The 119,739-nt window shown below is 44.2% G+C and overlaps 2 protein-coding genes and 1 non-coding gene across 3 annotated transcripts; 2 read left to right on the forward strand and 1 right to left on the reverse strand.

The window, feature by feature from the left end:
* The first annotated feature begins 1,259 nt into the window (after positions 1–1,259).
* Map1lc3a (microtubule associated protein 1 light chain 3 alpha) lies at positions 1,260–2,896 on the forward strand. Its single transcript, XM_052722881.1, has 4 exons — positions 1,260–1,483; positions 1,791–1,846; positions 1,934–2,040; positions 2,305–2,896. Exons 1-4 carry the CDS (start codon positions 1,444–1,446, stop codon positions 2,465–2,467), a joined length of 366 nt encoding a protein of 121 aa, XP_052578841.1. The 5' UTR covers positions 1,260–1,443; the 3' UTR covers positions 2,468–2,896.
* Positions 2,897–3,069: 173 nt separating this feature from the next.
* On the reverse strand, positions 3,070–91,224 carry Pigu (phosphatidylinositol glycan anchor biosynthesis class U). Its single transcript, XM_052722880.1, has 12 exons — positions 91,051–91,224; positions 78,011–78,075; positions 67,994–68,053; positions 66,846–66,908; positions 60,233–60,342; positions 57,132–57,232; positions 44,307–44,404; positions 32,920–33,074; positions 30,930–31,073; positions 28,735–28,859; positions 21,016–21,158; positions 3,070–3,481 (listed from the first exon to the last, which is right to left on the reverse strand). The coding sequence occupies exons 1-12, from the start codon at positions 91,178–91,180 to the stop codon at positions 3,368–3,370; spliced, it is 1,308 nt and encodes a 435-aa protein (XP_052578840.1). The 5' UTR covers positions 91,181–91,224; the 3' UTR covers positions 3,070–3,367.
* LOC128102803 (U6 spliceosomal RNA) lies at positions 40,941–41,047 on the forward strand. Its single transcript, XR_008215551.1, has one exon. It is a non-coding gene; the product is annotated as a U6 spliceosomal RNA (small nuclear RNA).
* Positions 91,225–119,739: the final 28,515 nt, after the last annotated feature.

Genomic DNA, 119,739 nt, shown 5'->3' on the forward strand with positions numbered 1-119,739 from the left:
ATGTGAGATAAACCGGGCAGTGGTGGCGCACGCCTTTAATCCCAGCACTCAGGAGGCAGAACCAGGCGGATCTCTGTGAGTTCGAGGCCAGTCTGGTCTACAAAACTACAGAATGAGATCCAGGACAGGCACCAAAACTACAGAGAAACCCTGTCTTGAAAAACCAAACCAAACCAAACCAAAAAAAAAAAAAAAAAAAAAAAAAAAAAAAAAAAAAAAAAAGGATACATCTGGCATTAATCCTGTGTTTTGTTTTTTAATCAATTTTAAAAGTTCTTTGGGCCGGGCGGCGGTGGCGCACGCCTTTAATCCCAGCACTCGGGAGGCAGAGCCAGGCGGATCTCTGTGAGTTCGAGGCCAGCCTGGGCTACCAAGTGAGTCCCAGGAAAGGCGCAAAGCTACACAGAGAAACCCTGTCTCGAAAAACCAAAAAAAAAAAAAAGTTCTTTGGGAGTCGTCTCTCCATGTCCATGCTCCCCACCTCCCGCAAAACCTGGGAAACTGAATTTAAGCCTTACCCGTGCTAGTAAAGTACTCTACCCTGAGCAACATTCCTAGACCACACTTCTTTCTATCCTCTCAAGGGACTCTCCCCGTGAATTCTCACTTCGCGTGTTGTCAATTCCGCATGTTCTCGGTCGCCTGGTTAACCGCTTCTGATAGGTCCTCCCATTCTCTCCTGCTTTATCTAAATCGCCTATTAACCCCACACCGGGAGACTATGCTTTCTAAGGCTGTTCCGGAAGTATTTTAAAGCCTGGCGGGGTGGGAGTGGGGGGCTGGAGCGATGGGTCGGCAGTGAAGAGCTATTATTACACTTGCTATTATTACAGAGGACCTCAGTTCGGCTCCCAGCACCGCCAGTAAGGAGCTCAGCCTCAAGAAATCCGACGTTATCTTCTGACCTCGGTGGGGACCCGCACACGCGTCGCACACTTACACAGACACACAACTTTTAAAAGCCTGGGTGTTCCACGCCCTCCCCGCTCCACCTCCGTTACCACCTTTGATCTCTAACGCTATGTTCGGTGAAGGCGGGCGTCCAAGAACCGGAGGCGACGACCACCCGGCTTTCACCTCAGTCTGAGGGGCCGAGAGACAAGCCAGCGGGCCGTGACGTCACAAAACTGTGACGCGCGCGAAGCTCCGCCCCCTCGCGACCTGCGCCGGGAATCCGGGCTGCCTGCGCCGTGGCGTCACAGGTCCGGGCAGGCGGGTTTTCCGTCGGCCCAATGGGAGCGGCGCGCCGGCCTCCCCTTTAAGGAATGTTGTGACCTGACGTCACCCAGGCGAGTTACCTCCCGCAGCCGCCACCGCCAGGCTCAGCGCGAGCCCTGCAGCCCTTGAGCTCGAGCCCCGGAGCCCCCGGCGCACCAAACCGCAGCCACATCCCTGAGCCGCGCGCCCCGGAGCCCCGGCTGCGCGCTCCGCCGGGCCCGCGCCATGCCCTCCGACCGGCCTTTCAAGCAGCGGCGCAGCTTCGGTGAGGCCCTGGGGGCGAACTGCGAGCAGGGACCGAGGGATGGGGGTGCCGGCCGACCCCGATTGCCGCAGGTGACGTCAGCCCCATGACGTCAGGCACCGGCCGGCCGGACCCCGGGTGGGGAGGCCGTGAGGCCTGGCAGGGTCGCCGGCCTCCCCACCGCGTCCCTGGTCGAGGGCTAAGGGGCCGACGGCCCCGGGGGCGGGCGCTGGGGCGGGGCGGGCCCGGAGCCGCCCCTCGGGGATGGCGAGGCGGAGTCGCGGGAGGCCTCAGCCTTGCCGGGCCTCACGCCGAGTGCTGTCCACAGCCGACCGCTGTAAGGAGGTGCAGCAGATCCGCGACCAGCACCCCAGCAAGATCCCGGTGAGTCTCTAGCCGCCCCCCCCGGCCACGCCCTGCCCTGCCAGGTCCCGCCCCTGGCTTACGAGTCCCCCGCCCACTACACTCCAGGTGATCATCGAGCGCTACAAGGGTGAGAAGCAGCTGCCTGTCCTGGATAAGACCAAGTTTCTGGTCCCAGACCATGTTAACATGAGCGAGTTGGTCAAGATCATCCGGTGCGTGGGCAGCCTCCTGAAGGCCTTGGGTGGGGTAGGGGCCAGGTTACACTCGGAAGGGGTGGAGTGGGGCAAGGGGACAGGAGATAGGGCACCGGCCCTGTTCTAGGAGGCTGGGAAAGGTCAAGGTCAGGGTTGGGGTGAACTTCTAAAGAGGTGAGTCTCTAGCGCGGGCTGTGATGGACGAAAAGTGAAGATTTTGGAGGGTCACCCAGGCCCCCGGCAGGCGGCCTCCTCACCTGGCATGCCCTCCTGCCTCCGCAGGCGCCGCCTGCAGCTCAACCCCACGCAGGCCTTCTTCCTGCTGGTGAACCAGCACAGCATGGTGAGCGTATCCACGCCCATCGCTGACATCTATGAACAGGAGAAGGATGAAGACGGATTCCTCTACATGGTCTATGCCTCCCAAGAAACCTTTGGCTTCTGAGTCAGGAGTAGGGGTGGGGGGTGGTTGGGAATTCTGGTCAGGCTCTCTCCAGGGAGGTCCTGGCTTCTAAACTGAGCTATTTTAGTCCCCAGTGGGTTAGGCAGAGATGTGATCCTTCCCCCCCCGCTTTGCCCAGGTAGGGGACACCAGCCAGCCTACCATGCCCTGGGTCCTGGGCCAGTCACCTTAGGGTCACTCCTCTGGGTGCTGGCTGGGTTGGGAGTGGGTGGGGAGCCCCAGCTCTGTGTGGTTTGTCTTTTTTTTTTAAGCCCCTTGCCTGTCTGCACACCTGTCCCTCATTCACCTGAGGCTTTTGCCTCCTGCCAGGACCTGTCCACCCCTGAAAGGCTGGCTCCCCTTGTCCTGACATGGTATATGGATCTGTGGTCATTTCTTCAGCAGAATAAAGATTGCTCAGGCCTGCCTGGCCCTTTGCCTCCAGCTGCTTGTTTGGGAGTAGGGAGGGCTGCTAGGTTACTGTGTCCACACACTCTTGTCAGTCAGGGACACGGGGTCAGAACCCTACTCCTTAACACAGGATACCATGTAGTATTGGGGCCAGACTCACCCCACTCCAGGAATCAATGTTATCAGAACAACAATGAAAAAACCCACACATTTATTAAGTAGCCACAGCCTAATGCTCTGCTCTGCTCACCTGTTGCTTCCCCCTTCCTTCCTGTGCAGAGTCACAAAGTGGCAGGTCCAAGTGGGGTGCTCCCAGCTTCTCCCCATGGGCCTTGTGGCCAGCTATGAGTCCCCTTTGGTGCCAGATATTTGCAACCCTGGATTTGAACCGCTTCTGCCTGAGGACTTGCCTGCTGGCAACTCTGGATGAGGGACCTGGCCCAGCTTCCGGCCCTTCCCCCTCTTGTCCATGCAGCTCTGTGCCAGCCAGGGCTACTTGAGCACAAGCATAGCTTCTGTGCCGTCCTTGGCAGTCAAATAGAGACCATGTGTGAGGTAATACTCCCGTCGCAGGAAGGCATAGAAGTAGTCAGAGATGAGCAGGATCTGGCAGGGGAAGAGAGAATGAGAATCATGTGGCACCTTACTGAATAAGGCCCTTTGTGGGGTTAGACAGGTACTATGAGACAGTTCCTGCCTGGCATCTCCCATCAAAGCCCAATCTATAAGCCTGCCCATGGGCCTGCTTCCCTCTTGGCACATACCTAGCCCTGAAAGATATTACTGGCCATCTGGCAGCTGTGTGTGTTTTACTTTCTGCTCCCTACTGCTGGTTTACACCTCCATCCTTGGGAATCCAGATCAGTGTTCTAGCAAACAGTGCATGCATGCACCCTGTCTCTTCCCACAGGCACTCCCCATCCAGCCTCCCCTCTCCAGGAGCTCAGGACACAGAATTGCCTAGTATTTCTCCCACACACACGGCCCAGAATTCTACCTTGAAAACATAGAATTCCACCCATCCCTGTAACAACCCCCACTGGACAAAGTCACTGTTGTCACTTAAATAGTACCAAAGCCACTTCCCAGAGATCACTGCTTTCAAACCCTCTCCTGTGACAGGCAGCCAGAGGGAGCTTTTCAGACCACAAATCTGATCATGTTACCACTTGACTTGAGTTCTCCCAAAGGCTGCTCATGCTTCAGACTCTTGGAGCTTCATGGCCTTGCACCTGGTTGGTTCCTGCTACGTGATGTTACATCACTTCCCCGTACTACCTCTCTAACCACAGGTCTTTGCTATTTCCTCTGCCTGGAACATTTTCATCTAGCCAGTACCTTTCTGCCCTTCAGCTCTGTTGCAGGCTCACTTACCCCAGGTTAGGTCCTAACTCCTTAACCTTTCTGCTGACATAAACTCATTCAAACTGCAACTTTACATCAACTATGTGACACTTAGTGGTAATGCTGCTTCTGCTAAGGATGGAGCCCGAGTACCTCTGCCACTGTGACATTTATCTACCATAACTCAGTCTGACTACAAAATCAAAAGGGGCCGAGAATTTCAGTCCATCCTCACCCTAAATAGAGCCTCAGAGAGGAACAGGATTTGTCTCACTTGTACACTTGACCCCAAAGTCTACAACCCTATTCAGCCCAATGTGCCCAAGACTGGAATAACTAGCTGACAGGGGAGTGCCCCCACCCCGCCAAAGGAAGGCAGGCACACTATTGGAGACACCATGGTTCTCAAAAGTTTAGAGGCTCTCAAAGTACCAGCAGCAACCAATTCTTAGCTCACATGGGAAGACAGGCCTAGAATGTGGCAGGCATTCAGTGAGAGTCTTGGGGCAGAAGAAAGGTTGAGATAAGTCAGGAATCTAGGTCTCCAGAGCCCTGTCCTGGGCAGCTATATACTTCTGAAGGTAGAAGAGCAGCTAAGAAGACCTTGGAGGGCCAAAAACATTGATACTCACTGGACACATGCCTGCCATTCTATTATCTCAATGGAAGACTAATGGTCCATTTTACCAATAGAGAGACTGAGGCTCGAGGCATTCAATTAGTTGGACTAAGGCCATACCTGGATGTCCGGACTATTGGGCGTGCACCCTTGTGCCATGGGCCAAATTCCCAAAAGGACACAGGGATCTGTAACATATCAGCAAGCAACCAGGCAGCCCTTGGCAATCCTGGTTGAGGCAGCGGTTCAGTTGACCTTAAACCCTGGGGTTCTCTCACCCAGACCCCAAGATGTGTCTGGGAAAGGGAGGCCCAGTCCCTGTGTCAGGGTAGGTGAGAGACGATCGCAGATTCAGAATTCATAACTTGTCCCACAGTGGTTGAGCTGGCTAGGTCAAAGGAAGGCAAATCAAACTAGGTTATTAGGTTGCGCCACATCTGGAAATAACATTTTTGTTTGTTTGTTTTGCAAGTTAATAATGTTGGCAATAGCTGGGCGGTGATGGCTCACACCTTCAATCCCAGTGCTCGGGAGGCAGAGGCAGTCAGATCTTTTGAGTTCCAGGACATCCATCAGAGCTACACAGAGAAACCCTGTCTAAAAAGCCAATAATAATAATGTTGGCAATTTTATAGGATCCAGTCTAATGTGATATGGGAAGAAATGTACAAATATTAAACACATCATTCAGAAGGACCTGACCTGAAGAAATAACTGTGGACTTGAAGAGGAACTGTTCTTTTTTGTTCTTTGGTTTCTTTGGAAACAGCATCTGAAAAGCCCAGGGTAGCCTCAAACTTGCTATGTAGCAGAGGGTGACCTTGAACTCAATCCTCTTGCTGGGATTACAGAGGAGCACCTCCTACCACAGGAGGAGCTCAGGAGCTATTCTTAAAAACCTTAATTCTGCCGGGCGGTGGTGGCGCACGCCTTTAATCCCAGCACTCGGGAGGCAGAGCCAGGCGGATCTCTGTGAGTTCGAGGCCAGCCTGGACTACCAAGTGAGTTTCAGGAAAGGCGCAAAGCTACACAGAGAAACCCTGTCTCGAAAAACAAAAAAAAAAAAACAAACAAAAAAAAACCCCTTAATTCTGTGTACCACTTTCTTGTATTGCTTGGATTCAAAATAAAAATTCAGGCCAGGCATGGTGGCACATTCTTGTAATCCCAGCACTTGGAAGGGGAGGCTGGAGAATTACTAAAAGTTTTTTGTTTTGTTTTGGGTTTTTTGAGACAGGGTCTCTCTATGTAGCCCTGCCTGTCCTGGAACTCTTGATGTAGTCTAGGCTGGCCTCAAATTCAAAGTGCTCAGATTATAGGCATTAAATCTGGCTGATTACTGCAAATTCCAGGTCAGCCTGGGCTAGAGTGAGACTATTTCAAAACAAAACCCAAACTAAACGTGGTGTAGAGTTAGCATTAGCTTGAAATCACATGGCTAGCACATTCTGACAAGATAATGAGAAGGGAGCTTGGCCTGGGGAGTCTTCCTCTTTAGAACTGTTTTACTCCTCATTTTGCCTGCATGCATGTATGTGCACCTTGTGTGTCTGTTGAGGTCGTGGATGGTTGTGAGTGACTATGGGATACTGGGAGTTAAACTCGGATCATCTACAAGAGCAACAAGTGCTGCTGAACCATCTCTCCAGCCCCTGGTTTTCTGTAAAAACAAACAAACAAACAAACAAAAAGAACAAACATCAGACCAACCTAATTTAGGGGACCTGCCCAGTGTTCCTTAAGCCTGCAAAGGTCATGAAAAATAAAGACAAGATGCAGAGCAGAGTACACTGGGGAGACACAACCAAGTACAACATTGTCCCCTAGGTTGGTCCCGGAAGAAGATATGACTCCCATTCAGTTAATGGTAATGTCCCAGAGTGGGTTCTTAGTTTAACAGAGTTCTGTGCAATTTAAGATATTAACACAGGAAAACCGAATGGAATATACAAGACTTCTCTCTACTATCTCTGCAACCTGACTCCAAGGCAATTCCACAATAAAAAGTTTATCTAGAAAAAAAACAAAAACAATTTTGGTCTTTTTTGTTGTTGGGGTTTTGTTTCTGTTTGCTTGGGGGTTTGGAGTTCTTGTTGGGTTTGTTTTGTTTTGTTTTGAAACAGGGTCTCTCTACGTAGCCCTAGTTGTCCGAGAACTCTCTATGTAGACCAGGCTGGCCTCAATTCACAGAGCTCCTCCAAACTGCCTCTGAATCACTGACTTGTTTTGTTTTGAGACAGCGTCTCTTGAAACCCATGCTGGCCTTGAACTATGTGGCAGAGATCCCCTTGAACTTCTGAACCTGCTTCTACCTCCCAGATGCAGAGGTTACAAGTATGTGTCACTGTTATCTGTTTTAATGTGGCATTGGAGATTGAATCCAGGGCTTTTTGAATGCTAAGCAAGCACTCTATAAGAGCTATATTCCCACAAGATAGTGGTGGTGCACGCCTTTAATGCCTTTAATCCCAGCACTTGGGAGGCAGGTGGATCTCTGTGAGTTCAAGGGCTAGCCTGGTCTACTGTCTCAAAAAACAAACAACAGCTGGGCATTGGTGGCCCACGCCTTTAATCCCAGTACTCGGGAGGCAGAGCCAGGCGGATCTCTGAGTTTGAGGCCCTCCTGGGCTACAGAGTGAGTTCCAGGAAAAGCGCAAAGCTGGGGGGGGGGGGGGGGAGGAACGGACAAAACAAAACAACAATAAAGGAGCAGCAGCTAAATCCCAGTCTGTTTGTTTAAGACAGAGTCTCAATAGTTAGTCCAAGCTGATCTGGAATTTACTATGTAGCCAGCAAGAAGGTAGAGGCAGGAGGATCAAGGAGTTCAAGGTCATCCTTGGCCACATAGTGAATTTTAGATCAGCCTGGTCCAGCTGGACTACTGAATGTGAGAACACAATGAATTCAAAAACATTTTGGTGGGCAAGACACAGTGAAGAATACCTATAATTCCAGCACTCAGGAGGCAGAGGGATCCTTTTAAGTTCAAGGCCAGCCTAGTCAACAGAGTGAGTTCCAGGCTGCCCAAGGATACACAAACTTGATTTCAAAACAAAAATGGTAAAAGGTAGCTTTGACAAATACATGTGTGAGACCCAAATGTTCAACTATGTTAATTTTATGTAAGTGAAGTGAAAATAAATACTGACCTCTATTTAGTGATGTAAAAGCTGACATAGTTAGCAGGAAATGTACTGATATCGGCATTTCAATTTGAAATAAATTTAAAAATAATCCAGGATGAGTTGGTGAGATGGCTGAGAAGGTTGAGGCACCTGCTGCCAAGCCTGATGATGACCTGGAGTTTATTCCCCAGAACCCACAACTCCTGAAAGTTGTCCTCTGTCCACATGCATGCTGTGCATGACCCACCTCAACAAACACAAAATAAATGTTTATTAAAAAAAAAAAAAAAAGGAGCAGGGCATGTCATTGAAGCACCTAGGAGGTACCTAGCCTGCATGAGATCCTGATCAAAAAACCAAAATAATAAATAAAAAAAAAACCCAAATAACAATAAAATAAAGATAGCTTACGGGATGGATTCTGTAACCAAGCAAGCACTGCAGAATATTACTGATAGGGTCTTTGTAGTGGGAATGTGGGTGTTCAGTGTGTCAATATTTGCATAGTGAGAAAGTGTAGAAAAGGACCCTGCTCATTTGGACACACAGCTGTGAGTGTCCTCAGCTCTGGGCGGGTGCCATAGTTACAGGGAAAGGACAGAAGGCTGGCCTGAGGCTTGGCTCTTTCAGAGGAAAGCCTGGGCCTGGGACTTTCCACTGAGACTGTGAGGAGGAGTCCCCAGAGGTCCTCGGATTCACCTGCTCAAGAGCTGCAAACCCACAGCTCCTCTGCCTATTCTGAGCAGGGGAAGGTGAGCGGCGGGGAACAAAAGCATGGGCAACTTAGAACGGACTTCCCATTCCTTCCGTTTCCTTTTCCTCATGTAGAAAATGCGAGCAATCAGCTCCAGTTCATGACCCACCACAGTGGTCTTCCCTAGACCATACCTAGGATTTAGGGGCCCAAGAACACGTTTGTCCCTCTGCCTTCAGAGACCCGGGGCCTGTACTTGGAAGCTGCCCTGCTTGCTGTGGCTGATCACCCAGCCTCTCACTTAGGTTCTTTCCACACTCCCAGACTTTCTACAGGACTCCTTTTATCCCCAACACAGCCATTTCGTTGTTGTTGGGGTTTTTTTTTTTTTTTTTTTTTTCGAGACAGGGTTTCTCTGTGTAGCTTTGCACCTTTCCTGGAACTCGCTTTGGAGACCAGGCTGGCCTCGAACTCACAGAGATCCGCCTGCCTCTGCCTCCCGAGTGCTGGGATTAAAGGCATGCGCCACCACGCCCGGCTGTTTTTATTTTTTGACAGGGTCTCACTATGTGGCTCTTAGAACTCACTAGGTAGACCAGTTTCCCTCGAACTCCCAGAGAACCACCTGCCTCTGCCTCCTGAGTGCTAGGATTAAAGGAGGGCACCACCACAGGGCTCAGGGAGGGGAGGTGTGTCTCCCTTATCTAACTTCTTGGCCCCAAAGGATCTCTTTTTGTTGTTTTTTCCTTTTGAGACAGAGTCTCACTCTATAGCCCAGGCTGCCCTGGAACTATGTAGCCCAGGCTGCCTTGAACTCAGTGTGGTCTACCTGCTTCGGCCACCTGGATGCTCAGATCACATGCATCTTCCGAGCTATCACGCCTGCAAACACTGACAGAAGCCTCTGCTGCTTCCCCTGGCCCATGCCTACTTGCTCAGCAGTCCCATACTAACCGATGCTCAGTTATCTGACCCCAATGGGGTGGTGTCTGCTCCAGCTCTGGAGCCCTAGGCCTGGCACAGGGCTCATACTCTGGGTGCATTGTGTTGGTCCTTAGCCTTTTGGCACTACCCTTCAGCCATGGCTTGATGAGACTTCACTCCTCTCCTTGACGATCATAAAGTCCCCAGGGCTGCTCTTCTCTGCTCTGTGGTAGAGGCTTCATGAAGTAGCCAGGGTCACAGAGGACAAAATGAATCAAAAATGAATGAGTCTCAGAACATGCTTCAGTACAGATGTGACAGAAAAGAGACAGAAAAACATCTTCTAAGCACCTGGCCAGCCCCCTTAGGAACTTGTAACTCCTGCGCTGTGGCCCATTTATAACCCTGGGCCACAGGTATGAGTAAAAAGTCAGGCTAGATCATCAGCCCTGCCTGTCTATATCCAAATTCTGAGTTCTTTCTATCACGCTCCACCTCTTAGGCTTGGCACTCGCACTGGCTGAGGCTGGCTGACACTCCATGCCCTGACAAGCACCCTGTGAGGTTGTACTTCCCAGTTTACAGCTCTGCTGCTCTACCAGGTTCTTCTTGGAAAAGGCAAAGTAAGTTTGAGACTTGAGAGCCAACTGGGTTATCCACCTTGACCAATCGGAGCCTCTTGACTACAGCCTCCTGGAAACAGACATGAACACCTTAGTATGTCTTGACTCCCTAAGCCTCTTCCTTCTGTTGGAGACACTGACACTCTTGGGGACTTCAACTGGTTGCCGTAGTTGGCAGAGTGCTGCTTCCTTGGCTACGTGCCTGGAGTCTAGGCAAGTAGAAGCCAGAGGAGGCTGGCAGCTGCCTGTGGAGCTCTGGCCTACCCACTCAGGACAAACAGACCCTGCAAGGGAGGGGTCAGAGCTTCACCTTCCAACTCCAAAGATAAAAACAGCAGGGAAGGGGGAGTGGTGTCGCAGGCCTGCAACCCTGCACTTAGAGGTGGACATAAGAGGATCAGAAATTCAAGTCATTCTCAGCCATTTAGTAAGTCAGAGGCCAGCATGAGTTACAAGAAAGAGATCCTGTTTCAAAAACAAAGAAAAAGCCAGGGATATCACCGGGCTTCAAGTCACTGTTAGCAGGTAGGACTGTAGATTGGTGCCAGAGTAGCAGCTGTTATTTACCTGGTCCTTTCAAATCTCAAAAACATTCTTGTTCAACATCATACTAAGTCCTCACAGCCACCTTCCAAGTTAAGCAACCAAGAGTACAGCCTCTCACAGATTACAGCAGCCTCCTCCTCCACACCAGGATGCCCGCTCACAACCTCTTCCTGGCAGCAGTTTGCAGTCTGAATCCCATCACATTTATCCTTGGTTGACAACTAACGGCTCAGCCTGAACCTCAGCATAATGAGGTCCCCAAGGGCTGCGGAGCTCTGACCACTGCAACCCTGGAATGTTCTCCTTCTTCGTCCCAGAGCACAGCCAGTGCTACACAGTAGCACACAGCATCATCCTCTTCCTCGGGTTTCCCCTTCTCTCTCCCCCTTCCTCCTCCTCCTCCTCTTCCTCCTAGTACCCAGTTGGATCCTGTATGTCCCCCAGAACTGTATTTAGACACCTCTTTCCCCTAGAGGCACTCACAGTCCTGGCTCCATGCTCCCAGCCCCACAGTGAGCAGCACATCACACTGCTCTGCCCTGCTTGTTTATTCTGCGTTCTCTCCCGTACTGGGTGCATTGTAAGGAGGGCTATGTCTATTCACCTAAAGGGCTGTAGAGAGCAGAAGTTAGATGTGTGGAGCATGGTGAGATCTCTCATGCAGGACTTAGGCAAACAGGAGGCTCCTCTCATATACAAACAAAGGAAGATTACCAAGATGTTTTACTAAAAGAAAATAGAAGATACTTCCATCATAATGACACACACATACATACACACAAACTCTCCATGAGTACATGACACATGTAAACACATGGAGAAAGACTCAGAAGGCCAAACAAGCACATGATCCAGATTACATGGGGCCAGCTCCTTGTAAACCTTCCTTAAGCACGAGCCACTAATTACAACTTAAAGTAAGATTCCAGTGTTCTCTGTTCTTAAATTTATTTAGGGTGACTGGGACACTTTAGCTTTTTCTTTTAGAAAAAACAGATTCATGAAAGCTCTCTCTCTCTCTCTCTCTCTCTCTCTCTCTCTCTCTCTCTCTCTCTCTGTGTGTGTGTGTGTGTGTGTGTGTGTGTGTGTGTGTGTGTACATAAAGCACTGATTAATTTGTTACACTTAAAACCCCAGCATTTGGGAGGTAGAGGCAGAAAGATGAGGAGTTCGAGGCCAGCTTCAGCTACTTGGAAAGCTGGGGGTAAGGCTGGTTACATGAGATCCTGTCCTAAATTTAAATAGGAAAGAAAAAAGAGACTGTCTCTTTCTCATCATTTATGAACTGAATACTGTCCTGGAAGGTTGCTGTATGTATCTGAAGAGCACACTATTCTTCACATTTCACATGCCAGCAATGTGATTTATGGCAATAATAGGACCCACAGGTTATAGCAAATCCACTAAGCACTCTATGAGGTGGGAATTATCACCCTGAAATCTGAGACTAAGAAACTGTACCCTAAAGAAGTTAAATCACCTGCTGAAGGTCACCAATGAGGGAGCTGGAGGAGGCCTCAAGCAATCAACCAGTAGATTTCAATCTTCTGTTTCACACTCAAGCGCGCGCGCGCGCGCGCGCACACACACACACACACACACACACACACACACGCACACATGCCTCATTAGATGGTTTACTGCTGTCATTTCCTGTTACTGACTCTGAGGCAATGGTAATTAGCAAACGATGTGTGCTTACCACATGATGAAAACTACTTAATGGTCCCCAAGAGAAAGAGCAGAGCCTTAGTCACTAGAGTACCTGCTGGGGTAACTAATAATCTACACACATTCATTCTGTAATAGGGCATCATACTTTTCAACATGAACAGAGCAGGACTTTAACAAAACTCAATAGGTCAAGTTGTTCTATGCAGTCTATATAGATAAAGCTGATTTTGACAATGAAGGTCTGGGCTCTGAGCACCTATTTGGAATTTGTGGCCATTTGGCACACAGAACAGCTCTTATCTGCCTGTACCAGGGAGGGAAGGAGGAGGCTAGAGGAAAATACTTTTCCCTGCTAGAAAGGTATTTATAAGCACAGGCTGTGGAATAAGCGTCTGTCCCCAAATGCCTGATATCTTAATAGAAATGCCAACAAAGAAGCAGAACTGGGCTTGGCTGTGCAGGACATGAAGAGGCCAGGTTTGGACAGAAGGAAAAGGGTGGAGACACTTGCCAACTGGCCTCAGATGTGTGATTTCACTCCATCTTTCTTTCCTTCCCATCCTCTTCCTGTGTGCCTCACTTTTTCCCTCCCTCAGGCAAGGTCTTAGAATGTACAGGCTAGCTTGACTTCCCCCATGAAGCGCAGGCTGATTTGGAACTAAGGAACCTCTGGCCTCCGCCTTCCAAGTGTGGATTACAGTATCAGCCACTTCAGGATCACCCAGCTCCCCTTCCCTTCTTTCTTTCCAAGTCTGAAGGTCCAGTCACTACTCTTAGTCCTTCTGCCTTTGTCTGGCCTCTCAACAGGAAAGCCATCTTGTTCCTACTGGATCCCTCCGCCAACCATGCACATCTAGCCACAAATCACAGGATGTTTTCTCTGGCTGCCTTTGGTTTGTTCACGTCCTCACTCATTCATTTAACAAATACTTTTCTAAGCAACTGCTCTGTGCCTCTCACTGACTTGGTACTTGGGGACCCTACACAGGGAGAAGCAGATCCCCACCTTCGAGAAGTTCATGGTCTAACAAGAGGCAGACAGCACTGCTAGGGCGGAGATAGACAGGGAGACCAAGAAAGAGACAGCGAGATGGCTCAGCAGGTAACGTGCTTACTGTGTAAGCCTGGCGACCTGAGTTTAAGCTCCAGAATATGAGAAGACTACAGAGAGAACCAACTACTAAAAGCTGTCCTCCGACCTCCACACACTTGTCATGGCACATATGTATCACACATATCATAAACATACTCACATACAATAAAAAATAAGCCTGGAGTAGTGGCGCACACCTTTAATCCCAGCACTCAGGAGGCAGAGGCAGGCAGATCTCTCCTTTTTTTTTTTTTTCCGAGACAGGGTTTCTCTCTGTAGCTTTGGAGCCTGCCCTGGATCTCGCTATTTAGCCCAGGCTGGCCTCGAACTCACAGAGATCTGCCTGGTTCTGCCTCCCAAGTGCTGGGATTAAAGGCGTGTACCACCACCGCCGGCGAGCTCTGCTTTTGAGGCCAGCCTGATCTACAGAGTGAGTTCCAGGACAGTCAGGGCTAAATAGAGAAACCCTGTCTCAAAAGACCAAAATAATAATGAGGAGGAGGAGGAGGAGGAGGAAGATAACAAAGGAGAACTTCATGAGAGGCCTAAGGTAGTGCCAAACTATTAAAAAAATTCTAAGCCGGGCGGTGGTGGCGCACGCCATTAATCCCAGCACTTGGGAGGCAGAGCCAGGCAGATCTCTGTGAGTTCGAGGTCAGCCTGGGCTAAATAGCGAGATCCAGGGCAGGCTCCAAAGCTACACAGAGAAACCCTGTCTCGAAAACCCCAAAAATAAAAATAAAAAAATGAAAGAAAGAAAGAAAGAAAGAAAGAAAGGAAGAAAGAAAGAAAGAAAGAAAGAAAGAAAGAAAGAAAGAAAGAAAGAAAGAAAGAAAGAAAGAAAGAAAGAAAGAAAGAAAGAAAGAAAGAAAAAAGAAAATTTTAGCTGGGCAATGGTGGCATATGCCTTTAATCCCAGCACTTGGGAGGCAGAGGCAGGTGGACCTCTGAGTTTGAGGCCAGCCTGGTTTACAGAGTGAGTTCCAGGACAGCCAGGACTGTTATACAGAGAAACCCTGTCTCAAGAAACAAACAAAAATAAAATTCTAAATGTCCCGTATCTGAACTCAGTGGACCGAAGGCCCAGAACACGGGCAGTATGCTCTTCCTAGTGAGGGGCTCTTTTCATTAGTCAACACTCCAGGTTAATAATCTTTTTTGTTTAATTTGTTTATTTTTTTTTTAGACAAGTTTTCCTATACAGACTAGGCTAGTCTTGAACTCAAGGTAATCCTCATACCTCATACCTGCCACCGAAATATTAGAATACAATTATGTGCCACCATATCCAGGTCAGAAAAAGAAATGACAGGACTAGAGTGACAGCCTAGTAAACAAATGTACCGCCTGATACATTCTTTTGCTGATCTGGCAGTGGTGTGGGGGCAGCAGCAGCAAAACTCAGGTCAACAACTTCCAGAAACATTTAACCCAAGGGAGCTCTCTACGGTCAGGGCTCAGACCTATGAAGGCCAATGACAGGTATGTAATAGTCCACCAGCTTAAGGGGTTGTTTGGACTTCTGCTGGCAGGCACACTGTGAACAGCAACTTGGTAATATATTCCAAAAATAGAGCATTCACATAACTTCTCACTCTGCAAATCTTACCATTTAAAATCTACCCTAAATGCATTGTTATACACATATGAACTATGTGGACGAATACAAAAGCCTCTTCCATTTCAAGTAGCAAAATAGCCAGAAGCAACCCCAAATCCCAACAGTAAAGGGTTACCTGGTCAAATAAATCACAGGGCCTCCTACCCAAGGAACATGATGGGGTTGCTACAAAATTCATCTCAAAAGGCTGAGGATAGAGCCCAGTTGGCAGAGTGCTTGTTTAGCATGCATGAAACCTGGGTTCAGTCTTCAGCATGACATAAAACTAGGCATGGTGGAATATGCCTGTACTCGCAGCATTCAGGAGATAGATTAACAAGGATCAGTAGTTCAAGGTCACCTTCAAGTACATAGCAAGTCTGAAGCCAGTCTTGGCTACATGAAAGTCTGTTTGATTTTTTAAAATTATTTTTATTATTATTTTATGTGTATGTGTGTATGGATATTTTGCCTATGAATATGCCAGAGAAAGGCATCAGATCCCCTGCAACTGGAGTTAGAGGCAGTTGTGGGTGCTAGGAATCAAACCTCAGTCTTTCACAAGAGCAGCCAGGACTCTTAACTGCTGAGCCATCTCTCCTATACCCTGCTTGTTTGTTTTGTTTGTTTGTTTTGTTTTATTTGTTTGTTTGTTTAAGACAAGGTTTCTCTATGTAGCCCTGGCTGTCCTGGAACTGGCTCTGCACACCAGGCTGGCCTCGAACTCACAGAGATCTGCCTGCCTCTGTCTCCCAAGTGCTGGGACTAAAGGCATGCACCACCACCTCCACCAGGCAGTTTTTCTTTTCTTTTCTTTCTTTCTTTCTTTTTTTTTTTTAAAGATTTATTTATTTATTATGTATACATCTGTCTGCATGTATCCCTGCAGGCCAGAAGAGGGTGCAAGATCTCATTACAGATGGTTGTGAGCCACCATGTGGTTGCTGGGATTGAACTCAGGACCTTTGGAAGAATAAGCAGCGCTCTTAACCTCTGAGCCATCTCTCCAGCCCCTTTTGTTTTGTTTGTTTTATTTTTTGAGATAGTTTTGTTTTGTTTTGTTTTTTTGAGATAGGATTTCTCTGTCTCTATGCAATAGCTTTTGCTGTCCTAGAACTCATTTTGTAGGCCAGGCTGGCCTCAAAGTCACAGAAATTCTGAGTGCTGGAACTAAAGGCATTCACCACCACACCCAAATTTTTTGTTGTTGTTTGTTTTGAGACAGTCTTACTATGTAGTTCTGGCTGTCTTAGAACTCTCAATTATAAACCAGGCTGGCTTCAAACTCACAGAGATTTATCTACTTCTGCCTCCCAAGTGCTGGGATCAAAGGTGTGTGCCAACACACCCAGTAAGACTCAGTTTGAGAAAAAAAATTAAAAATTTTATCTCAAGATGAGTGTTTTTTTGTGAAAACACCAAGTCCAAAAGCAGTTTGTAGATTAGGATGTTTTTGACTCACACAAACCCAAAAGCTCCTCTTGTATACATGGTCCTCACAGTTGTCTCTAAATGGATAAGCCTAAAAGACACAAACCTAAGTAAACACATGGCCAAATGACCTTTTCTGGGTGGGGAGGGATAGAGCCCAGGCAGATTCCCCCCCTTGGTGGTGCTGGATCAAACTCAGGGTCTTAAGAATGCTTGATAAACCATTGGTGGTGGTGGTGGCGCACACCTTTAGTCCCAGCAGTTGGGAAGCAGAGGCAGGCAGATCTCTATGAGTTCAAGGCTAGCCTGGTCTACACAGCAGGTCTAGGACAGCCATGGCTGATTCACAGAGAAACCCTGTCTGAAAAGAGAAGAGGAGAGGAGAGGAGGGGAAGGGAGGGGAGGGGAGGGGAGGAGAGGGGAGAAGAGAAGAGAAAAAAGAAAAGAAAGAAAAGAAAAGGAGAAGAAAGGAAAGGAAAGGAAAAAAAGATGCTAGGTAAAATGAATACGGTGACACACATCTGTGATTCTAGCACTTGGGAGGCTAAGGCAGGAGGATCTCCAAGAGATGGAGGCTAGCACAGACTATACAGTGGTGCAGGCCATCTAGAAAGAGGAGACGCTGTCTCCAGAAAACGACAGAGGGAGGCCAGGGGGAGAGCTCAGCTGGCAAAGTACAAGCCTAAGAACCCGGTTCAACCCTCGTAACTGTATCAAAAGCCATGTGCAGCAGCACTCAACTGTAATCACAGTGCTGGGAGGGCAAAGACAGGGTCCCTAGAGCTTGCTGGGCACCCTGTCTGGATGAATTGGCAAACGCCAGGTTCAGGGAAAGACGCTGTCTCAAAAAATAAAGTAGCCGGGCGGTGGTGGCACACGCCTTTAATCCCAGCACTCGGGAGGCAGAGCCAGGCGGATCTCTGTGAGTTTCGAGGCCAGCCTGGTCTACAGAGCGAGATCCAGGAAAGGCGCAAAGCTACACAGAGAAACCCTGTCTCGAAAAACCAAAAAAAAAAAACAAAAAAACAAAAAAAAAAAAAAAAACAAAACTAAATAAATAAATAAATAAAGTAAAGGGGGACTGAAGAAGACACCCAACATCAATCTCTGGTCTCCCTACCCACAAGCACACATGTCCATGTGCACACTCTTCCCACACAAAAGCAAAGGTTGCTAGGCAAACACCGTATACTGAGTACATTCCCAGATCCCAGTAAAGACTTCTACCTGTTTGTTCTTGGTTTTTTGTTTATTTTGAGATGGCTTTACCAGTCCAGGAAAGCCTTGAACTACATAGGCAAGGATAGCATTCAATTCCTGATCTTGCTTCCACCTCTTCAGTGCCGTGATTAAAGCCATGTGCTATCATACCCACCTCAGATCTCCACACTGGGGATTTAACCTAGGGCTTCAAGCATGCTAGTTAAGCATACTACTGCTGAGCTACAGTCCTAATCTTCAAACTTTTATTTTTCATTCCACATTTTTTTGTTTGACATCTTTCCCATAACAACAATAAAGTCATTTATTCTTATGTGATTAAAAATGTATTAAAATGTTTTTAAAAGATAAGAAATAGGGGCTGGAAAGACAGCTCTTCAGTTAAAAGCACTGGCTACTCTTCCGGAGGACTCAGGTTTAATCCAGCACTCTTATGGTGACTTATAACATCTATAACTCCAATTACAGGGAAGTCTATACCCTCTTCTCACCTCCATGGGCACCAGGAACATACATAGTACACATACATACAGGAAGGTAAAACACTCAAACACATAAAATAAAAATAAATAGAAGATATGAATTGATGGAGCTGGGGAGATACCTCAACCAATAAAGCACTTCACACGCAAGCATGGAAACCTAAGTTTAATTTCCAGCACCCACATAAAAAGCTAGACATGCTGGCATATTCTTGTAATCCCAGAGCTGGAGAGGTAGAGACAGGAGGATCCATGGAACTTACTGGCTGGCTAGCCTAGCTTAATTTGGCAAGCCCCAAGTCCTAGTGAGAGGCCTTTCTCAAAACGCAAGGTTTGGGGGCTGGAAAAATGACTCAGTGATTAAGAGTGCTTTCTGCTCTTGCAGAGGACCAAAGTTTAGGTCCCAGGAGACACATTTGGTAGCTCACAACTACCTGTAACTACAGCGCCAAGAAATCTGACGCTGTCTTCTGACCTCCTAGAGCAAGCATACACACATACACACACATACATGCACACACAATAATAATAAAAGAATTTAAAAAAAAAAAACTTTTAGGGTTGGGATTTAGCTCAGCGGTAGAGTGCTTGCCTAGCAAGCGCAAGGCCCTGGCCTGGGTTCGATCCTCAGCTCCAAAAAAAAAAAAAAAAACCTTTTAAAGGTAAGAAATGATGCCAAGAACTTGGCTGTTCTCTGTAGTTCAGCTACCAATATACTTGAGCCTTCTGCCTTTGGTCTCTAGTTCAACCCAAATCCCTCTTGTCCAAAATTAAGTTTCTCTTGCTTTTGATGGCACCTGATGGGTTGCAAATAGCCCCTTGGTATTAAGAGACCTTCCTGTCATAGAGGAAGCATCCCACAGATGCCTCATAAACACTGCCAATTTCATTTCTTGAGCAAAACTAGAGTCAAGACAACAGGCTGAGGAATATTTCTTTGGAGTTCCCCAACCTCCCCAGAGGCCGAGGCAGGTCCAAGACCATCACCGTGATGGCCTTTGGGTTATTTTAGACACTAGTTGAATAGTGTAGATTTCTGCCCTCGTAGAACAAGGATAGAAACGCTGCTCAGTCACCACCAGAAACTACCACTAGGGATGAGGCCTCTCTTTTGCTGTTCATACACCAAAGGTTGTTGGGTTGGATGTAAATCATCCAGCAACATCCACACAGGAAACACCGGTCCCACCAACTCAGTAGCAAAAGCTTAAACTCCTCCCCAAACTGCTAATCCTGGTGACAAGACATTCTGGGGCCTATTGTCTGACACCATCAGTCTTTTCAAACAGCTCTGCCTCTAACCCATCCACCATGCAGGGAAATACCTGGCTATGCCAATGGCATTAAAGTGGTCAACAGCACAACTGACTCTGAGGGCAGAATCTACCATGAAAGAACACGGCAGACTGAAGGATGGATGATTCCACAAGGGGCTTTCCAGACCTCTAAAGAACTAGCTAACAGTACAAGCCTCTGATCTTTAGGAGTGAGACCTAGGAATCCTTTTAAGAATGAACCAATAGGGACTTGGGGCTAGAGAGATGGCTCCGTGGTTAAAAGCACTGGCTGCTTGCTCTTCAGACAGCTCACAACTATCTGTGACTCCAATTCCAGGGAATCCAACACCCTCACACAAACATTTATGCAGGCAAAAACACCAATGCACATTAAAAAATTATATAATTTTTTTTAAAGCAAAACAAAACCAGGGGCTAGGGATGTAGCTCAGCTGTTAAAATGCTTGCCAAGCATCCAGGATGCCCTGGATTCTATGCTCAGCACTGCATAAATCAGGGACAGTGGAAACTCAGGAGGTGGAGTCAGGAAGATCAGAAGATCGAGATCATCACTGGCTACATAGTACCTTTGCAGCCAGCCTGGGCTACATGAGACACTGCTGTTTCATTGTTCACCCAACAACCAATCCATCTCATTCCTAAACTCCCTGCCTTTGCTTCTGCTCTCCTCAAAATTCACAAGGCTGTCTTACCCTCGACCTACTCACTTGACAATGCCAACAAGGCACAATTTTAAAAGTGGGGTGCCTCTGAAGCTGGGCCTTACCTGACTTTGTTTCTTGCCTCCACTGACCATGAGTGAAGAGCCCCAGTCCCTCATTTGTAAACTATGGATAGCACTTTCTCTAGATTTGTTGTAAGGATTCAATGAAGCAACACTCAGCGTGGTACCCAACACATGCAAACAGATTCAGTTGACACTATTCACTCCCCAATCGCTTCTACCCGAGTGAGTTCAAAGACAGAAGACCTTTCCCCCTGCATCTTCAAAACTACAGGATAGGTGTTAATATTTGGATCCCACCCCATGGTGCCACCCTGTGTCCTGATGTCAAAGTCTCCTCTTAAGGAAAAACTCTGCCCATATTTCCTCTCTCTCTCTCTCTCTCTCTCTCTCTCTTCTGCTTCCCTCCCATGAGGTGCGCACCCTTGAACCCCCCTCTCTCTTCTCCCCCTCCACTCCCATGAGGTGTGTACCCCCGATCCCCCTCTCTGTCTCCCTCTTTCTGTCTCTTGCCTCTTTATCTCTCTATTATAATAAACTCTCCACGTGGATGCATCATCTGGGTTGTGTTATCACTGGCCACCACCCGGCTGCCATGCCCATCAGCCCGCTGCTGCATCTGCCCAGCACGCCAGCATGGTTCCCTGCATGCTCAGGATACCCATGCCCCGCCCCCACATGATAATAAATCATAACAACAGGCATGGTCTCAGCTGACCCCTGTGCCATCCTCAACTCTTACCTGCCCAACATTGAAGGTCAGTGTGATGGCATAAAAGAAATTAGAGTTGGCACTTCCTGCATAAATCCACAGATGCCACAGGACAGGGAAGAGAAGGGAGCAGACGATGATGATGCAGGTGAGGACGAAGATGTTCCGCAGGACTGCAAAGACAGATGGTCAGTTAGCCCAGCAGTCCTTCTCTGACACCTTCTTTTTGCTGTGACAGCCACACAGGACAGGGAGCAGCTCACATGGCTCAAAGGCAGAGCACTCCCAGAAATACTGTGTGTTAGGAGGCAAACCTCAGGCCCAGGTCAATGGCTCCCCATGCCCTTAACTGCTGGGAATCTGTATTTGGAGACTTTACTCCCCCTGCAGGCTTATCTGCCTAAAAACTAGCCACAATCAGCAATCCGGAGAATGTTTCCAGACATAACAATGAGGACATTTCATGAAGACACTGGTCTTCTGTTCTCCAATTCTTCAATTCTCTCATCACTTGGGTACTACATGGCCATGATGTCTCACGGATGAGAATGGGGCATGAACCGGCATGATTAGAGTTCCACGGTGGGTCTGCATGGTGCCACAGCCCATACAGGGTAAAAATGCACTGTCTCATGTGCTTGTATTGGTCTTTAAATAACCCTCCTTACCCTTCCTTGGATGACTTACAAATCTCTCTTCCTCCTCACACTCCCAAACAAGGTCTCATGTAGCCCAGGCTGGCCTCAAACTAGCTAAAGATGACTTTGAACCCGATGCTCCTGCTTCTACCTCCCAAATGTTGGGTGCATACCACGACAGACCACACGTTTTAATTATTTCATGTATGTGAGCATTTTGTTTGCATATATGTCTGTGTACCATGTGTGTGCCTGCTGTCCATGGAGGTTGACAGACAGTCAGATTCCCTGGAACCGGGGTTATGGACAGCTGTGATCACCGAGTGGGTACTGTAAACTGAACAAGTGCTCTTAAGCACTGAGCCATCTCTCTAGCCCATAAATCTCTCCTTGATGCCCTTCTTTCTTACATTACTCCTTGCTCCAGAAGGAAGGCTGAGACCCTCTCTCTAGTGAGGAGCTCTATACCAGCGCTTGGACAGGCAGGCAGAGCCCAGTCAGACTTAGGGCACAGATGGTGACCACACAAAGAGCTGCCTCTAAGGGACAGCTAGGTTAAAATCCTGCTCTGGCAAGTGAAGTGTGATGGTCCATGCCTATAACTGCAGTACACAGGAAATGGAGGGGCAAGATGAGCCTGGGTACATGAGCCCCTATCTCAAAACAAAACAAAAACAAAAACCACCACAACAAAATTCATCTGTCATTTATTAGTTTCTGTAAATCTTAGCTACCTCATCTCTAAAATGGGGCTAAAATGCCTGTTACATGAATTAAATGAGACATGTAAAAGTCAGACATGGGGACAAATACCTGGTCTCTGAGCCCCCAAAAGGGAGGCTGAGGAGGGAGAATGGCTACATAAGTAAGAAACTGTCTCAAAACACCAATCTCAACAGGAAAGGGCATGGGAAACGCCTGGACGTTGTATTACTGGATGAGTTTTCTGTTGCTGCTCTAGCCAATTCCCATGTCAGCATTTTAAAAAGCACAGTTTACCACTACACACTGCTTGGGTCTTCTGGGCTGCACTCAAGGCCTGGGCAGAACTGTGTTCCTTCTGGGTTCTCTTGAGAAGAATCTACCGGCTTCCTTTTCCAGCTTGCTGGGGCCTGCACTCTTGAGCTCATAACCCCCTTACAGCTTCCAGCACTGGAGACCCAAGCCATCTCAGAGTCTACCATTCTTGCTTCTCTGGCCTCCCTCTCCCACTGCCTTGGCTACCCGCTGCTCTGTTTAGTAGACTGTATTTGTTAGAGCAGGTTTAGATTCACAGAAAGTTGAGCAGGAGACACAGTTTATACTCTCCACCTCCACCTTTCTTCTTGAGATAGCCTTATGATTACACTATGCCTACCTAGATAACTCAGGATAATCTCATCTTACAATCACTAATGTAAAGTCCCTTTTGCTATATAAGGTTCTGGAAATTATGATACGGACATTGTTGGGAGTTACGAGGAAGGGAATTATTCTGCCTACCACAGGGTACTCAGTTTGTTTTCTTTTAATGTGATAGGAATCATCTGACAGTAGATGTTATTGTTATTTCTCTTTAGACTTTATTATATTTTAAATGTAAATATTATTTTAAGTTAAGCAAACAACATAAAAAATAATCATCTGCATTGGGCCTGGTTCCCAGCACGCACTTATTGAAGTGTTGTTCCTATTTCTTCTCTGATCCAGACTCACAGGAAACCAGTTTTCTTTAAGATAAGGTCTCACAGCCGAGCGGTGGTGGTGCAAGTCTTTAGTCCCAGCACTCGGGAGGCAGAGCCAGGAGGATCTCTGTGAGTTCGGGACCAGCCTGGTCTACAGAGTGAGATCCAGGACAGGCACCAAAACTACAGAGAGAAACCCTGTCTCAAAACAAAACAAAACAAAAAGATAAGGTCTCACTATGTAGCCCTGGGTGGCCTGTCTCTGACGGGGATCATAGAACCAGGAACTACTTGGGCTATCAGGCCCCTCAAGTTTTATCCTGGCTGGGGTTAAACCAGAGATCTATCTGCCTGCCTCTGCCTTTCAAGTCCTGGGATTAATGGTGTGTGTCATCATGCCCAGAAAATTAAATGGGAGATTTACAAAATGAAGACAATCCCAGGTCACTAGTCTCAGTTCTACAACCACTGGGTAGAAACACTATGCTGGACTCATACACTGAAAGGAGACTGGACAACAGATAATTCTCTGCTCTAGCTGCAAATAACAGGAAAGTCCCATCAAGATGAAATCAGAGTGCCTAGGATACATCCCAGGCAGAGGTTTTGTAAGTTTCCTGGGTAACTGAATATGGACTCTGACAATCTGCCATAGAATCACCACTAATATGTGGAAGTTATTTTTAAAGCTAAGTGTTGGCAACATATATTTCACTAATTTTGCTTGCTTGGTTTTGTTTTTTGAAACAAGGACTCATATAGTTCAGGCTGGCCTTCAACTTGATATGTAGCCTAGGATAGGATGGCCTTAAACTCCTGCTCTTTCTGCCTCCACCTTCCAAATATACACCATCATGCCCAACTATAGTTCATTCTTTATAAAGATGGATAAGAACCTTTCTTTTGTTATTATCATTGTTTAAAAAGTCATTTTAGCTGGGTATGGTGGCGTACCGCTTTAGTCCCAGCACTCAGGATGCAGAGGCAGGTAGAACTCTGGGAGTCTGAGACCAGCCTGGTCTACACAGTGAATTCCAGGATAGCCAGAGCTACACAGAGAGATCCAGTCTCAAAACAACACAAGTCATTTAAAATGGGGACAAACATTGGTAGTTGATTGTTTCACCAACCACCAAAATAAAAAGCTTTAAAAACTGTTTTTCAAATGTTAGTGGTCTAGGAAATCCCCTAATTTGGACACTAGCCTCAAGGCCTAAAAGGTTGCCTTTTCTGATCTGAAGTTCCCTTAGTCCCGGATGGTCAACACTAATAGGCCAAAGCCCTGATTCAGGTCTCCTGAGACCTGCCAGGGAAGCCTGTGCCTCTTCCTCTCTCTCAGGACTAGGGAGCCCAGGGAAAGCCATGTTTACACTGAGTATTATTATATTGTTATCATCAAGCAGCATCACAAACTGAAGAAAGGAGAACGGATCTGCTTACTCCTCCCTCCACTCTGCAATCCTATATTCCAATCTCAGCAGTTCTTTCTCATCCTCTATAAACACCTTGGCTGAAAAGAACATGTATTATTTCTAGAATAAAACTTGCAGGGCCTGGTAGCCCAAGTGGTTCCTGGTACTGTGACCCAGTCAGAGACAGAGGCTCTGATGGGGTGACATCAAAGAGACTGGTACAAAAATGAAAGGCGTTTCAAATGCAGTCTCTGGGCTGCAGAGAGACTTTTCAATGTGCTTGGAAGACCTTCGCTAGCGTCCAGTTGGATTCAGGCCAGTGGTGACCTTTGTAGGAACAGGGAACTGCTACTCACACTTGCTGGCTGGAAGGCTGGGAGATTAAAACTCTACGCCAGAGCAGATGGAACTGGGGACCTGGGGCACAGGACAGCTTGTTCCAGGCACCAAGAGGTGTCAGAGATGACCAAGGCCTACACCTTTCAGCAGACCTGCTAGGTCAGACGGAGTCAAGTTCCCCAGACATTCACTGGGTGGCTTATCCAATCTGTGGCACCACACTGAAGAACAGGAACTTTTGACAAGGCCCTTTCCCCCTCGAGCCTCAGACATTCAGAAATAAAATGTCACTTAAAGTATCTGGTCTCATCAGGAGGGTATTAGGGGAATTAGGGGGTTTCAAAGGTCAAGAGATGCTTCTTTTCTTAAATTACAAGCTAGATACATGAGAACTTAAGCATAATGCTTATTATTTATTTGTATTTTAGTCAACATTCTTTTACCTTTACACAATAGTTAATTAAAAAAACAAAACAAAAAAGAAATACAGCACATGTTCAACTCCAGCCCTGTGGTAGCTGGCTTTGCATGTGGACCTCTGCAGGCTGGCACCAACTCTGCCAGCAGGCTGTTCTCTAACACCACAAGTATGCATCTGCCTGACTCATCCTGACCCAAGGCCACAGAAGCCAATGACTCACATTTATCTATTTATTTGTTGCTGTTGTTTTTGTTTTTATCAAGACAGGGTTTCTCTGTGTAGCTCTGGCTGTCCTGGAACTTGATCTGTAGACCAGGCTGGCCTTGAACTCAGAGATCCACCTGTCTCTACCTCCCAAGCCCTGAGATTAAAGGTGTGCGCCACCATCGCCCAGTGAGACTAAGAGCTATACCCAGGGCAGGACCCATTCTTTTCTTCCCCACTGGCCAATACAAGGAAACAGGTGAGGTGGGAGCAGGGAGATCAGTAATTGCTGTTGGATCAATAGCTAGTGTTTCAGTGAAACATCCTACAACATTAACAACATTCAGCTAGGACAATACTTCACAAACTCTGAGAAGCCAAGAGTCTACTCAGAGGTTCCAGGGCCCAGGGCTGAAGACATTTAGAAGTGAGTATAATAACTAAGACGACAAGTCCCACACAGGTGCTCCAAACAGGAGAGTCCCTGGACAGTTCAAATGTGGCGGCCACCACGCTCAGCAGGAACTTCAGATGAGCTGTGTCTATAAACCCCTGCCCAAGCAGTAACAGCCTCTACTTAACAGAGTCTATTAGATCATCCAGGTTTCTGAAAACTCCCTCCTCCTCCTCCTCCTCTGTCTCATCATCCCTGTGGGCATAAAACAATTTATTTCAAGATTTAAAAAATACATGTTTATTTCAATGTCTCTGGCTGCTAAGTCTGAAGCTTTGAGGGTGGAAATATGCAGGGGATGACCCTGGTTAATTACTACTGAAGATAGCTGGAGTACTATTAATATAGTTTCTTTCTCAAACTTAAAAAATATCCATGAAAGATACTTTTTTTTTTAGAGAGGTCCTCCTATGTGGCCTGGAATTCCCTTATGTAGCTCTGGCTAAACTCAAACTTGCTATCCTCCTGCCTCAGCCTTTTAAGTGTTGGGGTTAAGGACCCACACCAGGATACTTTCTTCATCTGATGGATGGAAAAGGAAAAGTCAGAGGCTCAGAAAGGCTACAACAGCTGCCCGGGTAGTTGGGACACAGACAAACTAAATTCAGCAATGTGAGATTACTGCATAATACCTCTGAGAAGGGACAATACTCTATGCAGGACAGACAGCTAAGGAAAACAACCTGCTTCAGAGAGGGACAGACCAGTGCCTGAAGCCCGACCCTCCCACAGACCGGCATGTCCATATAGTCTGACTGCCTCATGATTCATCACTGGGTGATTCTTGTCTGTGAAATGAGGATGTCACAAGCAGAAATGATGCTCCTTCCTCCCAGTCAGCTCAGACTGGTCACCACTCCACCAAGAGTCACACCTGGCCTGGGCTTGCCCTGCCCATTTAGCTGTTTACCTCTACTCTGGGGCCTACACTCACAGGCAGGTTTCCTACTTGCAGCTGGTCGGTTTCACTTCCTGGTTGACACCCAGGCAACTCCAAAACAACAAAACTAACTTCCTCTGAAGCTTGCACTTGGAGTTCATTCTGACACTTGGCTGTGTACCACAGCTCCCCCACTGGAAGACAGAAAATCAGGAGGGTAACTGGGCTCTGCTTCCTTCAAAGGGAGCCTTCAAAAGCCCTTTTACAGGCATCTGCTGACAGTTTTGTGTCAGAATCCATGGTGGGTGCTGGAAACACAGAGGCAAAGGATATCTGCCCCAAGGGAGCCTCTAGACACTGAACAGAACTACCAAGGGAGTGGGGAGCAAGGGCCCAATGAGGGAAAGATTGGGGTCTTAAGGAACACAGGACACTTCTGAGCCATCTTCGGAGAGATGGGTAGAACTGAGAGGGGTCTTTGTAGGAAATAGGAAGTCTGGTGTTCGAAGCCCAAAACTACAATAGCACTTGTCCAACAGGAAATTTGGCCATTGTCCAATAGGAAGTCTGGCCATATGTGGCATCCTATACTTGAATTTAAATGAAAATATTGGTTTCTGCTGACACCGTGACTCACTCTGGAATCTCAGTATTCAGCAAGCTAAGACAGGATGACTGCTTCTAATTTGAGGACAGCCTAGGCTACATGATGAGTTTCAGGCTAGCCAGGGCGAAAGTGTAGGCTGTGTCTCAAACAAACAGCAACAAAGAACGAAATCTGTACATTGAAGTACACCCCTGGAATCCCAGATTTGAGAGGTAAAGGCAGGAGGATCAGGAGTTCAAGGCCATCTTCAGCTACATAGTGAGCTCAAGGCCAGTTTTTGGGCTACATGAGACCCTATTTCAAAAAGCTGGAAGCAGGGGAGAAAACAAGAAAAAAACCTAGTCTCTGTATATTAGTAGCCATTCCATTGGAACACACAGTGGCCATGGTCATCATTCCAGAAGTCACGGCAGGACAGCACTGGACAAGGCTCTCAGAGCTGGGCTTCAGTCCTGGTCTTTCATCAAAGTCACAGGACCGGGAAGAAGTGGCTCTACCTTTCTGTACCTCAGTTTTCTCATCTGTATAAAAGATACTTACCTCAAGGGCTGATACAAAGAGCAAAGGAGCTAATGATTGGCAATGGTCAGGTGCACAGTCAAGTGCTCTGTGAATGGTAGTTATCTGCCTTTCCATCACTGCTCACAGCACAGGGGGCACACGGGCACATGCACGCAGACTGCCTCCTCACAGCACAGGGGGCACAAGGGCACATGCACGCAGACTGCCTCCTCACAGCACAGGGGGCACAAGGGCACATGCATGCAGACTGCCTCCTCACAGCACAGGGGCACACGGGCACATGCACGCAGACTGCCTCCTCACAGCACAGGGGGCACAAGGGCACATGCATGCAGACTGCCTCCTCACAGCACAGGGGGCACACGGGCACATGCATGCAGACTGCCTCCTCACAGCACAGGGGGCACACAGGCACATGCATGCAGACTGCCTCCTCACAGCACAGGGGGCACATGGGCACATGCACGCAGACTGCCTCCTCTTTCTCAGTGCCGCCAGCACAAGAGGTACCCAGTAAATGCTCATCAACTCCCCTTTCCCAGCTGTTTCGCCCAAGAGTTAGATAGATGGACTGGAATCTATCCCGTGAGGAGAGTCAGACTACTCACATCTGTAGAGATGATTCCACACAGGGAAGAAAGCCATGTAGAGGGCCACATCTCCCACAGTGGGATAGGACTTGAAGATAGAGATGATGGCAATCTGGATGAACATGAAGAAGATGGGGTGCTCCCTGGAACAGGGCAGGGAAGACAAACATGCAGAGATTAGCCAGGGACCAGTCCCACTCTTAGAGACTCCTGACCCCACCATACAAACCTAGGGGTACTTGCGGCAAAGGCTGACTTACTACTCAGAAGCATGGATGGCCAGGCCCCAGTAGTAGAGCAGAAAACTGCAGAGATCAAGAAATTCCCAGAGGAGGCAAGGAAGAGCAGACAAGCACCAGTAAACAGTTTACAGGACACTGCCCAGAACAGCCACCTCCTGCCTACTAGCTTTGGGCCTGACTCCCAGGAACCAAAGCAAGAAAGCAAATTAAGTCAGCATTCCTTATTAGTAGCCTAAATGACGACTGCTTGTCAAGAAATCAGGCAGCCTCTCATAGCAAAGGCACCTGTCAACAGGTCCCAAGACAGAAAGTGCTCACTGACAATTTGGTCAGAGCAATATGTACACCCTTAGTGTCCAAAAAGAGAACTGAAAGTTACATGTAGCATTTTTAGCTCTTCAGGGGCCAGAATTCTCTTTTGTTTTTTGAGACAGGGTCTCATGTAGCACAGGCTGGCCTACAACTCACTATATGGTTGAGGCTAACCTTGGGACTCTCGATCCTCTTGTTTCCACTTTCTAGGTGCTAGGATTACAGGCAGCTACCATGTCTCAAGAGTGGAATTTTGGGGACCTTAAACTAGTAACAGCTGAAACTGATTTAAATTAATAAACTGCCATGACTCCCATCTCCTGAGCCCTTTTGTTCTACACTGAGTTCTGTGCAGTTTCTCGTACATCATCTCAGACGATCCTCAGCACCACAGCCAGCCCTGCAGGCCGGTTCCTGTTCCCTGTCCTTCCTAGGGAAGGAAACGGAAGTTCAGAGAAGTGAAGTCAGTGACGGAGCTGTACGTCTACAGAGCCCCTAATGCCACCATGTTCCTCTCCTCAGTGCTTCACATGTCTTGCAGCAACAGTCGGTGAGGGGTGGGAGGGGGACATGGCTCATTCCACAGGGGCCCTCTGAGAGTCACCAAGAGCTAAAGAGAGCTGGGCGGTGGTGGCGCACGCCTTTGATCCCAGCACTCAGAGGCAGAGGCAGGTGGATCTCTGTGAGTTCGAAGCCAGCCTGGTCTACAGAGCGAGATCCAGGACAGCCAGAGCTACACTGAGAAACCCTGTCTCAAAAAAACAAACAAAAACAAGAGCTAAAGGGAAGTGAACAGGAAAAGGCCAGTTACATATCCCTCTCAATAACCCTCAACACAAGCGAAGGGCTGACTCTGCCCAGGAGCTAGATGGCTGCTTATGAAGGTCTTTGTCAGCTGCTCTGAGGCCAGGACAAACGAGCCATTTCTGGGACCACTGCAAGTGCTCTCCCCAGGAACTTGGCATGGCCCAAGGAGATGAGCACAGATTCTGGAGTCAGACAAACCTGTGCCTGAGTTCCAGCTCCACTGCTTACTAGCTGTATAACTCTAGGAGAACTGTTCCATCTCTCTGAGAAACAAATTTTTAAGTACAAATTGAATGGTGGAAGTGAGATAGTGCTGGCCTCCAAGTTGCTGAGTTTGCTATCAACCCATTTCACAGAGCTGGAAAGGTGCCTGGGGAGAAGGCTCAATACATGACAGCTCTCACATGATAGAAGTGTACTACACAGAAAGCCCCATTTGAGGAAAACTGATCACAAGATTCAACAGGGCTGTACATGCCCAGCTTCCAAAATAACACAATTGGAATCCCTGGGGATAAATCATAACTGGGCTGCTAATCAAGAACATCCAACCAGACCCACTTTTCCCAAAAACATCCTCAATGTAATAGTCTCTGCTCTTGCCCCAAATGGTGAGTAGACTAAATAGTAATGTGGCCCCAGGCACCTCCCGGTGAGACCAGGGGGAACCCAGGACTCCAAAGCCTCCTCCCTGCAACCTGTACTTGTGTGTGTGACTCTCCACTGCAGACCCTGGCTACTGGCACATGATCACAACAGCCAAAAGCCTGGTGGCAGGTGCTACCAGTCTGAAGGATAGCTCAGGCCACATGAGGGAGGGCGGGGCAATCAGCAGCAGGTCCTCCCACTTACTTTAACTTGATGGCTAAGGGGACTGTGTAGAAGAAGACGTTGATCTGAAACACGCAGACAAAAAAGAGGCTGAAGTGCTCAAACATCTCTGCAAAGAAGTACCAGAAGAGACCGATGTTTGGAGTGAGATCTGGAACAGAAAGTCTGGAATTCAGAAAACACAGGGAGAGAAAAGAGCAGAGTTACACACGGTCAGCTTTGTCCTGCTTTTTCCAAGACTTGGGGCCACTACTAGGTGACCAAGGATGGCATCATCCCTCTAAGGGTCACAGTAATGTAAGGAACTCTCTAGTTACCCCCATACAGATGATTTACAAAACAAAGGGCTGAGGATACAGAGAATAGAAGCTATAATACATACTAGCTAAGGACTGGGGATACAGCTGAGTCAGTAGAGTGCTTGCCTAGCACGCACAGAATCCCTGGGTTCGACCCCCAGGACTGCATTAAGCCCAAATGTAAAAGCAGGATGGTCAAAAGCTTAAAATCATTCTTGGTTGGACACTAGCTCAGGGTTAGAACAGGCTACATGAGGGAACAAAAAAACAACCCAAACCAGCTAAGCTAAAAGAATCTGAAATGAAAAGGATCCATCCTAGAAATCACGAGAGCAGTCCCTCTTTTCTACATCAGGCCAGTTTACAATCAGGAGCGGCTCAGTCTTGCAAAAGGAAGGAGACTTAAATAAACAAAATCTATTTTGAGCATTCCAAAGACTTGCCCAGAGGAACAAGCTCTAAGAGCTGCTCCTCCCAGTTCTTGCTCCACATCCCCACAGCAGGAGCCAGAAAACTGCATGCCTGAGCCTGCAGCCCAGTGTTCCAAGGGCTTCAGGAGAACTTCCCAGGGCTACAGAACTCATTTGAAAAATCTGAGTTTATCTAGGAGACCTTTGTCTAGTTAAATCATGTAAGAATTGGCTGCAATACTGGCTCTTCCAAAAGTCCATGCTACCTATGTGTGTACACACACACACACATACACATACACACACACACACACACACACACACACACACACACACACCCCACACACAAATGCACAAAAACAAATATTTATGGTTTTGTTTTTGTTTTCCAGTCCTGGGGATGGAACACAGGACTTCCAGAATGCTAGAAAGGTACTCTACCATTGGGCTACATCCTGAGCTCTCTGTGTGTGTGTGTGTGTGTGTGTGTGTGTGTGTGTGTGTGTGTGTGTGTATGTGTGTGTCTTTCAAAGGATGAAGACAGCAAGGGGTGCTAGGCTGGGCAGTGACAAGAGTACTATCTGCTACCCCTACCATATATTTTATTTGGAAAAAAAAAAGCAATATTGAAACTGATTTATTTATATTTTTATTATTTTTATCTTACTGGCTTTTTTTTGTTTATTTGTTTCATTTTTGTTTTGTTTTGTGTTTTGTCTTTTTGAGACAAGGTCTCATTATATATAGCCTTGGCTGGCCTGAAACTCACTCTGTAGACCAGGCTAGACTTGAACTCAGAGATGCTTGCCTGTGCTTCCCAAGTACTGGAACTGAAGGCACACAGCACCACACCTGTCTCCAATACATAATTTTAAAAAGTCAATGAATGAGAAAAGGGACAGGAGAGACCAAGTGTTCCTTAATCAAGGCATGTGGGAGTCTATTCTCTTCTTCCACCATGTGGGTTCTACGGATCCAACTCAGGTCGTAAGGCTTGGGAGCAAGTGCCTTTACTCATTGAGCCTAGAAGCACTCTTTAATGACTAACCTTTGTGTCAAAGAGCAGAGGTCTCAAACTGTGTTCCCTGCACGACCAGTGCCAGGAGTACTTAAGAAATAGAATTCTTGATCTCTATCTCACACCTACTTAATCAGAGCCCCTAGGGATGGGCTAGCAATCTGGATGTCAGGAGCTCTGAGGCATCTTAAGACATGAGGACCTCTGCTGTACACTGCCTGTATAGTCTTCTCCCTTGGACTCCACAGGGAGCTACAGAAATCTCTCGTGAAGTCTGTACTTACATAAAGCCGTAGACGGCAGGGATGAAATCCCAGGAACTGAGAAGGAAGAAGGAGAGGCAGACTATCACCACCAGGCTTCCTACATACATCATGGCGTACTCCCAAGAGAAGATCCAGAAGGCTGTGCTCTTCACTTTCACAGGGATGTACTGCCGCTAGGAGAGAGGCCAGAATAGGACATTTAGGGACACCAAGGACAAAAACAGCAATCAGCTTATACATAAAGATCTCTCCTATAAAATCAAGCCATGATATATAGGTTTACAACTTGGCTCCTTCCTTCCTTTCTGTTTTTTGTTTTTTTCAAAACAGCAAGCGAGTTTTATGAAGCCCTAGAACTCGCTCTGTAGACCAGGCTGGCCTCGAACTCACAGAGATCTGCCTGCTTTTGCCTCCTGAGTGCTGGGATTAAAGGTGTGCACCACCACCACCACCACCAGGCACTGATTCTTTTCTTTTCTTTCTTTTTTTTTTTTTGGTTTTTCGAGACAGAGTTTCTCTGTAGCTTTGGAGCCTGTCCTGGAACTCACTCTGTAGCCCAGGCTGGCCTCGAACTCACAGAGTTCAGGCTGGCCACCTGCCTCTACCTCCTGAGTGCTGGGATTACAGGCATGCACCACCAGTGCCCGGCCCTGATTCTTTTCTTAAACCAGAAACAAACAAACAAAAAAATACAAGTGTTTTGAAAAAGGTATTAAGAATTCATCCTCTGCCTGAGACCTACTAACACCATTCCAGGTGTGCCTCCTGGAACTGTGCACAAAATGCCACCGAGAAAATACTCACTGCACCGGGAGAAAGCATGAACTATGGAGCAATGGGACAATGCGCACTAGCAATGATGTATAAACTGCACCTATAGATGTCAGCACAGCTAAATCTCAAACATGCCAAATAATCAATAGAAAATGAAAGCATTTATGCTATCTTGAAAGTACATCCAACAATATTATGTATCATTTATACATACGTAGGAATTTAAGCATAAAAATTTTATGAAACGTATTAGAAGGACATGCACTGGCCGGCAAGATGGCTTGGTGGGTAAGAGCACTTGCTGCCAAGCCTAGTGACTTGAGTTTAATCCCCGAGATCCATACGGTGGAAGAGAGACTCAAGTCCTACAAGCTGTGCACTGACCTCCTCACAGGCATGTGCATGTGTGTGCCATCACACAAAAAATACATTTTTAAATGTAATTCTAAAAACTCAAAAGAAAGGGTATACACTGAAGTCATAATATCCCAAGGCAGAAAGAAAAAAAAAACCCACAGGACTTTATAAATTACATTCTATTTATTTTTGGTATGGGGGGGGGGCCACATGTACTCATGCCATAGCAAGCATGTGGAAGTCAGGAGGCAGTTAACAGCGCTGATTCTGGTTTTTCACTAGGTGGGTCCCAGAGAGCAAACTCAGACTGCTGGGCTCAGCAGCAGGTGCCTTTCTTTACCCAGTGAGCCATGTCACTGGCTCTATCTATAATGTTCAATAAACACGTTAAGAGCAAATAGTAGCCTGGCATGGTGGCACACATCCTTAATCCCAACAGTTAGGAGGCAGAGGCAGACAGAATAAGGCCAGCCTGGTTTACATATCAAGTTCCAAGCCAGCCAGAGTTATACAATGAGACCTAGTCCCTGTTCTTCCCATAAAAAGCAAATATGAAATAAAATGGTAAAAAAAATATCTTTATTTCTTTTTACTTTGAGACCCTGTTTAAAAATAACTGATCAGGGAGCTGGGCAATGGTGGTGCACACCTTTAATCTCAGCAGTCAGGAGGAAGAGGTAGGTGGATCTCTGTGAGCTGGCAGTCAGCCTGGTCTACAGAGCAAGTTCCAGGACAGCCAGGGCTACATAGAGAAATCCCATCAAAAAAAAAAAAACAAAGGGGATTTTAAGTTAATATTTCTCTGCCTTTCACAAGAAAGAAAAGCTAAAAAATCAAAGGACATGTCAGAAGGTACGTATAATGGCTCACACCTATAATTTCTTAGTGTTACAGAGGCTGGGGTAAGAGAATTCCCAAGAGTTCAAGACTAGCCTGGGCTACACAGTGAGTCCTTGTCTCAAAAAACAAGTAAAATACTAGTGGGTGAAATTCTGAAAGGAAACCGACTTGTATAATCTCAAATTATCTTTCTGAAGGTACTAACTCCAAGAAAAACCCAGGGTGGCCAAGCCTGATGACCTGAGTTTGACCTCCAAGACCCATATGGGAGGAGAGAACTGACTGTTGAAAGTTGACATCTGACCTCCACATGGACACTGTGTCACACTCACACACAGTGCACTAGGGAGGCTGAGCTGAACCAAGTGCAGTGTACCACACCTAACAACTCGGAGCGTGTTCAAAAGCACCGCTGGCCAGATGTCACAGCCGGACTACCTGGAGGAAGCCTCACACAAGACCGATTTTTATTCACCTGCATCAAGTTCTGGAATAGAGCTGGGCATGGTGCCGCATACCTATCTACCCTGATACTTGGAAGGCTGAGACAGGAGGATTGCTGGGAGTTCAAAGCCAGACTGAGCTATCGAATGAGTTCCAGGTCAGCCTAGAACAGCTACAGAGTGAGACCCTGTCTCAATAAAATAAGATAAAAATAAAACTAAAGTTATAGAACACGCAAAACTATAATTATTTTAAAATCCAGAATAGGTTTCCTTACGGCATTTTCCTTTTTTTACAGGTTTATTTATTTTATGTGTATGGGTTTTGCCCCCATGTATGTATGTGCACCATGTGCATGCCTGGTCCTGAGCAAGGTGTTGGATCCCCTAGAACTATAATTGTGGACGGCTGTAAGGCCACCATATGAGAACCAAACCTGCCTCTCTCCCACGGGCCCAGGATACAGGTGTGCACCATCATACCCACCTTTCATTATGGCATTTTACATATGTCACAGTATGTTCTAATTTATATTTCGGATGCCCTCTTCTCTACCCATGTCCATCTCTGGCTGCTTCTTACTTTCCCCGGAAATTCTCCCTTCCAGTTTCCTATCACACGTGTTCTATTATCTGCATACACGTTCAGGACTGTCACAAAACAAACGAAACGTAAAGCAGGTAAGGAGCCTGCTCTGCCCCAGGCACTTCTTTAATCTTGCATCTATACAGCTCTGCTTTTCTTATACTCATCTTTTCCCCTAAATGTACTGTCACTAAGCCACCTGTGACTATTTAAATTAGTGAAAAATACAAACAAAATGCATTTCTTTAGTCTCACTAGCACTTTGTGGGGGGAGCTGGAGACAGGGTTTCTCTATGTAGACCTGGCTGTCCTGGAACTCACTCTGTAGATCAGGCTGGCCTCCACCTCAGAGATCCGCCTACCTCTGCCTCCTGAGTGCAGGATTAAAGGCATGTGTTACCATGTCTGGCTCTGAAACTCTTTTCATTGTTTTTGAATAATCTTTCCTTTAAAATGACTTATTTCACTTGCTGCTCTTCCAGAGGATCTGGGTTCAATTCCCAGCACCCACACAGGAGCTCACAATTGTCTGTAACTCCTGTTCCAGGGGATCCGACACCCTTATACAGATACCAATGCAACATGAAATAAAAATAAATAAAATAAAAAGATTTATTCTATTTTGAGTTATATGCATGTGTGTATGTCTATGTGTGGATATTCATATGTGAGTGCAGGTGCCCACAGAAACCAGAGGTGTTTAATCTCTCTAGAGCTGGAGTAACAGACAGTTGTGAACCACCAATATGGGTGCTGGAACTCGAGTCCTCTGCAAGAGCAGTACATGCTCTTAACCACTGAGCCACCACTCTAGCACCTGAAATACAAGTTTTAGTTTTTGTTTCTTTTGAGACAGGTTCTCATGTAGCCGAGGCTGGCCTCCAAGTCACTAGGTAGTTGAGAATGACCCTGGATTCCTGATTATCCCACCAAGTGTTACAATTACAACTGTGTGCCACTACACTAGGCTGAGACAAGGTCTTGCCGTATAGCCCTGGCTGGCCACAAATTACAGCAATACTCCTGCATTAGCCTCTCAAGTGTTGAGATTATAGGCATGAACTACCATGCCTTACACACTGAAATTCATTTGTTGATGTTGGTAGTGCGTGTGTGTACATACGTGTATGTGTTAAGGTCAACCTTGGGTATCCTTCAAGAGCCAATCACTTTATGGTCTTAATAGCATCTATTTATTTATCTGTGTATGTGAGACCCATGTGGTTAGACGACAACTACCAGGAACTGGCTTTCTCCTTCTGCCATGTGGGGCCCAGGTCACTGGGCTTCTCCTTAACCTAAGGAACCATCTTCATGGCCCCTGTTTTGGTTTTGGTTTTTGAGATAAGGTCTCATGTAACCCAGGCTGGCCTCAAACTCACTAAGATGACCTTGAGCTTCAGATCTTCTTGTCTCCACCTCCCCAGTTCTGAGATTACAAAAATGCATTAGAAATGAAACCCAGGTCAAGTATTCTACCAACTGAGCTCCATTCTCAGTCCCTAGCCCCAGGAATTCTTATCCTACTGAATCCAGCTTTGGTCAATGGGAGAATCTTCAGTTGGATCTTGAGTCCTTTTGGGATGACTTCAATAGCTGCTGTGGCTTGTTATCTGATATCACAACATTCTATGATTGCCCTGTGCTGGAACCAACCATTTCTTTAAGAAACTCATTTCTTTTGATGGGTAAATGGCAACTCTGGATTACAGTATGGGCACTAAGGATGGGCCAGTCATTGTTTCTAGACCTTTTAGTGAGTACATGCATACATAGAAACAAACAAAAACATGAATCAAGTATCTATAGGGGAAGAACAGGTAACAAGTGTGACAGAGATGAAGCATGGGGACTATGGTAAAGTTAGGAGGGTATGTTCTACATGAAAGAGGCAGATCTTCAAATTCTTCAAAAGAAGCCAGAAAGGCTGGGGAGATAGCTTATATCAGTGAGAGGTTTGCCTTGCAAATATGAGGACCTGAGTTTGATTCCAAAAATCTGTGCCAATCAATGCTAGGTGTGGTGGTCAGTGCTTGTAATCCCAGCTCTGAGGAGGTGGAGACGGGGATTTCATGGGTTCACTGGCTAACCAGCCTAGCCTATTTGGTGAGTTCTAAGCCAGTGACAGACCCTGTCTCAAAACAAACAAACAAACAAACAAAAATAAATAACAGTACCTGATGAACACCAGATTGTCCTCTGGCCACCATACCATGTGCACACATGTACTTAGACACAAACACACATATACACACTCGTATAAGAAACCAGAAATGGTGGGGCTGAGAGATGGCTCAGCCATTAAGAGAACCAGCTGTTCTTCCAGATGACTCAGGTTCAATTCCCAGCACTCACATGGCAGTTCACAACTGTCTGTAACTACAGTTCCAGGGGATCTGACACTCTCACACAGACATACATGCAGGCAAACACCAATGCACATAAAACTAAAAATAAGTTATTTTTAAAAAGCCAGAAATGGAAATTCTTAATGTAATTTTGAAAAATACAACTATGCATGTATTTGTGTGTATGCATGCTTACACCTAAGGGTGGGGTCAGCTGCGTGCATGTGGAAGGCAGAGGCTGACACTGGATGTCTGCCATCACTCTCCACCTTATATACTGTCTGCGGCAGGACCTTTCACTTCAGCATGAGCTCACGGCTTGGCCAGTCTAGCTAACCAGCTTGTGGCAGGGACCCCCTTACTCTGCGTCCTAAGTGCTGGATTACATGAGGTCTGCTGTGCCCACCCTGAATTTATATGTGTTCTGGGGAGACACATTTAAGTCTTTCCACTTCCACAGCAAGTACTTTACCCACTGAACCATTTCCCCAACCCACTCATAACTTATTTCCTAAAATTAAATACTAAGATGAACTAAACCTATCTGTGGCCAGATTTGGTTCATGAATATATACACCTACAAACTGGAATTTTTAAATAATACTTAAAATATCCCAAAAGTCACACTATTACTAATACACACACACACACACACACACACACACACACACATATATATTTAGGAACAATAATTCTCAAACTGCTTGTTGAGGGCTTCTTGTGGTAGAAAAGCCAAGCCTTACCAGAGAAGAGAGAGGTAATTTCAGGGCTAGACACTGACCCTAGAGCCTTGAACACGCTAGGCCAATGTTCCACTGAACTAACTCAAGTTCCAACAGGAGAGAAATTAATTTCCCTCTTCTTAATGCTCTAAAATATTTCCATAGAAACGATTTTCTGTCATGACATGAAAAGGGAAAAGCTAGTTATCAGAACCAAGTCTTTAAAGGGAGCTGAAACCAAACAATTATTTTATATTTAAGTGCTCAGAATCTTTTTTTTTTTTTTTTTTTTTTTGGTTTTTTTGAGACAGAGTTTCTCTGTGTAGTTTTGGTGCCTGTCCTGGATCTCGTTCTGTAGACTAGGCTAGCCTCGAACTCACAGAGATCCCCCTGGCTCTGCCTCCCTAGTGCTGGGATTAAAGGCGTGCCACCACCGCCCCGGCAGCACTTGGAATCTTTTTTTTTTTAAGGCTTTTTTTTTTTTAAAAAAAGATTTCTTTTATTTATTATGTATACAGAAGAGGGCGCCAGATCTCATTACAGATGATTGTGAGCCACCATGTGGTTGCTGGGAATTGAACTCAGGACCTCTGGAAGAGCAGTCGGTGCTCTTAACCTCTAAGCCATCTCTCCAGCCCAGCACTTGGAATCTTAAAACAAGAACCCATAAGGTGGTTTATGCCTGTAATCCCAGCACTCAGGACATGTAGACAAGGGATATCTTCAACAAGCTCCTAGTAGATAAGCCAAATTGGGGAACTATGGGTTCAAGTGAGATCTCCTGCCCCAATATATAAGGCAGAAAGAAATCAAGGAAATCATCTAATATCATCCTCTGGTGTCCACAAGCAGACACACATGTGTTCATGTGCATCTTCATAGACACTTGCTTCCCACACATGTAAACAAAAATACATGCACATATATACATGGAAGAGACTGCGTTTTTTAAAATTTCATTTAAAATTTGCATTTCCTGCCTGGCAGTGGTGGCAAATGCCTTTAATCCCAGCACTCGGGAGGCAGAGCCAGGCGGATCTCTGTGAGTTTGAGGCCAGCCTGGTCTACAGAGTGAGATCCACGACAGGCACTAAAGCTACACAGAGAAACCCTGTCTTGAAAAAAAATTTTAAAATTGCATTTCCCACTCCTTTTTTGTCTATATGTGTCTTTGTGACTGTGCACACATTATGTGTATATGTATATATGTGTGCACATGAATACAGAAGACAACTTTGGTGCTGTTCCTCAGGCACTGCTCACCTTTCTCCTTTCTCTTTTTCTTTTTCATTTTTTTTTTTAAAGATTTATTTATTTAGTATACAGAAGAGGACGCCAGATCTCATTACAGATGGTTGGGAGCCACCATGTGGTTGCTGGGAATTGAACTCAGGACCTCTGGAAGAGCAGTCAGTGCTCTTAACCTCTGAGCCATCTCTCTAGCCCTCTTTTTTTTTTTTTTAATTTTTGAGACAGAGTCTCTCACTAGCCTGGAATACAACAAGAAGGCTAGAATAACTGACTACTGAGGCTACCTCAGAATAGTGAATTATAAATACATGATCAAGCTCTGCCCTATATTTTGTCTATTTGTAAAGATGAAAAAGCTACCAGCCCTGCTACCTCCACCCTGAGCCTTCTGGATGCAGAACAAACAACAGAAAGCTGCTAGGGAATGGAGCAGGGTGTAACATTTCTAAAGAAGGCCCTCCTGAAGAAGGCCTGGGAAGGAGGAATGCAGTTGTCAAGAAAATACCTGATGGGATTGACTCCCTGGTGAGGCATCATGAAATGACCAAGACACGGAAAACTATGGCAGTCATGGGTTTAACTTCTTCAATTCAAGAGGTCAGATTGTATTAAAGAAAAAAAAAAATCAAAAGAGCGTCTACAAGGTATTTCCCCAGTGTCTGCTACTGTCATTGAAAGAGAGCAGGGTCCCCAACCCAAGGTTAAGGATTCCAAGAAAATGCTCTCTTCAGCAGCACATACGCTAAAATTGGAACAATACAGAGAAGATCAGCATGGCCCCTGTACAAGGATGACACACACATTCGTCAAGTGTTCCATATTTTAAGATGCTTTGAAGTCCAACAAAGCATATAGAAGACTGTAACCTAAGAGAAAAGGAGGGAGAGAGGGAGGGAGTGGGGGGAGGGAGAGAGAGGGGAGGGAGAGAGAATCCCAAACAGAAAGGAAGAGGGTAGAGAAAACTTCCTGGATGGTGCCAGGAGCTCCCTGAAACCCCCACCCCACCCCCACCCCACCCCACCCCACCCCCACCCCCACCCCACCCCCCCACCCCACCCCCACCCCACCCCCACCCCCCCACCCCACCCCCACCCCAACCCCACCCCACCCCCCCCACCCCACCCCCACCCCACCCCACCCCACCCCCACCCTCCCACCCCACCCCACCCCACCCCCACCCCAGTCTCCCTCACCAGCACCACAGTCAAGCTTTTCCCTTATCTTCTTTTTCCCTTCTGTACGTTTGTTTTGGGTTTTTGCTATGTAGCCCATGCTAGCCTGGACCTCTTTATGTAATCAGGCTGGCCCCAAACTCATGACAAATCCCCTGCCTCAGTCACCTGAGTGCTAGTTACAAATATGTACCACCACTAAGGGCACAGCTCAGCTTGTTTTTCACTGTGGACTCCGGTGCTGTGCACACTGGGCTCTCGGTTTTATTCTGCGTGCTATCAGATCATAACACTGTAAGCATCTCTCTAATTTGGAAACTAGGCTCCAAGTCAAGGTCAAAGGAAGAGCAGAGTTGGGGGAGGGGACCAGATGGGCTCAAACTATCATTTTCATCAGTGATTCACCAGGGAGCCAAATGCAGCATCCCTGCTTTTGACCCCATGTCTCCTGAGAGAACAGAAAAACAGCCTTTCCCTTTGGTTCTGATGAGACACTAGTTTACCCACTTATCTACATTTTACAGTCTCTAGAATCTCTACCAGCAGCATGGAGGAAGGTTTATGGTGTCAAAGGAGAAAATACAAACTAACTTTACAGTTCCTTTGATTCTAGAAAAGAAGTAATTTTCCTTCCCCTCACCACTCCTCATATTTACAAGCTAATGACAATGTCCTTTCCGTGACCACATCATTGCCATTTGAATACTAAATAACTACACCTACCGAGCTCTCATTAGACTGCATTCTAGATATACAACATGTATTAACCCTTTCAACAGGTACTATTATCCCATTTTTTTTTTCCAGAGCTGAGGACCGAACCTAGGGCCTTGCACTTGTTAGCCAAGCGTTTTACCACTGAGCTAAATCCCCAACCCCACTATTATCCCATTTAAAATTTTTATTTATCATTATTATTAGTGTGTGCATGCTTGCATGCATGTGCATGTGTGTGATATGTAAGCACAACATGCTTATGTGTGCGGAAGTCAGAAGACCACTTTGGGAAATGAGGTCTCCTCTTCCCTGTGGGTTCAGGGGATCTGACTCGGGTTGTCAGGCTTATGTGCCAAGTGCTTTACAGGCTGATCCATCTTGCTGGCCCATTATCCTAATTTATAATTGAGGGAACTGAAGAGGAAGGCCAAGAGTGTCAACCACGATGTCAGAAACTATCCTATTCCCCTTTTTCTTTTTTCTTTTTTTTTTTTGGTTTTTTGAGACAGGGTTTCTCTGTGTAGCTTTGTGCCTTTCCTGGAACTCACTTTGGAGACCAGGCTGGCCTCGAACTCACAGAGATCCGCATGCCTCTGCCTCCCAAGTTCTGGGATTAAAGGCGTGTGCCACCACTGCCTGGCAAGGTGTATATTCTTTACAAGCTGAAAAAAGAGACAGCTGGAAAGCAACTTCCAAGTCAGACTGCCTGAGCTCACAGCTCAGGGCTGTCATCTGATGGTTTAGTTAAGAGAACCTCCCAACGTTCTAGCTTTAATTCACGTGTCTAAATGAAATATATGTAGTTACTCTATGGCTAATAATACGATCTGCCCCATTAAGTTCTTTAAAGTTCTTTCCAATGATGCCTACAGAGGGCTTAATATGTAGGCTATTCTCCACAAATGTCAGCACTTTGTACTCTTCCATTACTATGGTCTGTAGTGAACATTCACTATGTTCTTACCATGGCAAAGTGGCCTAGGTCCCAAAGTAGTGCCGAAGTCAGCCAGGTGTAATGGTGTAAGACTGGTTGGTGCCTCATGCTTCAAAAAAGGACAATACCTTCCATCACTTTCACTAGTGTGGAGTCAAGTGCTTACTGAAAACAGCAGATACTACTTAAAATTTGTCATTTTTTTTTTTTTTTTTTTTTTTTTTTGGTTTTTCGAGACAGGGTTTCTCTGTGCAGCTTTGCGCCTTTCCTGGATCTCGCACTGCAGACCAGGCTGGCCTCGAACTCACAGAGATCCGCCTGTCTCTGCCTCCCGAGTGCTGGGATTAAAGGCGTGCGCCACCACCACCCGGCAAAATTTGTCATTTTTAGGGAACTGGAGAGGTGGCTCAGTGGTTAAGAGCACTGGCTGCTTTTCCAGAGGACCCAGACTCAATTCCCAGTGCCCACAAGGCAATTTACAACTGTCTATAACTCCAGTTCCAAGGAATCTGGTACCCACACACAAACATATATACAGGCAAAATGCTAATGCACATAAAAATAAATAAATCTTTATTTTTTAAAAATGGCCATTTTATATAATCACTGTAAGAACCTTACAAGGCAAGTGCAATTATTAAGAAAAAAAAAACTATAAATGAGCTCAAAGAGGTCTATGTACATTAGGTGAAACAAAGAAGTGCCCAGTGTTCAGTGGATCCCAACTGCAGACAGTCTAAGTGAACTGCTCCTACATACTTGCAATGACAGACACAGTCAAAACTTAGTGGCTATTCAGTCTCTTTGTTTCACATTAGTCTGTTTTTCAGGTAGAAGCAGGAAGACCCAATCCCAGCAACATTTTTGTTTGTTTGTTTTGTTTGGGTTTGGTTTTTTTGTTTGTTTGTTTTTCAAAACAGTGTTTTTCTGTGTAGCTTTGCACCTGTCCTGGAACTCACTCTGTAGCCCAGGCTGGCCTCAAACTCACAGAGATCCGCCTGCCTCTGCCTCCCGAGTGCTGGGATTAAAGGCATGCGCCAGCACCGCTGAGCCCCAGCAATGTTTTTAAGGCTGCTTTGTCTTATGTGTAGCACTAGAGATTGAACCAGGGCCTCAGTGTGCCAGGCAAACACCAACCACTGAGCTAGCTCCCTAGCTCCAAACACGGGCAGTGCCCCTTGCTGTTCCTCCCCCTAACCAAGAGAAAGGACCAGGCCATGTCCTAGGTATCACTTGGGCACTGGCACCAGCAAGTGCTTACCTGGAGGAGATAGAGAAGTCCTGGGGCAAACAGGGTGACTGGGTACAGAGACTGGTATGTCGCTAAGGCAAGAAAAATAGCACTGAGGAAAGCACTGCCTGTGGGAAGAAACAAAGGCGCAGAGTAACCCAGCCTCGTCAACCAAGATTTCACTCAACAAGTCCATAGCAACATGAAACTCCTAAGTGCCCAACTACCTGCCAAGTGCTTCCGGATACACAAGGTACTGTGCAAACTCAGACAGAATGAAAGCACTTGGCTTAGTTCCCACGAAAGGAACCACGGAAGTCAAAAATCACCTACCTTTAGCAACCTGCAATGACACAGACATGTTTCTTAGACTTTTTCAGATCCAGAAATATTTTTACAAAACCTCAGTCCAAAGATTTACAGATAGATAACATCTATTAACATCCATGTCTAATACACTGAGTTATTAAACCTGCAATTACTGTTCATGATATTGAGAGCTGTGAAACCTAGACCTCTGGATAACACAATAGCTCACCACTCTGTAATACCTCTACTGAAGTCATGCTTCTTTTTTTCTAAACAAAACATATTATTGATGCTTTGTTTTTTGGTTTCACTTTATAGTCTAGGATGGCATCAACCTTGTAGCAATCCTTCTGCCTAAGTCCTCCAAGTGCTGGGGTAACAAACATAAGCCATCACGTCCAGCTGAGAGTACATTCCTTTTATTAATAATGAGTCTACTCCCCACACAAAACCGACTATTAGGGAGTCATTAGCATTTATGAATCTGTGATGATGTGAAAAGATACTTACAATAATACCTTGTTAAGTGAAAATTTAAGAGATATGGCTTATGCCATCAGACTTAATTTGTCGGTTTTCTTTAAAAACTTTAAAAATGAACATAGCCAGGTGATAGTGGTGCATGCCTTTAATCTCAGTACTTGGGAGGCAGAAGCAGGTGGATCTCTGAGTTTAAGGCCAGCCTGGTCTACAGAGTAAGTCCCAGGATAGCCAGGACTACACAGAGAAACCCTGTCTCAGGAAAAGAAAAAAAAGAACACACGTAACATGCTTTGTTTGCGTTATAGGAAAGGCATTGATTTTTCTATTTGGAAAAAAAAAACAAACAAACCAACAGCTATTCCCTTTCAGATATTTTAAGACAACTAGGTACCTTTATACCAAGGCGAGAGGTTTCAATACAGGCTTCAAAGTGACCTAGAATCAGATGAATATAATGGTTCAAAGCACATGTCTCATATGATTATGGTATATAAAACAATAATACTCATGGTTACTCTCATGAATGTGGAATCAATTCTTTACTATAACAGACATTTCTCAACAGTGTTTCACAATAAGAGGAACCCCTCACTCTACCCAATCCGAGGAAGTTTACACCTTTCCCAGCCTAGCTCCAGGGACACATACGCAGATGATCGATATGCTCTTTCACTCACTAAAGCAGTCTATTTACTGACTGCAATTTCACCGTCCCCTCAAGTAATTTATTTACTTGAAACACAAAAGAGTCACCTTGGGAAAAGAAAAGGCTAGAACGCATGCGTGTGATGGAATTAGAAGAGGAGTATGATGGGGAAAGAAAAGAGTTTAAGGAAAGTGGAAAATACAGTAAAGGAACGCATGCTTTAAAAAAAAGCATAAGGGGGTACAAACTGAGGAAGAAGGAGAACAAGCTGGGGGAGAGATAGGATATGGGGGAGGAACAAATGAGAATTATAAAGACACATATATGAAATGTCACGATGAAACCATTATTTTGAATGTTAATCTTAAAAAAGATGAGAAAGCAGAAAAGAACTCTGAACATTCCATTCTTCAAACCAAGAAACTACAAGGTTATGGTGGACAGTATAGAAGTAGGAAGAAGGCAGAGTAAGGAGGAAGTTGCATGTAAAAGACAAAGAGCGGAATTCCCGGAACAAGGCTGTCCCGCTGCACTGAGGAGTGACAGACAAGACATTCTGAACTTCAGGGACTTGCGAAAGCAACTGAGCAGAGACGGGACAGGCCGAGCCGAGTCCTGACACCAGGAGAAGCTTCCTCCTACCTACCAAGCTATATAGATCTGGAACCAGAATCAGGTCACCCTGAGACAGGGAGGTGGCACCCGTGAGAAAGGTGCTTTGCGACATATAGCTCAAAGCAAAAGTAAGCTCAGGATTCCGTGACCTGGCCAAAAAAATGAATAACTATTTGTGGGAAACTGGCTAAGAGTGAGGAAATGCTAGAGAGAATTTTTTATTTTACATGCTTTTCTACATATTTGGTAGTTGGTGAGAGGAAAGATCCATTAAGTGTTGTCATAGCGGGGAGGCCATTGTTCCAATCCATTCATTCATACAAATGAGGTGAAAACACATGACCTTCACCTCAGTCTCTGCCCCAGGAGACACCAGAGAGTGAAATAAAGACAGTTACCTCCTACCCTAATTGCCTAAGATCAATAATTGCTTGTCTGGAACAACCGTCTCTAAGACCCAAGAGAGAAAAAAGGTTAGTAGAGGAGTTGAATGGACTTAGAAATGTCTTAGAAAATGTGCTCTGAGGATCAGGAAGAAGCAGAAGAAATGCCTTCCTTTTTTATTATTAATTAATTAGTTTAGAGACAGGGTCTCTCTACATAGTCCTGGCTGTCCTAGAACTCACTATGTAGACCAGGCTGCCATTGAACTCACAGATATCCACCTGCCTCTGACTCCTGGGTGCTAGGATTAAAGGCGTCTGCCACTATGCCCAGCCCTTGGATGATATCTTAGATAATTTTTTTAAATTAGTACGAGGGGTTGCAACCCAGGGCCTTGTTGGGCAAGTGCTCTACCACTGAGCTATATTCCCAAGGCCTAGGAGAAAATCTTAGGAAGTTAGAATCTGTTCTGCCTGCTTTCTATTAATAAGTGCCATCAAAGTCCAGCTGGATACCTCAGCTCCACATTCCTTCTTACACCAGTTCCCCAGCCCACAGATTCACCTCTGAAGTATAGGTCATTCCTTGCTCTCATCTATCATTAGTGTTCAGCAGTCTCTTTCTTCGGGGCCCCTCCTTCCCAGAAGCACCAAAAGAGACTGCTAAAGCAGACAATGATTTATGTACAAGGACAAAGCCAGATATGGCAGTGCACACCTATAATATCAGCACTCCTGGAGGCAAGGTAGGAGGGTCAGGAACTCATGGACACCTCTGGCTTAGTTGAAACCAGCCTGGGCTACATGAGACCCTGTCTCAAGAAACCAAAAACCAGTCTTTTCCCATTGCTGCCATGTCATGTAGTAGCAGAGGCTCAAGTGTATTCAAGACTGGATTTCACCCATAACCCACTGCCATGGCCAAACAAGGCATGGCTGCTGGAGTTGTAATGGACATTCATACCGCTTCACAACAAGAGGTACCGAAAGCCACCCTCACTTACAATGGCCCACCATGTGGAATCTCAAAGCTGCCAAGGCCTTGGACAAATGCCAAGCCCATCTGCGTGTGCTTGCTGCCAGTTGTGCGTATCAAGTCGATGGAGACCCTTCGTACCGACCCCCAAAACAAACTGATTAAGTTTGATGACAGCAAGAGACTAGGGGAATGGGTGGGCCTCTGCAAAGTGACTGGAGGGGAGACCCCATCAAGTGGTTGCTGAGTTGTGCAGTGGTTAAGGACTACGGCAAAGAATCTTGAGACAAGAACATCATTGAAGAGTTCCTCAAGTGTAAGAAATGAATAACACAAAACCAAACCGACTTCTCAAAGTCCCGTCTCATCAGTCAGATTAAGCTCAAATTCCAAGGGCAAGCAAGATCCTCAGGATCTTCGTCTCCTTCGTTTCACCTCTCACCACTTGCCTACACGTCCTGGTCCTGCCTACACTACACTACACTACACTACACTGCACTGCACCACAACACACACTCCAGTTTCTGAAAATACCAGGCTCTTCCATTCATGTGTCTGCTCAGGCTATTCTTTCTGACCGAGCTCTTTTCCTGTCATCCTTCAGTGGCATGTGGAGCCAAAGCAGAGTTAACAAAAGTAGTTACAGCTAATATTTACTGCTCAGCAGGTGACATGCACGTATAATGTCTACCTCAAGAATGTGTCAGACTCAAAGAGGCAGGCCCTCAGGGAAGCGTCACAACAGACTTGGGAAAGAACTACCTTCAGCTCCTTTTCTTGTGCACATTAAATGTGATAAAATCACGTAGTCTGCTCATTTCACCAGTGAAGAAACCAAGGCACAGAAGCAAGGTAAGTGGAGAAGCTAAAGTTGCCCGCCTGCCCCCGTCCATCCTTTTAGCTCTTACTCAGCAGCCTCGTCTGCTGACTTCTAGCAATGCCAGTTCCTTCTCCTCCCTATCTGTCTTGGGAATTTCTCCAGGGCAATGAGTCTTTCTTAATTTTGAATCTCTTCCACCTTTCAAAGCACACATGACGAGTGCCTAACTGACTGAATGAATGAACATCATTCAGTAACACAGGGATCCTTTTAAAAAGCATACTGCTGGGCATGGTGACACACACCTTTAATCCCAGCGTTCAGGAGGCAGAGGTAGATGGATCTCTGTGAGTTTGAGGCCAGCCTGGGCTACAGAGTGAGCTCCAGGACCCAGGGCTACACAGAGAAACTCTGTCTCGGGGCTGGGGGGAAAAGACAGACAGAAAGAAAGAAAAGCAAGCATATCAAAGCAAACCAATACCCTTAGAAGCCTCCACAGACCATTAAACAGAGGGTCATGTGACATGGGGAAGGTATAACACAACCCCATCTTAGAATGGTAAGATCCTCCAGAGGAGCAGTTGAGGGCTCTAACACCAGGGGCCCGGCCCAGGCAAGCTTTCGAGAATAGTGATGGCGGAGGCCTAAATTCTGGAGTAGAAACATGGTGCTACTACAGCCAGTGGCCTGGTCTGGTATGAGATGAGAAGTAGGCATGAATGGGCACATGGAGGCACACAGGTTTGGAATAACTCTAAAAGGGGCTAGAAGAATGAAGAAAGCATTGAGTTAGAACAACACGTGGTTGGCACGGGGCAGGGAAGGTGCAAACTGTGCAGTAAGCGGGCACTGCCCAGGTTTGCTCTGCGTCAACATGCTGGGTGTCAGGGAGACTGGGACTCAGTTTATGTCCTCATGACATGCTGGGTGTCAGGGAGACTGGGACTCAGTTTATGTCCTCATGGAGCTCCCAGCAAACAACACAAAATGTAAGAAAGAAGTACAGACAAGCCCATCAGAGGATGCTGACACCAGAGTTCTGAACAGTGAGTAGGTGGGACCCAGGCATCTAAGGAACAGCATTTGCAAAACAGGTGAGGGAGAATGGTGTACTAAGAATAGGTGAGATGCTAACTAACACAACATGGCAAGATGGGGACACTGGAAGGAGGAACTAGAAGACCAGGCACTGTGGGGAAAGCCTCCACTAACAGGAAAGGGGAATGGAGGCTGGAAAATCAAAGAGTTCAACCTTGATTCTCAGCTATACAGTGAGTTCAAGGTCAGCCTAGGTAGGATACCTAAGATCCTGTCTCAAGACAAAACAAACAAAGCAACAACAAAAAGAAAACATGGGAACCATTAGGTTAAAGATAAAGGAAGTTTTACAGAATAATGAGTTGCAGAACCCAGACTGAGAGGCAGAACATTACCAGCATCTACAAGGGACACCCCACTCCCTTTTTTCTTTTTGATACTGGGTCTTATATAGCTCAGGCTGGCCTTGGGCTTGCAATGTAGTTGAGGATGACCTCGAACTTCTGATCTTCCTGTCTCTACTTTTCAAATGCTACGACCTCAGGCACAGGCCACCACCTCTAGTTTATGCATTGTGAGGGATTATATCAGCTAGGCAAGCACTCTACCAACTGAGGTACATTCCTAGGCCAGTTTTTGTATTTTTGTGTACACCTAATATACTTTAGTCAAAGTTACAATCTGCCATCTAAAGTCTCAACAAGCAGGCAGAGGTCAGAGCATAAAGGGTTTAGTTCCAAAAATAATCCAAAATACCTATCTACAGGTCTACAACTGAAAAAATGCCTAACCAGGAGGAACTGTGCCACAAGGGATATGAGTTTTACCCCCAAATGATACAACTTACTAGTATTTGCTAGTCCAGTCCATATAAGCACTAGGTTTCACCTTTGGCCTGACACAGAAACATTAGGATAAATTAGCTAAGTTGATAGGGGGACTGGCTCCCATATCAGGGAATGGCATTACCCAATCTAACTCTGTATGTTTTCCAACTCTCTGTATCAGGGTGGGGGCCAAAACAAGCCTCTGCAAGAAGGTGCCTCTAGGGACTGCACCTTCATGAGGGCCTGGGTGGGTGGCACAACAGCAGGGCAGAGCAGGAAAGAGACACAGGAATGAGACAAGGAAGAGCCAAGGGACTGACTCAGGATATGGACTTAGCAAGTAATACACAGAGTCAGAGACTGGGTCACAGACAGTGACCTGTCCAGGCAGACTGGCAGTGGGACAGACTGGAATACTGACCCAAAGGGCTGAGGCCCCATAGGACTATCAGAAAAGGAAATTGCACCAGCATGAGGCAACAGGAGGCAGACGAGCAGCTAGGGACACAGCCCGGTGCACTTACATCCTTGGCAACTGTGCTCTTTTAACAGGGCAGTCTGTCTCAAGGCAATCTAACCACACCAGTGATGATGAAACTGAACACCTGCTTTGTTCCAGACAGGACTGTGAGCATGCCACATGCCATAAAAAGCAGACCTTTCAGTAACTATTGCCACCCTCATCTTACAGACCAGGAAATGGAAAGACGGAAAAGGGATATAAGTCTAGATGATCTCACGCCAGACCCACTGTATGACTGCACCAGCTTGATCTCAGTCTATATCTGAACCATAAAATAGAAGCCAGTGTGAGACTGTTTCAAAAAGCCAAAATAAATAAATGAAAGTGAATTATCCTATCTTTAGTTTTACTATTCATACAATGCAAATGTGAAATGCAGAAACAGAACTTGGAGAATAAAAAACTGATTCAGTATTACTGAAAAAACTATTACTAGGCATTACTAATATACTTGAAGAGTCAACATGGTTCAGAGAGATGTAGCTACGACAGAATTCTTCAAATGTTTTAATAGATTAGGAACACTGCAATAGTCTCTATTTATAGTAGACAACAATGGAAAACAAATGTCCAGCAATAGGGAAGAGCCAGGCTTCAGAACAAACGCGGATGAGAAATGGAGACGGGGTGGAGTGCACAAAGGCTTGCTTTTGGTTTGGTATGTTTATATTTCTTTTATTCTTACCAAGTGCATGAACTATTTCTAATTTTTAAAATTAAAAGTATAAAGTATAAAGAAAATGACAAATGTGTGCTTAATGTCTGTATTACTTTAGAAAGTACACCAGCACACACAATTTATGCAGTGCTTTGTGCATGCTGGGCAAATGCTCTACCAAGTGAGCTGCATCCCCAACCCTCTGCATTACTTTAGGATAGGCTCTCAAAAGTAGAATAAATAAGCCAGGTATTGTGGTGCATGCCTTTAATACCAGCACTTGGGAAGTAGAGGCAGGCAGATCTCTGAGTTCAAGGCCAGCCTGGTCTACATAGTGAGTTCTAGAACAACCAGAGCTACATGGAAACTCTGTTTCAAGGAAAAAAAAAAAGTAGAATAAAAAATACAAACATTTTAAGACTACTGATAAATGGCCACCCAGAAGGTACATACAAATATGTTAAGTCAATTGGCAATGTTCATAAAATATTGAACAAAATTATGTGTATAACATTGTAAAAAAACGCTATGAATTCACTCAACAGAATTCCAGCGTCACATAATAAAAAAGCTTCCCTGTGGAACCAAAACTGTAGGTCTGAGATTTTCTTGGAACTTCTTTCCCCCCAGTTTAAAAAATAAAACTGTGTTTGTACACAGAGGGATATGGAAACCATAGGAGAACTTGTGAGAGCAGGGTCTCTCCTTCCATCATGGGTCCTGGGAATCAAACTCAGGTTGTGAACTGGGTGGCAGCACCTTCACCTGCTGAGTCAGCTTGTCAGCTCTTCCTAAGGTTTGTTTGTTTGTTTGTTTGTTTGTTTGTAAACAGGCTCTCATGCAACTCAGGCTGCCTGCAAACTTCTCACACTATATCTGAGAATGACTTGAGATCCTGACCCTCAAGTGTTCACCTCCCCAAGCCTGATTCACTGGTTGTGAATGAAAAAAAAAAAAAAATACACATGACGAAGCTAATTGCAGTAGTATTTAAGTAGCTAAATATCAGGAAATCACCTAAATACTAAACAGTAGAAATTGGTTAAAGAATTTCTATTCTGGGCATGGTGGTTGAAACATACCTATAATACCAGCACTCAGAAAGCTGAGGCATTTGTAATGAAGAGCCCCAGGCTGGTCTGGGCTACATTGTGAGTTTACAGTCCATTTGGGTTATATATCGAAAACTTGTCTCAAAAGAAGAGGGGTGAAAGGGGGGCTGAAGAGATGGTTCAGTGGTTAAGAGCACTTACTGCTCTTCCAGAGGACCCAAATTCAATTCCCAGCACTCACAGCCATCTCTAACTCCAGCTCCAAGAATCCAACACTGTCTTCTGAGTGCATAGCCCCCATACACAGATATACATAATTAAAAATTGAATCTAAAAAGAAGAATCTACATATATTCATTCACACAATGGAATAGTATTCAGTAATAACAGACTTGGCAGACTTGGGCTGGTCAAAGTGGCACATGCCTTTAATCCTAGCATTCAGGAGGCAGAGGCAGATGGTGAGTTTGAGACCAGCCTAGTCTACATAGCAAGTGTGAGGTCAGGGTTATATAGTGAGACTCTGCCTCAAAGAAAAAACCAACCAAACAAACTCAGACTGGTGAGATGGCTCAGCAGCTATAACACTTGGCACACAAGCCTGAGTGCATGCATTCAATCCCCAGAGAACACAGTGGAAGGTGAAAACCAAATCCCAAAGTTGTTTTCTTACCTCCACAAGTGTACTGTGGCATGCATGTACATGCTCATACACACTCAGACACACAATTAATGAAAAACAAAATAAAACCCAGACTACATCTAGCTATGATCATTTGAGCACTTGGGAGACCAAAGAGAGAGGACTGTAAGTTTGAGACCAACCTAGACAGCATGGCAGACTGTCTCTAAAACAAACAAACGAACTATAATAGTTTGAATGAGAATGGTCCCCACAGGCTCATATGTTTGATTATTTGGTCCCCAATTGGTAGAACTGTTTGGGAGAAATTAGGAGGTGTGGCCTTGTTGGGGTAGATAAGTCTCTGGGAGCCAGCTTTGAGGTTTCAAAAGACTCATGCCATTCCCAGTGTGTTCTCTGCTTCTGGGTCTAGCTATGAGTTCTCAGCATCTGGTACAGCGCCATGCCTATCCTGCCATGATGGTGATGGACTCTTATCCTCTGGAACTGCAAGCCTCAGACTCTTTCTTCTATAAGTTGCCTTGGTCATGGTGTTTCGTCTCAGCAATAGAAAAGTAATTAATATAACACAAACAACAGACAAAATGTTTGTTGATATATATGGGGCCATGTTACTAGGTCGCTTCAGATCTCCATCCCTCCCTATGTCCAGACTTTCTTTCAACTTCACAGTGTCTTCCCACAGTGGACAAGAAAGACAGTCACCCTCCCCTTTCTTCTGTTTACTTGTTTTTGTTTTGTTTTGTTGTTGAGTTAGGGTTTCACTGTCACTCAAACTGTCCTAGGACTCACTTTTACAGATAAGGTTGTCCTTTAATTTGTGGCAATCCTCCTGCCTCTGACTCCTGGATGCTAAAATTACAGACACATGTAACCACAACTGGTCCATGTATTATATATATATATATTTTTTTTTTTAAGGTTTATTTATTATGTATACAGCATGTTTGCCTGCAGGCCAGAAGAGGGCACCAGATCCCATTATAGATGGTTGTGAGCCACCATGTGGTTGCTGGGAATTGAACTCAGGACCTCTGGAAGAGCAGTCAGCGCTCTCAACCACTGAGCCATCTCTCCAGCCCCCCCATGTATTATATTTTGATCAATGGGATATTAACATATATGATACAAGCAGAAATTTAAAAGTCATGCCTGGCCAGAGGGTGGTGGCATACACCCTTAACTCCAGTACTCCGGGGCAGAGGCAGGCAGATTTCTATGAGTTAGAGGCCAGCCTGGTCTACAGAGTGAGTTCCAGGATGGTCAGGGCTGTTACACAGAGAAACCCTGTCTCGCAAAAACAAAAGAAAGAAAAAAAGAAGAGAAAGAAATTCATGCCTGTTTGGGCTTCATGTCAATTATGCTTCTCCCATTCCTATAGGAACATGCTTAGGTTAGGCCCTTGATGTAGGAGGATGACAGACATGGAGAGTGAGGCCCTACCTAGATTAGTAAATTCCAACTCTCTATTGATGGCACAAATGAGCCGCAGTGAAACTAATAAAATGACTAGTCACATCTATATAGATCAGATGATCTCCAGCTGATAAAGTATGAGCTAAGTTCATTTTGTGGCTGTTTTAAATAACTGAGTTTTGGAGTTGTTTGTTAAATAACTTTTTTTTTTTTTTTGATATAGGAAGGGTCTCACTATGTAGCTCTGGCTATCCTGGAACTCACTATGTAGATCAGCCTGGCCTTTGAATTGGGATTAAAGACATGTACCACCATGCCTGGCACCAGTTATTATATATAATATCTAAATGTTTGAAAGAAAAGTGGGAGAAAACTATAAAATATAACCCATATGTGAATGGAAGGGACTTTTAATTCAAATGGCAGATCAGTCACACGTTCTATACTTCATTTCTCCAGAAACCTCACTAAAATGACAGTATATAAGTAAAACTATAATTAAACCACTAAGAACAGATTATAACAAAAATATTCTTTTTGAAGTTTTAACCTTTATTTTTATCTTATATGTATGGATATTCTGCCTGCATGTATGTCTGTATACCATGTGTATACGGTACTTGTAAAGGACAGAAGAGAACACTAGATCCCTTAGGGCTAGAGTTACATATGGTTGTGAGACACCATGTGCATGCTGGATATTCAACTCAGGACCTCTGGAAGAGCAGCCAATTCTCTTAACCACTGAGCCATCTTTCCAGCCCCCAAAACTTTTAAAGCTGGGCATAGTGACAAACACCAGCACTTGGTAGATAAAGGCATTTTAAGGGCAATATGGGGTACAAATTGAGCTCTAGACCAGACTAGGCTGCAAAATGAGACCCTGTGTCTAAGAAACAAAGGAAACAAAAATGTACGTTTGGGGGCTAGAGAGATGGTTCAGCAATCAATAGTAGCACATGCCTACAATCCCAGTGCTTCCTTAGAAGGCAGAGGCAGGTGGATCTCTGTGAGTTCAAGGCTATGATGGTCTAGTTAGCAAGTTCCAGGCCAGCCAGGGCTACATAAGAGAGACCTTGTCTCAAAACAAACAAACGAGACATTTCTATGGGTAAAGGCACTTGTGAAAGTCTGATGACACAAATTCTATCTCAGAATCCAGAAAAGGCAGAAGGAGAGCCAAGGCAGTGGTGGCGCACGCCTTTAATCCCAGCACTTGGGAGGCAGAGGCAGGCGGATCTCTGTGAGTTCGAGGTCAGCTGGTTTACAGAATGAGTTCCAGGACAGCCAAGGGTATACAGAGAAACTCTTGTCTCAAAACACACACACACACACACACACACACACACAAAAAGGGTAGGAGGAGAGAGCCAACTACAGAGTTGCCCTCTGCCCTACACACATGCACCATGGCATGTGTATTCCCATGAACATACCACAAACACATATAATAATAAAATTAAAAACTAAACATAACCCAAAATGAAATAAAAACAATCCAGGAAAAATAAGGTGTGATATAAAAATAATCACATAGAAAAAAGCAAAAGTAATAATAGTTGCTGCTCTGTCCAGCAGTGATAATATACAGTGTCATGAAATGTAAGGACTGACCATAGATTTATCTATTTATTGGTGCTAGAGTTCAAAAGCAAGAGCCTAGCCATACATGCTAAGTACACACTACCACTGAGTCACACACCCAACCCAACTACTGATTTAATCGAAACTGAAATGTAACTATAAGAAAACCAAACAAAGAGGAAGCAGGGACATTGGTACAAAAGTGCTATAAGAAATCTTCATTTCTCATAATGCAACACAATTAAAAAGGTCTAAAATTTATCATTCATAAAGTAGTTATATAGTTCAGAAATATAGAAGTAAATAATAGCAAAGTATTGCTCCAAAGAATCTGAACTAGCCAGAAGTGATGGCACAAGCCTGTAATACCAGCACTTGGGAGGTGGAGGCAGGAGGATTATGAGCTTACAGTCATCCTCCCCCAGCCTGACTCAAAACAACAACAAAGGCTGGCCTCGACACCTTACACATCAGGACTGCTTCTCTTTCTTTATTTCATCAGCTACACTGGGAGAAGATGACAGTTGGACTAGGGTTACAGAAGACTGACATTCAAAAAAGCTACGGCAACGGTGGTGCTGAGTGGTAGAGTTTCAGGACTAACTTTTTGCTCTCAGTTTAGCTACATTTTCTATATTAATCTTTAACTATTTCTGTGTAATTTTTTAAAATATTGTATTTTTTCTTTCTTTTTGAAATTCTTGCTATATAGCATAGGCTGGCCTTGAATTCCAGATCCTCTTGTCTCACTCAGCCTCCCAGATGTTGGGGTTATAGGTATGTGCTACCATGTACAGCTTGTGCTGCTTCAGAAGAAAAAAAAAAAAGTGGAGCATAGTGTGACAAAGCCCTGCATGTTTTATACTCTTCTTGGGGCCTTACCTTTTATTGTGGTCAAAATGAAGAATGCAATGAGGGTGTTGTTGATGGCGCAGGTCGACTTAGCAACACAAGACAGGATCGTATAGGGATTTAGGAGGTAGCTGGGGAAACACACATATTTGTCATTAGTAAACACGATCAATGGACCAGAGAGTCCTGGCCACCACAGCCATGAAGTCCAACTCACTTACAAAAAAGAAGAAAACTCCTTAGAAATGAACTGTCCCAAATACAATAGGATAGAGTGAGATCAGGTGTCAATGAATAAAGGCACTCAACATTACGCTATGAGACATATGCAAAACTATCGTATTTCTATTTACTAACCATAAAGATCCTATAAACTAACAAAAACATTCTAGTTTTTGCTTTGTTTTTAGTGGGGCTTTTTTGTGGTTGTTATATTTTGGTTTGTTTGGTTTTTTGTTTCGTTTTGTTTTGTTTTTGAGACACGGTCTCATGTAGACATTGACTTCCTGATCCTCTAGCTTCCACCTCCCGAGTGCTGGGATCACAGGTACGTACCACCTGGCCCAGTAGCATTATCTTACTTTTGCAGATAAGATTCAGTGATTAAATAACTTGCCCAAGTTTTTACAAGCTATTAAATATATTCAAAAAATCAGTTCTTCCTGGTTCTAAAGCCAATATTCTTTCTACTCAGCCCTCTTCATACCAGAGCAGTATCCCCTGACCCAGATTCATGAACAGACAAAGGATCCTCTAAATTCTATAAGTTAGCTGGCATAGAACTTCACAAGATCGTGACCTCCCATTAGGAAAGAGTTAAGCTGGAGTCCTTTCCCCATAAAGTGGGAAGGAATGGAATAAAAAAATACATCTGAAGTGTTTTGAGTTGGAAAGTCTTACTCAGTCAAAATGGATTCTTTTTATTTATTTCTGTCCTGCTTCTACAAAAGATATGCATCAGTTAAAATGAGAACAAATAACAAAAATAGTAATAAAGTAAAACCAGCCATAATCAAGACCAGGGAAAATACATAAGAAGAAAAGTTACAGGCAAAGCTAGGAAAACCAAAGAACAGAGAGGTACAATACCAGCCTCATACAAACTACAGCTGTACAATCACCAGCCTCAGACAGACTACAGCTATACAATACCAGCCTCAGACAGACTACAGCTGTACAATCACCAGCCTCAGACAGACTATAGCTGTACAATCACCAGCCTCAGACAGACTACAGCTGTACAATAACCAGCCTCAGACAGACTACAGCTGTACAAAACCAGCCTCAGACAGACTACAGCTGTACAATAACCAACCTCACACAGGACTACAGCTGTACAATCACCAGCCTCAGACAGACTACAGCTGTACAATAACCAGCCTCAGACCTGTCTGAGTTTCCTGGCAGACACAGGAAGAAAGGCCAGTTACACAATTTTGATTGTCAGAAAGGAAGAAACACAAGTGTCTTGGGGAAAAGATTATAATAATTATTCACAAATAAAGACCTTATAGCTAATCCCATCTCCTAGGAATGTAAGATTAGTAGTTCTAAAACCAAAGGCCTAGAAACTCTTGGGGGTTTTTGATGGGTCTTTTCTTTTGTTTTGTTTTTCCCAGCAATCAGATAGACTTGTTACACAACCTTTAAAGAATTGGCTGTTGCTATTATGAAACTACCCTCAGGGGACACAAGAGTCCATAAGGATTCATTATGTTACTAAAACTTTGGTCCTATTAAAGTAGTTCCCATCAAATTTCCTAAATATGTAGTTGAGAACTGATATACCAAAATTATCTCATAGGAGAAAAAACACAAAACCATTTCTAAATAGGTGACATTGAAGAAGCAGCTGCCTAGACATCTACCTGGAATACTGAAAGGGAAATTCACACACAGGGAAAAGGCTCCTAAAGACCTGCCCCCAGGAAAGAATCCAAGATGACCTAAGCTGACTTCAAACTCATTATGTAGGTGAAGCTGATCCTGAACTTCTGATCCCCCTGCCTCCCCTTCCCAAGTGGTGGGGTCACAGACAAGCACCACCCCGCCCTGTGTACTTGGTGCTGGGGACCTTGTCTCCTGCCTCCCCTTCCCAGGTGGTGGGGTCACAGACAAGCACCACCCCGCCAGTGTACTCGGTGCTGGGGACCTCGTATGTGCTGTCCTCCAACCAAGTTCCCTCCACAGTCCCTTGTTTTCTGATATGGAACATGCTACATAGCACATATTAGCCTCAAACTCAGCAATCCACCTGCCTTAGGCCCCCTGAGCCTGGGATGCCCAGCTGCTAATTCTAAAAAATTCTATGGGCATGTTTTTCCATGAAGAAATTTATGTTTTGTTCAGTATGTGTTCCTAGAAACTAGCACGTTATTAATATCTGATGACTACTAGTTGATTAAATAATTCACTTCGCCTATCTCAGAAACACAAATGGGAATAACCTGAGATCACACTCACTGGCAGTGCTAATTACTCCAAGAGAATTCTTCCTTAAAGCATCAGCTGGTGTCACTCTTCCATGCTGGTCACTGAGCCTAGATGGCTATTTTACTTCAGTTTTCTACATTACAAACAGGGAACTAAATCATACATGAAATATAGAAGATATGTGAAACAACAGCCACATAAAGACCAGAATTCGCCGGGCGGTGGTGGCGCACGCCTTTAATCCCAGCACTCGGGAGGCAGAGCCAGGCGGATCTCTGTGAGTTCGAGGCCAGCCTGGACTACCAAGTGAGTTCCAGGAAAGGCGCAAAGCTACACAGAGAAACCCTGTCTCGAAAAACCAAAAAAAAAAAAAAAAGACCAGAATTCATCAGAAATGAAGAACTACCATTTTTTAGAAATACTAGTTACAAGCAGGTTCCAACTCAGATCAGCACTGAGTCAGAAAGCCTTTGTGAAGGGTTTGATTGTGCCATGTCCCTGTGTAAGTCTTTGTCTCAACAGAGACATAATGGCTCTGTGTCTTTTGCTGGCCAAAACTCCAGTTGTGTAAGAGAACTACAGCAAATACTTGATGACTAAGACCACAGATCTCTAAAACTACAACAACATGGGAAAGTCTCATCAGATTTTCCTTGCACTTGTTGGCACTGAGCTTTGATTTGTAAGGAAATACTTACAACAGGGCCACTTTCAGAGGGATGTATCGCATTTCCATAGGGGTTCGGATGAGTTCGGCCACATCTGGGGCATACTGGTCCAGTTCTAGGAGGAGTTTCTGCTTTTTAAACTAGAGGTGGGGGGGGGGGGGGCGGGTGCACAAGACACACAAAACAGTTGGTTTGCCATTGTTTTTAGGACGAAGACCCACACACCACTGTCTGTCCCACCCTGCTTCTCCAAGATCCTCTCACACTTGCTCCTCCACCCCATCCCACCGAGTTCCAGCACATGAACAAGCAATGTTCCTCATGTTCCCAGAACTCTGCATTTGACCCTTACTCTCCCCTAGTTAACTCTAGAGCTTTGAGAACTCAGCTAAGTCCTCCCTTGAAAGGCACAGTCCTTGAGCTGCCCTACTATACCCATTCTTTCACCAGTGCCCACAGCTCTAAGTTTTGCCTTCTTTGTGTAACTGACTAATGCCTGGCTCCTCCCTAGAGTGTAAGTTCCACAAGGGTTTGGGTGACTTTATTTGCTCTCTGTGTATGTCTATCACTTAGCACAGTGGGCAAACAAATGAATGAATGTACAGCAAAGCCACCTCTGAGTCACTCTGGGAGGTAACATCAGTGGTGGCAGGGCTTCAAAGTTCTATCAGCAAAACATGTTCAAGCAGTTTCAATGACCTGGATGCATGTTATCTCAGGTTCCCTTCCTCATTCTTCTCTTTCAAAGGTTTGTTTGGTTGGTTTTCTCTTATACTACCACAGAAGAGGTGTGAAATAGTTAAAATAAAGAAAGGAGACTAGTGGAGTTAAGACACAGTCATATGGGGGGGTGGAAAGCTCTTTGCTTTCCCTGATGTATCCCAACAAATTCACGGGCATGAGTTCTAAACGGGAAACAGCATCACAGCAAAGGACAGATTAGGCTAATGATACTTTTGCCAAGATGAACTGGCTACCAGCAGTTAGCATTCATATTCCACAGGCTAACAGCTGAAGCGAGGGTGGGTGTGAAGTCCCCCAGCACCAGTTTTCCAGGACACTGTGCAGACTGCAGGATCGTCTCAAGTCCTACCAAAACTAAATGTTTGCAGACTATAGCGTAAGGATCCTTTTAACAAATGGTGACTTTGTAAAGGTAATTTTTATTTATCCTTTGATAATTTCAGACATGTATAGAATGGTATCTCGATCACAGCCATCTCCCATCGCTCTCTCATCTGCTTCTCCCTCCTGCTGTACTCTTTGGTCCAACAAGTCCCTCTTTATTTTCTTTTATGTTTATGGGTCTTTTGCTGGCATGTGTCTGCATGTGTCTGTGCACCACATGAGTATTTGGTGCCCGTAAGACCAGAAGAGGGCTTTGGATCCCCTGGAACTAGAGTTTTTGAACAGTTGTGAGCTGCTGCCACGTGGGTGCTGGGAATTGAACCTGGATCCTCTAGAAGATCAATCAGTGCTATCAACCACTGAGGCATCACACCCTCTCTATTTTCGTGTGTGTGTGTGTGTGTGTGTGTGTGTGTGTGTGTGTGTGTGTGTGTGAGAGAGAGAGAGAGAGAGACAGAGACAGAGACAGAGACAGAGAGACAGAGACAGAAAGAGACCAGTTTTGGGGGGAAGACCAGTTAGAGACAGAGACAAAGATCAATTGAGTTTAATTAGGGTTGCTTGCATTAGCAAGGGAAGGAGGCATTATATACTGAAGCACAGACAGTTTACCAGTGGTAATACTACTGAAGAAATCGACTCTCCCTCCTTTACAAAGTAGAGCCTTTTAGGAATACATGTGCTGACATTCTATCTAAATCATAGTGGTATGATATCTAGGTGTAGTGGCATACACCTATAATCCCAGCACCCAGGAGGTAGAGGAAAGATCATGAATTAGAGGCCAACCAGAGCTACATAATTAGTTCTAGGACAATCTGTACTACATATGGAAACTCAGTCTCAAAAAATCATCAGGGCCGCCAGGCGGTGGTGGCGCATGCCTTTAATCCCAGCACTTGGGAGGCAGAGGCAGGCGGATCTCTGTGAGTTCGAGGCCAGCCTGGGCTACCAAGTGAGTCCCAGGAAAGGCGCAAAGCTACACAGAGAAACCCTGTCTCGAAAAACCAAAAAAAAAAATAATAATAATAATCAGGGCCAGTAAGAGTGCTCAGAAAGTAAAGGAACTTGCATCAAGCCAAATGATCTGAGTTCAATTCCTGAGACCAACATGGTGGAAGAAGAGAACCAACACCTGCAAGTTTTACTCTACGTGTACCACAGCAGGTGTACACACATAATCAATCAATCAATCAATCAATAACAAAGGCTTGGAGTGTACCTCAGTAGTAGACCTCACATACATAAGGCTCTGGGTTTTATCCTAAACACTACAAAAAAAAAAAAAAAAGAGCAGTATATGATGTGATAGTAGCACGAAGAGCTGCCACTTTTAGCATTCATATGGGGGTGAAACATACCCCTAATCCCAGTACTCAAAAAGCCAAATCAGTGGCCAGGTGGTGGTGGTGGTGGTGGTGGTGGTTGGTGGTGGTGGTGGTGGTGGCGCACACCTTTAATCCCAGCACTTGGGATGTAGAGAGGGTGAATCTCTGGGTTCAAGGCCAGCTTGGTCTACAGAGCGAGTTCCAGGACAGCCAGGACTGTTACACAGAGAAACCCTGTTTCAGGAAGGGAAAAAAAAAACAAAAACAAAAACAAAAAACAAAAGAGGTTGAATCAGGAGGATCACAAACTCTAAGTCCACTTGAGCTATGTACCAAGACCCTGTCTCAAAACAAACAGAGCTCAGTCATAGAGCATTGTGCTGGGTTTGATTCCCAGCACTGCAGAAACAAAAGAAAAATAAGTAAATAAATAAATTGCTGGTATTCAAAATGAGTCCATTTGTGATATAGTGTAAATAAAATTCACTCTAACCAAGAGATTCAATGTCATAATAATCTGAACTCTGGAAATAGGGAAACAAAAATATTTCAAATTTTAATTCAGTCTTGGGAATAAGAGCACCTTGGTACACTAAGAAATAGCATAGTAAACTGGGCATGGTGGCATATACCTATAATCCCTAGCACTTGGAAGATAGACAGGTGGTTTAGAAGTTCAAGGTCAGCAGGGTGGTGGTGGTGGTGGTGATGGTGGTGGTGCATGCCTTTAATCCCAGTACTGGGAGGCAGAGGCAGGTGGATCTCTGTGAGTTTGAGGACAGTCTGAGCTACAGAGTGAGTTCCAGGACAGGCTCCAGAGAAACCCTGTCTCAAAAAACCAAAAAAAAAAAAAAAAAAGTTCAAGGTCATCTTGGACTCCTACATGAGACCCTGTCTCAAAAACAAGAACAAAAAAACCCAACCCCCCCCCCACACACACACACACACACACAGACACACACACAGGGCTGGAGAGATGGCTCATTCTTTAAGTTAAGAGCACTTGCAGAGGACCTGAGTTCCATTCTCAGCACCTACATGGTACTCTCAACTGTCTGTAACTCCAGCTCCAGGGCATCTGACGCCCTCTTCGGGCCTCTGCAGGCACCAGGCACACACATGGCGCACATACAAATATGCAGACAAAAGCTCACACACTTAACAAAAAACAAACAGACGAAAATCTCCACAAGGCCATTTAGTTCTCTCCCTCTTTTTATTTCTTTGTTGTCATTGTTTGAGACGGGGGTCACACACCCCAAGCTGGCCTCAAATTTTCCTTGTTGCTGAGGCATCTTCCTGCATCTACCAGGCATGAGATACCACACTCATCTTTCTTAATTTTAAAACACAAAAGTTAAAAAACAAATCCTCTTGTTTCCACATAAACTCAGAAACAGCATATGCCAGCCACAATACACAATCTATCTTTTTTTTCGAGACAGGGTTTCTCTGTGTAGCCTTGGCTGTCCTAGAACTCACTCAGTAGATCTGGCTGGCCAGGTCTCACAGAGATCCGCCTGCTTCTGCCTCCCATGTGCTGGGATAAAAGGCGTGCGCCACCACCGTCCAGCTACAATCTATGTTTTCTATTTGTTTTCAAGACAGGGTCTCACTATGTAGATCACTCTAGACTTGAACTTACAGAGATCTGTCTGCCTTTGCTAGGATTTATCTATGGAACCAGCGGTTTACGAATCTTATGCCCAGTTATTTAATCTGTGACCCTCAAGGGAATCCTGGTGGAATAGTTCAAAATAGCTTTTAGATCATGTTTCATTAGTATGATATATACTCCTCAGCCTTAGTAATCAAAGCCTCTAAGTCTGAAATACAGTTCTTAGGGCCAGTGAGATGGCAGAGCAGGTTAAGGGTGTGTACCACCAAGCCTGACACCCTGAGTTTGATTCCCTGGGACCTAGACTGACTTCCATGGGTTGTCCTCTGACCTCTACACACTTGCTGTGGCATAAATATCAACCTGCCAGCCCAACATACAAATAAATGTAATAAAAATTTAAATACAGTTAAGAACACACATAAATGTAATTAAACATTTTAAATTGAATTTTTAATCCCTTAGGGAAAGAGTCAAAGACAGCTGTGGACGCACAAAACACGATATATACATATATGATTTTTACACCTTTTTTTTTTTTTTTTTTTTTTTTTTTTTTGGTTTTTTCAAGACAGGGTTTCTCTGTGTAGCTTTGCGCCTTTCCTGGAACTCACTTGGTAGCCCAGGCTGGCCTCGAACTCACAGAGATCCGCCTGGCTCTGCCTCCCGAGTGCTAGGATTAAAGGCGTGCGCCACCACCGCCCGGCGATTTTTACACCTTTTAAGGGTTCAATATACCCCCAAACCTATAAATGGGTATCAAATTAAAAGGCCATACTCCAGACATTTTTTAAATCTCTATGAGGTCTAAAAGTCTAGAATTCAACAGCTTTATTTTTTTAATCCATCACAGTGCTACAGAAAGGCAAATTACTGTTTCTGGTTCTATTACTTGGTAACAGAAGGTCACTAAGATGCACCCTCATCCTACCCTGACCTAAACCTCAGTCGCTCCCAGCCACACAAGGAAGATGGGAGGCAACTTTTGTTTTTCATAATTACATACGTAGTACACCTGGTTTATCTGTTAATCCTCCCAGAAGCCTGGAAAAGGAGAATGATCCCATGATGCAATTCTCCTTGGACATTACATAATTAAGAATAAATTTCACATTGGGTGGTGGTGGCACACACCTTTTTTTTTTTTTTAAACATTACAATTAACTTTGATTTGGGTTGTATAATGTTGCTTACAGGTGTTGGTTTTAGAGAAAGGGTCAGAGCTGCTATGGGAATAGTAAAAAATACTTTGGACTCTGTTATCACTCTTCCCACAGTATTGTGAAGTACTCTTCGTTCCTCAGTTTCCTTTGGAGGGGATGTCATTCCCATTTTTCACAGCTCTGGATATGGCTGTGTCAGCCTGGGCACATACCTTTAATCTCAGCACTCAGGAGGCAAAGGCTGGCAGATCTGAATTCGAGGTCAGCATGGTCTACAGGGCAAGTTCTAGGACAGCCAGAGCTATACAGAGAAACCCTGTCTTGAAAAAACAAAGACAAGCAAACAACCACCCCACACACCGAAAAAATAATAAACTTTACATAATACTTTTTTTACATTTATTTGTTTGTATGTAGGAGCTCACAGGTACCATGGGATGCTTATGGAGGTCAGAAGACAACATCCATCATATGGGTTCCAGGGATTGGCAGCAAGCATGCTTACTGACTGGCAATCTTGCCAGCCCAATATTCCAAATTTTCTAATTAAGATTGTTCTCTCTTTCTTTTTTTTTTTTTTTTTTGGTTTTTCGAGACAGGGTTTCTCTGTGTAGCTTTGGAGCCTGTCCTGGAACTCACTCTGTAGCCCAGGCTGACCTCAAACTCACAGAGATCCACCTGCCTCCACTTCCCAAGTGCTGAGATTAAAGGTGTGCGCCACTACCACCCGCAAAGATTGTTTTTTTAGGGCTGGGGGATGCAGCTCAATGGTATGGCACTTGCCTGGCATTTTCCAAGGCCCTGGGCTCAATCTCCAACCTCCAAATTCCTCTCTGAAGGAAAATAGCTTTATCAACACTGGGAATCCAATTTTACTTAAGAGGCCTGATACAGTAAGTTAAAGACTATGTTCATTTTTCCTTTGAAAAAATAAACTGATAAAAGGGAAGACCTTTAAAGTTTTATTTTAGATAGTATGTTATTAAGCCCAGGCTGGCCACAAATTAGTGTGAAATAGAGAATGACCCTGCACTCCTCATATAACCTTTACCTCCTAAGTGCTGAGGTTACATATGTAACCAATACAGCCGCGACATTTCCTATTCATTTATTTATTTGTTTTTGTTTTATCTGAGGAGAGTGTGTGTGTGTGTGAGTGTCTCGTGTTTCTGTGTGTGTCTCTGTGTGTCGGTGTGTGGTGGTGGTACATTCAGGAATCATTCCTCTCCTTCCACCATGCTGGCCTTGGAGACAGAGCTCAGGTCACCAGGCTTGCTGGCAAGTGCCTTTATCCAATGAACCATCTCACCAGCCCAACTTAACTATTTTAGAATAGTTGGATCTTTGAGTACATGACTTTGGATTCCTAATAAGCACATTACCAAATCCCACCACTAATGACTTACCACAACTTTATTGAAGTCCTGAACTGCAAAATACAGGGCAATAGCGGTGAGGGCGTCTGTCATCTGTCAAGAGAAAGAGAAGTAACCGAGAGTACAGGAGCAGTACAAGCACAGTTAGCACACAGTACTGGAGTGCGGCCAGGCCTGGAGAGCTACCCAGGACCAAACGCACAACCAGTCACGGCCTACTCAGGGAAGCATGATGAAAAACCCCTAGACTATGATCCATTCCATCTGTGGCCCCTATCTCTAGACCAGCAAGTTAAATGAAAATAAACCAGGCATTGTAGTTAACATCTGTAACACCAGGAGGCTGGAGAGCTTTCTTGAGCTCAAGATCAGCCTAGGTCACATAGTGAGACCTTGTCTCAAAAAAAAAAAAAAAAAAAAGGTACACACACACACACACACACACACTCACACACACCCCAAAGCTAAATGGGAATAAATACCCACTGGTCTGTAGGCTTCAGGTATGTCAAGCACCTCATACATGTTGAATCCTCAACAAATGGCAGCCATTATAATTAAGGAAGACTTCAGGGTTTCTTATGCTATCTTGACCCGGATTTTCAACTCTGTTGACTAACGTTTCAAGCTGCTCTGCTCTCAAAACTCGCCCTGTCATCTCAATCTTCAGTTCTTGTCCCCGAAAGGCCCCCGTCAGAATCTCTTGGCAGAATGCTAGGAAACTCAGGATGCCCTCCAAACTGGCACAGCTAAAGCCAACCACAGAATTTGGGGGTGGGGGGTTGAAAATTGAAGACTACATAGTCCAGAAACCAAAGAATAAGAAAGTAGAGCTGGTCACAACTCCCTGCCTGTTCCTCATACTCCATAATATCACCCCAAAGCCAGGCTCCAAGCTAAGATATTGTCTTGGCTTTTATTTTCTGAGAAACTCCAGTTTCTGCTTTTCCTTTTCTTTTCTTTCTTACAGACAGGGTCTCACGATACATCTCTGGCTGGCCTGGAACCTGCTATGTAGACTAGGCTGGCCTCAAATGCACAAAGATCCACCTGCCTCTGCCTCCTAAGTGCTAGGATTAAAGGCATGCATCAGCATACCCAACTCCTTATTTTCTTGAAAACAAACTGTAAAATTAAAAGTATATACATATATTGATTTTCTCTGGAAAGATACTTACCATAAATACCAATTCTGCATAGTCAATTAGGAAATGAAAGAGGTATATTATTAATGGAGTCTGTAGGAGAAAAACAAAGATGAAAAAATTAAGTTAAACCTTAATATAAATTATCAGTTTCCAAATTAGGGATGGGGGAAAACTTACTCAGCTAAAAAATCTGATCCTTCCTTCAATCAGTTATCCTGTACTAACTGAACAACTTAGTGTCCTAAATCACAGAGTATCACTGAAACCATCAGTTGAACATAGTGGAGTACAGCAGAAAGTTCAAGACCAATCTGGCTTATACTGCAGAATCCAGTCTCAAGGGGAAAAAAAGTTTTTGAGAAAATATACTTACTGTGAAACTAATCTTGGCCTGAGGTTTTCTCCTTTGCTTTTAAATTTTTCTTTTATTTTGGTTTTATTTGGTTTAAGACAAGGGCTCATGTAGACCAAGCTGGCCTTGAACATGCTATATGACCAACAATGGCCATGAGCTCCCAATGGTCCTGCTTTGACCTGCCAAGGACTAGGGTTACAGGTGCACCTCCAAGTCTGCCTTCTCGGGGTTTTGTTTGGTTTTGTTTTGTTTTATTTGAAAGACTTAAATTATGGATTCAATTTCTCTCATATATTAAACATTATTCTGATTTGCTTTGTTTTATTAGTCTAGGAAAGTAGTATTTTTCTAGGAATTTATACATTTTACCTAAATTTTCATCTCATTGATATAAGGTTGTTCACAGTATTTTCTTTTTTGAGGCAATGATACATTTTCCTCTCAATATGGGTTTAGCAATAACACAAAGGTTTTGGTATGTTGCTTTCTTCCCAATATCATTCAGTTAAAATGTATTCTGGGGGCTAGAGAGAAGGCTAAGAGTGGTTAAGAGTGCTTGCTGCCCCTGCAGAGACCCAAAGTCTGGTTCCCAGCACTCATCAGGTGGTTCACAACTACCTGTAATTACAGTACCAGAGGACCTGATGCTTCCTTCTGGCCTCCTGCACACACAGCACATACACATACACACACATACATACACATACACAAAAAAAATAAATCTTTTGTCAGGCAGTGGTGGCTCATGCCTTTAATCTCAGCACTTGGGAAACAGAGGCAGGTAGATTTCTGAGTTGGAAGCCAGCCTGGTCTATAGTAAGTTCCAGGACAGCCAGAGCTACACAGAGAAACCCTGCCTCAAAATAAATGAATGAATCTTCTTTTTAAAGAAGATATATTCTAATTTCCGCTGACATTTCTTCTTTGAGACTTTAAAATGTACAGACTAGCCGGGGGTTATGTAGTTCACTGATAGGGTGTTCATTATGTATGAATCCTATGCTCAATCCTTAGTGCAAATACATAAGAGATAAGTAAACATTCTATCATTGACCCCAGCCCTTCTTTTTATATTATTATAATTTATTTATAGCTTAACTCTATTATAATCACTAAAAGTACAATACATGATTTTAATAACTTGAAGTATGTTCTGAGTTGCTTTATGGTTTATTATCTGGTCTGTTTGGGCAAGTGCTCCACATACATTTGAAAAGAATGTACATACTAACATTTATGGTCACAGCATTCTACATATAATTTGTATGGTAATGATCTTTAAAATTTCTACATCCTATTGATTTTTGAGTCTCTTTGTTCTATCATTGATGAAAAAACATAGGTTAAAAACATCTCATCACTGTGACTGGAGGTGGCTCAGCAGTTAAGACCATTTGCTGCTTTTGCAAAGGACCTGGGTTTGGCTCCCAGAACCCAAATGATGGCTCACAACTATCTGTAATTCCAGTTCCATGGAATCCGATGCCCTTTTCTGACTTCCTCCAATACCAGGCACATATGTGGTGTTCCTATGCACATGTAGGCAAAAACATACTCATAAAAAATAAACCTTAAATATATATCCCACTATCACTGGACATGGTAGTGCATGCCTTTACTCTTAGCACTCAGGAGGCAGAAACAGGCAGATATATTTGAGTTTCAGGCCAGTCATGGCTACATTTTGAGACCCTGTCACAGAAAAAGGAGGATGAGGTTAAGAGCACTAACTGCTCTTCCAGGGGTCCCAGGTTCAAGTCCCAGCACCCACACGGCAGCTCACAATCATCTGTGACTCCAGTGTCAAGAGACCCAACACCTTCTTCTCACCTCCAAAGGTACTGCATATACATGCCACACAGAAGAAAATCATGCAAGCAAAATTAGCAAAACTAAGTTTAAAAAAAAGTCCCACTATGACTATAGGCATATTTATTTCTCCCTTTTGCTTTGTGTTTTGTTTGTTTTTGAGACAGGGTCTTATACAGCCCAGGCTGTCCTTGAACTCACTATGACTGAATATGACTGTGAACTTCTGATACTACTCTCAAGTACTAGAGTTGCAAACGTGTACCACCACCCCCAGTTTTGTTCGGGGTTGTGCACTGAACCCAAGGATTCATGCATGCTAGACCAGCATTCTACCAAATGAGCTACATCTCCATCCCTGCTTTGTATAGTCTGAAGTTGTGAGTTAGATGCAGTTCTGTGTAGAATGACTATCCCCTGGGTAGAGCAATGTTTATATTATTACATAAAATAATCCTCTATGTGTCTAATAAGGTGGGGGGGTTGCTTGATTTCTTTTGTTTTTGGCTTTAAAGTCATAAGCTACATCAACTCTTCAAACTAGTATTTGCATGACTCCTTCCTCCCTTCCTTCTTTCTTTCCTTCCTTCAGCTTTTTGGGTTTAGGAGCCAGGGTCTCATATATTACAAACTATCCTCAAACTCACACTTCATAGCCAAGAATGATGTTGAACTTCTGATCCTCCTACCTCCACTTCCTACGTGCTAGGGCTATAGGTGTGCGCCACCATGCCTGTATCTATGAGCACTGAGGATCAAACCTACTCTGTACACACTCTAACCGAGCTACAACCCAAGACCAAGACTTTCAATCTTTTTACTTCTCTGTGTCCTCATATTTCAGGTGTGCTTTCTCTTCAGGTGTTTTTGGTGGTGTTTGGTGGTGGTGGTGGTGGCAGTGGTAGAAGGGTGGGTGGGTGTCTGTTTTTGTTTTTTTCTTGGTGCTAAAGGATCAAACCCAAGTCCTTGACATGGTAGGTACATCCTGTATCATTAAGATACATCCTAGATTTCCCTAGCTCTGAGATGCATTTCTTTAAAAAGAACATACAGTTATTTTTCTGTGTTTTGTTTTGTTTTAGTTTGGTTTGGTTCTGGACCTTTGTGAGGCAGTCTCATGCAGCAAAGACAGGCTCCAAACTCACTATGTAGCCAAGATGACCTTGAACTTCTGACTGTGGTACCACCATCTTCCCAGTGCTAGGATTACAGGCTTTGGTTTTACTTTTTCTGCTTTCTTTTGTTTTCTTGAGACAGAATCTCAGGTATCCCAAAAAGACCAAGAACTTGGTATGTAGCCAAGGATGACCTCTGAACTTCTGATGATCTTCTCAGCTCCACCTCCTGAGTTACAGGCATGCAGTACCACAGCAGGTTTATGAGATGCTTGGAATTGAGGCCAGGGTTTCACGTAAAATAGGCAAGTACTCTACCAGCAGAGCTACATCTCCAGCCAAGTCTCACTAATTTCTTAAATTAATTTAATTTTACTATTTGTATTTGTGTGTGTAATGTGTAGCTGCACGCTGATGCCAGAGGAGGGGTGAGGGCATCAGATGCCCTGGAGCTAGGTTTACAGGCTGACAGGAGTGCTAATACTCAAACCTGGGTCCTCTGTAAGAACAGCAGATGCCATCTCTCCAGCCCGAGGCTCACTCTGTGAACTTTGCTCTTGAATTCTGATTATCTTGGTACTTTCCAATGCCTTCAAACCAACATTCTTTGGTATTTATTCTTCTTTTCTGCTTGTCCTTGCCAGCACAGTCGGCCCACTACTGTAAACTAACTCACCAGCCCATCAGAATCCGAAAGGAAGTACGTAATTTGGTTTTAGTGTGGTGGCTCAGAAGTACCTATTCCCACCACCTCCTAACTACATGTAAAAATACACTTTATAATACTATAAAGGGGCTAAGGATGTAGTTGAACAGTTGAACCTTTTGCCTATATGCACAAAGCCCTAAGTGGAAACTTTATTACCAACCCTCAAAAAGGCTAGAGATATACTCTGAGCCAGGAATAGTGACTCACATATATAATCACAGTATTTGAGAAGCTGAGACCAGCCCAGGCTACACAGTAAGTTCTAGGTCAGCCTGAGCTATGTAAGAGGCCCTGTTTCAAGAAAAAAAAAAAGTGGGGGGAAGGCAAGATTGTAAAGATCATTGACAGGCTTTTTAGTAAACGAGAATAAGTTATGTATGGTAGAAAGAAGGGAAACTTTAGAGTTGGATTTGGATTTAAATCCATAGTTTTTGTAGCAAGCTGTACCTGTGTGGCCTTCAGGCAAGTTGCTTTCCTCACTGAGCATTAGTTTCCTCTGATATAAACTGGGGAAATGATCTATGTCAGAGCTGCAGCGATGGCTCAGCAGGTCAGAGCACACTGGCTGCCCTTCAGAGGCCCGAGACATCAATCCCAGGACTCAGCCAGCCGCTGACAACTGTCTGTAACTCTGCAGGTACCGAGATGCAAGTGACTCACAGACACATGCAGACGAAACACCCATACACCCAAAATTTAAAATTTTTAAAAATCCTTAAAACAATCTACTTCAGCTGGGCGGTGGTGGCACATGCCTTTAATCCCAGCACTCGGGAGGCAGAGCCAGGCGGATCTCTGTGAGTTCGAGGCCAGCCTGGTCTACAGAGTGAGATCCAGGAAAGGCACCAAAACTACACAGTTGGAGTGACCATAAATTTTCCCTAAGTACTACTTTGGTGACATGCTACATATATGACAGCTAAGGTTTTCACTTTCATTAATTTCAAAAATACTTTCTAATTTCTCTTTTGATTTCTTGATTCCTGGGTTATTTAGTTACCAAATATTTGGGGGATTTTCCACATATCTTCCTGATGTTAACTCTCCATTTCATTCTTCTGTGGTCAGCAAAAATTAATCTTTTAGTGACTTAAAAATATTGAGCCTCCCTGCCGGGTTCCACCTCCTGAATGCTTAAGGGAAGTTCCTTGTCTGTGTATCCTGCATAATGGGCGCTAACAGCTTAGATGCAAGATTGTAAAACATCTGTAGCAAACTTCTGCCCTCTGAGGTTCTCCCATTGTGCTGTAAGCCTGTATTTAAGACCTCTTCCCTCCTTCAAAAAACAGCATTCGGCATAAAAAAAAATAAATAAATAAAATATTGAGCCTTCTTTTATGGGCAGAACATAGTCTATGTTACAAATGTTCCACATACATTTAAAATGTACTTTGATGTTACAGAATGGGACATTCTTAGGTCAATCTGGCTGACAAAATTATTCAAATTTTCTTTTTTTTTTTTTTTTTTTTTTTTTTTGGGTTTTTCAAGACAGGGTTTCTCTGTAGTTTTTGGTGCCTGTCCTGGAGCTCCCTCTGTAGACCAGGCTGGCCTTGAACTCACAGAGATCCGCCTGTCTCTGCCTCCTCAGTGCTGGGATTAAAGGCCTACACCACCACCACCCAGCTTCAAATTTTCTATTTTTTTTTTTTTGGTTTTTCGAGACAGGGTTTCTCTGTAGTTTTTGGTGCCTGTCCTGGAGCTCCCTCTGTAGACCAGGCTGGCCTTGAACTCACAGAGATCCACCTGCCTCTACCTCCCGAGTGCTAGGATTAAAGGCATGCGCCACCACCGCCCGGCAAATTTTCTATATTCTTGAGGCTGGAAAGATGGCTCAGTGGTTTAGAGTACTTGCTCTTACAGAGGACCTGGGTTTCACTCAAAGCACCCACATGGTAGTTCACAACCATCCCTAACTCCCAGAGGTCCAATGCCCTCTTCTGACCTCAAGGGCACCAAATCATGCACTTATATCCATGCAGGCAAAACACCCATACACAGAAATTAAAAGCAGACAAATCTTTAAACACACACACACACACACACACACACACACACACACACACTTTCTATACTCTCGCTAATTTTCCACCTGTTCTATCAACTGTTGACAGATACCAAAAGCTCCAACTCAAATCAGAGACTGGCCCCATTTACATGTGGGGGGGGTGCTGCAAGCCACAGCACAGTTTGGAGGTCACAGTTCTAATCTCTCACCTTACTGAGGCAGTGTCTCTTTCTGTTTCTGCTGCCATGCTGTGTACTCCAGGTTAGCTGGCCCATTAGGTCCCAGGGGAGTTTCTGTCTTTATCTCCCATTTAACTGTCAAAATGCTGGGATTCAGATGTGTGTAGCACATCTGGCTGTGTGTGTGGTTTCCAGAGCCTTGCACTGCTAGCACGTGTACACACTAAGTTGTCTCCCCAGCCCAGCCTATCAGTCTTTACTTATGGTGTTTTAAAGCTGTAATTAGTACAGAGAGAGCTGTAATTACTGTTCTTCAAAAACACATCCTATCACTCTAATAAAATGAACTTTGATGTCTCTGGTGATATATATTCTTTGCTCTGGAGTCTGCTTTTGTTACTGCTTTTATTTCAAAAATATGTGCATAAGCAGATGGTTCAGTGGTTAAGAACATGACTTCCAGAGGACTGAGGTTCAGTTCCCAGTACCCACATTACAGCTAACAACTCTTGGTAACTCAGTTACAGAGAATCCAACGCCCTCTTCTAGCCTTTGTGGGAGCTGCACACATGTGGTATACAGACATACATGTAGGCAAGAAACCCATAAACATAACACAAAAATAAGTACATCTCAAAATTCAATTACATATAAACCTAGCACATGGAAGGCAGCAGCAAGATGGTCAGGTACTCAACATCATCCCAGCCATATAGAGGCCAGCCTGAGCTATATGAGATCTCATCTCAAAAGAAAAAGAAAGTAAAGGGGGCAGGGAGGAAAGAAAGGTAGACAGACTGACTGTCAGACAAGTATTATAAAACCAAAGTCTGTATCTTACATTGTTTATTTGTTATTGTTTGTTTGTTTTTCGAGACAGAGTTTCTCTGGATAATCTGGCTGTCTGGGACTCACTCTATAGACCAGGCTGGCCTAGAACTCACAGAGATCCACCTGCCTCTGCCTCCTGCCTGCTGGGATTAAAGGCGTACACCACCACCCCTGGCAGATTAGAGGTAATTTAGAGTGGGGTATGAGTCATGAAAGGGATAAGATTCCTCAGATGATAGAGTAAGAGTGTTTGACTGTCTAAAGTGATGCCGGACGGTTCTCTGGAGAAGGTGAAGTCTAAGCTTGGGTCTCATTCATAGAGCCAAGCTGGAAAAGGGGAAGAATGGCTTTCTACAAGGAGACAATGGCGTGAGCAGATGTTAAGACAAGAGAACAGTACAGTAAGCTTATCGGGCTTTAACGCACCCCCGAGGCCAATTTCCTACTGGTCCTTGGGGCTAGTGGGTTGTTTGTGGACGTCAGACACATCTATTCCCAACAACTGCCTTGTGTGCTTAAGAAAAGAAAGGGAGGGAGGAAGAGAAGAAAAAGAGGATCAGGAAGAAATGCAATGAGATCTTCGAATGCTCCTCTAAGTGTCTAGACTTTAAGCCTGAGGTTAGTGGCAAATACAGGTCCCAAGCACGACAGTGACAAAGTGAGATTTATATCTCAGAGAAATGTCCCTGACGGCAGAATAGAGAGTAAGTGAGCAGGACTGAACCAGGACAAACTGAACAAGGAAGCTGGTACAGTGATCCAGGTCACAGTGGCCCAACAAAGGGTACTTTTATTATTTTATTTTTTTATTATTTTTTTTCACATTTTGAGATAGAGTCTCATATAACCCAGGCCTGGGCAGGCCTTGAATTCACGGCAGTCTTCCTGCCTTGGCCTCTGGGAAGCTGGGGTTACAGAATGAGCCTCCATGCCTAGTTTGTTTTTACTAGTCTTAAAAACTAATTTTTGGTTGGGGATTTAGCTCAGTGGTAGAGTGCTTGCCTAGCAAGCGCAAGGCCCTGGGTTTGGTCCTCAGCTCCAAAAAAAAAAAAAAAAAAAACAAAACAAAAAACTAATTTTATGGCTGGGCGGTGATGGCACACACCTTTAATCCCAGCACTCAGGAGACAGAGCCAGGCAGATCTCTGTGAGTTTGAGGCCAGCCTGGTCTACAGAGTGAGTTCCAGGACAGGAACCAAAACTACACAGAGAAATCCTGTCTTGAAAAACAAAACAAAACAAAAAACAAACAAACAAACAAAAAACTAATTTTATGAGCCAGACATGGTGGTGCACACCTTTAATCCCAGCACTCAGGGGGCAGAGGCAGGTGGATCTCTGTGAGTTCAAGGCCAGCCTGGTCTATAGATCGAGTTCCAGGACAGCCAGTCTACACAGAGAAACCATGTCTTAAAAAATAAAAAAAAGAGAGAGAAAATTTTATGGCTTCAACAACCTTTAGTGGACTTTCTAGGAAACCAATGTCACAGCTTTTATGGCCAAGCATTTCAAAAACCAATTACATGCCACTTGTAGCATACAACTATTTATGGACTGAGAGCTGCTTAAAAGCTGACATTAAATCCGCCTGCCTCTGCCTCCCAAGTGCTGGGATTAAAGGCGTGTGCTACCACCGCCCCAGCCAGAGAGACACTCTTAAGGGCTGTGGTCTTGTTAGAGTAGGTGTGGCCATGTTGGAGGAAGTGCATTGATGTGTTTATCTAAGTTATTCTAATATCAATATATCAATAAAAACCCTGGAATCAGAAAAAAAAAGCTGACATTAAAAGTAATTTCTAAATTATAAATTTATAAACTCAAGTTCCATTTGCTTTTGGGATACCATCTTACAAGGACTCCAACTTGCAGTAAGGCTCATTAAGGAAGGGAATGGCTCAGTTGCCTTTAGCCTACTGGCTATGGGTGGGATAGAACCTCTGTTGGTCTTTTATGTGTCGAACACACAGACTGCAAGCCCAGTGCCACTTTGAGATCTTTGGCAGCAGTTAACTCTGCAGCTCACACAGATTGATGAGTATTCAGAGATGGGTAATGCCTGGGGGGTGCTCACCAACCTAAGACAGAGCGCCTGTGTGGCCTGGGCAGGCATCTCCATGATGGGTAAGGTGACCTGCTGACGTCCCACGCAACCTAAGTCAGAAGCTCATTTTTTAGTAAAAGGGGGAACCTGTAGGTCCCTGGCCCCTGTTTTGGGTAACTGTTGTCTTGCTTGCTGACCTTGACCTTGATATCCTCCCGATGCTAATTCCCTCCCAGGTTTCACCCTTCTGAATGCTTAAGGGAAGTTCCTTGTCTGTGTATCCTGCATAATGGGTGTTAACAGCTTAGATGCCAGATTGTAAAACATCGAACAAACTTCTGCCCTCTGGGGTTCTCCCATTGTGCTGTAAACCTGTATTTAAGACCTCCTCCCTCCTTCAATAAGCGGCATTCAGCATTAAAAAAAAAAAAAAAAAAAGAATGATAACAGTACTATGTTCTAATGAAATCAACTTTCTGTCCCCCCCCAAAAAGAACAGTAAAATAATAATAATAATAATAATTTCTATAGAAGCCTCATACACTTCCCCAAGGCAGCAAGGCGGCTCAGCAGGTAAACGCACTTGCTGCATAAGCCTAACAAACTGAGCTTGGTCCCCAGAGTCTGCAGAAAGCTGGCTGCATCAGGAATCTCAGCTCACCTGACAGGAGCAGCACCCAGCAGCTTCACTGCCAGCTAGGCTGGTGAGACCCTGCCTCAGCAATGCGAGCGAACTGACTCCTGAAAGTTGTTCTCTCCCTCCCTCTCTCTCTCTCCCTCCCTATCTCCCTCCCTCCTCCCCTCCCAACTTTTTAAAATCCTAACCTGGATCATTTTTCCTGTAATTGTGAAACATCTTTCTTATGCAGAAAATGTCTACAAAGGGCTATTCCTATCAAAAAAAAGATCTTTTTAAATGTTTGTACCAAACAGAGCTCAGGCTTTGGTATCCAGGACTATAAACTACTCTCAGTGCCAGAAAAGAAAATACAACACTTACTTCATGAAATACTGCTCCAGAATATGGAGACACTCCCAAATCCAACAGTGAAAGGCCTTCAACCACTGAAAAGGAAGAAATACAAGTTCACTCAGACTTTAGAGACAACAGCAAATGGTCATAAACTAAATTGTCAAGATATTCCTAGGACCAAGGAATGCCTGAGTTTATCTAATCCCTTTACCTCAGGTCAAGCAAGTGGTTGAAGGTCTTGATTTGGAAAAAGTATCCAGATTGTACATATGTATGAAATTCTCAAAGAATAACACACACAACACACACACACACACACACACACACACACACACACACACACACACACAATTTCCAAAATTGGAAAATTCTTCCATACAAAGCAGTTCTTTCCATCATGAGCAATACTCATTATGAGAAAGCTTTATATTAAACTGTAAACTTCTGAGGTTGGAGAAATGGCTTGGCAATTAAGGATGCATACTGCTCTTGGTCCCCCGTTCAATTCCCAACACCCACATCAAGCAGCTCACTACTGGCAGTAGCTCCAGCTCCAGGGAACCCATCACCCTCTTCTGACTTCTGCACTTAGCATACACATACTCCCACACAGATACACACACACACACACACACACACACACACACACGTAATTTAAAAAATAAAATTAAATACATTAAAAAAACTACGAACTTCTCCTACCTCTCTGTAACCTCCACCAACTCTAAAGCATTTCTTTTATGTATATTCTACCCTATTCCAGAGCACAATTAACAAATGAACACCAGGTAAAATAATGCTGCCCAGGTTGGTGAAATGGGCAGTCACTCTCTTCTGCCACCTGTTTCGGTGACATCTGTGTCATTTTTCTAGACTAATATTACTTTTTAGCTGTGTGCCTTTAATCCTAACCTCACAGGGGATGGGGAAGGAAGAGGGGGATTGTATTTGGATTTTGGGGGGGGAGGGTAGGGGGAGTCAGTAATGGTTGTTTAGCTAGGTTTTTGTTTTGTGGCAGAATATCTACATGTAGGGAAGATTGACTTCAAGATTGCAATCCCCCTGCCTTAGTGCTCCCCCACCAAAGTGTTGGAATTATAGGAGCCGGCCATCAAGCCCAGCTAAGGTGCTACTTTTGTTTGTCCAGATCGGTAGTTCAGTCTGGCCTCAAACTTCCTGTGCAGCCAAGAATCACCTTAAGCTCTTTAACTCTCCTGCCCCCACCTCCCAAGTTCTAAGGTTACAGGATACACCACCATGTCCAGCTTAAAATGTTTGCTTTTTCATTTGAGGGGTTTGGGTTCGGCTGGTTTGGCGCTATGGACTGAACTTGGGAACTTGTGCATACTAGGCAAGCACTCCACTGTGAGCTATATCACTCACACAAAATGATAATTTTTGGTTTTTATACAAGGTCTCATTATGTAGCTCTAGCTGACTCAAAACTTACTACATAGACCAGGCTGGCCTTGAACTCAGAGATCCACTAGCCTCTGCCTCCCCAATGCTGGGATTAAATTTGGCACGTGCTACCATGCCTGGCCCCAAATGATAATTCTTAAAGTACATTACCTTAGGGAACAACTGATCAAGTGCCTGATACAATATATGCAGTACAGCACTCAGAATGATCATTTCTTATTTTCTGTGTGTGGGTGTTTTGCTTGTGTGTGTGTGTCTGTGCACCACATTTGTGCCTGATTCTGAGGAGGCATCAGATCCTCTAGAACCGAGTTACAGATGGTTGTGAGCCAACAAGTGGGTGCCAGGATTAGAACCTGGGTCCTCTGGAAGAGCAGGCTGTGCTCTTAACTGATAAGCCATCTCTCCAGTCCCACTTAATAAAAACTTGAAAATAATCCCAACATTGATTAACGGAGATTTATTTAAATAAATATCATCTACTGATATATTAATATATATTCGTATATATATCATATTATATAATATATAGGGTTTCATTAAGTATATTATATATACTTAATATATCAGTATATATACTAATATATATTATATACTGATATATTAAGCATTAAAACTATGTTGTAAAGAACTGAATATATAAGTAAATGGAAGAAGAAACGCTCTCCTTATATGGAATCACGTGTAGGAAGGCTGGGCATGTGGTAGAACAACAGGGCAACATGCAAAGCATGAAGGAGGGTCTGAGTTCAACATCAGGACACAAAGGGTAGGAAATGAAGAATGGAAGATGGAACAGAAAGTCATCAGCTGAATGACCAACAGAATGGTTTTGAAGGCAAACGTCATTAGTGGATGCTAAAGTTAGTGGATAAAAGTGTGAAGAACAAAGTGTTTTCAAGGGGAAAAAGTAATAATTTCATATAGACCTCACATTCCCTGCTTTAATCAGGTGATCCATTAAAATATCATCAATATGTTAGCTATATTAATTATTAAATATCTCATAATTCACTGATGTAGTGATAAGAACATTTCTGGAGTCCTCATGCCAACAATGTGGTATAATAACAAAAATAAACTAACAAAAAACCCATAACCTCCACCTAATCATGGAAAATTATCAGGCAACCAAAAGACAGGCAAATAACTGCCCAGTACTCTTAAAATTTTAAATCACAGGAAGTGTCGCAGATGGTAGTCACTTCGGAGATATAACCACTAAATGCAAAAAGGAGGTCATGGATTGAACATTAGGCCAGAAACTGGACAATGAAAGGGAAGCAGTACAATCCTAATAAATTATATATACTAACAGTACTGACCGACTGAAGCCACTAAATTACAATAATAATGGGTATAGTGTAAACAGAAACTTTATTTTTGCAACTCTGTGTGTGTGTGTGTGTGTGTGTGTGTGTGTGTGTGTGTGTGTGTGTGTGTGTGAGTGTGTGTACATGTGCTTGTAAGTACCCATGGAGGCCAGAAGAGGTTACCAGATCTCTTCAAGCTGGTGTTTATAAACTACCTGATGTCAATGCTGTGATCCAAACTCCAGTACTCAGACAGACCAATAAGGACTCTCTTTATATATGTTTTTTGTTTTTAATTTTTTGAGACAGGGTTTCATTGTGTAGCCCTAGCTACCCTGGAACTCACTCTGTAGCCCAGGCTGGCCTCAAACTCACAGAAATCCACCTGGCTCTGCCTCCCGAGTGCTGGGATTAAAGGCGTGCGCCACCACCACCCGACTCACTAAATACTCTTAACTGCTGAACATTTCTCCAGCCCCTTTGCAACTCTTTTGAAAACTAAAATATTTCAAGGTTGGCAAAATGGCTCAGTTGATCAGGTTACTACCGCCAAGATGGATGACCTGAGTTTGATCATCAGATCCTAAACTGGAAGAAAAGAATCCTCTCCCTCAACTGGCGGTGGTGGCACACACCTCTAATCCTCACACTACCGAGGCAGAGGTAGGCTGATTTCTATCAGTTCAAGGCCAGCCTGGTCTACAGAAGGAGTTCCAGGACAGCCAAGGCTAGACAGAGAAGCCCTGTCTCAAAAAAACAAAAAACCAAAACAAAAACTACAGAGCTACGTTCACTGAAGGAAAGCTGTCCACAGAATGCTGAGAGAAAAGCAGATAGTAATATAGCATGTAAAATATGACACGATTTTATAAAATTTTTAAAGAAATTTTATTAACATCAAATACACAAAAAGAATAGGCTTCATTATGACATTTTATACATGTAATACCAGCACTCAGAGACTGAAGCAAGAGGATCTCAAGTTTAAGGCCAGCCTGGGCTACACTGTAAGATTCTTTCTCAAAACAAACAAGGAAGGAAGGAAGGATAAAAAAAGAAATACCTGGGAAAATAAATATTAAGATAATTTTTGTTGTTGTTGTTGTTGTTGTTGTTTTGAGACAGGGTTTCTCTGTGTAGCTTTGGTGCCTGTCCTGGATCTCGCTCTGTAGACCAGGCTGGCCTCGAACTCACAGAGATCCACCTGGCTCTGCCTCCCAAGTGCTGGGATTAAAGGCGTGCGCCACCACCGCCCAGCATCATTTTTTTTTTTTAAAGCCTGATTGTGCAAGACAATTTTAACTGGGGCTGACCAGACCCCTTAACCAGGTAAAGGCTCTTGTTGCCAAGCTGGATGACTTGAGTTCAATCCTGGGAACCCAGATGGTATAAGACGACGACCAACTCCCACAAGTTGTCTTCTGGGCACATGTATGTGCATGTATACATGTGCGTACACGTGGAGTAAACAAATATACAAATATTTACAGAGACAACTGTAACTGGTCCTTTCTACTGGGACCAGAAAGAAATAGCCCTCAAGGAGCAGCATAGAGGTCGCTCTGTAAGACAGCTATTAAACTCTGACTAACAGCTTTACCGGAGACCCAAGAAGAGGATTCATTAGCCCACTTCACAAGACTTCCCTCAGTGTAAGTCAAAGACACCTGACCACAGCAGTAAAAGCAATCCTTTGGGGATCAGACAGTATGAGGCTGTCTGGAAACATCAGGTTCCACATTCCCATTTAATCCAGCGAGGTTTTCAAGCAAGTAGCTAGAGGGCAGACTCTACACCTTTCTCTGAGATACTTTTGCTAGATATTGTGCATCAGTAAACTTGTTTGAAGATTCTCTGGCAAGTGCCTAGAATGTGGCTCTGGTATCTGGTGAGATACATCATCATATTATTTCATGGATAACAGATCTGGCAGGAGCAGGGCGGTGGTGGCGCACGCCTTTAGCCCCAGCACTCGGGAAGCAGAGCCAGGCAGATCTCTGTTGAGTTCGAGGCCAGTCTGGGCTACAGAGCAAGATCCAGGACAAGCACCGAAACTACACAGAGAAACCCTGTCTCAAAAAAAAAAAGAAAAAAGAAAAAGAAAAAACAGATCTGGCGGGAAAGTCAACCTCATATAAAAAAATTTATAAAAACACCACTCTTTATTGTAATATTAAAATACATAAGAAAGGCACAAACTCAGAATGTTGATTTTTAAACTTAACACACAGTATAACAGATTTCATTACGCAGATATTTCCACTGAATACGTTCGGCTTTATGATTAACTCCTTTAGTCCCTTCTATTATTTTAGTGCACATGTATGAAAACTTTCCTAGGGCCCACAGTGTGCATTTCTCACCTCAAGCCAAAGAGTACCCAAATTCTCTTCAGACTCTATGAAAGATTCATTCAATGTCTTAAAAAATAATCAGACTAAACATGGTGGCTTAGGCCTGTAATCCTAGCACTCAGGAGGCAGAGGCAAGATTACTACAAGTTCTAGGCTGCCTAGTACTATTTATGAAGTTCCAGGCCACCTTGGGCTACAGTGAGACCCAAGAATGATCACAGCACTTGGGAGGCAGAGGCAGGCAGATTTCTATGAGTTCGAGGTCAGCCTGGTCTACATAGTGAGACCCTGTCTCAAAACCCTAAAACCAAAACAAACAAACAAACAAAAAGATCAGGAGTACAGCAAAAAGGAAGAAGGTTAAAATACTTTTATAGCCAGACATACATTATACACCTGTAATCCTAATACTCAGGAAGCAGAGACATTGGGATCTTTGAGTTCAAGGCTAGCCTGGAAAAAGAAATACTTTTATAAACATGAAGTTCCCATTTACTCTTTCCTTTCCAAATGTTCTTTAATTCCACTTATTTACTCTCTCTCTCTCTCTCTCTCTCTCTCTCTCTCTCTCTCTCTCTCTCTCTCTCTCTCTGTGTGTGTGTGTGTGTGTGTGTGTGTGTGTGTGTGTGTAGGTCAGAGGACAATTTGAAGGAGTCTATTCTCTCCTTCCAACTTGAACAACCTCAGGCCTTCCTGCTACCATCCTGCTGAGGAAAAGCCAGACACTTCACGGCTACAGGAGCTACAGCCATGGCCACATAGCATCAATAAGTAGGGAAGCACTTAGGATCAACTTGACATATATCAACCAGATGGTCTGGGAGAGCTGGTATGAGGCATTATCACTTAAAGAGGAACCAGAGCATCTGCCCAACTGTCAACCTCAGGAACTCTGGACACTGGTCAGCGAGCAGACATGGGTAAATGTTGCCCACATCAAGACCAGAGCTGCCATCGCTGACATGGTATGACTGGGCCAAATGCTTCAGGGGAGCTGAGGAAGATTAAGGCCTTTTCTTGGTGAGCCCAAGCCCCGGTGGCTTGACACTCACAAAGATCTTCATCAGGTACTAGCAAATTTAAAAAGTAAAAGATATGGTGATAAAACAAGAATATAAAATGAGGCAAAGATTTGTAAACAAGGACCTAAAATAAGACCTAAAAAATATTAAATGAGGATGTCTGTCCCTGTTTGAAACAACAACCAAAGAATTAATCAAGCTGCCAGATTCTAATGCTTATATAACAATGTGCCAATACTATAAGGCTAGAAAATTTTTAGATGTTTTTTTCTTTTGGGGGTCATAGTCAGACAGTTTCATGTAGCCTAGGTTGGCTAAAATAGGTTTAACCAAAGACTGAGAAGAAAAAGTAAAAACTCAGGGCTTGTAGTTCAGGGGTAGAACCCTTGACTAAGATGGGCAAGTACCTAGGTTTGACCTCCAGCACCACCCACATACACACACACACACACACACACACACACACACACACACACACACACAGCCACACAAAACACCTGGGTGTGGCATATTCTTGTAATCCTAGAGGCAGGAAAATCAGGAGCTCAAGGTCATTCTTGGCTACATAGCTAATTGGAGGCCATGCTTGGCTACAAAGACTATTTCAAGCAAATAACAATTAAATATTTTAAAAGGCAAAACTGAAGAAAAACCCAAAGACCCAATGAGCTTTTTCATGTCCTTTTTCATGTAGTATTTTATTTAAAATCAAATTCATAAAGTACAGCAGAGGAGTGACACCAAATACTCTCTCTTTTGAGATGGGATCTTGTTATAGAGCCCAGGCTGGCCTTAAACTTGCAATCCCTGTCTAGGCCTCCACAAGTGGGGAGTACAGGTATGCAACACCACACCTGGCTAGAATATTTCTTCCTTCCTTGAAGAGATTATTATCTAATTAATATTTTGGAGTAGGGTGGGGTTTGTTTGGTTGGTTGGTTGGCTTTCTGCTGTGTTGAGGTAGAACACAGAGTCCCATAATTGTAGGTAAGTAATCTACCACTGAACAACATACCCAGACCTAGAGACCTTCCATTTTTTTCCATTTAGTTTTGCTTTTTTGAGACAGTGTCTCACACTGTCAACCACCTATCTGACACTCATTATATATATATATATATATATATATATATATATATATATATATAAAAAACCACAAGTTATTATATATCTGAAGATGATCTCAAACTCACAGCAACCCTACCTCAGCTTTCTAAGTACTAGGATTACAGGTATGAGCCACCAAGCTCAGCTCAACTATGTACAAAAAAAGGGGAGAAGAGTTATTTTTAATTATGTATATGTATGCATATGGTGTGTAGGTATATCTTAAAATAATAAATAAATAAGGTAGAGGATAATAGAAGATACTGGGAATTGACCTCTGGCCTCCAAATGTGGGCACACACACACACACACACACACACACACACACACCTACCCATCCATATAACAAACATAATCCACACATAAACAGTTTTGAACTATAACTCTAAATCTTTGTTGTTAAGTTTGGGTTGTTGTTTTTTTTTAACATTCATTTACAATGTGTGTGTGTGTGTGTGTGTGTGTGTGTGTGTGTGTGTGTGTGTGTATGTGTGTGTGTGTCGGCATACATTTGGAGGCCAGAGGAAAACTGGGAGTCAATTCTTCTCCTTCTACCATGTGAGTTCTGAGGCTCAAACTCAGATCATCAGTCTTGACAGTAAACAACCTCACCTGCTGAGCTATCATGTCAGCCCATTTGTTTCTTTCTGTTGTATTTATTTTCACGTATGTATCATGTGAATGTATGTGTAACAGGGCCCCAGACCTTAAGAGGGCCCCAGACCTTAATACAACTGACTCCATGATGGAAGTACCATTCAGGCTGTAAAACTGAGCACATAGACAGTGTTATTTTACCACCTGCCAAAAATGAAAACAAAGGCCTAATCCATCAAAGTCCATAGTTCTGGGAAAGTCTCTAAACATACTAGCCTGCTTTTTTGCTTCTGTAGTTCCAATTCTGGCTAACTTTCCTTGTTAACTGAAGTATGTCAACCCAGGATATAGTTTTTAGGCCTAACAGCTCACCCAGGCCAGCTTGGGGCTACACTCTACACATATGCCAGGCCAGCTGGCCCTCAAGATTCCAGGGGTTCTCTGGTCTCTGCCTCCTATCACCCGGTAAGATTACTGGAATTGGAGATGTTCACACCATGCATGCAGCTTTTACCTGGATTATGGGATTTGAACTCAGGTCTTTATGCTTGCATGGCAAGCACTTGTACTCATGAAGCTATTTCCCCAGCCCTAGGTTTTCGGGGGTTTTGTTGTTTTTTTGTTGGTGGTGGTGGCAGTGGTTGCTGTGGAATAATCCTGTATACTGTGTGAATATACGTCGCTATGACTGGTTTAATAAACAAGCTGGCTGGCCAATAGCTGAAGAGAATAAAATTAGGTGGGAAAGCCAAACTGAAAAGGATGGGATGAGGCAGGGGGGAGCCAGAGGAGTCGACAGCAGAGACAGAGGAAGCAGAAGATGAGCCTGCCGTACTGAGAAAAGGTACCACCACTTGTCAGAGGGTAGATAAGAAATATGGGTTAAGTTAAAATGTAAGAGTTAGCTAGTAACAAGCCTGAGCTATTGGCCGATCATTTATAATTAATATAAGCCTCTGTGTGATAATCTGGAAGCAGCTGCCAGGACAGGAAAACTCTGCCTACAGTGGTGGTTTTGTTTTTGTTTTTTAAAGACAGGTCTCATTCTGTAGCTCAGGCTGGACTATACTGGTGGCACTCCTTTTGCCTCAGCTTTCAGGTGTTGGATTATAGATCTGAGGCATGATCATCATTACCATCTACATAATACCCTAACTTAAAAATCCATCAGGTAGGCTGGGACCCAGCTCAACTGGTAGAGTGCTTTCCTAGTATGCAAGAAATCCAGGGTTCAATGCCAAGCACCACATAAAACCAAACACAGTGGCACACCTCTAATCCTAGAATTTGGGAGGTGGAGGTAAGCAGTTCAGAACCTCAAGGTAATCCTCAACTGTTGAGTTCAGGCCAGCCTGGGATACATGAGACTCAGCCTCAAAAAAACAGGGAACAAGGAGATGGTTAGTTGGTAAAGTACCCATGTTAAAAAGCTTGTAATCCTAGTGCCAGGCAGGCAAAGAAAGGAGGATCTTAAGGCTCACTGACCACTAGCCTAGCTGAATCAGTGAACTCCATGTTCAGCAAAAGACCCTATGCCATGGTTTTTGTCAGCCTGACAAAAACCTGGACATATCTAGGAAGAGGGAATCTCAAATGAGAAACTGTCTCCACCAGACTGACCTGTGGGCATGTCTGTGAGGTATTTTCTTAATTGCTTATCGATGTAGGATTGATGGGTTGTACATGACAGCTAGCAGAACAAGCCAGTAAGGAGAAACAAGTTAGTAAGCAGCTTTCCTCTATGGTCTCTGCTTTAGTTTCTGCTTCAAGTTCCTGTCTCAGCTTCCCCCAATGATGGACTGTGTAACCTGTATTCCAAATAAACTCTTTCTTCCCCAAGTTGGTTTTGGACAGTGTTTATCACAGCAACAGAAAGCAAATCAGTACATCCTTTCTTAAAAAATAAGGTGCTGCACAATCAAGGAAGATACCTAACATCAAATCCAGTCTACACACACCTGCACATACACTGTGTACACACACAATGTCTATTACAGCCAACCAAGGTCTATAAGGATACTAGGTCCTTTATCCAAAGAGCTGGTGACTCAAAAATCTCAAAATATCATGTAAAACCAGAATGATTCCTACTTTACTTTAATTTTGTTGTTTGTTTGTTTGAGGCAGGGTTTCTCTGTGTAGCCTTGGCTGTCCTGGAACTAGCTCTGTAGACGAGGTTGGCCTCAAACTCAAGAGATCTGTCTGCCTCTGCCTCCTGTGCTGAGATTAAAGGCGTGTGCCACCACATCTGGCCCTACTTCACTATCTTTAAATGCCTAGCAGTTAGAATTTAATACAATCACCTTTTGGTGATTGTTTGTTTGGTGGTTTGTTTGGGTTTGAGACATCTTACTCTGTAACCCAAGCTGACCCAGAACTCACTATATAGCCCAGACTGGCCTCTAACTCCTAATGAATCCCCTACCTCAGCCTCTACATGCTGGGATTACAACTATGAGACACCATGTCTGGCACAATTACCTGCTTTTTTTTTTTTTTGGTTTTTCGAGACAGGGTTTCTCTGTGTAGCTTTGCGCCTTTCCTGGAACTCGCTTTGGAGACCAGGCTGGCCTCGATCTCACAGAGATCCGCCTGGCTCTGCCTCCCGAGTGCTGGGATTAAAGGCGTGCGCCACCACCGCCCGGCCAATTACCTGCTTTTAAATCCACCCCACTTAAAGAACTGAAAATATAAGTGATAGATATTGTATCCTCTCCTTTTAAAACCACCTCACTTAAAGAACTATAAATATAAGTGACAGATACTGTATCCTCTCCTTAAAATGAACTAATAACTGCCCTTTGTTAATGAAATGCAAATGCTGTGTGATTACTGTGAAAGAAAATGGCCCCCAAAGGGAGTGGCACTATTAGGTGTGGCTTTGTAGGAGGAAATGTGTCACCGTGGGGATGGGCTTTGAGGTCTCCTTTACTCAAGCTACTCCCAGTGACACAGTCTACTTCCTGTTGTCTACATATTAACTTGTAGCAGCTCCTTCTCCAGCACCATGCCCGCCTGTATGCCACCATGATGCTAATAGACTAAACCTCTGAAACTGTAAGCTGACACCCCAATTAAATGTTTTCCTTTATAAGAGTTATTGTGGTCATGGTGTCTCTTCAGAGCAATAGAAACCCTAACTAAGACAACTACCAACTCTCTCTAGCCTAGATACTGAACCTAGGCTATGGAGACCTCTGAATGTCATACTATAACACACATACCACACACTTATTGCCCTAGCCTTTCTGACTCACCTACTCAGCTCAGTCAACGTCACCCTGTTCTAGTACCTAAACTCAAGACCTCAGAACTGATATTTTGGGCTTTATTGTGCCAAGCTTCAACATGGATTATCTCATTTAGTGTCCTGTTTCACAGACAAGAAGTCGTAGAGGAAGTAAATGGCAGAGCAGAGAAAGATTCAAATTCTTCCGAAGATTCTAGAAACCATAAACAACGTTGCCTCATCTTTAAATTTTTCTACCCTGTAAATAAGAGCTTATGCTTCCATTTCTTCCACATTATCCAGTAGTCACTAACTACAAACCTGTCCTATGGAAGGCATCAAGGAATTTAGGCATAAATCTAACAGTTCTCCAGGAAGCTCGTAATACTATAGGAAGACCAGATTTAAACGAACAGTTATTATGTAAGAGGGGAAATACTGTTTGGTTTTTGTTTTTTAGACACAGTCTCACTATGTAGCTCTGCTGGCCTTGAATTCTATAAGGAGCTTAGGATGGTTTCAAATTTGAGATGCTCCTGTCTCAGCTTCCCAAGTGCTGGGATTACAGACCTGTGCCACCATGCCCAGTTCAGGGAAAGAGTCTTAATACAAAGCGTGTAGAGGAAGAATAAATGTTTAAAAAAAAAAAAGTTCATGACAGCAAGTGATACTAAAGTTTGAGGATAAAGTTAGATGTGGGGGCTCACAATCCCAGCACCTGAAGGCTGGTCACCATGAATTTGAGTACATCCTGAGCTGAAGGAGAGATCCTGTTTCAAAAACAAATAATACACAAAGTGCAAGGCTACAGAGACTTCCAGGGTGCTAACATTTTTTATCTGGGTGCTGGCTATCCGTGTACATTTGGTTCATAAAAACTTGTTAAGTTCCATCTACACTTAAATGTGCTTTAGATATATAATGTACTTCAGTTTTTGTTTTGTTTAAAGACTTAAATTTGATCTGGACAGATGGTTCAATGGGTAAGGGCACTCGATATGCAAGCAAGAAGACCTGATTCAAATCCCCCAACTCATGTCCAAAAAAAAAAGTCATAGTCACAGATGCCTGTAACTCCAGCATCGTAAGGGTGGAGACAGGCAAAAACCTCCGGAGCTTTTGGCCATACAGCCCAGTGGAAATAGCTTCCAGTTCAGAGAGACTCTGTCTCAGGGAATAAAAGGTAGAGTGATACAGGACACCCAGCATCCTCCTTTAGCTTCTGAACATACACCACAGGCACACAACACCCCCACACTGTAGCCCTAACCTAACCCATAGGTCTTCTCTACTCTAGGTATTTCAAATCCTCGGGTATTTCTTGATGATCCTCGTTGCCTTCTGCAACCTGGAACTTCCCCTTTTTCTAACCTTTTCCAAACTCTAGTCTTTCGTAGTCCATTCTGGAAAACGAAAGAGAGTTTACTCAGGGTCAGACGCTAAGGAAACTATTATAAAAACGTGTTCGTTTCCTCTACTGGCTTGTGCGCCTTCAGCCAAATTTCTTTGTCTTGTTGGAGGGGACAGCATGCACTAAGGTAAAACGTATACATACATACTTTAAAGAGACAAAAACTAAGAAAAACTGCACTGAGAGTCCTAGATTGGGCAGAAGTGACTTCAGTATACAGATGCCTTTCTTGCAAAATCACTGGTTCCCTCAGCCCCCCCTTACCCCCTCCACTATGCTATTCGATGGAACACTGCTGCCAAACCCTAATAGTCCATCAGATCCAATGCACACAGCACCTTCGGATGTCCACCCTTCCTCGGATCCCGCTGCCTGACTCGGGATCGTGGGACACGCCCCCTCGGATACCCACCCCTCGGGTAGCGGGGCTCACACTCCACACCTCCTCTACACCCCATCCTCCGCACCATAGCTCCGCCCTCAGCTCGCGAAGGACCCCAGACGCGGGTCAGTCTGCTCAGAACCGCGCGCTTGTGCCATTGCCTCCACCTCCCATTCAATTCACCGCGGCTGGGACAGTGCAGACCGGCCCACTCCAGCCGGTGGCCTCACCTCTCTTCCAAGAGCTCAGTGGGGACACCACCTCAACCCTCTCGGAAATGAACTCGGCCAAACTGGAGCGAAACAAGGCCGCCCTCACGGTCACGGCCACCACAAGCACCAGGGCCAAGGGAGCCGCCATGATAACTGAGGCGGGCACGCAGGCGGGGAGGGCAAAAGGCAATGCGGAAGAGCCTCAAGACCTGCGCGCCACACTGTAGTACCTCGGTCGGGCGAGCGCAGCTGCTGCTGCCGGAGCCCGCCGACCTGAAGACTACTACTCCCAGAAAGTCTTGCGGCGGGACGACGGAAAGCAGGCTGTGTCAAACTTGTAGCAAAAGTTTGGACTACGCTTCTGCTCACCGAAAAGAAGGGAAAAATACTGTACTAATTTCACTGAGATCGTGAGCAAACTTTAAAGAAGTAATGTCACTCGTGAGCATATTTTTAATGTTAAAATGTTTACCTTTATAGTTTTAAAGAGCGCGGCGTGTGTATTTATTGAACGCCAACCATCCTCAAGGCACTAGTGATACTGTGTTCTGAGGAAACACTTTGGAGTGGTTAATATTTAGCTCTGTGACCTTCAGCAAGTTATTTAACCGTGGGAAGTCAGAGCAGGAGCTCAAGGCAGGAGCTTGAAGCTAAAACCGTGTAAGAACGCTGCTTCCACACCTTCCGTTCTGCTCGTGCCCAGCCAGCTTTCTTGCACAGCACAGGCACACCTGCTGGGCCCTCCCACTTCAGTCAGTTTCAAAATCAAGACAATCTCACAGACCAGTCTGATGGAGGCAATTCTTCCACTGAGATTTCCTCTTCCCAGATGACCCTAGGTTGTGTAAAGTTGACAATAATAACCAAAGCAATTACTGTAGTAAACGCCGTGAAATGCACTTCCGCTTCTTCTCAGTTCAGGTTGGTAGCTTGAAAGCCTCCGGGTGGGAGTGTTTACATCTGAGAAATCAGCAAACACAACACATCAGGGGCTTGGAGAGCCCATTGATAAGCATTAACAGCATTCCTCTTCATTAGTTAATGTATGAGAAGTGCTAAGGTGAGGGCTTAAAGATTAGCTATAATAATTAATTATACAGGAGATTTTAGAACCATGAAGAAAACGGAACAGCACATCAATAGTATAACTATGGTTAAGAAAAATTATTGAATATTTCATAATAGGTAGTAGAGGCTTTTGAATGTTCCTAACACAAGTAATGTCTCAAGTCATATGCCAGTTACCCTATATGATTGCTATACATTGTATACCATACTGTACACCATAAATATGTAAACTGTTTCAGTTAAAGATTAAAAAAAATTTTTTTTTTTTTTTTTTTTTTTTTTGGTTTTTTGAGACAAAGTTTCTCTGTGTAGTTTTGGTGCCTGTCCTGGAACTCACTCTGTAGACCAGGCTGGCCTCGAACTCACAGAGATCCGCCTGCCTCTGCCTCCCGAGTGCTGGGATTAAAGGCGTGCACCACCACCGCCCGGCTTAAATAAAAACAAACAAAAAAACTTTTTAAAAAAGAAAAAGTGCATGATTGAGAATAATCTGAGATGAAGAGATGGTGTTAACATGACAAACTGGTCAGAAAAGACAGGGACAAGCTGACATTTTGGATGAGTCCTACAGAATGAGAAATTCATCAAAGCCAGCACAGGGAACGGATTCGGAAGTCAGGAAACAACAAATAACACGAGGATCAGAAAAGAGGCCTGGAGAGACGGCTCAGCCATTAAAGGCTCACAACCCAGACAAGAGGAGCAGCGAAGAACAAGTCCAGGAGACGAGTATAGCATGTGCTGTGGAAGGAGAGACACACACAGGGCAAGCAGAGCTCCCTCGGCTGTTGTTAACCAACTGGGGGTTATTCCAAGCACAAACGATGTGCCACTGAAAAGTTTATTTATTCTTATTTTCAATTGTTTTGGTTTTCAGGGACAGGGACTTATGTAGCTCAGGCAGGCCTTGAGTTCACTGTGTATCTGAAGATGTCCTTGAACATCTGATCCTCCTGTCTTTGACTCCCAAGTGCTGAAAAATTATAGGCTTGTGCCACTGCCCCTGGCCTTTTTTTTGTTTGTTTGTTTGTATTTTTGTGTTTTGAGATGGGGATCTTGCCATGCACCCCCTGGATAACCTAGGAATCTCTATATGATTTAAAGTGGCCTCAAATCCATGGCAATCCTTGTTTTAAAGATTTTTGTTTTTATTTTTGATGGCATAGGGGAAGCTAAGAAGTACATGTGGAGGTCAGAACTACCTCTGCCTCCCAAGTGCTGGGACCAGAGCATGCCCCACTACACCCAGAGCAGGTCCCACTACACCCAGCTTCCATTGGAGAACTTTAAATAGAGTGGTATCAGATGTTTTTATTTGTGGATTTTTTTGAGGGATGGGGGAGGTATTTCCTATTTCCTTTGATGCTAGGGTTGAAACCCAAGGCCCTGGTGCATGCTAAACACTTGCACTGCAACAGATCACTGTGTTCCCAAGCCTGTTTGAGTGTCAGAGAATATAATGTGATGACAAGATTATACCCTCTACCTCTGTGGGACCGGAAGAGTAGGTTGAAGAGATATAAATCTTAAGAATGACGTAAGTCAGGCTGGAAAGATGGCTCAGTGGTTAAGAGCACATACTGCTCTTCCAAAAGATCTGGCTCAGTGGTTAAGAGCACATACTGCTCTTCCAGAAGATCTGAGTTCAACTCCCAACACCACGTTTCTCACAACTCCCTGTAATTCCAACTCCAGGGGATCTGATGCCTCTTGTGCACATACCCACACAGAGACTATTAACACAGACCCATCATTAAAAATAAACATATGTTGTTTTGCTTTGTTTTTCAAGACAGGTTTTCTCTGTGTAGCCCTGGCTCTCCTGGAATTAGCTCTGTAGACCAGCCTGGCCTAGAACTCAGAGAGATCTCTCTGCCTCTGCGTCCTGAGTGCTGGAATTAAAGGTGTGCTCCATCAGGTCTGGCAAAACAAATCTTTCAAAAACTAACATTAAGTCATAAACAATGGTTGGAGGGGGATCAGGATGTTAGGATAATATAAAAATCAACTTCAGGGTTCATAGCCAAGAAGTTCATATGAGGTCACAAAGGAATAGAGAAGGACACACATCTTTGCATCCAAGCACTGTGACATACTCTTTACATGAGCTTATTTAGTCCATACATTTCTCTTGCTGAAAATATAGATGTTGGTATATGCATATTGCATTATGTAAAATGGAAGTTGAGGTAGCATCAACTCCATAGTAAAGACTGAAAAGACTATGCACAGTAAAATGCTTAGCACAAGCAGGGCGGTGGTGGCGCATGCCTTTAATCCCAGCACTTGAGAGGCAGAGGCAGGCAGATCTCAGTGAATTCAAGGCCAGCCTGGTCTACAGAGTGAGTTCCAGTACAGCAAAGGCTACACAGAAAAACCCGATCTCCAAAAAAAAAGAAGAAGGAAATGCTTAACACATATGCAGTGCCTGACACACATCAGACAGCTGTTAGGTTAGTTACACCTCTTTTTTAAATAAACATTTTACATTTTTATTATTTTATACATATGGGTTTTTGCCTGCACGTGTGTTTGTGCATCATATATATGCAGTACCTGTAGAGGCAAGAACATGGTGCTGGATCCCTTGGAAATGGAGTTACTCACAGTTATGAGTGGCCATGTGGGTACTGGGAATTGAGCCTGGGTCGTCTGGAAGAGCAGCCAGTGCTCTAAGCTGCTGAGACATCTCTATTTTAATAGATAACTTAAAAGCTCTTACAGTAGCATTGTCTCTGGGAAGAACTATGACCATTATGAATTGAAGTGAGATCCAAATCAATATTTCTGAATCATGGTTATCTCCATTTATCCCTTTGTAAAGGCTTACAAGAATTAAAACTCAGGAGAAAACAGGAGTAAATTTTCATGACCCCTAGTTAAGCACCGGCTTATTTACTTTAACACTAAATACATGGGCAACAAGAGAATAAATAATTTGGACTCTTGAATTAACTTTTCGTGGGGAGATGAGTGCTGTGGGATGTTCTGTATGGCAAATGTGTTGCTAATTAGTCAATAAATAAAACACTGATTGGCCATTGGCTAGGCAGGAAGTTTAGCGGGACAAGGAGGAGAATAAAGCTGGGAAGTGGAAGGCTGAGAGAGGAGAGAGAGACACTGCCAGCCGCCACGATGACAAGCCTCATGTGAAGATGCCGGTAAGCCACGAGCCATGTGGCAAGGTATAGATTAATAGAAATGGATTAATTTAAGCTGTAAGAACAGTTAGCAAGAAGCCTGCCACGGCCATACAGTTTGTAACCAATATAAGTCTCTGTGTTTACTTGGTCGGGTCTGAGCGTCTGTGGGACTGGCAGGTGAGAGAGTTTGTCCTGACTGTGGGCCAGGCAGGAAAACTCTAGCTACAGATGAGAACAAATGTCTATTTACCTATGAGAGGGCACAGAACAAAGACACAGTTCTACCCAGCTCTAGCTTGATGAACCAAAGAATTTATAGGGCTTACTTAGAGGTGCATATGTGATCCCAAATAACTGAATCATTGTAAAGCTCCACTCTGCGTAGGTAACTGCCTCCCCAAAGCTGCATAGTTGGGGTGCCTCTTTCTTCCCTTCACTTAATTTCCCAAACTCTTTATACGTTAGCACCTATTGAAATGAATATACATGCACCTGGAAGAGGGAGTGGGGAGAGAAAGGAAGGAGTGACTGGAATCTCAGGTGAGAGTCTTTTTATGAGGGACTGGCCACATATCTGATCTTGAGGGCTACCTATGAACAACACCTCTGCTCAGATTAATAGCTATTTTATGCCCTGTTAAGACCTTGTTAGGGTCTGCGAATCACCCCACAAAAGACCACCACTCACATATGCAAAAGCAAGAGGGTTTATTTCTCCAGAGACAATTCCTGCATGCAGGGGGTCAGTCACACAACAAAATGGGGATTACCTGAGAGACACTTGCAGGCTCCTTTTAAGGCCAACCCCGGGGAATTCCAGGAACATTTAGGTCATCTCCAGCAATCAATTGACTAAGCAATCAACGGTTACATTAGTTTAAACTTGATTGGCTGTGGCATCTTTGGACGTGTCAGGGCACATTAAGTGAGGTATCAAAAAGAAAGGGAGGCGGGTTGCAGGATCTGCCCTTTTCTGATTGGCTCCGGGGTTCAAGAGCCGGTTTGGGAGGAGGTCACCCACAATCCCCACCTCACTGGTGAATGGCAGAATGGCAAAGAGGAGGTGCGAAGCTAAGGGTCCAGGCCAAAGGCCAGAACCGGAGGCAAGCAGAGTGGCTGGCCGGGGTCGGGCCCCCAGCTCCATGCCCACACTCACCTAGGGTAACCTGCCTCTGCGCAATTTGGTGCGGGCTCTGCGCCGCTTCCTTGTTGCTATTCATGCTGCCACCAGGCACCATCTCAACTTCATCAAAACTAAAAACTTTTCTGCCCCAATAGATACCAACAAAAAATAAAGACAGCCTACAGAAAGAGAAAATAAATGTAAAAAGAAAACTTGTTTTTATTTTCTATTTATGTGTATGTGTTTATGTGAATGTAGCTACATATGAGTGCAGTACTCACAGAAGCAAGGAGATGGCATTGGATTCCTTGCAGAGTTACAGGAAGTTGTGAGCTGAACGATATGGTTGCTAGGAACCAAATTTGGGTCCTTAGGAAGAGTAGCAAGTGCTATAAACTGATGAACCATTTCTCCAGGCCCTTAATTTGTTTTTACATGTATTTTTATTTATCTAGGAGAGGGTCAGTCATATACCACAACATTTATATAGAGGTCAAAGGAGTTGTGGGAATCAGTTCTCTTCCATCACGTAAATTCCAGGGATTTAATTCAGGAGACTTCTTGCATGGCCGTAGATGCCTTTACCTGCTGAGCCATCTCATTGGCCTGAGACTATATAAAGAACCCCTACAACTCAATTATAAAAATGCATCAGACAAATCCTGCTCTGGCCTCAAACTCACTATTTAACCAATGATGGCCTTGAACTTTCAATCCTTCTGCCTATACAACCTAGGTGCTGGAAGTACAGGTGTGAGCTACCCTACACAATTTATGTCATGCTGAGATCAGACCCAGGACTTCAGTATGCTAAACATAGTCCATCAACTGATCTACATTCCTAGTCTCCTTGCCTTCTTTTACAGTGTGTGTGTGTGTGTGTGTGTGTGTGTGTGTGTGTGTGTGTGTGTGTGTGTTAGAAGCAGTATCTTGCTATGTACCTTTAATGACTGGGTACTCACTATGTAGTCCCAAACTAGCCTAGAACTTGCAACAATCATCCTGCCTCAGCCTCCTGAATGTGAGATTATAGCCATGTAACACCATAACAGCTGCTTTTTATTTTTAAGACAAATTTCCCAGGTTGGCCTTGACCTTTCAAACCTCCTGTCTCAGTCTTCCCAGAAGCTGGGATTACAGACCTGTGCCACCAGGTGAGGTGATACAGCTTCTTTACGAAGCAATCAAATGTTCTAAAATTAGATCATAGTGATGGTTATATTGGTCTATGAATATCCTAAAAATTCACTGCACTGAACCAGTTTTCTCCTTCTACCATGTGGGTCAGGATTGAACTCAGGTGGTCAGGTTCAGCATCAGGTCCATACCTGCTGAGTCATCTCACTGGCCCAAGAATGTATTTTTTAAATGTAAACTCCTCCAGTCTGCCCTAAAAACTGTGATCCACTACAGTAAACTGCATTCCTTATTTCTTCAGGAAATTTTGACATTGCTGACTCAGAATCCATACCTTGAAAAGCATCATGCTGAAAGGCATACACGCCCAGTAGCCTATGTAACAAAAGGATGAAAAGAGGAATAAGTTAGCAAATAGTGCTTACAATGGGCCATGGAAAGTAAGTGTTCCATTTGTATATACACTATTCTAGCTGCTATTGTGGCCTCATCCCCATATGAGGAAACTGAGGCATAAAGAGACTTAGTAATTCTTCCAATGTCAGATAGCAGGTGGCACAACTAGGATGTTTATGTAGCTCTAAATATTGTGGCTAGCTGCTCTGCCTGAGAAAAATGAGAGGAATTTGGTTTGGGCTGAGTTGAGGTGGGTTGGGTTGTTTTGTAGTTGTAGCTGAAGAGGAAGAGTATTTAATAGAAAGGAGGTTGTAAACAAGATGATTCCTTGTAGGTGGGGTATTCTGTCCCACCAGCCAATTCCCAAATAACCACACAGAGACTTTTTATTAATTATAAATGCTCAGCCAATTGCTACTAACTAGCTCTTTCAGCTAAAATAAACCCATATTACTTATCTATGCTCTACCATGTGGTAGTACCTTTTTCAGCCCAGCATATTCACTCCTGCTTCCTCTGCATCTGCCTGGCAACCCCACCCTCCTTCATCCCTGTAGTTGGTCTTTCTTAACTCTTCATTCTTTTGGGGGACCCACCACCCACCTCCCAAATAAATACAGTGGAGGCTTGTTCTTATTTATGAATGTCTGGCCTTAGCTTGGATTGTTTCTTGCCAGCTTTTTTTTAACTTAAATTATCCTATCTACCTTTTGCCTCTGGGCTTTTATCTTTCTCTCTTCTATATAGAGAAGATATAGATATCTCTCTTCTTTTCTTTACTTCTTACTCCGCGTGGCTTGCTGTGTAGCTGCTCCTTCATCCTCTCCTCCCTGATCTCTCCTCTTATTTTCTCTGCCTGCCAGCCCCACCTATTCTTTCTCCCTCTTTGCTATTGGCTGTTCAGCTATTTATTAGACCAATCAGGTGTTTTAGACAGGCAGAGTTAAACAAATGCAACATAAAAGAATTCAATACATCTTTGCATCATTAAGCAAATGTTCCACAGCATAAACAAATGTAACACATCTTAAAAATAATATTCTACAGCACATCCTTGCTTTTAGTTTTTTTATTAAACCAACAAATGAGAACAACAAATATCCACAGTGTACAAAAAAGCATTTCCCCCTTTTTGTCTAATTAAAAAGGAAGATTTTAACTTTAACATAGTAAAATTATATACAACAAAAACAGTTACCAAGTAATAATTACAATTAGAATACCCAGTCCATTTGTATTAGGCAAATTCAGAGAAAATACTCTATTATCTATCTTATCATTATGAGTCTAAAGTTTTGTGTCTAATTTACTTATTATAACTAAGGAAAACTATAAATCTAATAATACCTTGGTCTTTAATTCCATCAAAGACCCCAGAAAGGGTCATTATAACCTAATGGCAGAGTTATCTGGCTGCCTGGACAGTCACCAGAAGTTCTTCTGTAAAGTTGGGGTATCTATCTTTGGCCTACAGGCCGAGTAAATCTGACAGATATTTTTAAGAAGCAGGGAATTTTGAAGGACTGTTCTACCTTGTCTTGGCAAAGTCTGGCAGTCACTTTCTTTTGTGTCCTGCTGGTCCAGTTTGGATAGCATACTGTCAGCAGTTGAAGCAAGGACAGTGGTTTTTTTTTTTTTTTTTTTTTGGTCCAAATGGCTAGTTTTTGCCATAAAGAAAGCAAACTCCATACAGAGTTTCTTCAATGTCCATCAACATCTTTTGAAGTACATTGGTGCTGTCAGGAGCAGACATGTCTCACTGTCAGGAAAAGTCTTAGGTTATTAAACATCTTAAATGTCATATTCTATAGGTCTTTGAAGTGTTTGAAGACCATCTATCTAAATAATATCTGTCTAATCTTGAGAATATACCTAATATGACTGCAAATTTGATTATTACAGATGACTAACTCTTAACATATTTCCTAACTATACATTACATTTTTTAATTTTTTATTTTTATCTGTTTATTTATTTATTTATTTTTTGAGACAGGGTTTCTCTGTATAACAGTACTAGCTGTCCTTGAACTCACTTTTAGACCAGGCTGGCCTCAAGCTCACAGATATCAGCCTGCTCTACCTCCCAAGTACTGGGATTAAAGGCATGCACCACCACCATCCAGCTATGCATTATGTTTTTAAATGAGCTGCATAAGCACAATACGTCAAACGAGTAGAAACATACATACAGTATAACTAAAATAACTTTAAATTTGTATCAATGAATCAAAATCCATACTGATGTAAAATATTTTGAGATTAATAGTTGCATTTTGGGTTAAAGTAGATTCCAATAATCTATCCTTTTATCTCATCATTTCTATATTATATACTCCTTTTTTCCTTCAGAAAAAGATCCCTGAATCTCTTTTGTTTAGCTTTTTTTTTAACCATGACCAACGACAACTTGTAACCAATCCCCCTTAAATGATGACAAACACAAACATTCATAACCCATCTTTTGGGAATGTGGGCATTGTTTTTTCTAGACTGCTTCCTGTTGTCTGGGTGTGCTGGAATCTTTGGGGGACCATGAGAAAAATTAATATTATAGTCAAGTCCTGGCTGGAGTAGTGTGTGAGGCTGGATCATCGCAGCCAGCAGCCTTGAAGTTGTTCTGGATGCAGAACTCTGAGGAAACTGCAACAGAGGTGTTCTGAGATGCTGGATCATCTGTGCTGTTCATTTTTATTGATGCCTGGTCCCCTTGCTCTGAAAATACATAAACTTTTAAAGGTAACATACATATCTGCATTAATATAAGTATAGACTGTGCATTGTACATAAGTCAGCCAAAGATGATTTTTTTGTTTTATGTTTGAGCAGGTAAAATATATGTTGTGTGTCTTTTAGGGTTTTTGTTTGTTTGTTTGTTTATGTCTGTAGGTAGGATTTTCAGGGGGTCTTCTCTGATCAAACCTGATCATCTTAAACCTTGAGCGAGTCCACAGCCTTTCGTTTTCTGTGGGAACAAAAGCAGAACCTCGTCCCCAAAGCAGGACATCTTTTGATTCCATTTTGAAGTGAAGACACTTTAAAATATATAGGTTGGTTTAATCCAGCAGCCTTCATAATCCAATGTCTCTTAGTAGCTATCATTTGTTCATCAGCAATCAAAAAATTCAAAGACAACACAATAACATACAGGATCCAGACTCCCTATACATTTTCTATCTTTACTTGGCTTTTATTATTATTATTACTTAACTCTGATTTTAAGGAATCATCCATTCTTTGCTCAGTGGCACAGTGACATGTCTAATCCTAGGGCTTAGGAGGCAGAGGCAGGTGCATCTCTGTGAGTTTCAGGCCAACTAAGAGTACCCAATGAGACTCTATCTTAAAAACAAAACAAGGGGCTGGAGAGATGGCTCAGTGATTAAGAGCACTGATTGTTCTTCCAGAGGTCCTGAGTTCAACTCCCAGCAACCACATGGTGGCTCTCAACCATCTGTAATGAGATCTGGCGCTTATAATAGATAGCTAAAAAATTTTAAAAAACAAAACAAAACAACAAACAAATCCAGGTGGTGATGACACACACTTTTAATCCCAACACTCAGGAGCAGAAGAGGATCTCTGATTTTGAGGCCAGCCTATTCTATAAAGTGAGTCTCAGGACAGCTAGGACTACACAGAGAAACCCTGTCTCGAAAATTCAAAAATAAACAAATCATTAAATTAAAAATTTAAAGGTGGAGGTCAATTAAGAAGGAAACCTGGTGTTGACCTTCGCACTTCACAAAGATGTACACACACACACACACACACACACACACACACACACACACACACACACATTGAGACAAGGTAAGTCAGAGCAACAATTTCAAATTGAGTACTTTTTAAAAAGCATGTGTGGCCAGGTGGTGGTGGCGGCGGCGCACGCCTTTAATCCCAGCACTCGGGAGGCAGAGGCAGGCGGATCTCTGTGAGTTTGAGGCCAGCCTGGGCTACCAAGCGAGTTCCAGGAAAGGCGCAAAGCTACACCGAGAAACCCTGTCTCAAAAAACCAAAAAAAAAATAAAATAAAAATAAAAAGCATGTGTGTGTGTGTGTGTGTGTGTGTGTGTGTGTGTGTGTGTGTGTGTGTTTTGCCTGCATGTATGTTTATGCACCAGGGTGTGCCTGGTGCCCCTAGAGGCCAGAAGAAGGTGTTAGATATGCTGGTACTGGAGTTAGAGATTTGTGAGCTGCTGTGTGGATGCTAGGGATCAAACCTGGGTCCACTAGAATAACAACCAGGGCTCTTAGTAGCTATCTTAACTGAAGAGCCATCACTCCAGTCCCTATATAAAAATTTTAAACACAACTAGAAACTGCTATGAAACAATCTTTGTACGCTGTAAATATGTATTACTCTCACTGGTTAATAAAGAGCTGACTGGCCTATAGCTAGGCAAGAAGAGATTGGGTGGGAGAGCCAGACTAGGAGAATGCTGGAAAGAAGAAGAAGGGGGAATGAGAGGAGCATTGAGCAGATGCAGAGAGAAGCAAGATGGACATGTCCATACTGAAAAAAGGTACCAAGCCACATGGTAAAGCATAGATAAAAATATGGGTTGATTGAAAATGTAAGAGTTAGCTAGCAACAAGCCTGAGCTATTGGCCAAGCATTTATAATTAATATTAAACCTCTGTGTGGTTACTTGGGAGTGACTTTGGGGACAGAAACTTCTGTCTACAAGAAACTTTATTTTTCCAGCTGCCTGATAACCAACCACCATTATGAATGTCAGAATAACTGGCAAGGAGAGGATGTTCATGACATTCCAATTACTGACAATTTTATTAGGAAAATAAGATCAAGATACAAATGAGGTCTAAAATCCACATATTACACATGTACTCTACACTTGGAAAGCAATAGTACCTAACTAGAAGTTTTAGAAAGGTAAATCAAAATTTACAAGAACATCAGATTTGAAGACCACTTTGCTAATGGCAAAAGAAGCTTTGACAAATTAATCCCAGCATTTGTGAGGTGGAGACAGGAAGATCCTGAATTTAAAATCATCCTGGACTACACATTTAGACCCTGTCTCAAAACAACAGAAATTTAACAACTCCTTGAATTTATGCAGAGAACTCCACACAAACATAGACTTTCCAGATATGCCTGAATGAAGAGGAAAGAACTCAAAAAATCATCAAAAGAAACAATAACAAGCTATTGTCCCAGGTGCTCTGGAGGCTGAGGCAGGAGGACTGCTAGAGGCTATAGTCAGATTTTTCTTTGGGCCACCAGTTCACAAAAAACAACATAGACACTGGGCGGTGGTGGCGCACGCCTTTAATCCCAGCACTTGGGAGGCAGAGCCAGGAGGATCTCTGTGAGTTCGAGGCCAACCTGGACTACCAAGTGAGTCCCAGGAAAGGCGCAAAGCTACACAGAGAAACCCTGTCTCGAAAAACCAAAAAAAAAAAAAAAAAAAACCATAGACTCTTATTATTAAATTATTAAATTATTATGAAAGCATGACGCTGGCAGCTGGCTCCAGCCTGCAGGAAGCAACTAGTAGCTGTGACTCTGTTTGCCATTGTGCACAAGTCCACCTGAAAGACTAGACTGAAGGACTAGTAAGCTATATCTGGCTCCTTGTCCAGAATTTTCTTAGCTTTCTCAGACCCTGTGTTTGGATATTTGAGTCCCTACATTGGACACCATATGTAGACAGATTTTTCTTTGGGCTACCAGCTCACAAAAAACAATATGGACCATTATTATGAAAGCTCGGCCTATAGCTTAGGCTTGTCCAACTAGCTCTTATTATTTTCTTTTTTAAAATAATTTATTTATTCTTATTTCATGTGCATTGGTTTTTTGCATGTTTGTCTGTGTGAGGGTGTCAGATCCCTTGGAACTGGAGCACAGAAGCTGTGAACTTCCATGTGGGTGCTGGGAATTGAACCCAGGTCCTCTTGAAGAGCAGCCAGTGCTCTTAATCCACTGAGCCATCTCTCCAGCTCCCCCTGACACTAGATCTTATAACTTAAATTAACCATTTATATTAATCTAAGTTTTGCCTTCTAGCTTTTTACCTCTCATCCATCTTGTACCTCCTGTTCTTTTCTGTGTTCTCTGGCATCTCTCTCGTACCTAGATTCATCTCCTATTCTTCTCTCTGTGCCCAAAACTCCACCTAACCTCTCCTTGCCTAGCTATTGCCCATTCAGCTCTTTGTTAAACCAGTTAGAAGGCACCTTGGCAAAGGAACATCTTCACAGTGTACAAAAAGATTATTCCACAACAAGAGTCCAGGTTGGGCAACATAAGGTCAGGCATGTTCGCGACAGAAGTTAGGGTTGCTATGAAAGAAATCTTGGCTTGATTTATAGTGACCATGATTTTTTACCAGGAAGCAATTAAAATAACTTGACAATAAACAGTACAAACAATAACAACAGCAACTGTGGAAAGTATCACCGTGTGGGGAAAGACAATCAAAGGGATCCTGGAGATTGAATAAAGCAGAAGGACCTGACCTAGTCCTGGGTATGGATTGGGAAACTGGAGCCCAGAGAGAGGCAGTGCCGGGTGCAGGAACACACTGATTTCCTAGTAGTGGCACTAGGTCCAGACGCCAGGGTCTCACCACCAGCCTCCCATAGTAGCAGCCTCCTGTTCCTGGGCCAGGGTCTCTGGTGATGCTTACTAGAACACACACAACTAGTTCCCTCCTCAACCCTCCACCCAAATGTTGCAAGTTCTCCTGCTGCCCACCCCTCCCAAAAAAAGGAGGATCTGGACTTACAGACTTATGTAATTCCTTAGGACAGATTTCAGAGACCCAGTGTCCACAGCTCTACCAATTTCCTTCCTACTCTGTACCCACAAATGCCACAATTACAAAAGTCATCCTGTTAGGAAAACAATACTAAGATATCACTATGGCTAAACCCCAAAGCTGTGGCTCCACTCCTCTACCCCCCACCTCCTCTACTAGAACCTCTGTCCCTCCCTGAGAGGCTCCCTGGATTCCATGGCTATGAATCCAGGCTCTTTGTGTTCTTTCCCCAAATATACATACCCTTCTCTGCTCTGGGAAAGGAGGTACATATTCATTGTCTTTATTTGTTGTTCCCTGGTATCATCCCCCAACCAACATTCCCTCCCCACTTTTCCTAGCAAGACCTTGAATTCTTCAGTCCTCATTCCAGGAATTTAAACTAACAATTTTAACTTAACAATTTAAACTAACGAATACATACTAAACCGCTATCATCGGGACTGGTTGAGGGATGAGTGTGTGACCCACATCAGGCTATTTAGAGCCAACAAAACTCAATTCTGAGATGCTGGATGAGCCATTTGGGAAACTAGATTTACCCTTTTCCTTTGGTTTGAGTTGAGAAGGCACCCATCCCAAGAGCAGCTGGAAACCTCAGGTCAAGCTCATCCATGCGTGTAAGATAAGGCCAAAGCCTGAATGGTTCTAAGACACACTGAGGCATCTGCGGTTTAGACAGCTTGTGATTTGCACAGACTGCAAGAACAAGCCACATCCTTATAATCCTGTCCCATACTCCGAAAAGGATGACACAAACACGAAGAGTTAAACAATTGCACTGAGTTGGGGTGGGCACTCTCTTACCAGGAGCCATTCCACATAGCAATAAGTTACACATTCTCAGCTGCATCCTGGAAAGAGGATGGGCAGAAGTCGTTGTTGCCTGGGGCTGCTGAGATGACTCAGCTGTTAAGAGCACTTCCTGCTCTTCCTGAGGACCAGACTTTGGTTCCCAGTACTTGTCAGCCTGCTCACAACTGCAACTCCAACTCCAGGGGATCTAATACCTTTTTCTGTTCTTCCTCAGGCACCTGCACTCATGTGCACAGAGACTGAAGCACACACACACACACCACACACACACACACACACCACACACACACACACACACACCACACACACACACCACACACACACACACACACACACACACACACACACACACACACACACACCACACACTTAAAAATAGAAAAGGAAAATCTAAAAAAAAGAAAATCCTATGCCTCATCAGATCCTGAGAAGCCACAAAATGGTCTCCTGTCAGCCTCCCAGGGGAGACCAGAGGCTTTTCCGGTCTGACAAGTCTCCTTATGTTCTGGGATGGCCAAGGCATTCTGCCAAGAGCCAGATGAACTGTTCAAGCCTTGGACCTTCAATTTTTCCAGATTTATCTGGGGTTTTAGCTCTATCTCCTAACTTTTCTTAAGTCCACATGCCTGTTAAAAGCCCAGGTTGTTTGCGAAGGGGTCAGTTGTGTGTTCAAAAGAATATGTTGTTTCTGTTTCCAGCATTTCCATGTGTTCTGTAGCAAGGAGTTCCAGATATTGTCAGCAGAGGAAGTCCAGCTCAATGCTGAGTAAACTCTCCATGGTCACTGTCTGTTTACTTTTTCTCCATGAGTATCAAGCTCTGAGAGGGCAGAGACTCAGCTGACTCATCTCTGGGGACACCAGCCCAAGACCTGAGACAGAGTAAATATTGATACTCAACTTCCACCCGGAAACCTCTAGTGACAGGGAGCTCATGGTCAATAAGGGACAACCTGCTCCTAACCCACGTGCACCCTTTCCTGCTCAAGTGTCCACCTAGATTCTGGAGAAGGGACAGGAGTCAAGTAATGGCTGAGCATTGCCTCAGAAGGAAGTGCACAGGCCAGGTCTGGATGGAAACTGAGACACTGAAGAATCACTTGCTGGCAGAAGTCTAAAATGTCATGGTTACATTTGAAATGTAATCTCAGCACTTGGGAGGCAGAGGCAGGCAGATCTCTGAGTTTGAGGCCAGCCTGGTCTACAGAGCAAGTTCCAGGACAGCAGAGCTACAGAAAGAAACCCTAGCTGGGCGGTGGTGGCGCACGCCTTTAATCCCAGCACTCGGGAGGCAGAGCCAGGCAGATCTCTGTGAGTTCAAGGCCAGCCTGGGCTACCAAGTGAGTTCCAGGAAAAGGTGCAAAGCTACACAGAGAAACCCTGTCTCGAAAAACCAAAAAAAAAAAAAAAAAAAAAAAAAGAAACCCTGTCTTGCTAGGCGGTGGTGGCACACACCTTTAATCCCAGCACTCAAGAGGCAGAGCCAGGCAGATCTCTGTGAGTTTGAGGCCAGCCTGGTCTACAGAGCTAGTTCCAGGACAGGCACCAAAACTACAGAGAAACCCTGTCTCAAACAAACAAACAAACAAGAGAAACCCTGTCTTGAAAACAAAACAAAATGAAAAAACTAAAAATAGTTAAAATGAGTATACCAATCAATCTTATATAACCGATGAAGTAGCTCTGAATCTATTTTTGTTTTTAATTTTTGAGATGGGTTATCTTGTAGCTCAACATGAGTTCATACTAGCTATGCAGCTAAAGATGACTTTGAACTTCCGATATTTCTGCCTTCAGCTCCCGAGTGCTGGGGTCATGGGTATTTGCCGTGTCTGGCTTCATGCAGTGGTGGAGGTTGAACCCTGATTTAGTGCATGCTAGGCAAGCACTCTGCCAGCTGAGCTATCTCTGCAGCCCTATCTCTGAATCTGTTCAAAAGAGAGGTAGTTCTTGGATAGCACTGTTTATGGGGGCATGTTGTGGAATAATCTTTTTGTACACTGTGAAGATGTGTCACTCAGATTGGTTTAGTAAAAAGCTGAACTGCCAATAGCTAGGCAGGATTTGGGGGACAGAGAGGATGCCTGGGAAGAAGGGTGGAGATGGGGAGAGCTGGGAGCCAGAAATTGAAGAAACAGGAAAGCAGCATGGGCAGTACAGAGTGAAGGTAATAAAGCCACGAGGCAGAAAGAAAATTAAGAGAAATGGGCTAAGTTATAAGAGCTAGTTAGAAACAAGCCTAAGCTATTGGCTGACCTCTCATAACAATACGTCTCCCTGTCAGTGATTTGGGAGCTGGCAGGAGGGAGAGAAAACTCCGCTTACAGGGGCAAGAGAGGGAAAACACAAGAGCTCAACAAGTGACCAACAGTTTTCCAGTTTGAGAGAGAATTTGTTTTTACCTTTTTTGGGGGGGAGTTCTTTAATGAAGTAGAGTTTGTGTATCGACATGGTGCAACTTCCAATCAGTATAAATGGTATAAATCAATAATACATCATGGAAACTATGTGGTAATATCTTCAATAGTTGAACTTTAATTTTTTTTTTTTTTTTTAAGCTGAGGACAGAACCCAGGGCCTTGCTCTTGCTAGGCAAGTGCTCTACCACTGAGCTAAGTCCCCAACCCCTAAATTTTTTTTAATCTATTTTTTTACATTTGTTGTGTGTGTCCAGACATGAACACCACAGCATTCATATGGAAGTCAGAGGACAACTTGGGGTGTTGGTGATCTCCTTCTGCCATGAGGATCCTGAGGACTGAATTCAGGTTGTCAGGCGTGGGGGCAGCTGCTTAACTATCTCACTGGCCCTAATTTTGATTTTTTTTTTGAGGCAAGGTCTCATGTAGCCTGGCTTCAAAGTTTCCAGGTAGTAGAGAATGACCTTGAACTCCTGATCCTCCTGCCTCCACTTCTCAAGTGCTGGGATTACAGGCTTGTGCCACCACATCTGTGTAGCCTCCATTTTATAAATGCCAATTAAACTTTTTAGTTTAATTGTTTAGACTAAAAAGTTTAGACCTCACTAGAAGGTACTTACCCTAAAATAAATGTGTAAGGATGGCATGGAAACACATGACTTTAAGCCCAGTACTTGGGAGGCAGAGACAGGGAGATCTCTCTGAGTTTGAGCCTGGTCCAATAGGGAGACCTGTTTCTGTTTGTTTGTTTTCTAGACAGGGTTTCTCTGTGTAACAGCCCTGGCTGTCCTGGAACTCACTTTTTAGACCAGGCTGGCCTCGAACTCACAAAGATCCGCTTGCCCTCTGCTATGATTAAAGGAGACCTGTTTTTATAAAACATAGCTTTTATTTATTATTTTTTAAAATTTACTTATTTTTATTTTATGTGCATTGGTGTTTTGCCTGCATGTATGTCCACATGAGGGTGTCAAGTCCCTTAGAACTAGAGTTACAGACAGCAGTGAGCCGCCAGGGGTGCTGGGAATTGAACCCGGGTCCTCTGGAAGAACAGTCAGTGCTCTTAACCTGAGCCATCTCTCCAGCCCTTATTTTGTTTTTTGTCTTTGTTTTGTTTTTTTGAAACAGAGTTTCTCTGTGTAGCCCTGGCTATCCTCTAACTCACTCTATAGATCAGGCTGGCCTCAAACTCAGAGATCCGCCTGCCTCTGCTTCCTAAGTGCTGGGATTAAAGGCATGAACCACCACCACCACCCAGCAGAATTACAGTGTTTTTAAGAAACTTTGGTAGCAACTTTGCTTTCCATTTAGATCTATTGTACATTCATATGATTGGATATTACACATGTGTGAAATAAAACAAAGCTGCTCTGCACATTGATAAGGAACGGTCTTGAAGATACAGTGTAAAATGAACAAAGAGGGTATAGAGTAGTTTCTCTATTTGTAAGAAAAAAATACCCACATGGGAACCTAGGGTAATGGCTCAGTTGGCAGAGTGCATGCCTAGAATGCATGAAACCCTGGGTGGGATCCTCAGCACTACATAAAATGTGATGTCAGAGGCCTCTAATCCCAGCTCTCAAGAAGGGGAAACAAGAACAGAAGTTTAAGGTCACCCTTGCTCCATAGCTCAAGATCAGGGATGGAGAGATGGTGCTCTTGCAGTTCCCAGCATCCACATCTGGCAGCTCACAACTGCCTGTTGTAGTCGGACTTTATGGTCGGGACTGTCAGCTCCCTAATAATGACATGGAGACTAATTATTAATTATGAAAATTTGACCAATAGCTTAGGCTTGTTTCTAATTAACAATTTAAGTTGTTTATAACTTGAATTGACCCATTTCTATTAATCTGCGTCCTGCCACGTGGCTCCTGGCTGTTACCTTTCCTCCTGCATGTCCTGCTTCCTCTGCATCTGACTGGCGACTCCGCTTTCTTCTTCCCAGGGTTCTCTCTGCCCCGAAAATCCTGCCTAGCTATTGACTGTTCAGCTTTTTATTAAACCAATCTGAGTGACATACCTTCACAGTGTACAAAAAGATTATTCCATGACAGCCTGTAACCTCAGCTCCCGGGGAATCCAGTGTCCTCTCCTGAACTCCTTGTACGCCTTCACTGATGTGCACAGACACACACATACACATACCATTAAAATTAAAATTAGAAAGTGTTAAAACAAAAGTCTTTAAAAAGCAAAAATGTGACCTTGACTCTATCTTGGTTGAATTTTACATTTATACTTAAAATTATACACTATTTTAGACATTTAGGTATTGAATTGTCGCACTGTTTAAGACCTAGTTTAATCACTAATACAGACCTTGGGTGACAACAAAGCGAAGCCAACCCTCCTTCCCAAGGAGGAGTCATGTTTTGCTTGGTTGCACCAACCTTCCCAAGGACACTTAGAGATAGGCACCTGGGCTATAGGACATGATTCCAACAGTTTCTCCTGTCACCTCTCGCCCTCTTGGCTTCCTGTCACCACTGGGCTGAGGACCAGCGGAGATGGGAGGGGTTATGTTTCCAGAGGTCCATCAATAGAAGGTTGAGGAGAGCCAGTCCAGGAAAATGCGGCATTTGGTCTGACTTCTTTGCTCTCCAGCCATTCTTCCTGGCTCCGTCTCCCATGGATGTTTCTGAGTCCATTCAGTGGGGGCATCTAAAAACCCCATTGGACTGGACGTGAAGGGAGTCAGCATTCCACTCTCTCAACTAGTATTCAGGAGGCATCTAAAAGGGGCAATGGCTTACTAAGGAAGATACAGCAACACTGGACTTTCTGCTACCAGAGAAGAAGGTATTAAGGAGCAAAAAGACTTGACTTTTATTCTGAAGTCAGATTAATAGGAACAATGCATAATGCTTAAGATTGAGCCAGATGGGTAGAGTCATACCCCATCCAGTCTGTCACTCAGCAACTGCCAAACCTTAGACAAACCTTGTGCCTCGGTTTCCAAATTTGTAAGGCAGAGATAATAAAAGTAGCTTCTACATAGGGTTATTGTGAAACTATACTGGACTCTCACATCAAGTGTTTGTGTATGTGTGAGTGCATGTAGATGAGTGGTTGTATCTGTGTGTGGGTACACATGCACATATGTGGACATATGTATACATCACGATGTGTGGCCCTCACCTCCCTTTGTAATCACCCTTTTATCTGCTTTTACATAACCATGGATCAACTTTCTGTCAGTGTGTATAACTTTTGTCTGTTCTAGAATTTCAATATGTCGTTTTTGTGTCTGACTTCTTCTACTCAGCATGTGTTTTAGATTCATCTGAATTTGCGGCAAGCATTAGAAGGCTCTTCTTTATTGCTGAGGAGTGATCTAGTGCACAAGCACGTCACAGTTCTGTTATCTTTATAGGCTAGATGTTTCGAGCATAAAGGTTGACCAAACTTGATCTTTCAGAAGAGATGGTAGAAAGGCACAAATTCAAGGTCGAAACCATTTTCCTCACTCCTGCTTCCCCTCCTTTCCTGTGAACATAAGGAACCAGAAGACTCTTAAATAACTTTCTCATGCATTCTTAGTTGGTGGTGGTGGGGGGGGCTTTTCTTCTAAAGGCTCACAGGATAGGGCTGGAGAGATGGCACAGCAGTTAGGAGCACTTTTTGCTCTTACAGAGGCCCCGCATTTAGTCCCCAGCATTCATCTAGTGTTCACAACCCTTATGTAAATCTTGTGAACTCCACAGGCACCAGGCACACACATGGTGCACAGACATTCAAGCAAAAACTTTTTTTTTAATAAAAAAAGTGTTTATAAAAAAACCACTTTTATAAAAAGACATAATTCTTTTTTAAAAACAAATTTAGGGGGTTGGGGATTCAGCTTAGTGGTAGAGCGCTTGCCTAGCAAGCACAAGGCCCTGGGTTCGGTCCTCAGCTCTGAAAAAAAAAAGACAAAAAAAAATTTAGCTGGGTGGTGGTGGCACACACCTTTAATCTCAGCACTTGGGAAGCAGAGGCCAGTGGATCTCTTTGAGTTCGAGGCCAGCCTGGTCTATAGATCGAGTTCTAGGACAGTCATGGCAGAGAAACCCTGTTTTGAAAAAAAAAAAAAAAAGAAGGAAAGAAGGAAAGGAAGGAAGGAAGAACATTTAAAGTCTCACAGGTATGAATTTAGAATAGATTGTGTCCTCCATGGGAAGAAATGACAGAATTCAGAGAACTAGACAAACTGGAAGACAAAAAGCAAAGTCCAGGAGCACTTAGTCAATATTTGCACAGTGTTCAGAACCTGTGTCCCGGCTCTTCTCCTCACAGCTCTGGTGGTAGACTGTTGGCTGGAACCAAGGGAACCAGACCAGGAGGATTGCAGAGGGAAGGAGGGGTCCTGAGAGTTTCAGAAAGCCTGCTGTGGTGAAAGGCTAAAGCTGGGCTCGAACAGAAAGTGACTGCAAACAGGGGAGATGCGTGGGTGATATGGACCCAGAAAGTCTCACAAAAATATCTGGAAACACTCCCTCAACCCAGATGAATTCCATGATAGGCATTATGACTCACACCTGTAACTTCAGCACTCAGAAGGCTTAGACAGAAGGGTTGCCATGGGTTCAAGGCCATCCTCAAATTAGAACGAACAGGACAGATGAGGTGATGCACATCTTTGATCCCAGCAGAGGTGGGTCTCTGTGAATTCAAGGCCAGTCTGGTCTACTTAGCAAATTCTGGACAGTCTAGAGCTACATAATAGAGGGAGAGACCCTGTTTTAGAAACAAAACAAAACAATAAATATCCCAGGTCTGCACACAGACCTATTACCTTCAATGCCACCTTCAAGAACTGCTGTCTACAGAGCAAATTGCTGAGAACATACTAAACGTTTACCTGCAGGGCAGATGGAAAAGCATTAATCTACCTCCACCATGACACAATGAAATGTTAGGAAGCTGTTAAAGAACAAGGCAGAACTATGTATAATGAGGAACTCGGCTCCAAGTTATAGTATTAGACTTATTTATTTTATGTGTGTGGGTGTTTTGCCTGCACATATGTCTGTGAACCACATGTGTGCCTGGTGCCCATCGAGGCCAGAAGAGGGTGTTGGATTCCCTGAAACTGGAGTTATATTTGTGAGCCACCATGTAGGTGCTGAAGATTGAACCCAGGTCCTCAGGAAGAGCATCCAGTGCTCTTAAGCACTGAGCCATCTATCTAGCCCCCTTATTGAGTTAAAAAAAAAAAGAAAGAAAGAAAATGTCAAGACAGACCCGTTGTCAGAATAGTCCTTTACACTGTGTAAAGACGTGTCACTGTGACTGGTTTAATAAAGAGCTGAAAGGCCAACTGCTAGGTAGGAAGAGGTTAGATGGGACTTCTGGGGACAGAGAGGACAGAGAGGAAGAAAGGCAGAATTGCCAGCTAGACATGGAGGAAGCAGGGTGGGCAGTACAGAGTAAAGGTAACCAAGCCATGGAAAAGAATGTAGATGAAAAAACATGAGTTCATTTAAGTTATAAGAACTAGTTAGGAACAAGCTTAAGCTAAAGTTGAGCTTCCATAATTAATAAGTCTCCATGTCATTATTTGTGAGCTGGTGGTCCCTATGAGAAAGTTTGTCTACAGTGGCACAAAGCTGTAATCCTAGCTATTCAGGAAACTGAGGCAAGAGGCATGACAGTTCAAGACAACTTACAAACCCTGTCTTCTAAAACAATTTCATGGGGCTGGAGAGATGGCTCAGCAGTTAAGAGCCTGTTCCATTCTTCCAAAGGACCTGAGTTCAGTTCTCACCATCCATATCAGGTGGTTTACAGTTGCCTGTAACTCCAGTTCCAAGGGATCCAACAGGCCTCCAAGGACATTAGGCATGCATGTGGCATATATTCACACACACACACACACACACACACACACACACACACACACACACACACACACATAAACCTTAAAAATATATTTCAAAATGTATGTGTAGTATACTACCACTTGTGTTTAAAGAGGGGGGATTATCTTTTTTGTTTGTTTGTTTTTCGAGACAGGGTTTCTCTGTGTAGCCCTGGCTGTCCTGGAACTCACTCTGTAGACCAAGTTGGCCTCAAACTCACAGATCTGCCTGCTTCTGCCTCCTAAGTGCTGGGATTAAAGGTGTGCGCCACCACCACCACCTGGCCATCATTTATACATGTACATGTTTGCATATGCAGAGGATATTTCTGCCAGGTCTCACGAGGGACTGGTTAAGGGCAGTCTCCTGTGACAGGCAGGAGCACATTGTACAGCATTGGCGCCGGAAGGAAGGAAGGAAGCCTATCCCTCTTGCTCTTTGAGATTTTGAATCATATGTTGGTTCATTTGTTTATTTAGAAGCAGTGTCCCATGTAGCTCAGGCTGGCCTCAAACACACTCGGTAGCTGAGAATGATCTTAAATTACAGATCCTTCTGCCAGATCTATCTCTCCAACACTGGAAGTACAGGTGTGCCACCACAGAGGGTCTCAGAAACCATTGTTGTTCAACCCAAAGATTGAACATCTTCTGAATGTCAGGCTAGTACTCACTGCCCCACCCCATTGGCTAACACTTGATTTCTGCCACCTCCTAAGCACTGGCTTTTTGGGGTTGGGAGACAGGATTTTTGTGTAACCCAGAATGCAAACATTCTACCATTGTGTAGGCTGAGGAAGCTGTGGGAAGCAAGCCAGTAAGCAGCACTCCTCCATGGCCTCTGCATCAGCTCCTGCCTCTAGGTTCCTGCCCTGCTGAGCTCCTGTCCTGACTCACTTTGGTGATGTGGAAGTATAAGCTGAATAAACCCTTTCCTCCCCAACTTGCTTTTTGGTCATGGTGTTTTGTTGCTGAAATAGAAACTCTAACTAAGACAGACCCTCTCTGAAACCCTTCCATCCATAAGTAGTCTTGGTCATGCTGTTTTATCACAGCGATAGACAAAAGGTTCTTTTTATACTTAAGCCTGGCAACCCTGAGTCTAATCCCTAAAACTCACTTAAAAGTGCAGAACCAACTCTGCAACTCTGTCCTCTGACCTCCACACATGTATCATGGCACATATATCCCCCATAAGTAAATACAAAAATACTAATGTTCTGGGTCTCTCCCTAAAGGATAAGTGGTTACTGCTCAAAGCTGATGTGGACAAGGGCCTGAGTGGCAGATTTTAAGGAAAGACCTCCCCCTTTTCAGTCTTAGCTTCCACAACAGTAAAATAGAATGAATATATTATTTACCTGGTCCATGGCATAGGCCTGTAATATCAGCAGGTTGGCAGGCTAAGGCAGGATCATTGTACACTGAAGGCCTGCCTGGGCTAGAGTGAGTTCAAGCCAACCTCGGCACCGTTGGAAGCTGCTGTCCCAAAAGAAAAGGGAAAAAGAAAAAAGGAAAAGAGAGGATGTGGCTCAGTGGTAAAGTGCCTGCCTAGCATGCCTGAGGCCCTGGGTTTTATCCCTCATATTGCCAACAAAATAAAAAAAGAATTTATTATCTACATTTAAGGGCTTCCTCTCTCTGCCTCAGTCTCTGTCTTCAAGAAAGGGTTAAGAGGAAAGAGAGGTGGAAAGTGACCAGCATGTCCTCATCACAGACTGGCTCATACCTGCTGTATACATTCAAGGTCCCATGATGGACACACCCAGGCTGACACATCTCAGCCCTTTAAAGTTGAGGCCCCAAGCCAGTTCAGAGTCCTTGGGGCATGGTAAATGCTAGCCTAAGGCCTAGACATGAACACAAGTGTGGCCTCTTGACCTCTAATCCTAGTGCCCATAAAATTAGGCAGTTTCTCTTAACTTGGAAATGAGTGGGAATGAGTTTGATAGGTTAGATGGACATGGGCAGCTGCTAGTTCCATGGGTCTGAACTCATATACACATTTGTGTATATTGATATATCATGTACATATATGGATGTCCACAGGAAAGGTATTTTTGATTGGATGTAAAACTACAGGGTGGACTCTCCGCATTATAGTCACTACTTTTTTTAAAATGGAAATTTTGCAAGTATAGGTGTTTTGTCTGAATGTATGCCTGCATATCTGGTGCCCACAGAGGACAGAAGGGTGCATAAACCCTGGAACTGGAGTTACAGATGAGCCACCAAGTGGGTGCTGGGAGTCCAACCTGGGTCCTCTGGAAGAGCATCAGTGCTTTTAACTACTGAGCCATCTCTCTAGCTCCTTTTTATTTGTTTATTTTGGCAATACTGAGGGTTGAAGCTAGGGCATCACACATAGGGGGCAACTGCTCTACCACTAAGCCCCAGCCCCCTTTTGATAGTTGCCAGGCCCAATCGAGAGTTCCAAGTAGACTGGAATTTGGCCTAGCAGTTTGAACATTGGGTACAGCCAATACTGGGAACAGAATCCAGGTCAATTAGGGTACCAGAGTCTATGCCAAGAGCCCTATTCTCTAGACTTGGGGAACCAGAACTTGGTGCTCCTACTAAGATAGAGGGTCCACGGGGAGACTGCTGTGCCAGACAGTGTCTGTGGGCTTCGGGCTACAATCACTAAGCCTTTGATTAAATCTGACATATAGCCTGATTGGGAAAATATGTGGACAAGACTCTATCCTTGGGATGTCAATCATTCACTTGTTAAGACACACATACACATAGGCATCAATACTCAATTGTTATTTTTGAAATATTTTAAGATTTACTTTTATGTGTATGGATGTTTTACCTACATGCATGTGTTTACCACATTTACAATACCTGAGGAGGCTAGAAGAGGGTGCTGAATCCTCCAGAACTGGAGTTAACAGACACTTGCTAGCTGCCATGCTGGGAATCAAACTCAGTTCCTCTGGAAGAGTGCTCTTAATCACCGAGCCATATCTCCAGCCCAATTTGCTTGTTAATTAATAGGGGCTGGAGAGATGGTTCAGTGGTGAAGAGTGCTTGCAGATCTTTTAAAAATATTTTAATGAGGTGTATATATTTTTAAAGTCTTTTTTTGTTTTGTTTTGTTTTTCGAGACAGGGTTTCTCTGTGTAGTTCTGGCTGTCCTGGAACTCATTCTGTAGACCAGGCTGGCCTTGAACTCACCGAGATCCATCTGCTTCTGCCTCCCTGAGTGCTGGGATTAAAGGTGTGCACCACCACCACCCAGCTTTTTTTTTTAAGTTTTTTATTTTATGTGTATGGGTATTTTGCTTGCATTCACTGTTGTGGACCATATGCATGCCTGGTGCCCACGGAGGTCAGAAAGGTCATCAGATTCCCTGGAACTGGAGTTAAGATAGTTGTGAGCTACTGTGTGAGTCAAACCTGGGTCAACTGCTGACCTGTGAGCTCAACTGCTGACCCAGATCTCCAGTCAGATTGAAAAAAATATTTAATGTATGTGGGTGCTTTGTCTGCATGTCTGTCTGCACACCAGAAGAAGGTATTATATACCATTAGAGACAGTTGTGAGCCACTGTGTGGGTGCTGGGAATTGAACTCAGGACCTGTGGAAGAACAGCCAGTGCTCTTAACCACAGAGCCATCTCTGCAGCCCAGCCAGCCAGATGTTTTTATTTTTAATTGGGTCTCTCTGAGTATGGTTACATGACACCTGTCTTTAATCTCAAAACTTGGGGGGCAGAGGCAAGTGGATATCTGTGAGACCAGGCCAGCCAGACTGATCTACATAGTGAGTTTCAGGCTAACCAGAGTTACATGGTGAGAACCTGTCTCAAAACTCTCTCTCTCTTTCTCTCTCTCTTTCTTTCTTTCTCTTACTCTTTCTTTCTTTCTCTCTCTCTTTCTTTCTCTCTCTCTCTCTCTCTCTCTCTCTCTCTCTCTCTCTCTCTCTCTCTCTCTCTCTCTCACACACACACACACACACACACACACAGCACATGTGTGTACTGAACTCACATCGATGCCCAGGCTGTTCCTAGGCACTGAGTGGGTAGAATTACAGGTACAAGCTGCACACTCAGCTACTTACCATTTATTGAACAAACAAATGAGACTGTCCATCAAAGTAGTCACTGACACATGAGTAGGGCAAGAGTGGCTTCCTCTGAGAAGCAGTAGAAGAATTTTGAAGGCAGGAAAGAATGTTAGAAGGCACGAAGAAGGCAATCCAGGAAGAGAAGAATGCTTAAACATAATCATGGAGGTGAGAGAGGTTTGAAAAGACAAAGGAGTTTTACTAGCACATGGTACATTGAGAAGGAAGAAGATGGTGCTAGAGAGAACCTGGTTTGGGTTATGAAGAGTCATGAATGCTGTTGGGATTGTGGGTTTGTGAGAATATAAGGTTTTAGAGCAAACAAGCAGTGTAACAGGAGGGACATGTTAGGGATTAGTTTGTCAGCAAGGAGGTCAGTGGAGGGTATGGGATTAGTGGGAAGTGGCTGTGCTAGGCAGAGGCTCAGGTTTGTACAAATGAGAACATGTCAGAAACCCTAGTGTAAGGAGCACTGTGCTAATCGCCTGCCCTCAAGCCTCTGGGTATTATTTTCTGGCTCTGTCCTCTGCCTGGTAGGGCTCAGTCCTCTCTTAGGGCCTTCTGGCCAGGCTGGGGCAGGGTTCTTGAAGTCACCAGAGCATGGAGCTCTGGACTAGTTCCTGCTGGCCAAATGGGCAACTTTCAGAGCCTCATCTACCAGATCTGTTCTACTTAGAGATTCAGAAGCTCCAGCCTGGAAATCCCCGGGATGGGTGTTTGCAGTTTGTCTAAGTATCTCACAGGCCATTGCAAGAGCTGGGGGTTGGAGCATCAACTTGGCAGAATCCTGGGGATGAAGAATCTGGAAAACTCTGACTCTGCTAGCTCTAAGTTTATATATATATATATATACACACACATATTGTGTGTGTGTGTGTGTGTGTGTGTGTGTGTGTGTGTGTGTGTGTGTGAGTGAGCAGGACAGATAGACTAAGGCCCAGAGTGGTAAGGACTTACTAGGAACCACACAGTTGAGACATAGGACTGGAAGCCAGATCTCACTGGAGAGACTTTAGAATCCCGAGTTCAGACCCTCTGGTGCAGATAGAGTGATCCTGTGAGTTAAACTCCTGACTTTGCCATGGACTATGGCTTAATTGCTTTGGGAAGTTAGATTCCCAACAGTAAAAGGAGGATACCACCTATCTTTTGGGGTTATTGTGAAGATTAAAAAGCAGCAGAGTGCTTGGCATATGGCAAGGGTCCGGTGTCAGCTGGCGACCTGGCAGAAGCAATAGTAGGTGTCCCTCCTCTCCGTTTGCTGAGTCTCCTGTAGCTCAGGCTGCCTTTCAACTCTTGAACCTCATGTCTACATGAGGGATTACAAGCGTGTGCCTGTATTCTCTTTTTCCATATGTAAATCAGGACCAGCAATCCCTGTCCTGTCACTTCTCTGTCCTGTTCCGGTAGCAACGTGGACTAAGTAAGGTGTGTAAGCGTTCTAGGGCCGAGCTGTCTCCAGGTCAATGTTTATTCAGCTTAGAGCAATTTCTTTCCAAGGCCTACTCTGGCCAGATTTCCCGTCAGCCCCACCAACTCCCCCACACTCGCAGGTGCTCTTTTGTAACTGCGGCTAGGGAAAGGTCCACTCAAGCCCAGCGAAAAAAGGAGAGCTGGGAAAATAGAAAACGTGTAGGGATGAGATGAGACAGAGGGTGAGCAGGCAAGAAAGGCAGTGTGGGGGGAGAGCGGTAAAGGACAAGGAGAGGGGTAAAAGGGACTTACAGATGGAGCGCAGTGGGGGTGGGGGTCCTCCTGTACCTAAGATGCAGGCGAAGGGATGTGCGGAGCACTGGGGCAAGTGAAAGAGCAAGGTTATGTGCAGAAAGAACAGCGAGATCGAATCCTTGCAGAAGAATGGGGGGGGGGGGGTGTCGTCTTCAGTGCGAGGT

This window comes from Peromyscus californicus, unplaced genomic scaffold (assembly GCF_007827085.1).
Source record: "Peromyscus californicus insignis strain IS unplaced genomic scaffold, ASM782708v3 Scaffold_7__1_contigs__length_154581171, whole genome shotgun sequence".
Lineage (NCBI taxonomy): Eukaryota > Metazoa > Chordata > Mammalia > Rodentia > Cricetidae > Peromyscus > Peromyscus californicus.

What these genes read in the sequence shown, in the direction of transcription:
- Map1lc3a (XM_052722881.1), top strand. Translation starts at nt 1,444, where the DNA reads ATGCCCTCCGACCGGCCTTTCAAGCAGCGGCGCAGCTTCG. An exon ending in CAAGCAGCGGCGCAGCTTCG is followed by an intron (nt 1,484 to 1,790) that starts GTGAGGCCCTGG and finishes TGCTGTCCACAG; the next exon opens with CCGACCGCTGTAAGGAGGTG. An exon ending in GAGTTGGTCAAGATCATCCG is followed by an intron (nt 2,041 to 2,304) that starts GTGCGTGGGCAG and finishes CTGCCTCCGCAG; the next exon opens with GCGCCGCCTGCAGCTCAACC.
- Pigu (XM_052722880.1), bottom strand. Translation starts at nt 91,180, where the DNA reads ATGGCGGCTCCCTTGGCCCTGGTGCTTGTGGTGGCCGTGACCGTGAGG. An exon ending in ACTGAGCTCTTGGAAGAGAG is followed by an intron (nt 78,076 to 91,050) that starts GTGAGGCCACCG and finishes CTTCCTTTTCAG; the next exon opens with TGGTTGAAGGCCTTTCACTG. An exon ending in CCTCTGAAAGTGGCCCTGTT is followed by an intron (nt 57,233 to 60,232) that starts GTAAGTATTTCC and finishes GTGTTTCCCCAG; the next exon opens with CTACCTCCTAAATCCCTATA.